Source organism: Ostrinia furnacalis, unplaced genomic scaffold (assembly GCF_004193835.3).
Source record: "Ostrinia furnacalis isolate ACB-3 unplaced genomic scaffold, ASM419383v2 OfSCF1217, whole genome shotgun sequence".
NCBI lineage: Eukaryota > Metazoa > Arthropoda > Insecta > Lepidoptera > Crambidae > Ostrinia > Ostrinia furnacalis.
In genome coordinates, this window is record NW_021131456.1 from 112286 (window position 1) to 222549 (window position 110264).

Below are 110264 nucleotides of genomic sequence, written 5' to 3' on the forward strand. Positions count from 1 at the left end.
TAAAAATCCTCATTTAAAAATATACAAGAAAAAAATCCACCTAAATAAATATACGAGAAATATACGAGAAAAATAAACGCCTAGACCAACAAAAATAACCAATAGTTAAAGGTCACTGATTAACTTGACTCACTCATCACGAAATCTCAGAAACTACAAGTGCTAGGAGTCTCAAATTTTGCATGGGGGTTCCTTTAAGAACGTAGGTGCTCACTAATAACGAATTTTACGAAACTCCACCCCTAAGGGTGTAAAACGGGATCCACTGGCGGCCGCCAGTAGTTAATATGTTCACGCACACAAAATGTTTTTGCTGCGCGGGAATCGAATCAGCAGCGGCCCAAGAGAGCATAAGGTCTGAAATCAATATTTACCGAGATGGGAATTAGACCCAAGAAATGAATTCCAACCGTCTAACTAACCACTAGAACAAATACCCATTTAAATCCTTAATGACCATGTATTTACTGTTCCAGGAATTTTCAGGACAAAAGAATGCTCGCATGTGCACCCTGGGCAAATCCAGTAAATTGGAATTGCTTTGTTTACCCCATTTACGTAATTCCTGTTTCCTAGAAGTCTGTTAACGTGTTTTCGTACCGTATTTAGGTTAAGTCCACAGAGTAAGTGGAAGCAGTAATTTACTGTTGTAAAAGACATCCATGATATGAGACATGTTTGTCATCTGTCATCCGCTTTGCAATGGAGTAACGTCGAACCTTAACTTCGAACTCCTATGTTCTTCTGATTAATTTCGTTACGGTTCCAATGACAGTTTAACTTTCCCCCGGGACAAACTTGACCTTCACTGGTTGGGTTTTTATTGGCGATCAAGCTTTAGATCCTGGCTACACAGGAGTTGCAGCGGTGGGAACACGAGTACTCCCGTTGTAGTAAAAGATTGAAGGTTTGCGGTCTAAATAGCTGCCAAGCTTTTAGTAGAGGACTTCAAATCAGTTGGAACATAACTCCCACACAGTGAGGTATATATAATATTGGCTTCCATTTAACAGTTATACTTTTTATGGTACTTTCTTTGGTGTGCGTGCACTATATAAATTAACCTTCGGCAGGTAACACTTTTTTTGTATACGTAAAAGGCAACAGGGGTGACCAGTCACCCCACAAATTCAATTTGAAATAAATAGCTTTGTGATGAAAAATCAAACTAATTAATGATAAGATCTATTACTTTGTTTCATTATAAAACTAAAAATGCTTTCATTTAACAGTTTATATATTTTTAATTAATATTTTTTTAACATTAAGCACAGTTAAAGCAAATATCTTTGCGATGTTGAGGGCATGAGGGTAGTTGACATTTTATACGAGATGTCTTAACTTTTTTGTCCAGTTTTCTTTGACACAGCACTCACCTTGCCTGCTTCTGTAACTTTGCTAAAGGTGCACTCTCAGGAGGTCCCTAGTTCATATTTAGAATGTATGTGTAATTGCTCTATAATTGTCGTATCTCAGTTAGTAACAGTTACTATATTTCGCCGTGATGTTTGACTCCAAGGTGATGGAACCAAGAAGACCAAACATGTCCGTTCTTACATAGTAGCACGTTATGTTCGAATTGTGCTAGTAGAACTTCATCGTCGTAACAATTTTTCGCTAATGGAAATAAAGTCTTCCTCCTCCGACTGAACTGAGATATTATCTTCAATTTTGGAAATCTTATTATCATCTGAGCAGCGTTTGTCATAGGAATTGACATCAGCAAGTCTATAAATGTATTTTTCGATTTGACCATCCGAAAATAAAGTCATTTTTAAACCAATCATTTACTTTAGCAACACGAAAAAATAAAGACGTAAAAGGCAACAGGGGTGATGAGTCACCCCAGCAGTGTCAAAATATCAAAAACAGGAACCTAACGCTATACAGGGTGACTGGAACTGAACCCGCCATAGCTAATACGCGTATAGAGGAGGTTATTTGCTAATTATTGAACCCTACTTTCTATGACTAAAGTTTTATAGTTTAGAAGATATGTCAATTTTTATACTATTTTCAGATTTTTCCGAAATTTGACCTAAAAACTGCTTAATTTTTTTTTCTCGCATGATTTTAACCGATTTTTTTATTTAATACTAATATCGAATAAACCTTTAGTCAAATAAAATAAATTTCAGATCTAGATAATAATTCAATAACTAGTTACGAGCCGTCAAAGTTAAACAAAAGTACAAACCACGATAAAAAATTCAAGTTCGAATTCGATTTAAAAAAAAACTAATGGTGATAATGGATTGCCAATGATCTTAAAAATATCTCTACCTTCTCTTCTTTCCAATGATATATCACACGTAGTAATTAGATATTGAAATTGATTTAAAATTCAAAGTTTATGGAAGAAAATGGAGTAATAATACGAAAATTATCCATACAAAGTTTCTTCAAACATCTCATATTTTCTGCTATACTCCTTTTCATAACTTTTTTTGTGTGTTTTTTTTAAAATGAATTTAAAAACAATAATTAAATTATGATGAAAAGAGTTTAAAAAAATTCAAAGTAAACTTTGTATGGATAATTTTTGTATTATTACTCCATTTTCTTCTATAAACTTTGAATTTTTGACAAATTTCAATATCAAATTACAACGTGTGATATATCATTGGAAAGAAGAGAAGCTAGAGATATTTTTACGATCATTGGCAATCCATTATCACCATTAATTTTTGTTTCAATCGAATTCGAAGTAGAATTTTTTATAGTGGTTTGTACTTTTGTTAGACTTTGGCGGCTCGTAACTAGCTATTCAATCATTATTTGGATCAGAAATTTATTTTATTTGAATAAAGACATATTCGATATTAATTACAAAAACTGTTGAAATCACGCGAGAAAAAAAATTGAAGCAGTTTTTAGGTCAAATTTCGGAAAAATCTGAAAAAAGTATAAAAATTGACATATCTCCTAAACTATAAAACTTTAGGTGTAGAAAGTAAGGTTCAATAATTAGCAAATGACCTCCTCTATACGCGTATTAGCTATGGCGGGTTCAGTTCCAGTCACCCTGTATTATGTTGACGAATGCGACTGATAGCTTTCCCTCCAATTAGAGAATAGACCAAACGACAGAAAGACACAACATCAGCAACTAATCGTATCAAGACTTTTTTGAACTGGTGGGGTGACCAGTCACCCCTGTTGCCTTCCGAAGGTTAAATAAATATTTTTACATCATTCGTAATTATTCATTGGTTGATAAGCCTATATGCCTCAGGGCGATTTGATAACATGAAAGAGAAACATCTCTTACTGTATGTTGGCCACGGAATAGACATTTGGTGTATTGCAACGGGACTTATCTTCTTATCGTGTCGACAACAAACTTACACAGTGTCAGCCCAAGACTCCGTTACAAGAGTGGCGTTGTCAGCACCATTCATTAAATCCCCCTGCGTGCAGTAGCTCGAGCACTCAGAGCACGGAATTCTTATTTCGCCTGATTTTTGTATTCGTAATAAGTATGTAGTGTCATTGAAAGTGGATCTACTGTGTCAAATTATACTGTGTGTATTTATGGCACACAGCAAAACGAAATAGTAGCGTTGGTTACAAAGCTTACCAGCCATTAACAAATGTTGAGCTAGTTCTTTGACAGAAAAGTAGTGAGTCGTAAAATAGCTAGTATCTAAGCCTGGGTTGCTTTCTTTAACTTTGACAAACGTCAAATTTCTGTCAAACTCCATACAAAAAACACCAGTTATCGTTAAAGCTATGGTCAAAGTTGGGTGGCAACTCAGCTTAAAACTTGTTGCATGCAAATATCCTGCACAGGGACCGGACTACCGATATTTTTCTATATTGGTATCGATACCAAAACCGATACTGCCGTTGCGGACCGCTATACACGTGACATGCTATCTGGCAAATTGGCGCCGCAGCCTAAAATTTATATCTGAGTATCGGTAAAATTTTATCGATACCTTACACTCGTACTTCATAAACGCTCCTTAAATATAATTACTCAAAACGTTCGCAGCATAAATTGCAATATGCCTAATTTTTCTACCCTTCTCCATAGGTCTGATCTAGCGTGGGACATAATGGTGTTGTCTGAATGCTGGCTTACCTTGGGTAATCCCATCCCTGAAATTGAAAACTATGAACACGCTTGCACTACTGGGCATAGGACGCAAAACGAAGGTGTAGTCATTTACTACAATAAACACCTAAACGTAACAATTGAAGAGCCCCATGTAGAAGATGCCAATTGTCTTATTTTAAAATTGAACCACGAGACCTGCGTCATTGGAATTTACCGGCCACCTAGAAGTGATACTAGTAACTTTATAGTCTCCATTGACTCAGTTCTGTCAAAGCTAAGTAACTTTAAAAATATAGTCCTGTGCGGCGATATTAATATTGACATACGTCCGGATGGTAATGATAGTCGCTCACAGGACTACCTAAATCTTCTGGCGAGTCATCGTATGCTACCCGCTCATTCTGAACCCACTCACGGCCGAACGTGTCTTGACCATATCATCGCTAAAACGAAGCTTGAAGCGTCTTGTTTTGTAATTGAATCGTCTATTACTGATCATTACACAGTTGCTCTTAATATTACTTTCAAATCAGATATCTTATTTAAGACAAATGTAGACAACCGTATTAATTTTGAAGTTCTAGACAAAACCGTCGAAGACTTAGACTTTACACGGATCCTTGAATCTTCAGATGCTAATCTTGCAGCGAATATACTAGTATCAAGTTTATCAGAGGCCTTTAACCCTCGCTGTACGAGGTGGGGTGTGACACACCCCAGTCCTTTAAAAATAGCCACAATTTTTAAAATTTGCAAGTGCTGAATTTGAAATTTTCAGTAGCTGGAATTATGACACTGCTGCTTCGATCAGCGTTGCAAAATCAGTCCAGTGGTGACTACCAACTGAGTTACATGCCTTTAAAGTGCGTGTGGGTGTCACACACCCCACCTGGTACGGGACGTGGTTAAAAAGTTTAAAAAAAATCTAACAGTTTTGGTGTAATTTATTTATTTTTAGCTTTGTCAATTGAATAAAATTCAATACAAATATTATTTTTCGTGATTTTTACGGTATCTGAAATTTTCAAGCACTTTTAGTCAAATGAGATGACTTTTAGTGCGAATCTGGAAGTTTAGTACTGAGATCCGAAGATGTATGTGAACATACACTTATGGGCTACAATTTATACTTGGTGATACAATTTATGGGCTACTGAAATGGAATAATATATATAATATTTAATAATTAGTATTAGAGCATATTACATTAAGCTGCTCAGTTATCTTTATAATAATACTGTCAAGTAACAACAAATTCGTCCTATGGCTTTTCGAATAGATGTGTAAAGTAACAGGCAAACATCAATTTGTTTTCGCAAACTATCGCACTTAAGGGTCTTACCGCTATACTACCATATAATATTCCACGGGTGGGGGCCTGGTGACCTGTAGAACAGGTTTTAAACAAAACCTATTTCAGGCACCAGTCCCACACAAACTTAGTATTAAGTACCTATAGCGTAATGTATTTTTTACCAAATGTAATTTAACCTAAGTTTGTGAGGGGAAATAAATGATTTATTTATTATTTATTTATTATATAGCGATATTTTTTTCGATAGGTTTATCGGTATTCGACAAATACCTATCGGTATCGGTCCCTGATCCTGAAATCCAATCATAATCTAAACAATTTAGTTAGAAACATGACGATTAAAATTTGACCTGAAACCGTTGGACTAAAGTTATTATGTGTTTGTTCCAGGTAAGTCCGGCGTAATTAAGTCACAAAGCTAGCGAGATAATTAATTGGCTTCAACCCGGTTTATGTGGTGAGTACCTATTTTGTTTGAATAAATAATTATCCTGGGGTTTATGATGTTACTAATAGCGATTGTTTTGTTTGTCATAACTATGTCATGTTAATATTATTATTACAGTTGTCTGACACTATGATATTGACAGGAAGGCGCTACTGTCATTTTGTCACGTTGAAGTGTCTCTTACAATTATTATGACATGTACAGAAGGGCGTGACTGTCAATACTGGGTTAAATTTTGCGACTTGACGTTTCAGAATCGTTTGACTATAATATTTTGTTTAAGTTCCCAGTTATACGAGTAGTTTCGGTAAATTTTGTTTAATATCTCCTTTAATATTATTAAGTATTCTTTTAGGAAACTAAATATCTAAAACCATAATATTTATAATTAATGCTTCAACCACACCAACGGCGGCATCAAAGGCCAATGACAGGTCGCGTGAACTGTCATTGGCCGGCCGATGGCGATTTTAAAGACGATTTTTGATGACCTATCCTTAAAACCGTGATATGATATTTCATTAAAAAACTTTACTAGAGTTTGTTGCGTCACAAACGGACAAAGGAATAAAGACAATATATCTGCTGCAGCACACATTAGAACGGCGGGTAGATTTACAAAGCCTCGCGCACATCTGGCGGGTCCCATGTGAAGCGGAACACTGGCTTAATGGCTGCGTTTAACTTAATCGATTATAGCTGGGATCCTTGGAATATCTTTAGCTGTGTATTTCTTTCAAGGAAGTCCCACCGTGGGGACTGTCACAGCTGGGGTTAGAACCCTGGTTAAGTTTTCTTAATAATAAATAAAAAAGGCCCATTAACCCAGTGGTAAGCTAAGTTTGACTTACGAGTGCGTTTACTACAATAGTGGAGCTGGTAGAGAATGCCTTATGTCATTAAGCTCGCCTTTTTATACGGGACATTCTTATGTGTGTGCAATAAAGTCTTTAAATGAATAGTCTAGTAGCGGTGCACCCTCGAATTATAATGATTCGTCCAGTCCGACAGAGTCGAATAAGACCGCACACTTTTCCGTGGATGTCATTAAGAGATGAATATTGTCGAAATATGCGAAAATCAGGCCTCATCCAACCATCTGGTCAGCGTGAGAAGTGAAAACTAAATCGTTCATTTTCCTCTGGCAAATTGTAGAGTCGTGTTCCTGCAGTGCACCTGAAGCCTTATTCACGTAACAAAACTTCAACGACAACAAAACACTGAATTGCGATCCTATCGAGTAATCGTTCTATCAAAATGATCCTTGTGAATACGGATTTAGAACTGTTTTTCAATGGGACGACTTCTGAACGTCAGTGAGATTTTGACTGTCAAAATATGTGAATTAGGGTGAGTTGCACCACCTAACTTTGACCGTAACTATGACGATAACCGGTGCTTTTTGTATGGAGTTTGACAGATTTTTGACGTTTGTCAATGTTAAAGTAAGATGGTGCAACTCAACCTTAGGTCAATAAACTACACCACTAGTACGAGTATGAACCACAAATGGTCATTTCCCATGAATCCCTTTCCAATTTACCACCGGCAAATGGAGGATTTGGCTTGCACTCCCTACGCTGTCACTTTTTACGACATCCATAGGAAGAGTGGTCCTACTCCACTTTGCCAGAACCATACGACTAACATAGAAGAGACAGAAGTCGTAACTAACTTCAATACGAAGTTTCATATCTGTTCGAAATTATCTAACTCCTAACTTTTGACCTATTACTAAAGTTTATCCCAAAGGTATAAGTTCGATAGAGATCAAACTTAACCTGGGCAACGCGTGATTTAGTTAATCTCCAGGTGTTTCTGTTAAGTTGTCCTTAGTTTGGTTATTAAGTGGACTTGTTATAGGGAACTTCTAGATAAAGACTAGCACGTGCCAGATTCGATTGCTGCTCTGCAACCCAATCTAAAATAATTTGGTTATTAAGTGGAGTTCTCTAACAACTTCTAGATAAAGACTAGCACGTGCCAAATTCGATTGCTGCCCTGCAATCCGATCTAAAAAAATTAATTATGTATAGTTGTTGCAATTCACGAAGTAGAGTGAGCTTTATATGTGTGGTGGCTCGCTACTGTTCGTTTTTAAGTTTTGATAGACATTTTAGACATTACACTATTGTTATGTGCATGTACATGTACACACACAAGTAAAGCTCACTCGCCTTCGTGAGTTGCAAGAACTATAATGTAAAGTACTCAATAATGTAGTTACACTTAAATAACTATCAATAGATTTGATGATAGACTAGACTGTAAATTTTTATTGAAAAAATGTTGTCGTGCATTAAACATACATTGTCGAGCTATTTATTATTAAATCCTTTAGTTTTAAACAATATTTTGTTATGAAAGTAACACAATCGAGTTGAAAACCTTTAAACCTATTAGTTTATTCATTTTAACACATTCTCTTTACATACGTTATTCTGAGCTCCATCCAAAAAAAAAACAAAATATTCTTGATGGAAAAATATTTGAATATTTCGTTCAGCCATTTTCAGCTTACTTGTTTATTGTTTACCAACACTTTCCTAACCATAAAAGTGGATACAACCGTGTTATTTTTTACGAAACTACACGAAGTTCGTCGACCAAACATACTGCAGTGTAAACTTCATCAGCAAACTAAAATGGCGGCCAACATCAAAATATGTCCCTCATAACTTGAATTTGCCAGACTTAACGACGGAAAGTTAACGAAAATTGCATACAAGCAACCAACCAGCGATGTTATGAAAACACTTTTATAATCTTGGCATACACACAGACTTTCTAATACGACTTTTGACCGCAAATAAAACATTAATATAACAAACTGTTTTCTGCGGTCAGTTAAGCCAAAAGCTGAAATAAAATTTATTATTTTATGTTAACGTAACCACTTTCGTTAAATGAACTCAATTTAGTGTTAAAATAGAAAAAACTACCTTCGTGGAAACGGGATCAAAAATAGTGCCCATCTTTAATCAAGTTTAGATTTCTCTAAATTGATTTACAGAATTATTTTTAGCTAAATCTTTAATCTTTGTTTTGGAATATTATGTTTATTACTACCTGTCATTTAAAAGAAAAAAACATCTTTTTACCTTGAGACTTTAGCCCTACGATGACGTATCGTAGTTTTCCATCAAGTTTTGGGAATTGCTGTTGCTACTTTCTACCAAAAAAGCCGATACAGCCGGTTTCGTTCACGCATCATCATCATGCGTAGCTTTAAAAGCATCTAAACTAATTTCGTTAGCCTTACTTCATCTCAAATACATGAGATTCATCACAATGCGTGGTCATCCATCAAGGGTGAAATATGCTCGGAGTCATCCGGGACTGTATCTCCCTTCATTGATATGGAGATTCGAGTACATTTGTTATGTTGTTTGGAGAAACCGAAAACTTTGCTTTGAATAGAGATTTTTCACAACTGTATTTTAACCGCTCGTAGTAAGCTAATATGCTTGTGTTACGAGTGAGTTCACCACAATAGTCTAGCAGCGGGGATCAAACCCGTGTTCCTCGGATCACGAGCATTTTTGTCGGGGAAAATGCTTTAAATTGCATACCTACCCTGCGGGGACCAAGTCAGAGGGACAAGGCATACCCACTAATAGCCCTGGTGCTCCGTCATTCGCCTTAGGTGGGAAGCAGCTGCAGTGGGACTCTAGGCAAAGCCTTCACTACCAACATCCCGTCCCAGCGATTGCCAGCACGTCCTAACAACTTTTTTAAAGTTTTTTAGAGACGTTTTAGATTTTTTTAAATCTTGGATGATGCTCCATAGGGGTTACCTTTTTTTATTATTTTTGACGTTCATAAGTGCCAGAATACTGGTTCAAATTGAATTAATTATTTTTGGTCTTATAGTAGGTAATAGATAACAGATTTTTTTTATTGCAGCGTAGGTTGACTCTAAAATGCTTGCTCAAACAGAACCTTTATTTGCAAACGATAATTACATTTATGGAAATTTAACAGGCAACAAAAATTAAATACCCACCGGGGATTTGATTATAGTTTTTATTGAATATCTATGCATTTTGGACTTTTTTATATCCATAACGGAGAAAAGCTCTTGGGTTACCTCACTTAATAGAAAATGATGATCAGGCCAAAGATGGAAGGGAGATACACCCGGAATCCTAAACTACAGAGGTCTCACCTCCAACTGACGGGACACAACAATGCTGTTAACATTGTTATCATGGCGACAGACTTAGGTAAGATGATAGCTTGTCAGGCAAACTTAGAATAAGCCACCACAAAGAACTTCAAAGAGAGGGAAGAATCACTATACATTATATTGACCTCTCTAGCAGTGTCCCCAGCACGATTCGAACCTATCCTATTTTGTACCACCAACCTATGCTTGATTACGTCGCGCCATTTTATCGATTTTATGCGATAAGACCATACATTTATCTTCTAAAATCAACGATATGATTTTATCACGGCGGGTATCCTAGCCCGGCTGGTAGTGGAATGATATTGAAATGATATACAGTACGGCTCTGTAGAAAAGCACAAAAATGCACCGAATCCTAACCTAATGCATAAAACAATAGGGACAGATAAAATTTGCCGAGTTTTCTGTGGCTGCCATGATAATAGAAGAATTTGTGAAAGGCTTGGGAAGTTTTAATTTCATTGTTATTTTATGGCATATTTTAATAAGTTCATAAACTTGGGAATTCGGCAGCTTAAGAGTTAAGTAAGTTTTGTCTTAACTCAGATAATGTTTCATAATTTATGTTTTAACATAGAGAAACAAATTTTAGCAAAATGTGGCTGTAAGACAACTGTTTAAATTATAATTTTGTAAACGATTCATTTTATTCTTTTTAGTCAAAATGTGCGGCTGGGCCGTTTCGTTAAGTACTACAAAAACTATTGTATAAGAGAAAAATAATGAATAGTGAATATTTTTTTTACCGTATGCCCAAGTGGTAATAACTAAATGGCCATGCTACTGTTTTGACTAAGATGTAGAGTTTGTTTAATGAGGGCTTGTAGAGTTAAAAGCTTGGCTCTACATGAGATCTTATAACTTTGCACAACGCGAGTCACTAAATTCAAAATCAAAAAAAATCAGTTTAAACCACAAGTGGCACTTATGAACGTCAAAATATAGTAAATAATAAAAAAAAAGGTAGCCCTTATAGGGCACTTTACATGTCTCCTTATCTTGTGGGCCCTACCAGCGCTTCGAGACAAACATATGGCTTGACTTACTTGACTTATGGTCCTATGTCCCCTAGATGGGGCAGAGGTCGTCCACAACAGTCCTCTATCTCGTTCGGTCTTGAGCTTCTCGCTTGATCTCGCTCCAGGTTTTGCCGATCTTCTTCGCCTCGTCCGCTACAGTGCGCCGCCAAGTTTGCCTGGGTCGACCACGTTTGCGTTTTCCTTGGGGATTCCAATCCAGAGCCTGCTTAGGGATGTGATCGGGGTCCCTTCGGAGAGTGTGGCCAATCCAGTTCCACTTGCGGCGCTTGATCTGCTGGTCGATCGGAATTTCGTGGCAGCGTTCCAATAGCTCGACGTTGGAGATTTTCTCGGGTCAGTATATGCCGAGAATTCGGCGAAGGCAGCGGTTGATGAAGACCTGCAGCTGGTGCGAGATAACCTTGGTGATCTTCCACGTTTCACACCCATAGAGCAGAACGGATTTAACGTTGGATCATCATAGGGAGGATACCCGAAAAAAACCGAGCTAATCCAGAAGCTCTGAGGTGGCAGCCCCACCACCGGACTAGGGTACAGCGGGTTAATCACCCACTTGCCCGAAAATACTCGATTAACGAAACGTACACAACAAACATATTATGGCAAGTGCCGAGAAAAAACGCCGGAACAAACTCAGTCACCACTAATTGCCAGGAATTATCTAACGGTAAGAATAACCAAATTCAAGTACATCAAATATGTACAGACTGAACTGACCACGCATCCTTGTCATCAATATTGTCTTGAACCCCTTGGACATAAGGGTATTTTTTATATGTATCTTAAATGGCAATGCCAGATTTTGTATGGAAGGTGGCGTCTTTTTTTTTTCGCGCGGCCATCGACCGAACTTTGTTTTTTGATTACAAAATAGTGTAATAAACCAAACTTACTATGGCATGTATACCTCTAAACTCAGTGTGAACTGAGTTACGAACATTAGAAGTTTGATGATTTTCATACTAGATTTGCTTTTTGCGCGCAAGTTTTGTAAGAAATTGCAACAAAATATTGCGCTATTTTTTATTGCGCTGATTCTGCTCCATACTGATGTCTGGAGCCTATAATGGATAGTATTGTTTGTTTACACATACAATGTCACTATTTTGTTGCAATTTCTTACAAAACTTGCGCGCAAAAANAAGTACATCAAATATATGCAGACTGAACTGACCACGCATCCTTGTCATCAATATAGTCTCGAACCTTTGGACATAAGGGTATTTTTTATATGTATCTTAAATGGCAATGCCAGATTTTGTATGGAAGGTGGCGTCTTTTTTTTTTCGCGCGGCCATCGACCAAACTTTGTTTTTTGATTACAAAATAGTGTAATAAACCAAACTTACTATGGCATGTATACCTCCAAACTCAGTCTGAACTGAGTTACGAGCATTAGAAGTTTGATGATTTTCATACTAGATTTGCTTTTTGCGCGCAAGTTTTGTAAGAAATTGCAACAAAATAGTGACATTGTATGTGTGAACAAACAATACCATCCATAAAAGGCTCCAGACATCAGTATGTAGCAGAATCAGCGCAATAAAAAAATAGCGCAATATTTTGTTGCAATTTCTTACAAAACTTGCGCGCAAAAAGCAAATCTAGTATGAAAAGTCTGGAGCCTATAATGGATAGTATTGTTTGTTTACACATACAATGTCACTATTTTGTTGCAATTTCTTACAAAACTTGCGCGCAAAAAGCAAATCTAGTATGAAAATCATCAAACTTCTAATGCTCGTAACTCAGTTCAGACTGAGTTTAGAGGTATACCTGTCATAGTAAGTTTGGTTTATTACACCATTTTGTAATCAAAAAACAAGGTTTCGTCTATGGCCGCGCGAAAAAAAAAAGACGCCAATTTCCGGCATTGTCTTTTGTTTATTGGCAATTCGACAAGATTGTGTGGTCTTGTATTATCAACATTTTGCATGAAAATGTGCAATGAAAATTAACTGATACCTATGGGAGTTTCCATTGTATATTAATTGTTAAAACTTCGCTCAAAAATATCCCAAAATTTATATCCACGCGTTATCCGTTGTATTAATCTACCTACACCCACGTTTTAACTACTGTAAGCACTGTTTTGTATCAAATAATGAAATCATCGTAGAGTACAGTCGTCAACACATCTGACTCCACACTTTCATAGAAAAATAGTACGTATTCCGAGTACATAAGATGACGCAAACGTTTGCTTTTCAAGCCGTAGTCTGTACATTTTCGCTACGATATATTTATTTGTGGGTCGAGTGTGGATGAGTTCATAAAAATTGAAAAGTTCGATTTGTTTATCGTTCATCCGTTGAGATGTTCAAGTATGAAATATGGGAATAGGCACCTTCCTTATTGTTAACTAGCTTTCCGCCCGCGGCTACACCCGCGTTAACTTTTGTCTGTCACAGAAAAAAATATCGCGCGCTCCTGTTTCAAAAACTGAGACAAAAACTATCTCATGTCCTTTCCTGGGACTCAAACTCTATGCCAAATCATCATCAAAATCGGTTCAGTTAGACGTGAAAGCGACACAGACAGACAGAGTTACTTTCACGTTTATAATATTAGTAGAGATGTAGTTTTTGCCAAAATTAGGGATTGGGATGATTCACCTTTGATTTATAAACATAAACCAGCGTTTAATTTTAGAACATGAATCTAAATAGGTTTGCGTACGTCTACTTTAATAGTAACATCTAAACTAACTATGTATTACCGTAACTTCGAACTCCTCCTATGTTCTTCTGATTAATTTCGTTGCGGGTCCAATGACAGTTTAACTTTCACTGGTTGGATCTTCACTGGTAGGGTTTTTATTGGCGGTCAAGCAGTAGATCCTGGCTACACGGAAATTGCAGCGGTGGGAATAAAAGGTGGGAATTAACTTGAATAATGAATTAAACCAATACCAGGCCTGTTCATCTCCGCGAGTTTACATCGAAAACAAATCACGCACGATGGCCCATCTACAGGATACTATTCGACAAGGCCTCACATACGAGCGAACATTGACTCACGCACGCGTATTCATGTGTATGATGGAAGAAAATAAAGAAAATGTTGTACTAAATATTGTGCATTATTTAACTACCTAAATAATAATAAAAACACAGAATGTACTTTTTTAAGTTGCCTCAAGACACTGAGAGATAAATAAGTAGTTAATATTATTTATGATAAATCATTCTAAATCATGTATTTCCTCCGCCATTTTCCGTAGTTTGGCACCTCACGTCACATCATTTTACCGAAGTCAGCCCTATAGCTTCGGCGCAGTGCCGATCACTAACGTTTGTCAACAAAATGGTGCTTGACTCTTGAGACAGGCTAAATTACACCATATTGTTAATGACATTGAGCATACATTTTTTTAAATACCTTCGCGAAGTAAAACTTCTGTACGTAGTACTTATTATTATTCTGTGCCAATACGCTAAAATCTCTCACCCATTTGGAGTTGGTATTGTCATCTTGAACTCCACCTTTTCCCACTGCTGGGCTTAGGGGCCCCTCAATCATTACACCGAGTTCGATCTTTAGCTTATAATTCTTGGGATAACTCCCGTTAAATTGCAAAAACATTCCCACCAGTTATTTTGTTATTATTAACAACATTAAGGAGTGCGTTGGGAAGGAGTTTTGATGTTCATTACATTGATATATTGTGCTGGAGAGTGACTGGCAGCCATTTTATGAGGCGGGCAAGGGCGCGCGTCACGTTAGGCAACGTACACATTGTTTTTCTATATATTTAATTTGTTTTTTTAAAAGAATAATTTGTCTTGTGTCACAAGTGGGCTCACTACAATAGTCGAACGGCTGCGCGTTCCTCACAGGACGAGTTGGCCAATCCGACTCCTTCACCGTTTACAAAAGTCACTTATCAAGCTATAAAAAGGTCAGTAAAGGATAATCAGTCAGTTTAGTCGTTCAGCAGACGACCAAAGTAATAGATCTAATAAAATAAATGTAGCAAATTAATCTAGAGGGTCAGCTGTACCGTCGCAGATGTGTTCTCGACTGCAGACTGCGTCTCGGCACACTCGATGGACTGACGATCTCATGGCAGTGACTGGATCAAAATAGTCGAATATCATGTATTCGTGCTCCTTGTTAGGTTGTAATAATATTTCTTCAAACATTTCCCAAATAATTACTTAACGTAGCGTAGGTATGTAGGTAACATCAAACGCCCGACGTTAAACATTTTCCATCAAAGAACATACCCCATATCTGTATTATTACCTCTAGTATTCCCGAGATTGAATTTGAATACAAAACTGGGAACAATGGGAAGAATTTCATTGACTGGGGTCAATACTCAATATGACAAATTCCCAGTTTCCAAACTTGGAATAATATGGAATGCTACCGAATGTTTTGTTTGAAAGGAACGTCATACCTCTAGCATAGTGACTGAGTTTCTTGCGCTGCTTCTTTTCAGCACTGGCCCATTTATTGTCCCGAAGCAGTGGTAGGGTTAATACTGGAACTGTAAAAGTGCTTTTTAAAAGCCTACTTGGAAAAATTAAATTAGTTTTATGAGTTTTCATCATCATCATCATCATTTTCAGTCATAGCACGTCCACTGCTGAACATAGGCCTCCCCTATTGATTTCCACAATGGCCGGTTGGTGGCGGCCTGCATCTAGCGCCTGCCCGCTACCTTTATGAGGTCGTCGTTCCACCTTGTGGGTGGACGTCCTACGCTGCGCTTTTCGGTACGAGGCCTCCACTCCAGAACCTTGCTGCCCCATCGGTCGTCAGTCAATTATGCGTTTTACAACAACCTGAACATACCCTTACGTAAATAGCTAAATACTTCAGCAGTGTGTCTTCGTGCCAATCGATTATTCATGCCTCGAGCTCATCGTTTCGGCCGATAATTCTTCGCTCGAGGGTTGAACAACGGACCGATAACGAATAAACGGATAATATTACTATTTTTGTTGTGATATTTCGGTATTGGAGATAAGCGAGCTGGAAGTAATACAGGGTGTGCTGGCTGGCGTGACTTGTGGTTGATATAATGGACTACAATACAGCTGCGAATATGTGGCGTAGATAAATGTTAGTGTAATGGGTACAAAAGATTTTTTACCTAATAATTTAATGTAATTTGTAAATAAATTAATTAAATGGAGTTCCTTCGCTCCGTGAAGCTATTTTGTAATTAAATTTGTCACGAATGTTACTTTCTCTACATTAACAAAGGTTTGGCTTCTGAATGTTATTCTAAAATCTCTGAATGTATTTTGACCTGAAGGGGTTCACATGGGTAACTGAATTATAAAAATATTTTTGCATGCTGTTCGTAGACGGCTGAAAAAGCTGAAATTATTGTATAATCACCCAAATGTACCTACCTTTTTCAAAAGCAAAATATAAATCTTCATTCCATTCCCCCATTTTGTAATTACAAGCATTCCAGCGTTTTCCCGTACACCCTGTATTACTAGATATTTCCCACAGCTCCAATTATTTAGGTTCCATTTCGTTTCAGCAAAAATTATCGTCTGTCCTCCGGGAACGGCCGATATTCCAGGAAAGCTGGTCATTTGGGAATGTGTAGCTTGCTATTAAATTAGTGAAGGAACCCGATTAGTAGTTTCAGAGAAAATACTCTATTATTCTTGCCTATTTACTGAGAAATATTTATATTTGCATTAGGAGTTAGTCGACTGAATGGATATTTGTAACAATTTCTAAGAATATAATTTGATAGCCATTGTGAATATTCACCGAAAGTAGGTACTTATATCATTTTTTGTACCTAGATACTTAATAATTTTTTGCGATTTATCCTTACGGTACACCTTCTTTGGATTTTATTTTTTTGAGTTTGAGTTAACATTCAAGTGTTTTAAACATGATTGTGTAAATAGAAAATGTGGATACTTCACCGTCGATATATGAATTTAAAGAGGGCAAGCGTCAAACACATTGGTTCCGCACACCTATGGTCATTAAAAATCTATTTACCGACTCCTGGAAACGAGTCAATTGTTTGTTACTAGTGGTTTGTGGAAAGAGCAGTAAACTCGGCCACGGGACTTATTTACGAACTGGTTTGTAGTAGTCAGTTGAGAATTACACATCGTTAACTCAAAACTCAAAACTCATTTATTTCTGTGAATAGGCTTAAAAAAGCACTTTTACATGTCCCAGTATTAACCCTACCACTGCTTCAGAACAATAAATGGGCCAGTGCTGAGAAGAAGCAGCGCAAGAAACTCAGTCACTATTGTCAGCCTCTTTTTCAAAGGTTACATGCTTTAAAATGTACAAAGTTCTAAATATTTATGCGAGTTAGGTATTACTACTATATTTTAGTTTAGAAACGAGGATTTTCACTACATTTATAAAACAAAGTCGCTTTCCTCTGTCTGTCCCTATGTATGCTTAGATCTTTAAAACAACGCAACGGATTTTGATGCGGTTTTTTTAATAGATAGAGTGATTCAAGAGGAAGGTTTTTAAGTATAATTTGTCCTGTGCGAAGCAGGGGCGGGTCGCTAGTTAATTATATGCCAGAAGTTTTTACAGCTATGATTGAATTTATTTATACACTAAGTAACCTGGTGAATTTCGTACCACCGGAATTAATTAGAAATAATATAAAATTCTAATAAAAAATACATTTTGTCCAAAGATTTTGTCAAAAGACAAAATCACACAGCGCTATCTAGCCCCAATGTAAGCAATTAATATCCTTGTGTTATGGGTGCTAGCTTAACGGATATTTCTAATAGTGAAAGAATTTATCAAATCGGTTCAGTAATTCAGAGCTTTATAATATTAGTGTAGATTAGTGTTGTCACATCACAATAAACTTAACTAACCCAAAATTTAACACAGCTAAAGTGATTATTATAAAAAAATACTAGTACCTACTGCACTAAAAATTTGCTCCCAGCTAGAGTCGAATCCACAACCATTACTGCTACCAGCAATCAATGCAATAACCACACAAGATGCAGTATCTCCTACTTTAATGTGCCTTTGTACGTACATTACATCTGAGTACAACTCTACTAAAATAGTAAGACCTCTATCAGCTTAAAACACTCATAGAGTTCAAAGAAAACAGCTTCTAATATAAGCTTTAAGACACGACACAAAACTTTTAAAAGCTAGTGGACTTAACAACAAGTAAGTGGTTTTAAACTATCAAACCAAGCTCTATCAGTTATTCACAAACGGCTGGAGACACACTCGGCTGCTTCCAAAGATTACGAGGTCTTAAACTAGGGTTCTCACATAAATATTTACATAAGCTAGCTTTTGTTCAAGGCTTCACTCACACGAACTTTGGGCGTGGTCTTCTCCCTCCAAAAACCGGGATGAAAACTATCCTATGTTTTTCCCTAGATCTCAAACTACACTGGTCATCACAAAAATCGGCCCACCTACGTTTTACAGGAAAACTCGTTTCTACTGACACAATCATGGTGCCCCAACAATATTGGTGTTATTTGAAAGCCCAATAAATATCCTTAAAGAAAAACACATTTAATTTCCTAATAAACGATTAACATATACAATAAATGTGACTTGAAAAACTTGAAAAAAGACCTCACTTTAGGCTCACTTCTGGGATCAATTAGACCAATTTTTATGGTTATAAAACCAAATTATGATCTCACGTGTCCTCTTTAACAGATGGATAGCGATTAATCCCAACTTAACAGTTTTATAGCCATAAAAGTTGGCTCAAGCGTAACTACCTATTTTTTGAAGAAGTGACTCTGGATTCTTCTACAGACACATTTTCTGGGTAAAAACCTTTCCTTTAATGAAATGAAGTTTAGAACTAGGCTTTTAAATGGTAATATAGTATAGTAATATTGGTGGGAAGTGGGGATGCATACGTTTGAAAGTGGGTCGATTTTTATGATGACCAGTGTAGCTCTGTACTAGACTTAATCTAAATCTGTTCAGTAATTTTGTTTTTACAAATTGGACTTTATTTGCTTTTTGGTGATGTGAATAAATTTTGGTAATAAAACGTTACAACCCCCTTCAAAACGTAAATTCCCCAAAAAAGAGTCAAATTAAAACAACATAACTTCTTCAACAAAAAATTGTTAAGTTACTATAGCCATTAAGGCTGAGTTGCGCCACCTAACTTTCACCGTAACTTTAACGATAACAGGTGTTTTTTGTATAGAGTTTGAGATATTTTTGACGTTTGTTAAAGTCAAAGTAAGATGGTGCAACCTAGCCTTAGACTCCACTTTTCAATAAAATTTATTTTATTAGAAAAACAACCTTACGACTTAAATAATAAATAAATAAATAAATAAAAGTTTATTTAACAACTTTAACATTTTTTACATTGCTTACATTGCATTGTTGTACATACATTTCCTTAAAGACCCGTTTAATGCTAAGGTTGTACCGACATACGCTTCAGTTCATAAAGTAACTGAGATTTCTACGCTAGGCTAAGCCTGTCATGTAGACAATCTTTTGTCACAAGTTAACAAAATTGTTTATATCATATGCGACCTCAACTGTCAGTCCACAACGAAAAAGAAAAATTATGAAAATAATAATATTTATGCATGCATAATTGGACCGTGTTTGTGTGTGTGTGTGTGTGTGTGTGTGTGTGTGTGTGTGTGTGTGTGTGGACATCATATTGGTCGATGTCGCCCCACCCCAAGTAGCAATGCAGTACGTTATTATGGACTGGCATAAGGCAACATAGACTGTCTTTAGGAGACTAATGTCAGCTGCTGTTCGCAAATTTTTAATGATGTAAATAATTTTGCGAACCCTTTTAGCAGTTACATCAATATGCGCTTTGAACGATAGCTTCTCGTCCAGGACCAAACCTAGATATTTTATTGTCGGAGATCTGGTGATGCCGCCACAAGAACAGGGTTGTTGAGGTTGCCTATTTCTACACTCGTGAATCGTAATGTCAGTGAGAGAGGGCGAGGAAGTCAGAGTCTTGTAGAAACAGAGAAATTTAGTTTTTTGTACGTTAAGAGTTAACAGATTGTTTTGCAGCCAGGTGGTGATTACTTTCATCCCCTCCTCTACGCGTTCCACGACTCTATTCCAGGTAGTATCATGGAAAATAATCGCTGTGTCGTCGGCGTAGCAGATAGTCTCGGCATTCACTAGGTCGGAGGATATGATATCATTGATATAGAGGGTAAAAAGCGTCGGGCCGAGAATGCTACCCTGCGGAACCCCATATTCCACTAGGCTGGCTGTACTTTGGTGTTCCCCGATTCTGACACACTGACTACGGCCGGTTAAGTAACTCTGAAACCAATTAAGCGGAGTGCCCCGAATACCCATTTTTTCTAGTTTTTCGATAAGTATATACGTTGACACAGTATCAAATGCCTTTGCGAGGTCGAGGAACACTCCTATGCAGGGCCTTTTATTGTCAAGGTTTTCTGTGATTATACTAGTTAACAGAGATACCGCCCCTTCAGTGGACCTACCTTGCCTGAAGCCAAATTGCCTTTCAGAGATCAGCCTGTTGCTTTCAATAAATTTTATAAGACGCTTGCTTACTAGTCTCTCCAAGATTTTAGAGAAAGCACCCAGTAAGGAAATCGGTCTGTAGCTGTTCGGTTCAGTTTTGTCGCCAGACTTATAGATGGGAGCAACAGCTGCTACTTTCCATTGATCGGGGAATATTCACTTGACAACCCTAATGTGAGCACGGACTCTTTCAAGCTAAAACGTCCTCCAAGGGTTTCAACCCTATCTGCTCTTAAAAGCAACCCCTTTACTGGCAAACGCAAGTGCAACGACGCGGAGCCAAGACAGTGGCCATGACTTCACATATTTAGTGGACTGGATTTCTTCTTCTTCTTTTCGTGTCGACAACAAACCTACACAGTGTCAGCCCAAAACTCCGCCACAAGAGTGGCGTTGTCAGTAGCACTCATCAAATCCTCCTGAGTGCAGTTGCTTGGGCACTCAGGGCACGACATCAGGTGCTTCATCGACTGATCGAGTGGACTGGATTTGAGACTAATATAGTAAATAAATAAATATACTTGGATATACACTGCGTCTCTAGTCCCAAACTAAGCAAATCTTGTACTTACTATGGGTACTAAACATACTTTTTAAAACACTTTTTTTTACTGTTATAGTTTGATCTATCAAGCATGTCGCCGAACTTAATGCGTCTGATACGTCATGATGGGACTGACATAAATGTCTGAAATAATTTCCTTAAACACCAAATATTCTTAAAAGACAAGGTATTTTTTCCGGTTAAATTGAGAAATCCTCTAAAGGCCTATTCTTATTTTATTCTGACTTTAAAAGCCCAAAAAAATACGTTGCGCATACCTACTCCGTATTTTTCATCCGTTGTTATGAAACATGGCCCAATTATTTTTCTCCTCTTAGAATTTGAATGTAGGAATTTGGAATTTTTAAAACAAAGTTCTGTATAAACAACATCTACCTATCTATCTATAGTAGTATTTGGGGTTCGTCTTCGAACATAGGCCTCCTCTTCAACCTTCCACCAATTTCTGTCCCTGGCCACTTGCATCCAGTTAATTCCAGACATCTGGAAATGCAATAACTTTGTTTGTCACCTGTCATCCGCTTTGCAATGCAGGGAAGTCGAACCTTAATTTCGAACTCCTCCTATGTTCTTCTGATTAATTTCGTTGCGGGTCCAATGACAGTTTAACTTTCCCTCGGGACAAACTTGACCTTCATTGGTTGGGTTTTTGTGGCGGTCAAGCTGTAGATCCTGGCTACACATGAGTTGCAGTGGTGGGAACGAGATGTGGGAATAGTCCCGTTTAAATACAATAACTTTTTTCAGAAAAATCGCTTTTTAAAACTTTCCACTCCACTCTGGTCTCATGGTCGCCCTACTAATACGCCATCACCAGAGTGCATCCAAGTTTATACCGTTGTCGACATGAGGTTTTATTGTCGTGCTCACACTCGCAACTGAAGTGAATCGTTTGCTGATCCGGGGCAATCTGAGTGATTGCTGTAATGATTCTTGATGTTTATGGTTTTCACTTAAACGGAGTGAAAGAGACGGTGATATTGTCTAAGTGGAGTTGAGAGATGTGGGAAATGTTTGATTTTATCTACTGATTGATACTGATATGTGGCGATTGTTTTACGTTTCAGTAGAGCAATACATACCTATGGACAAATGGATAGTTTTGTTAGATGTTCTTTCTCTATTATTCTTCTTCTTTCTGTCGTGTCGACAACAAACCTACACAGTGTTAGCCCAAAACTCTGCCACAAGAGTGGCATTGTCAGTAGCCTTCATTGAATCTTCTTTCGGGCAATTGTTTGGGCGCGCAGGGCACGACATTATGTTCTTCATCGACTGGGGAACACAACCTATTTCTTTATTGCATTTTTGTAGGTATTTTTTTCTCTATTGTATTGTTCTCATTCACGTTGAGAAATAAAACGATAGGTATTTGAATAAGTACTTCTTATTTGAACAACGCAAAACTGACAAAATTAGTCATTATTCCTGCCTAAACAGGCTGACAATAGTGACTGAGTTTCTTGCGCTGCTTCTTCTCAGCACTGGCCAGATTTGGCTATACTCCCCACAACTGGTGACACGCTTGGGAAGACTCAGTAGTAATACAACAACTTGAAATAAAAGTAGATTTATATAATGCAAACATAAATACAGTTGCTGACAAAAAATACGGCCTGCTAGTTTAGTAAGAGCTACACTGGGACGTATAAAAGCCAAATTACTAAGAACAAATGATTCATTGAATACTGAGTCCGTAGTAAACAGCATTTACTTCTGTTTTATTTCGTTACACACGATATGTTGTTTCGCCATAAAAGTTATGGCTCAATCGTCTCAATCCTTTGTTCTTGCTACAATATAGCGGATGACATTAAATATGGACGGCAGTTCAAGATTAACAAGGCCTTATGTATTTGTGATAGGTTTTATTTTGCAACAAATGTGTGTGATGGAAGTGCTGTGTACTGTACTTAATGTAAGCATTGTTGTGTCAACAACATTCTGGGTTTATAGTATACTAGCTTTTCGTCCGCGGCTTCGCCCGAGTGGAATTTTGTCTGTCACAGAAAAACTTTATCGCGCGCGTCCTTGTTTCAAAAAACCGGGATAAAAACTATCCTTTGTCCTTTGCCGGGACTCAAACTATATCTATGCCAAATTTCATCAAAATCGCTTTAGTGGTTTAGGCGTAAAAGCAAGACAGACGTACAAACAGAGTTACTTTCGCATTTTTAATATTATAGACTAAGGGCCGCCCGTGACTTCGTACGCGTGGACCCCGTTTTACCCGCTTAGGGGTCGAATTTTGCAAAGTCCCGTCTTAGTGAGCACCTACATTTTAAAAGGAACCCCCATGCAAAATTTGAGACTTCTAGCACTTGTAGTTTCTGAGATTTCGTGATGAGTGAGTGAGTCAGTGACTTTTCGCTTTTATAGATAGGTATAGAAAATTTATTTTGATTTTCACAGATATTTGAAGTATTTTAGATACTTTGGATTGGTACTTACGAGTGTTATACCCATTTAGCCTTATGTAGGTATGCAGAATTTTCCGCTTCGATTTATATGAAAAGTTTTCAAATGTTGAAATAACATGAATGTTGGTTTCCTTTTACGTTTTTAACAGACATACTATGAAAATAGTTTTGGAAAAATATCCGCTTGTAACACGAATCACCAAGTATGGTTTCGCGCAATTTTTTATTCCAAATATTATTGAAATACTTTTCTTGTAGGCAAGTCACGTAAAAATACCACACGTAAACGAACCGCTACAAAATTCTGTAATTAGTGTAATAAAATACGGCAACTAGTATAACAAAATACTGTAAAAACGTGCATTTTCAGTCGCATTTCTACAAAATACACCCTTTAATATCTATTCTATGCACCTGGTGCTCAGTACCGCTACATTGTCAGTTATCTTTATGATTCCAACTGTACAAAGCGGTTGTAAACCTGATCCAGCAGTTTGTTATGACTGTACGCGAATGATAGGGACTTTGTTGAACCAATTTTGGTAAAAAATATTATGTTGCAGTAAGGTAACAACGCTACGTCTTCCAGCTCGTGGTCGCCACTCAAGAACTTTCCTGCCCCAACGGCCATCAGCTCTTCGAGCTATGTGCCCCGCCCACTGCCACTTGATTTTAGCGATTCTGCGGGCTATGTCAGTCACTCTGGTTCTCCTACGGATCTCCTCATTTCTGATTCGATCACGCAGGGAAACTCCGAGCATAGCACGCTCCATTGCTCTTTGGGTGACCTTGAGCCTTCTTATGAGGCCCAAAGTAAGCGTGGGCAGGCCTCCCACTAGGTGGACCGACGATCTGGTGAAGGTCGCGGGAGGTACCTGGATGCAAGCGGCGCAGGACCGGTCTTTCTGGAAATCCTTGGGAGAGGCCTTTGTCCGGCAGTGGACGTCTTTCGGCTGAAACGAACGAACGAAGGTAACAACAAGGGAAGAGCCTGGATGCGGGCAGCGCAGGACCGTTCATTGTGGAAAACCTTGGAGGAGGCCTTTGTCCAGCAGTGGACGTCATTCGGCTGAAACGAACGAAGGTAACAATCATGAAAATCGTTTCAGCCAAATGACGTCCGAAGCTGGACATAGGCCTTCCCCAAGGATTTCCATAACGACCGGTCCTACCAGATCGTCGGTCCAGCTAGTGTAGAGATGGGTAAGTGCTAATAATCCGATTAATAGCAATTGGCCAATAACGGATTAAAAGCAGTTATTAGCCATTAATAGCCAATAATACTCGATTTCAGATGGTAACCCTGCTATTAATGTTATACTAATGATCAAACATATCCCTTCATAGTTTACAAATTTAACACTTGAAATTTGGAAGGGACGTAGCTTAGGTACCATAGAGGTGCATTAAGAAAGGAATACCCGAAATTCCCACGGGCACGGGAATTAGCCGGAAAATCCTTTTGTATGAAAAATCTAAACCATGTAAGATAGACGCTTGAAATTTGGCATGCAGGTACCTTAGTAAACTCAAAGCTTAGTTACAAGAGAATATTGCAAACTTCCCACGGGAACGGGAGTTAGCGGGAAAAAACATTTGTATGAAAAAATCTAAACCACGTAAGATAGACGCTTGGAATTTGGCATGCAGGTACCTTAGTAAACTCAAAGCTTAATTATAAGAGGATATTGAAAAATTCCCACGAGAACAGGAGTTAGCGGGAAAAAACAGTTGTATGAAAAAATCTAAACCACGTTAAAAGGAGAAACTGACTGACTTAGTGACATCAACGCACAGCCTAAACGGCTAAACGTATGCACTTGAAATTTGGAAGGGACGTAGCTTAGGTACCGTAAAGGTGCACTAAGAAAGGAATTCCCGAAATTCCCACGGGAACGGGAATTAGCGGGAAATCCTTTGGTATGAAAAATCTAAACCGCTTAAGTTAGACGCTTGAAATTTGGCATGTAGGTACCTTAGTAAACTGAAAGCTTAGGTACAACAAGGAATTTCCGAAATTCCCACGGCAACGGGAATTATCGGGTAAATCCTTTTGTATGAAAAATCTAAACCGCTTAAGTTAGATGCTTGAAATTTGGCATGCAGGTACCTTAGTAAACTTAAAGCTTAGTTACAACAGGATATCGCAAAATTTTCACGGGAACGGGAGTTAGCGGTAAAAAACATTTGTATGAAAAAATCTAAACCGCGTAAGATAGATGAAGGGGGTAAAACGGGATCCTCGCATACGAAGTCGCGGGCGGCCGCTAGTACATTGTGAGTCTTAAGAAAGTGCACATATGAAAATAGGCGGAACTACTAAACCTATTTTTATCGACAAAAAAAGTCAAAAAATATGTGAGTTTTTTTTATCCACAACGAGGAAGCTCTTAGCCTGAATCTCACCTGATGTATCGTTACCTGTTATTAAGCACTAACGGCCGCCCGCGACTTCGTGCGCGTGGATCCCGTTTTACCCCTTCATCTATCTTACGCGATTTAGATTTTTTCATACAAATGGTTTTTCCCGCTAACTCCCGTTCCCGTGGGAATTTTGGAAAATCCTGTTGTAACTAAGCTTTAAGTTTACTAAGGTACCTCCATGCCAAATTTCAAGCGTCTAACTTAAGCGGTTTAGATTTTTCATACAAAAGGAGTTTCCCGCTAATTCCCGTTCCCGTGGTAATTTCGGGAATTCCTTGTTGTAACTAAGCTTTAAGTTAACTAAGGTACCTACATGCCAAATTTCAAGCGTCTGACTTAAGCGGTTTAGATTTTTCATACAAAAGGATTTTCCCGCTAATTCCCGTTCCCTTGGGAATTTCGGTAATTCCTTTCTTAGTGCACCTCTACGGTATTTAAGCTACGTCCCTTCCTTTCAAGTGCCTACGTTTAGCCGTTTAGGCTGTGCGTTGATCTGTCACTAAGCCAGTCAGTTTCTCCTTTTATATATTTAGATTCTTTTTTAACTACAATTTCGTTTATATAAATTACATTGATGTTTTTTTTAGTTTTTTTTTGTTTCTTTGAGTAATATTTGATTTTAATATTGATTTGATTTTAAAGGTGGAAGAAAAAACGTAAGAAACTATTAATAGCAGGGTTACTAGCCAATTGATGGCTATTAATGGCTATTAATAGATAATAATCAGTTATTATCCAAACTAGCTGGCTACAAACCCATCTCTAAGCTAGTGCAGGGTCTGCCCTACGTCTTCCAGCCCGTGGTCGCCACTCGAGAACCTTTCATTCACATTGGGCTGAAACCAATCATTAAAAGTAATTTTAAACTTTAGCTTCCCTGTTGTACTTAATTGTGTTTCTTTTTGTCGCTAGCGTCTCTGTCTAGTGTAGTGTGCAAGTGTATTATTATATTTTAGTCAAGAAATTAACACAATATTCATTAACATTTCCACAAAGCGTAAACTAAACAAAGCTTCTGTCGCTCTCCATCCAATCACTTCGAAACAACCGGTAATCAGCAGTTTAACGACATTAAAATTAACCAACACTCATTAGCCGTGATTGTGGTAACGAAAACCGATACCGGTATTAACGGTTCCGGTAAATACCGATCAGCACACCGGTATTATACAGCGGTAAATTTTAACGTAGTCCAAATTGATAGTTACAGGTTATGAGGCATTTAAATTTTAAATGGCGAACGATAATTATTGTGACGAGGTGATCTGATTAAATATCCATTACAATGTTGCTTAATTGATACTACATACCTAATTAAAATAACGGCGACAATTTAACTGAAACTTCAGAATAGACATACGTTATTAATTTCGATAAAGTATAATTTTAAAGACTTCCAAGTATTTTTAAGTGGAAACTTATCACAAATTAATTAAAAATTAAGCTGATTTCCGAGAGTCAGAGACGTCGTCTGGCAAGCAAAAGGTTGTGGGCTCAACTCAAGAGTAGTATTTATTTTCAAACCATGTTTGAGTCATAAAATATTCCAATTCATTTATTTTCCTAATCACTTTACAATTGGACATTAATATATTTTATGGGGTTAGGTATTATCTGGCCCACCGAAAATCTGGTCCGCGGACCAGTTAATAACTTTTTAAAATACTAGTCTTCATCTCGTCCGAAGGTCCGGGCCAGATAATACCTGTAAAATCACTAGAGTACTCGCGTACTCGCCCAATCTATAGTGAGATTTAAAAATCTGTTCTCAGTTAAAGGATTCGTGATAAATTGTTAGTTAAATAGCCAAATTCTTTCAACCCCTTAAAATTTTAAACTAGGTAATGACTTAGTGCATCTAAAAAGTGGAAAAAAAAGGTACGTTCAGGGTCTATTGTTTATACCATTGAAAAATTTAAAACAAGCATCAAGCAAGTTTTGTCGGCGTGATTAATATACATACCTCCACAAAATAACAGCTCTCCATTCTCAATAGTTTCTAAGCAAAACCTCGGACAGACCGACAGACATATCGAAACTATACTCAACATCAAATAAACCGCACCTTCCGCGACACGAACTTTAAAGATTTTCTTCTGACACAATCACAGTGCCCCAACTATGTTGGTGTTATTTGAAAGCCCAATAAATATCCTTAAAGAAAATAACATTTAATCTATACTTATAATAAATCTGTAGAGAAGTCAATTCTGTACATGAAAAATATTTTCAAAATAACTTTCAGGCGGTGATTAGTAATCGATACTGATGCCAAAAATGCAATCTGTATAATTTTTGTCTGTCTGTATGTTCCTTATAGAAACAAAAACTACTCAACGGATTTTAACGAAACTTAGTACAATTATTCTTCATACTCCTGGGCAGGTTAAAGTATACTTAGAAATTCCCACGGGAACGGGAATTAGCAGGAAAATCCTTTTGTGTGAAAAATCTAAACCGCTTAAGTTAGACGCTTGAAATTTGGCATGCAGGTATCTTAGTAAACTTAAAGCTTAGTTACAACAGGATATTGCAAAATTCCCACGGGAACGGGAGTTAGCGGGAAAGAACATTTGTATGAAAAAATCTAAACCGCGTAAGATAGATGAAGGGGGTAAAACGAGATCCACGCGTACGAAGTCGGGCGGCCGCTAGTTTCTTAATAAATGATTAACATTTATACCATAAATGTGACTTGAAAAAAGACCTCACTTTGGGCTCACCTCTGGGATCAATCAGACCATTTTTTATGGTTATAAAACCAAATAATGACCTCACATGTCCTCTTTAACAGATGAATAGCGATAAATCCCAACTTAACAGTTTTATAGCCATAAAAGTTGGCTCAAGCGTAACTACCTATTTTTTTAAGTGACTCTGGATCCTTCTAAAGACACTAATCACCCCCTGAAAGTTATTTTGAAAATATTTTTCATGTACAGAATTGACTTCTCTAAAGATTTATTATAAGTATAGATTAAATGTTATTTTCTTTAAGGATATTTATTGGGCTTTCAAATAACACCAACATAGTTGGGGCACTGTGATTGTGTCAGAAGAAAATCTTTAAAGTTCGCGTCGCGGAAGGTGCGGTTTATTTGATGTTGAGTATAGTTTCAATATGTCTGTCGGTCTGTCCGAGGTTTTGCTTAGAAACTAGTTATTGAGAATAGAGAGCTGTTATTTTGTGGAGGTATGATATTAATCACGCCGACAAAACTTGCTTGATGCTTGTTTTAAATTTTTCAATGGTATAAACAATAGACCCTGAACGTACCTTTTTTTTCCACTTTTTAGATGCACTAAGTCATTACCTAGTTTAAAATTTTAAGGGGTTGAAATTTGAATTTGGCTATTTAACTAACAATTTATCACGAATCCTTTAACTGAGAACAGATTTTTAAATATCACTAGATATAGATTGGGCGAGTTATACCCTAGTGATTTTACAGGTATTATCTGGCCCGGACCTTCGGACGAGATGAAGACTAGTATTTTAAAAAGTTATTAACTGGTCCGCGGACCAGATTTTCGGTGGGCCAGATAATACCTAACCCATTTTATGATGTTTTTTATTTACTTACACCTTTTTAATTTTTATTTAGCATAAATTCAATAACACTATAAATGACTTGGAAAAATCGAACTGCCTGAAACTGAACCGAGTTATTTATAATTTAGTTTGAGAAGCGACTAATCGTTAAGAATAACTAGATATTAAATAAAATGTTTCATTTTCATTCTAATTATATTTTCAATCGCCTTTTCTATAAAATGAACTGCTAAAGCTCACAATTTCACGTAGCGGTCCCCGAAAAATGTCTAGCACTAGTAAATACTTGAGCATCTACATTGTATGGAAAACAAAGGAACGTATCTAGTTTTATAGTAGTGAGTATACGTGCTCCGTAGTCTGTCGGGCCATTCGTGACTCTACGTTTATAGCCCCTAAATAACTCCAGACCGCTACTAAGTGCTGGGGTGTCGTAATTTTTAGGACTCACCACTGTCAGGAAGGAATCTATGAGCAGTAAATTTTACGGATCTTGCTGGAAATCTATTTTGTAAGGACTGTAAAGACGGGGGACTGGGCTGGTGCTTTGCGTAGTAGGTGCTAGGTGCAATTGTGGGTTTAAATACCGTTGGATGCAGACATGAGTGATTAATATGAAGCTTGGTATATATATACCTTTAATTTTATCTATACTAACTTTAATTTAAAATAGGTAAAGTTTGTGTGTTTATATATTAATTGTTAAATTGTAAGGGGTAATCTCGGGAGCTACTGAACCGATTTTAAAAATTCTTTCATCAATAGAAAGCCACATTATTGCTGAGTGTCATAGGTTATTTAAAACCGAAAAATTCCACGCGGGCGAAGCCGCGGGCGGAAAGCTAGTTATTTATAATCCCGTTGGATGAAAATTATAGGTATACCAAGCTTCATATCAATCACCACATTTTTAGCAATGTTCCCTCCATACATTGTTTTGTTATCTAAATAATCTCAAACGCAGCGTTTTCGATGAAAGCTCCCAGTTTTCTTTTGGCTTTTTTCACAACATTCTTGGACCAGCCTCAAACTAGGTAATATGTCATAAGTGTCATCTATACACGCCAAGTCACGGCAGTGCCTTCACGCAACTCGAATCCACCGTCTCTGCCAGGCTCGTGTGTCTTATGATACGTAGACACGACCGTATTTATGGCGTAGGACGCGTGAACATCCGTGACACACGATGTATAATGTTAAGGTGAGTTCATACGGTCCAACTTCGAGAAAGAAGTCAATCGTCGAATCCAACTCGGCTTGGCAGCCTTCGGTATTCTAACGTTCGAAATACCGCAGTGATAACTTATGAATCTGAGACGTACGCCCGTATTCACAAAACATCACTATGAGGTCTCACAGTGCGCGTGGACACACAGGGTGACACACGAACCAATCACAGAGCTCTATTCAATGCTGTGCGTTCGATTTGCTGCGTCACTTATGCAAGCATCGTTTGTGAATACGGGTGGTAGTCGCTTACTATTGGTCTTAAGGTCACCAAAAGGCGATTGAGCGTGCTATGCTCGGTTAGCTAGTTTCCCTGCGTGATCAAATCAGAAATGAGGAGATCCGCAGGAGAACCAAAGTAACCGACATAGCCAACAGAATTGCTAAAATCAAGTGGTAGCGGCCGGGGCACATAGCTCGCAGAGCTGATGGCCGCTGGGGCAGAAAAGTTTTCGAGTGGTGACCACGGAAGACAAAGCGTGGACTACATAGGTACAATACACTAAGTGGATGACGAGGCCTCCTAGGTGGACCGATAATTTGGTGAAGGTCGCTGTAAGAACCTGGATGCGGGCAGTGCAGAACCGGTATAATGGAATAGGCTGAACTTTCTTTGAGGATAATGTTAGCATTAAGCATACTAATGTACCTATATTGTCATTCTGCCCTTTCTGTTCTCAACTGTCTGTTCAAATTTGACTGCTAAGCTCGCTAGCGCTTTCTAAGCTCTCTAATCCTATATGGATACACCTTTACATGAACATCTGTGTGTTCCATGTCAGGAGTTTACAAATCCTACGAACGCGCGGCGAATACCGCGACCTTCTAAACTAGACTTGCCTCTACCTGCGGATTTAACAGAGAAAACTTTTGTATTTTCAATCCGTGTACATACCTAATGCTGGTACAGTTTATCTTTATGTAAAACGCTTATTTTGGTTAGTGTCAGAGAAAGAAATGTCTCTCGAGGATAAGCATAATTTCTAACTCCTAATTAAGTAGAGCTTATTAAGAACAGTCAGCGTCAAATAGTACGTGACGACCAAAGTGACCAAAATGTTGATAACACAATTCGAATAAATTGTAACACAAAAAGTTGACCGCACAACCTTATTCCAAAGACGTGTTGCGAACTTTTTGGCTACTTTGGGTGTCACGAACTATTTGATGCTCCTGTACTATGGTAAGTACGTCTACCGTTTAATGTTTCGAATCAATACATTGAAATATAATAATAAATAGCCACGATAGCCCAACGCTGCAACGGTGAAGTGGTCGGACTGGCGGACTCGAGATCCGAGGAACACGGGTTCGAATCCCAACCGCTCGACTATTGTGGTGAGTCCACTCGTAACGCAAGCTTATTTAGCTTAACACGAGGGGCTAACGGGACTATTAGTAATTTGTGTAATACAAATTGCTAATAGTCTTTTTTTGTTAACCTATGACCTATACATATTTGCGTACTATAGGGTCATCCATGACTACCATAAACTACTGAGCATTAGAGCAATTTAGAATTTACGAGTAAAATATGAGTTCTTACTGAGCTTTACTCACAATTGACTTTTAAAATCTCTTTTGATCATTACCATTAACGTTTTGGCCAAAGACTATGCTGCCCGAATTCAGGGGTTTCCAACCTTCACCAGATCGTCGGTCCACCGAGTAAAAGACCTATAAAGTTGAAGTAAGTTGTAAAGTTGTAAAACTTTCACAATTTCAGATTACAACGACTGCAAGAATCTACCTCATTATTTAAATGAGGTCGTACCTTATTTGTTCTAACAAACAGGGACTAAACGGCAAAATAACTGCGTTCCAAACATTAACCGTTTGTGTATTCTAATGGCGTCCCAAAGTAACTAAACGACTGCTTTTGGTGAGGTCTCATTTCGCTGCTAGTGATGTACCAGTGCGTATCACTGCTGTATCACTGATACGAAATTTAACTTTTCTTTTGTCCAACGTTTACAGTCATTTTAAAGATGAACAACAAAGTATACGCCTTAATTAAGGTAACGTTTCTTATTTTGACTTTTAAAGCCCATTGTTATAACTTAAAAGTAATAAAATCACCTGATGGAAAGTGATGATCATCGGGCTGAAGACAGAAGCGAGCTCTCCTGGAAACCCCACCCACAGAGAAGTTGTTGTACTTCACTTAGAAGTTGGAATCCTCAACCACAGATAAATTATTATAATAGACTAGCTTTTACCCGCGGCTTCACCCGCGTGAAATTTAGTTTGTCACATAAATTATAGCCTATATGTTATTCTGAGTTATAAACAATAATACTGTAAAGTTTCATCAAAATCCGTTCAGTAGTTTTTGCGTGAAAGAGTAACAAACATCCAGACATCCATACAAACTTTCCCATTTTATAATATTAGTAGAAAAGTATAAGATTTTTTTAAGTGTCAGAAACATCTGAACCAATTTTAACGAGTATTTCACAGATAGCTACTTTCTTGCTTACAAAATCCACGCGGTCTAAGCCACAGGCAAAATGTAGTTCCTACTTAGATATATAAATAAATGAGTATACGTATCATTTGACAGCAACGCAAAGCACACGGCGGCAAACGTAAACATCTCAATTGTATACTTAGGGTAAGCGGCCACCTGTTATGCGACCACCTTTTGTGGCAATGAGATGTGTGACTTACGGTAGTGTATGAGAGGGTTTATGAACTGGGCAGCCATGAAAAATTTCATGGCAAAACATAAATATGTTTTGTGAATGTATGAGGAGACGTACAAATTGGGCACGTTGATGATTTGCATGAAAAGGCTACGCGGTCTCACGTACTTTTTGGTATGTGTAAAGTGCGCGACTTAATCAAGTTTTTCATTATTATCTTGACTCAAATTTATTTTTTTTGCCAGTTAGGCTTTTAAATTGCTCTTTTACACGTCCCAGTATTATTTTAAGAGCGCTTTCACATTAAGGCGTTAGTAGAGCGACAGCAACGCGGCAGCGGCGTTTTTATAACGTGAAGGGAAGGCATGCATTCGCTGTCACATAGTACGAAATTTTCGCCAGCACGTTTGTCGCGCTTCTAAATCGCCTAAATGTGAAAGCGCTCTAACTCACTGCTTCGGGACAATAATTGGGCCTCTGCTGAGAAAAAGCAGCGCAAAAAACTCAGTCACTATAGTCAACCGTCAGATATTATATTATATTGTTTTCTGCCTTTATAGCTGAAATTTTTATAACCCTTTGAACTCTTTCAAGTACGTACTCGTAGATTTCACATTTTTCTGATAAATAAAAAATAACGAGTAGAATCTGTATAATGTAGGTTTATTAATTTCAAATAAATGCAATAACGATAGCTAAGCTATTATCCGAAGCTAGAATACTAAAATATAGCTTTGCAAACAAAATACTCGTATTTTCCCCACTATTATAATGAACCAAACAAAAGCCCTCGTATCCAAAGTGAAACATTTGAAAATATAACGAAGCCAAACAAATGCATCAAAAACTGAATACTGAATACGTTGATATGCATCTAAAAGAGTGCGGTCAGCAAACAAACTGCTCGGATATGACATGCAAAATGCAAATCCATAGGAATAACTAGCGTTGTAGTTTGGTAGTTTCTACCACTGACATTTTGGTACCAGATTGATTTTAATTCTTCATGGCGTTAGAACTCCATTCGTTCATCATCATCATCATTTCAGCTATAGGACGTCCACTGCTGAACATAGGCCTCCCTCAATGATTTCCACAAAGGCCGGTTTGTAGCGGCAATTTAATTCCACAGGGGTTTTTTTTTTTAATCTTTATTTGATGAGCTTGTTCACTGATAGTCCAGTCATTATAGTAATTTCATCTCGGAATTCGAGATACCCAGCTGTAAGTCTGTAAATACGTGTATATTGACACCCTAAAAGTTGTCTCAAAACCTACATATGGTAGGGTGTAAGCAACTATTAAATTTCAAGGTCAACGGTCACAAAAATCGTTTTTTTGCGCTTTTTTTAGAAATATCTCATTTCCTATGGGTTGTTTGCTATTTGTATTTATTATCAATATTGTAGAATTGTTCGTGGAAATTGTCCAAACGACTGGGTCTAAGTTCTTTAAAACCCGTCGTTCAAAAAGAACCAAAAAGATCTCTGACCTCACCAATCAACTCATGGAAGAGAGACGGAACTTGGTTCTGCAGTCCTCTGAAGATGCTGCTCAGTATCGGCGTCTTAATAGACAGATCTCCAAGTCTTTGACTCGCGACTTACGCCAATTTAATACAGACCGTATTAAAGAGGCGATCGAGCGAAACAAGGGCTCTAAAGTGTTCGCAAGAGATCTGTCTGTTGGCCAAAGCCAACTGACCAAGCTGAAAACCGAGGATGGCAGAGCCATTTCGTCGGGGCCGGAGATATTGGAAGAGGTTGAGAAGTTCTACGGACAATTATACACGAGTGTACGCACACCTGTCACAAATCTAGCCGAAGACCCAAGAGCTAGATTGATCCGACACTATACCGAAGACATCCCGGACGTCAGTCTGTACGAGATTAGAATGGCTCTCAAACAGCTAAAGAACAACAAGGCACCGGGTGATGATGGAATCACGGCTGAGCTTTTGAAGGCAGGTGGAACGCCGATACTGAAGGCTCTTCAGAAGCTGTTCAATTCCGTCATCCTCGAAGGAAAAACGCCTACGACATGGCACAGAAGTGTGGTGATACTCTTCTTCAAAAAAGGTGACAAAACCTTGTTGAAGAACTATAGACCCATCTCACTTCTGAGCCATGTCTACAAGCTGTTTTCGAGAGTCATTACGAATCGTCTCGCTCGCAGGCTCGACGACTTCCAGCCTCCCGAACAAGCCGGTTTCCGAAAAGGCTTTGGTACCATAGACCACATACATACGCTGCGGCAGATTATACAGAAGACCGAGGAGTATAATCAGCCACTTTGCCTGGCGTTTGTGGATTATGAGAAAGCCTTCGATTCGGTCGAGACCTGGGCAGTGCTACAGTCTCTCCAAAGGTGCCAAATTGACTATCGTTATATCGAAGTGTTAAAAAGTTTATACAAAAACGCCACAATGTCAGTCCGCCTCCAGGATCGGGACTCGAAACCTATCCAGTTGCAGCGAGGGGTAAGACAGGGAGACGTCATATCTCCAAAACTGTTTACCACCGCCCTGGAAGATGTCTTCAAGCTCTTGGACTGGAGCGGATTTGGCATAAATATTAACGGTGAGTACATCACCCACCTTCGATTCGCGGACGATATCGTAGTCATGGCTGAAACCTTGGAAGATCTAGGCACAATGCTCGATGGCCTCAGTAGAGCCTCTCAACAAGTGGGTCTCAAAATGAACATGGACAAGACAAAAATCATGTCTAATAACCGTGTCGCACCCACTCCTTTGAAGGTTGGAGACTCTACACTCGAAGCTGTTGACAATTATGTATACCTGGGACAAACAGTCCAGTTAGGTAGGGCCAACTTCGAGAAAGAGGTCAATCGTCGAATCCAACTCGGCTGGGCAGCGTTCGGGAAGCTACGCAATATACTCACGTCCGAAATACCGCAGTGTCTCAAGACAAAAGTCTTCGAGCAGTGTGTGCTGCCAGTGTTGATTTATGGATCCGAAACGTGGACGCTTACTATGGGCCTCATAAGAAGGCTCAAGGTCACCCAAAGGGCGATGGAGCGGGCCATGCTTGGAGTTTCCCTGCGTGATCGAATCAGAAATGAGGAGATCCGCAGGAGAACCAAAGTGACCGACATAGCTCGCAGAATTGCTAAAACCAAGTGGCAGTGGGCGGGGCACATAGCTCGTAGAGACGATGGCCGTTGGGGCAGAAAAGTTCTCGAGTGGCGACCACGGGCTGGAAGACGTAGCGTGGGCAGGCCTCCTACTAGGTGGACCGACGATCTCGTAAAGGTCGCGGGAAGAGCCTGGATGCGGGCAGCGCAGGACCGTGCATTGTGGAAAGCCTTGGAGGAGGCCTTTGTCCAGCAGTGGACGTCATTTGGCTGAAACGAACGAACGAACGAACGAACGAATTGTAGAATACTAAATTCTCTACAAATTTTGTTTAAAAAAATTTTTTATACGGTGAACCGTTTTCGAGATAGAGGGCGGAGAGCGCGCGGTCACTGCATTACTTCAGGTCAACTTGAGCGGTTTAGATTTTTCATACAAAAGGATTTTCCCGCTAATTCCTGTTCCCGTGGGAATTCCTAAGTAAACTATAACCTTCCTAAGAGTATGAAGAATAATTGTACCAAGTTTCGTTAAAATCCATCGAGTAGTTTTTGTTTCTATAAGGAACATACAGACGGACAGACAGACAGACAAAAATTTTACTGATTGCATTTTTGGCATCAGTATCGATCACTTATCACCCCCTGATAGTTATTTTGAAAATATATTTCATGTACAAAATTGACCTCTACAGATTTATTATAAGTACTAGCGGCCGCCCTCTATCTTGAAAACGGTTCACCGCATAAAAAAAATTTTTGAACAAAATTTGTAGAGAATTTTGTATTCTACAATATTGATAATAAATACAAATAGCAAAAAACCCATAGGAAATGAGATATTTCCAAAAAAAGCGATTTTTGTGACCTTTGACCTTAAAATTTAATAGTTGCTTACACCCTACCATATGTAGGTTTTGAGACAACTTTTAGGGTGTCAATATACAAGTATTTACAGACTTACAGCTGGGTATCTCGAATTCCGAGATTCTTACCTAATTTAAGCTTAAATGACTGGACTATGAGTGAACATGTCGCTCAATAGCATTCACAAACAATCTTACACTAGATATTTCTTTTATCTGAACACTCTTTAACAATTTTAACAATTTCCACAGGGTTACACACTACACAGTGGAGCAATTCGTTCTTACATAAGTAAAATATTCTAAAGTGTTTGTACTCGTATGTTTGTTGGACACTTAAGATTCGGAGTTCCAGTGTTCAATTTTTGTTTCATGAGACCTTGTATAGACAAATTAAACTAGTTTTACCACTGCTGGACAAAGGTATATCCGTTATTCGGCTCTTAAATAAAACTAGTCACCTCCAATATACTCGTAATAACTGTCCCTAAAGACAGAAATACCTCTACCGTGTTCATATTAACTCGACTTTTTGTCTATTTACGAGCTCCCAAACACCAATAACAGAAGATAAATGATTATTTTAATAATGAATCCGTAGTTTGCGGAACAATAAATTACCATCGCCTCTATCCCGGACAGGACAATATACCGGCCGATCCCAGTAACAAGGAGAATCTATTATTAGACTCCCCCCTAAAAGTAGGGGGCCCAAACTTTAACCCCTAAAGTGGAATTTATTGTCTCTCGAACTGGAGTTTATTCTGTGGATATTTTTGTGTTGTGTACAAACGACAGCAAGTTAATCATACCTTATGAAAGGAAGAAAAACGTTTATCGGTTCTTACCGTAAAACTACTCTGCTGTTTGAAAAACGTAAAATACTGGACAGTCCTTCAACTTGCTTGTGATGCAGTCAGTTTTGATAAAGCGTCATACTGTATAATCTGGCTTGAAGGACCATAGCGTAGAAGTTGTTAAAGAAAATAAAAATTCAAATTAGCAAGTGACCGCCTCTCTATCGTGTTGTTTAAATTAGCACCTTAAAGCTAAATTATTATTCATGACATTGCAATAATATATTGTTGCAATTCGTAAAAATAGAAATAGGTAAGGATGAAGTCACACCATCAGAGTAACCAATGTAGCTGTAATTGGATTAACTTTGCAACAAAAATGTATCGCCCGTATTCACAAACGATGATTGCTTAAGTGAAGCAGCAAATCGAACGCACAGCGTTGAATAGAGCTCTGTGATTGGTTCGTGTGTTACCCTGTGCGTCCACGCGCACTGTGAAACCTCATAGTAATGTTTGTGAATACGGGTGTAAAACTTCTATCCTGCCATCTTTGACGTCATGGCTACCTTCACCACAAACGGCAATCGATACGCGTTTAAAATAATGCCCTGTTTATAGCAACTTGTCAGCGGCTCTTACCCTGTATCTGGCTCTTATACAGGGCGTCAAAGCCTTTCTGTATTCTTTTCAGAAAAAATATTATTCATCTTGAAACCGAAATTTTAATATAGACAACTAGCTTTCCGCTCGCGGCTTCGCCCGCGTGAAATTTTGTCTGTCACGGAAAAACTTTATCGCGCGCCTCCCTGTTTTCAAATACCGGAATAAAAACTGTGGCGACACCACATGACATACGTCCGCATCATACCGGCAGCACCGCCGCACTGGACGATGAGAGCTGCTTTGCCCTAGACTACGACTAGACTTTTTATTTTAAGATGTCGGTAATCTGTTTTTATTTATTTATTAAAGTACCCTTGTTTTTGTGTAATATTTATGTTGTGTGAAACAAACTTATACTAACTTCTTGCTGTCCTTATCTATCTTGCTTATTAATTAATATTCATGTACCGNTCTAATTATGGGTGATATAATTAATGGGAGTATAAAGCTTAGGTGGAAACGATAAGTGATCTCACTCGATTATTTCTAAACTATACAAGATATCGAAAAACTGGTTACTGATCCTGAAAGTGCTTCACAAGCTCATTCAAACGGCCTACCAATAATAGGTTACTGAATAAACTGAATCTATCCGAAAATTCAATTGAGTGAGATCACTTATCGTTTCCGCCCTGTAGATAGTAGCCCATTAAAGTTTTTGTAGGTAACTACATTTGCACCTCTGGTGTGTAAACAATGTGTTGGTAAGCGCAGAACTCAACAACGCCTTTACCAATTTTACCAATTTTTTTTAAAATGTTAGTTGAAGTCCAAGAATGATTTTTACGGCGAGAAAAGTTCAAATAATTTCCGGGAAAACCCTAAAAAAACTCGAAACCTAAGGGGTACAACGGGGTCCACGCGTATGAAGTCGCGGGCAGTCGCTACTTAAAAATAAAGATACACCCTAGTCATTTAGTATGGAAATGACATCTTAATCCAAGGTTCATCCTAGGTGTAACTTTTTATTAATAAGGGGGATAAAGTACACGGACAACATTATCTGCTTGCCCGATGTCCCATATATTTACGAACACAATCGGCCCCTCGTGACCGGTGACCCGCGCGCGGGTTCCGTCACATGACTCGTTTATTGCGCCTCGACAAATTCTCCAACGATAATAGGTACAAACTGCGACCAAATGTAAACAAAACAACAGATAACTTATTGGGTTTGCTTCTCGTGAATTCTGGATGACAAATATCCTTCAGATAACATTCATTAACATTTGGAACGATATCCAACGCAATATTTAGAAAGTACATACTATACCCTTAACGATCATAATTATAAAGCTCCCAGCTACGAAAAATTGACACTGGATGTATTATTAATTTTATCGTGTTTAATAATAAAGACTCCTTTTATAAGTCGCCGGAGAACAGTCACTGTTAAGCTCATATAGTAAAAATAAGCTGTAAATTAAACTGAAACGGCCTTTGTCTCAATAATTTAAAGTTACGTAATTTAATTTAACGTTAGCACTGGACGATGAGAGCTGCTTTGCCCTAGACTACCACTAGACTTTTTATTTTTATATGTCGGTAATCTGTTTTTATTTATTTATTGAAGTACCCTTGTTTTTGTATAATATTTATGTTGTGTGAAACAAACCTATACTAACTTCTTGCTGTCCTTATCTATCTTGCTTATTAATTAATATTCGTGTAGGGGAGACTGGGTACGGTTGAAACAAAGGACGGTTGAAACAGAGCAAATATCTCGTAAACGGTTCCGCGGGGAGTGAGGGGTCCTAGGGGAAAAAGAAGCGGAAGACAGGTCCGAACACGAATTTAGTGCCTAATAACTTCCTAACGCGTTGACGTTGTGTTTAAAACACCATTTTGTTTTTTACTACCCAAAGTAAGTATTTTTCTTCAGACATTTACGCTTATACTATCTGTTCTTTTTATGTGAATGTATCAGATTTGCGTTTGCGATTATAATGAAGCTTGTAGAATAAGGGACAGTAACTATTTTTAATGTGTGATTATTAATATCGATACTATAAAGTATATTTTACCAAAAGTGGGGTTGGGGACGGTTGAAACATTTTTTATGGGTACGGTTGAAACAGAAAATGTATTAATGTTTATTTTTTGTTGATGCCGAGAGTTTGGGTCAGGAAGATTTCCAGGTAGGAAATTGACTTGGTAAAGCATAAGAGGAGGTAAAAGCTGGAGATTCACTGCGGAAAGCGGCGGAAAAGTATGGTTTGAAAAAAAAAATTAAGATTTTCGTTAACTTTCTTTAGAATGTTAATAATTTTTTATTATTAATGTTTATTAGATGTGGAAATATTATTTATTTTATCGTATCTGTTATTTTTTTAAATGTTTACTACTTATCAAAGGCTAATTAATGTTTTAGAAATATTAAATACTTAGACTGATTAATGTCATCATGTGCTGCCAGAATTTTAATATTCGTAGTATTAATGATAAACAAAACACGTTTTATTGGTAATTATTGTATTATTTGTATGTATTTCAACAGACCCCAATCGCTGTTTCAACCGCCCCTGGCATGGGGACGGTTGAAACAAAATTTCTTTTTTTTTAAATTTCGTATATTTCTAAAATTAGTAACCCGGGAACTATAATGATACAGCCATATTATAGCTAAAACTTCAAATTTCAATTTCACGTATCGTAATCGTCACTTGGTTATTAAACAACAAAATTATAGACAATAAAAGCAAAATTGTTTCAACCGTACCCAGTCTCCCCTACCGTCTTTTAAGTGTTATTTCCATGTTGTATGAAACAGATGTATTTGTAAGTTCAGGCTATCTCATTCTAAATTCAGTATCAATAATTTGTGTACCCTCCATCTTATTAATATTTGTGTAGTGTGAAATAGATATACTTTTCTCCTTCTGTCTCGCTCTGACCGTTTATGATAATGTTTGTAGGTAATCGTTTTATTGTCTCACCCTAAAATGTTTGTAATTGTTTTCTGTGAAACAGGTATATGTTTTGTCCTTGTCTCATTTTGTAAATATTTTCCTATATAAGACCGTCCGTTTTCGAAATAAATGTTCATTGTAATTTGGAGTCAGCCTTTAATTGACCACACATAGCCCCTCTCAACAGTGGTGACCCCTACCGAACACATCAAACATCAAAATGAACACAAACCCTGAGGGACGGCTGCCACAAGATCCTGCACCTGCTGTACCACCTACTGTCATGTCAAGATACAACGCGTTAGAAGACAAGATCGACAAGCTGACAGAAGCTATTACGCAACTAGTGACGCACAATAACCAACGAGGACGTTCGCCCTATCGAAACTGGAGACAGAATCGGCAAGCATCTCGATCGAACAGCCGCAACCGAAGCCAAACGCCCAGCAACTCGCCGTACTGCTACTATCATCGCAAGTTTGGCCACAACTCAAGAAAATGTGCAGACAATTGTACATTCATGAAGAAAAATGTGCCGGAAAACTAGCATTAGCGTTGGCAGAGACGGGCACCAGCGCTAGAGTTCAATCACACCGTCTTTTCGTTACCGACAAGAAAACAAAACTGATGTTTTTGATCGACACCGGTGCGAACATCTCCGTCATTCCCAAAAGAAGTAGCCAGCAAATGAAGCCTACAACGTTCAATTTGTATGCAGCTAACAACACTATAATACCTACCTACGGTGAGAAGACGCTCGAGTTGGACCTTGGCCTACGTCGTCCATTCAGATGGAAATTCATCATAGCCGCCGTCAGCAAACCGATAATTGGAGCTGATTTCTTAGAATATCACAAGATACTCGTAGATATTGCGGGTAGAAGCCTCAGAGATGAAGTCACAAACTTATCAGTGAAGACAAAGATTTCAAACTACCCTACACCAACAATTCGAAGCATCGACAGCAGTCAGAAATATCACGATATATTAGCTGAATTTCCTGAAATAACTCGGATATCAACAATGAAAGAAACACCGAAACACTGCGTCGAGCATTATATAGAAACAACCGGACCACCATTATACTGCAAAGCAAGACCCATTCCGCCTCATCGCTACGCAGCTGTGAAGAAAGAATTTGAGGTCATGGTGGAACAGGGCCTATGCCGACCGAGCAAAAGCCCGTGGGCAAGTGCACTGCACGTAGTTCCCAAGAAGAACGGTGACATCAGGGTATGCGGCGATTATAGAAGACTTAACGCTGCCACTAAACCTGACCGCTACCCTGTGCCACGTCTTAAAGACTTCACCTATCAACTCAACGGAAAGAAGATATTCTCCACCATAGACCTCAACAGAGCCTACCAGCAACTGCCAGTATTCAGCGCTCACATCGAGAAGACAGCAATAATTACTCCCTTCGGCCTGTTTGAGTTCCCGAGAATGTGCCCAGGTTTGAAGAACGCCGGACAAACCTTTCAACGGTTCATAAATGAAGTGCTACAAGGGCTCGATTACGTTTTCCCATTCATTGATGACGTCTTGATCAGTTCTGAAACTGAAGAAGCCCACATACTCCACCTGCGCACCGTGTTGAGTAAGCTGAACGAATACGGAATCACTATCAATCCATCGAAATGTACACTGGGCCAGGAAGAAGTCAAGTTTCTGGGCTACATGGTGTCACAGCACGGCATTAAACCACCTGATGAGAAAGTGAGTGCAATCAGTGCATTCCCTCGCCCTAATACTATCGAAGAACTGAGAAGATTCCTCGGCACTGTCAACTTCTACAGAGACGCCATACCACAAGCCGCATCTATACAAGCTCCACTGAACGCGTACCTACATAATAGCAAGAAAAACGATAAAACAAAGATTGTATGGACTGATGAAGCTACACAAGCATTCGAAGCGTGTAAAGTTAGCCTTCAAAACGCAGCTTTACTCGCGCATCCCGCATACGACGCACCGATAGCACTTATGTGTGACGCATCTAACACCTGCGCCGGAGCTGTGCTACAACAATACCAGCATGACAAGTGGCAACCACTGGGCTACTTTTCAAAGAAATTCTCCGATACGCAACAACGATACTCGACGTACGACCGAGAACTACTGTCAATTTACATGGCAGTAAAACATTTTCGCAAAATGTTTGAAGGCAGGCAGCTCACTATATTCACCGACCACAAGCCAATCACTTACGCCCTGCTGAAGAAAACATCTGACACTGAAACTCCACGTCGTACCCGCCAGCTACTATTTATCAGTGAGTTCACAAGTGATATTCGTCACATAAGTGGGAAAGAGAACATTGTTGCCGACTCGCTCTCTCGCATAGAAGACATAACATGCCCGAGTACTATTGACTACGATCAACTTGCATTGGCACAAGAAAAAGACAGCAACTTAACAACACTTATGAAGCAAGACAATCTACACTTCAAGAAAATTGCAATGTCTAATAGTGCAAGTATCTACTGTGAGACATCTACCGCAAACGTAAGGCCGTATTTACCTCAAGACTTTCGACGTATAGCATACAACGCAATACACAACCTAAGTCATCCTGGCATTCGCACAACCCGAAAAATGCTCACTGAAAGATACTTTTGGCCATCGATGAACGCCGACATCAGCAACTGGACCAAAGCGTGCATACCATGTCAAAAGGCCAAGATAAATCGACATACCAGCAGCAACTATACCTCATTTCCACCAACTGAGAGATTTCAACACCTACACGTCGATATCGTCGGGCCACTACCGCCTTCACAGCATGGCCACAGATATCTACTCACAATGATAGACCGCACAACCCGTTGGCCGGAAGCCGTACCTCTGCACGAGATAACCGCCGAGACAGTAGCCAGACACGTCTACGAAGGATGGATCTCACGATTTGGGTGTCCCTCTACACTGACGAGTGACCAAGGACGCCAGTTCGAGAGCCAACTTTTCACATCACTCACTAAACTACTTGGCATAGAGAAGACAAGAACTACCGCATATCATCCGCAGTCCAATGGAATTGTAGAACGGTGGCACCGAACTCTCAAGACCGCCCTTACTGCGAGCCTAAACAGCCGTAACANTTACCCGCCAGCTACTATTTATCAGTGAGTTCACAAGTGATATTCGAAAGTGGCGCACGCGCCGCACACGATACCTCGGTGATTAACAACTTACGCAGAATGCAACACGACACCACACCAATGTAATGTTAATGTGTGCAAAACAATAAAACATAATCATCAATTCTGCTGATGATTAATACTCAAACAAACAGATGTCTGACCTTCAAATCTATGTAATTTTCCAAATATCAAAGTATCTTTTAAGTCTCTTGAGCGACTATAAGAAGGTAAAGCTACAACTTGCACTAGTATTATGTTATCTGTGGTCCAACTATTGGAGAGATACCTAAAAGCATACTTAATGACCAAACTTCATTTTACCATTTCTAAACACCTTCCCTATGGAGCAGTCCACCCTTACCGCCGACTCGGCCTGCCGAGACCAATCCTCGAATGAATAAAAATTGACCGAACGCAGTAGAAAACATATTCAAAACGGAAGGTTAACTCTACCTACCAAAGAGTGATATTTTCATAACACAGACTAAGGATAATTAATTGGGGAGGGGCGATGATCGCTAATAGTGAGGTAAACAATGATTCATCGACACGCCAAAGAGCTGTTCGGGAGTTTCAACGATATTAACCTAAAATAAAACTATGTATGACAGAGACAGAGTTTGTATTGTAAAAACAAAACTATTCACACTTATAATAACTGCGCATCTGTTATTTACACTTGCGTTACTTACGTCTAAGCAGAGAAATACGGCTTCACGTTTCCGTCATACAAAATATACGACATTTCCACATTTTGTACATTGTAATTAACAAAACTTAAGTACAGAAAGTACTTAAAACCAACATCATTCTAGTTTGAACCAACAAAAGAATAAATATAAGACTTCATCAATCAACCTCAAGCAATCCTAGAAAAAAATCCAAATTACTTATGTGTAACTCTTATGAATACCCCTTATCTTAACATATAAAACAAGTAAATAATTTGTAACACTGTTTTAACTAAAAACGATTTCATTCAAAACGTTACTTTCCCAGTTCTGCTTAAAATTATTCTAACAGTGTTATGACTGTTTTAGTTTTTATGAAAAAGGGGATACAGATACAGTTTATCACTGATAAACTTTAGCCTATTCCATGCGCTACCCGTGTCCAACAGCTTTAAGATTAAAATTGGGCACAAAACACACTTCAATGTGCGCATATTTAAATAATTTGCTATCACATCTTACATCTACGCATCACTGTAGTTTATGTACAAAATCTACAAGTGGTTCTTATCTAAACGTTCAAGTTAATACTTTATCAATTTGCTAAACACACGTGTTCGTTGGCTCAACGAGTCCAGAAGCCCTCACGCTGCTAGGTCAATTCTTCAGCTCCAGGTAATCGACACACTCTAGTTTAGAACCTTTAACCGTTTGGCACTATAACATTACCTAAATAACTATAATACAGTTTTAATCTCACTCGTACCACTAATCCATAAATACAATCGATCAGCCCGTGAAGACTAGTAATATCATACCAAATAAAAAATGGTTTTTGACGAAATTGATAATGATAATTTTAGTGTATTTTGTAGACGAAAGTGTCTACAAAATACACTAAAGTACAAATCTAAAAAGACAGACATGGTCTATTTTGTCTGTCTTTAGTATTGGAATTGAAAAATAAGCTCATCTTTGCTTTGGGTAGAAAATAAAAAATGTTACCTTTGCGCCACAAATATTTGACGTGAGATTATGGTTAGTGGGACTAGGTATGCATAAATCAACTAACGATTTATGAATAAGAAATCTAATTACATACATATTTAGACCAGGTGGTCAACTCAAACGCTCCATCCAATCCACATCACGATACAAGACGCTGTACCTAAGGATAATGGTTGGAAAGTGAAAGATAATAATCCCACCAATATTATACATCTCTCTCCAGTCTCCACCTTCGATCAACGGCAGTAAATTAAATAATATTAACTGATCAATACATGTCCACAGTCCACTGAACCTCACTAGACCTCACTAAACTGACTAGCGGGGCGTCCTGCTCTAACGCCGTTTTCTCGTGTTCGCATCTATCCATCTCTACTTTTCACGCCGGCATCGGGTGGATAGATCCGAAATAACTGTTAACGGCGGAGCAGGAGGCCGTGCATATAATGTGTGGCGCGATGTCCGGCGGGCGGCGGGAGGCGGCGGCGGCGGCGGCGGCGGCGACTACTTCTTCTTGGGCTTCTTGGGGTTGCGCGAGCGGCTCTTGGCCTTGCACAGCGGGCAGATGGGCGCGTTGCGGTGGATCTGCTGGTGGCACGACAGGCACGACTTCATGGGCGGCGGCTGCTGCCTGCGGGCACGTGCGCGGTCAGCGAGCGGGTGTACGGACGGAATCGATGACTTTAAATCGGAAGTGTGTTAGAAACATATCAGCCGTTGTGACATCATCATTTGAACGTGAACCGCTTAAAGGCCTATCGGCGGTTGAATCGATTATGGTTAAAATAAATGCAATAAAAAGTTTACGTGGCGAATATTAAACGATGCAAAAGAATGTTAACAACCAAACGATTAAATGAACAACATAGGAATGCTGTGCATGACTAAAAAAAAATAAAGTGCACACAAAAAGAGGTGTGGGTGGGATCGAGGCGAGGGTCAGGTTGAGGGTTACGGGGGGAAATTATAAGAAAACATAACGAAAGCGAACCTCAGCGAGACGGTAAGGAAATCTTGGTCGAGAGCAGACCTGAACGCGGGCGGCGGCGGCGGCGGCTTGCGCGGCGCCGGCGGCAGGAAGGCGGCGGGCCGCGCCGGCGCCGCCGACAGAGGCGGGAAGCGGCTGCGAAACACCATTCATTAAATAAATTAATACTCTATAATAAAGTTTTTCAAAAAAAGGCAGCACTCAGCGCATATCTGAACTCTAAAATTCTACCGTAGCCTACATTTGCTCGTTCAAAAGACTTTTGAGCTAGATTTGCTATTTTAATTCAATCAAGTTTGGTTTGATTTTAAAATTTCAGGTCATCAGTACTCATTGGACCCAGACAGACTGCGTCGTCGGGGGCGTTAGGCCGAAAATAGCGCTAGTAAGAAAAACTGCGTCCATTTATTTTAGCCAGAAGTGCTAAGGCGGTTATCACACTGCGCCGCGCTCCGCCGCGGTACGCGGGACGACAGATTTAATCATTGTATGCAAGTACCTCAGTTTGTATGGCAAACACGCGCAGCACAACACACTGACAACGCGTCTGCGCGCGGGTTTTTTTATATGAAATCACGCGCTCCGCGGCGGAGCGCGGCACAGTGTGATGATAACCACCTAACACTGCTAAAAAATGTAATATGGGAAAACGTCACTTTTGAAGTTAGCAAACGTGTCCTCGAAAACTTTAGCATGTTTTCGGCGGTTGCCATGAAATGCCATGGCGATTGCCATTTCGCTAACAATTTCTAACAAGCGCTACTTTCGGTCAAATGTAGTCCACCGATCAGCATAGTGATGCAACAAATACTACTTTTACGAATACAAATATTAAATCTACTATTCGGCGAATACGACGGTTACGGTTTTTTTTATGTTATCGTATCACTTTAATTTGTAACTAATCACAAAACAAAATACTTGTACAATCGACCTGCTATTGACTGTCAAATTCCGGAAGAGAACTTACTTACTACTTTGTTACATACTGACTGACCGGGGATTTCCCATCGTGTCGGTGTGGCTATAGTGTTCGGAAACACACTCGTGTGTGACAAAATCTTAAAAAAGTAGGCATTCGTATTCGTAATTATTATTTCACCGAATATGAATGTTCGGTTAATGTCTACTATTCGGCGAATACGAATATTCGTATTGGTTGCATCAGTAATCAGCATGGCGGACGCGGGTGCTCACTCGGGCGTGATGGGCGAGCCCTCCTCCTCGTGCAGGTCGGGCAGGCGCTCGAGGCCGAGGCACTGGCGCCGCAGCAGGTCCACCTCGGCCTTCAGCGGCCGGTAGTCCTCGTGCAGCCGCGACGCCGTCGACAGCTTGCGCGTCATGCTCTCCTCCGTTTGCTTTATCACTGTCTCCATCTGCAAACATGATCATTCATATTCTTTAACGTTCGTACGCTGCGCCGTCTGCTCCTAAACTGACCAAAGCTTGTTCTGTGGGTATTAAGAGTCTTAAATCTTTATTGGTTAAAGATTTTTTAATATTAGTTATATTTTTTCATAGAGAACATCCAGACCGATACAAACAATAATAAAATATGTTCGGGAAATTAACCTGTCAACCGATGCATAGCCACCCAGTATGCAAAATGCCACATTAATATAATTTAAGCTATCTTAATTAATAAATATTATTTTGCATTATTATATTAAAAAAATTAAAGAAAAGGTCAGCATCTTAAGTCGAGGCATAACTAAAACGTTTTATTTTTGTATGTTGGCTTTCTAATGCACAGTGAGGCCACTCTGCCAACACAAATAAACACAGCAAGTGCTCCAGCTGGAACAATGAAGCTTGGAGCTATAAAAACAAACAGGCTATTTATAGGGCCTGCTCTGTGAGATGTACACTTCCTATCATTTCCCAGGAAGACACATTTCATATTAAGTATTCACATACAATATGAAATAAAAAAATTTGATTTACTAAAACTGTTGTAAACAATAAAGATTGGTAAGAAAATTCACAGATTCCAGTCTTAAACTTACTGCATTAATGTCTGCGTGTATCTGGCGCAGCTCCTCCACGTGGCTCATCTTCTCCTGCTGCAGGAGCTCCATCTCGCGCTTGTACTGCGCGAGGCAGCGGCCCTCCTGGTCCCCGCTACGGACTTCATTCAGGATGCTCCGTTTTAGCCGCTCCAGTGTTATAGTTTTGTTTCTGCAATTGTTTTATATTATTTAATATGAAATGCTTCAATCCAAATGAAGTTACCAAGTTATGATGAGTGCTAGTACATTATCAGTTGTTGAGACAAAATAAGCCAATTATGAATAACCTACAACCATTTTTATTTTATTCATTATTTATTTAGTACTGAAAATTTAAATTTACAATTATTTAAACTTACGACATTAAGCTAAAAAGTTTATGTCATGTAGGTACTTAAAATTACTCTAATTTTATTGAATTTATCTGAGAAATCTGAGTCCTTGACCTTACATCTCTTCAAAACTTTTTGAAAGAAAGCTCTGAGCTATCATGTCGAGAATAATTGTTAAGTTTGAAATCTATACGATAATAAACTATCCTAAAATACAGCTTTAGAAACGAGTTAAAAACACAAAGCGAAATAAAAACGGTGTCAAGTGTTTATTGATCGAGTCCACAGGTGCGAAGTAGAGAAGCTTTTTGACTGATTTTATTGAAAAACTGAAGTACCTGATCTCTTTCATTGCTTCTAACTTGTGATATATTTCACGTTCGTTTTCTGCAGTCATTTCTTATGCAATTTTGCTAAGAATTAAGCGGTTTTTGGCGAAATAAAGGAAAACACAGCAAAATACAAGTTTTCAACCCATGCACACTTTGTTTCTAGTGATGTGCCATACATAATGGCAAATGGATTGGATGTTTGGATGGAATGGGAGATGTCAATAAGATGGGAATTTCAATTGAATAATCGATTCACTGATCGTAATCCGAATAATTATGATCAAAATTAGAGAAAACACGTTGTGGGCGGGTGCGCTGTGAACATAAATTTTAATTCTCATCATTCTCATATGAGTGCGACTGCGATGCGAACGAGGTTGTTGAACGAGAACTGTTGCGCGAGCGCGAGCAGTAAAATTCGGCGCCGCGGCGTCAAAAATTTCGCACCTCCTCCCGCGACAAACACCAGCATCCCCCTTCCCACCAATATTGAATAGAATAGAATAGAATAGATTTTATTTGAAAGAAAGACATACAAGCAGGAAAGACATAGGTACATAATGAAAGAGATACACAAATGGACAGATAGCTGCTTGTGCCCCTCTGACAAAAAGACACCCGCTCAGCATACATCAAGACCGTGCCAGGGCTTGTCTCGAAACTGATTTTCAGCAGGGGGGCGCAATGAACAGGAAGAGAAGAAGAAAAATCAAGGTAATTATAAAACAGTAAACAAACGAATAACACCATAACAATTAAATTTGGTAGATATCCTTTGATAGCCGAGTTTTACTTCATTTCACTAAAGGAGAGGTTTAGAAGGATCCTTATACAAATCTTTGCGTAATACATTGATGGCCTTATTGCAAATTGAAACTTGTAAGAAAAAAATTTGTAAAACTATTTAGTTGTTGTAACTATTAGATAACCTCTCTGTTAGATACACAATAATATTATATTAGCTCACGCACGCAAGGAAATTCGAGGCGAACACACGATTACACATTTATAAGTATTTGAAATTAACAAACAAATCAGTTTGAAGAATAACTAAAGACGTCGTCAACTCATCAATGATCAAGCGTAGTACAGCCCCCGTTAAAGTAGACACAATGCCAAATGTGACAGTTTTTATGTCGAAAGATGGTCGAAAAGCCACAGTGGATCTAGACAAAGTGCACATTAGAATTGCAAAGTTGAATAATGGTCGAAAAGCCTTTTTTATAACGGCTTCGATTTTCGATTTGATCAAAAAGTATTGCTGCGTTTACACTGCGCGGAAATTAGCCAAGTCAAGTCAATAAAACAGAGGAGTGGGGATGAAATTCATTCATTTTTCATCCCCACTCCTCTGTTTTTTCAATAACTTGTCTAGAGGGGCTAATCCAAATCTTTGCTTATGTATTAATTGCCTCAACTCGTGCTGCGCGACCTATTCACAACTAAGATTATCTTTCGTTTATGGTTTTATGGTATATTATTAAAATTTTAGTTTATTCTACTAATATTTCAAAGTTGAAAGAAAGACTGTTATTTTATTTTGTGGTTTAAAATTAATTTATTGAAAAAAAAAGATGTCTCAAGGATGTCTCATACATACTCTTTTGCGTCAATTACCAAAGAGATAAATTTAAAAAAGTTCAAACAAAAATGGCTGCCTGACCATCGATAGCGGCTTGCTGTCAAAATACCAATTTCAACCTAACGCGTATGCTTTATTTTAATGTAGATAATTTTCCATGTTAAGTTTTAATTAATAACTAGGTGAAATAGATATTTCATTTCAAATGACTCCAATACTCCATATCAAAGGTCATTTACACCTTTGCCTCTAGTGCTTCGTGTCCTGGTGAGGCACCACTTACCTTCGTTATTCGGTGTTTACAACTCGAATTAGAATGAGTGACGACGGCAGCGAGGATTCGGCACCGCGCCCCAAGCGCAAGATCAAGCGGGTGGTGGTAATGTCGTCCAACTCTAGCTCCGACAGCGACGAGTGCATCGCTCCCACGGGGACACGTAGAAAGCGAATGAGGGTGAATATCACAAAAGATCGCAGATTAGAGTGGATTATTAAATTATCAGAGTGTCTCAGTCATGTTATTATTTGGTTTTAGGTGGTTAGCGATGCCGAGACTGACACTAGCGGGAGTTCTGTTGTGTGTGCGGGAGCGCGACGCAAACGAACGCTGCCGAAGCTTCGGGATTCTGACGGGGACAGTGACACCTCTGGATGGGCCACAGACCAATCCGACACCCCTAAGCCTGCTCCCGGTCCCTCAAGGCCCGCCTCTGGCTTTGCATCTGACAGTTCTGAAGGAAACTCAGATAAATGCTCTATCTGCCTGATGCGTTTCACTTCTCAGGAGGTGGGCACACCACAAAACTGTGAACACATTTTCTGCTTGGACTGCATCACAGAATGGTCAAAAAATGTAAACACATGTCCTGTGGACAGACTTACATTTGATTCTATTGTTGTACGGGCTTGTGCTGGTGGCAGAGTACTGCGCACTGAGCCTGTGACGGTCGTAGAACGCAGACCATCAGTAGAAATGCTCGTTATAGAGGATCCTACTACATGTGAGGTAAGTTATTGTGCGTTTATAATTATGAAACAAAATTCTAATATGTTAATGTTGGAGTATAAAGATATAATAGTAAAATAGACTTAATTATATTGTCATTACTGAAATTGGTGTGCAGATCTGTGGAAATGCAGAAAATGAAGAAAGTATGCTGCTTTGTGATGGATGTGACCTTGGTTTTCACATGCAGTGCCTTACTCCTCCTTTAACAGAGGTAAATTATTCATTAAATTAAAAATGTATTAATAATAATTGTGTTATTTATTACTTTGGATGATGATGAGGATGATTTTGTAATTGCTATGTTCCCATTACCCACTGGATTGTGTTGTAAAATAGGTACAAACAAATAATGAAAAACAAAACCAATTATTGTAAGAATTAATAATATTGTTTACAGATTCCAGCAGAACAGTGGCTCTGTCCTAATTGTGACAGTATTTTAGATGTCATTCAGTTGTCTGAGATTGAGGGTTTATTCTCTGGATTGGAGGATATTGATATGCCCATGCCTCTCCTACCCCGATTCAGAGAACCCAGACATATAAGAGGCTCATCCCGAAACATCGTATCGGATGAACCGTCTACCTCATCGGGTCGCAGAGGCAGTTCCTCCAATGTAGATTCAGGTCCATCAACGTCACGGGGCACCCGAATCAGCAGAAGAGGCAACACCAGCGCGGGCACAACAAGAAGGCGTACCAACGGACCTCAAAGAAGAAAGTACAAGAGACGAAGAACCAAAGCGGTCATAATCGAATATGAGGTGGAGGAAAATGGCAAAATTCCAATCACAAAAAGAGTTAAAAGAAGAATAAAAAAACCAAGAGTAAGCATTATGTTTCTATACAGTATTATAACACAAGTCTCATTTTCACACCGCCCATGAACGGTCACCGCGTATCGTGTGGTTAAGCTAGGTTCCGCCAAATTTGTTCGTCTCAAACCCCTCAAGCACCGTCAACGACGGGCGCTCACCTGGCGCAATTGCAATTTTCAGTCTAAAAAGCGGCAGCCCCGCACCGTGGCGCGGCGCTCGCACGTGCGCGCCAGCGTGCGCGCGCGCTTGGCCGACCTGCGCGGCGCGGCCGGCGAGGAGCGCGCGCTGCCGGCCGGCCTGCAGGCGCTGGCCGCGCGCCGCCGCGCCGCCGCCATCCCCGCGCTCAGCCTGTTCGGCGCGCGCCACCAGCTCGACTGCTTCGACGACGACGACGACGCCGGCGCCTCCGAGGCCGCCTCCACGGCCGTGGCCGTCCGCCCGACCGCCGGCGTCTTCAGCGCCTACAGACAGGTAAACGTCGCGACCCGGACCCGTCGCCGCGGCGATCGCGATCTCCCCTCTGACGTCTTCCGTGATTGTGTTCGCAGGCGAGGAGAAAGATGGTCTCGGTGCCGTCGCCCCCGCACGCGTCGTCGGCGCCCGATTTGCTCTCGAGCATATTGGACAGTCAGGCGAAGCTGCACTCCAGGAACTCGGTGGTGTCGATTTCGGTGGACGGGAGCGTCAGCATCGAGGTGCGGACCGTCAAAAAGGACGGACCCCCCGTCGGAAAGGGCGACGGGAGACTCGATCTGACGAAAGGGGACGAGGGGGCGGCTCGGAAGGCGCCCTCGTACCCGGGGCAGTCGCGCGGCGGCTGGGGCGGCGGCTACCGCGGCGACTACCACCGCGAGCAGGCCGGCGGCTTCGGCCGCGCCGGCGCCCCCCGGCCCGACAACGGCTACGGCGCCGGCGCCCAGGGCGGCCACGGCTACCGGCGCGGCCCGCAGGACGGCGAGGGCCACGGGGGCTTCGCGCGCCGCCCCCACTCCTACCCGCAGGCGGACGACAACGGCTTCGACCGGAACAGGCGTCCGCCGCCGGGGGACGCGAACCGACAGCAGAACTTCCCGCAGAACCAGAGGCACGACGAGCGGCGCCCCGGCCGCCACAGCCTGGGCCCGTCGTGGCAGCCCTACGGCGGGGCCGGCCCGCGCCGCGACGCCGCGCCCGCGCGCCTCTCCTGCGACGACCCGCTCGACATGCGCGTGCAGCCCCCCTGCCCCCGCGCCCCGCCCTACCGGCCGCTGCCCGAGCCGCCCGTCTTCGAGTTCGACAAAACTCCCGACGTGGAGAAATCGGAGGACGAGAGGAGCGATTCGGGTCTCGTGATAGACACCGAGAAGTACGACCCCACCGAGCCGACCAACGACGACGACAGCGGCGACGACCCCGCGCCCGCCGCCCAGGCCCCCGCGGCCCCCGGCCCGGCGCCCGCGCTGGACGCCAGCGTGCTGGACGTGTGCGTGCGGCAGGTGCTGCGCGAGCACAGCTCGCTGCTGGCGCCGGCGGCCGCGCGCAGCGACGACGACTCGGACGGCGACTGCCCCAACTTCTCCATCTACTCCGCCGCCAGCGTGCACATCGCCAACGACGCCGGCGCGCGCCCGCCCGCCGCGCCCGCGCCCGCGCCGCCCGACGACATGGCCGACCTGGTGCAGGAGGACGACGAGCCCGCTCCACCCGCCGCGCCCGCCGCGCCCGCGCGCCCGCCCGCCCCGCCCGCCGACATGAGGAAGACGCGCGAGGAGCTCAAGGAGAAGGTGTCCAAGAGGTGCCCGATAACCACGAATCCGAGGAACCCGATCAAGATCAAGCTGAACACGCCGTCGCTCATCCGGAGACACATGAGCCTGTACGACGACGCCGACGAGGAGGAGGAGGAGCCGGAGGACGAGGCCGAGCCCGCCGACCGCGCCGCGCCCGCGCAGGAGCCGCGCGCCCCCGCGGGCCGCGCCGCCGACGACGCGCCCGGCGAGCGCGGGCTCGAGGCGCGCGACCGCGTCGAGCCCGACGAGGACGAGGAGACGACGAAAGAAGACGAGATTAAAAATGCGCAATCGCCCGAGGAGAACGTTTCGACCGACGAGCCGGCGCCCGTCGCCGCCTCCGAGAGCAAGTCCGCCGCCGAGAGCGAGTCCGCCTCCGAGGGAGAGGACGACGACGACGACGATAAAGACGGCGCGAGGACGTCCCCGGTCCCGAACGCCCGGGAGGCGAGCGACGAGGAGAAGGACGAGCGGGACGCCGGGAAGGAGCCCGAGCCGGACGACGCCGGCGGCTCCGACGCGGCCGAGAAGCCGGACGACGACGCGCTCAGCGACGACGCCCGCGACGCGTCCGACGCCGGCTCCCCGCCCCGCGCGCGCGCGCCCGGCGCCGCCGTCGAGAAGATGACCGAGTCCATCAGCGAGACCGAGGACGAGCGCAGCTACACGCCCTGCCTCGACGAGAACAAGTCCAAGGACGCCTCGCTCGAGCCCGAGCGCGACCGCGGGCTCGACGGGCTCGACACCGAGATGATCTCCGAGGACGAGGGCAACGAGCTGTTCGGCGACGACGCGCCCGCCGCGCCCGAGGACGGCGAGATCCCGCCCGCCGCCGAGCCCGCCAGGAAGAAGAAGCGCAAGGACTCCAAGCGCGACTCCAGGAAGGAGGGCAAGGAGAAGGGCAAGAAGTCCAAGAAGAGCGACGTCGCGTTCAAGAAGCTCAGCAAGAGCGGCAAGGAGCGCCACTACCGCGACAAGGACAAGGACGAGCGCCGCCGCGACTCCAGCGCCGAGCGCAAGCGCAAGCGCAAGGAGAAGCGCAAGGACCTCGAGCGCTACGACGTGCGCACCGTCGTCACCGACAAGCGCCGCCGCGCCAAGGACGCCTTCGGCCGCGACGTGTCGCCGCGCCGCTCGCGCTCGCCCACGCCGCGCTCGCGCACGCCCGAGCCGCGCCGCACGCCCGAGCCGCGCCGCCGCAGTCCCGAGCCGCGACGCCGCAGTCTNCCGTAACACTAAATGGCTTGACGCTTTACCTACCGTTCTGCTGGGACTACGAGCTGCAACAAGACAAGACACCGGAGTAAGCGCCGCACAACTGACCTACGGAACTAACATAAGATTACCGGGAGATTTCTTCAATAACACCCCGATGACGTCACTACAAAATATGGACTACACCTACGTGGAACGATTACGTCACACTATCAACGAATTCAAAGCCGCTGAACCAGTAAGACACAACACTAAAACTTTCGTGCACAAAGATCTCCAATCCTGCGAAAGTGTATTTCTGCGCATCGACTCCGGCCGAAGATCANGCCTAAATTTGAGATATTTACTTATGAACAAGAGCTGTATTTCAAGTAGCTCGTTAGCTTTACATCAAACCCTAGTGGTTTTTAAAGCTATCTAAATGTAATTGTCTCAATGTTAATGTTTAAGTTGTTAAATAAAAAAAATAAAAAAATAAAGTATTTTTGGGTATTTCGAGTTGAGTTTTTTATACCAGAAGGGTATAAGGTAGAGGAAACGTTTAAGCTAATAAAAAAAAAAGTGCAGGTCGAGATGTCAAGTTATTCCCGCGCGGTACGGATATATTAAAAACTTATCTTGAAACGCGCACCTGCTCATGTGGGATTTGTTTTTGGCAAAAACGGTAGCATGCTATAAGATTTTTTTAATGTGGGTTTACGTGGCATACATTCAAGGAATCATAGCAATAGCTTTCGTTCTAGAGTGATCCGTTATTTGGACGTGAACTGGACGGTGGACGCGAAAGGACGTGTCGACCTTACGAAAAAATGTATCCACCTAATTTTAATTATTTTAAGCTTAATGGTAAGCTTAAAATAATCAAAATTAATTGTGCTTGTTATGAAGCATGGCTTTTGTTCTTTTATTTGTCTTTTTTTAAATTTTAAGTAAACGTACAATTACCTGATCAAAAGCGATCATAATCTGCGATTATATTTGATTTTTCTAATAAAAGACAATGCCGGAAATTGGCGTCTTTTTTTTTTCNCTGCAAAAACTGAGTTAAATATTCGTTTGACCACCTACGCCAAAAGACCTTAAGCATTTGTTGGGTTAGCTGCCAGCGTTTCAAAGATGATATTGTTGACGTTTCATAATTGTTATCGGGCACAAGTACTAAAGGTTCACCGATGATAAAATGACCTGGTGTGAGAGGTGTTGGATCTTGTGAATTGGTACTGATCTGTGTTAACGGCCTTGAGTTAAGACACGCTTCAATTTGGTATAACAACGTAGATATTTCTTCATGGGTAAGGGTTGCTGTGCCGATCACTCGCTTCAGATGATGTTTTGTCAATTTTCCTTGGTCACATGGTAAGCTTTCTTTTCTTTCTCTTCTAAGTTCGTGTCCTTTATGTCCGTTCTGTCGTGTTCTATGGTTATGTTTTTTAACCATGCAGGTCCACTNAAATAAATAAATAAATAAATAATTAATTAAAAGTCGTCGGACGTGTTTACCAATTTTTCACTTTGACAGTTCATGTGACGTTTACGAGTAAGCCATTCTGGCTTACTAAAATCTGCCTCACCTTTCGTGCACTGACTATCTATCTAGGTTTTATTAATCTAAGGTTGTAAGCAATTACGACTCTAAGAACTGTTAATAAAATACTATTTTCTTTACGACCGTGTAAGTGCGCTCCGACGCGCTCCGCCGCGCGCCGGTCAATGGGCATCGTACCATAGTCTAAAACAGAGTTCCGGATGAATGTCCAAGTTGGACGATAGCTCGCGGCTCTATTTCATTGGGCTCCGACAGACACCGTTGGTAAGCCCCCGCCCTTCTGGCGGGGAAAGTCACACAAACCCATAAGCTGTCCTTATTCCCAGTGGGTATGCTCAAAGCTTTTCCCTTGTCTTTATTATACACCAAAATGTTTTCTTAAGTAAATAAATAAAAGAAAATTACTAAACATAAAATAAAGCTGTATGAGGGTGACCTGGATCACTGGGGCACACGAGCCAACTACTGTTTTAACAAGTATGATTTTTTTTTTAAAAGACTGAGCGTTCAATTATTTCCACTTGCGTATCACGTGTTATCTTAAAATGTAATGTACCTACTGTGCTAATAAATAGCCTTTTATAGACGCCCTGTAATTTCCCAGGGCTGGCGCTCGCGCTGCAAGGGCAGGAGATAGACGCGTCGAGCGCGCTGCACGCAGCCCTGGCGAGAGACCCCGACAACGTGGTAGCATTGGCTTTGTTGGATGCTATAGTCGACACGCTCTCTACAGAAAACTTAGGTAAGTGGAGTACTGGTTGTGAGAACCATAGGGGAGTGAGATAACATATACAGTGTTCCAAAAACAACGAATAATCCTGCAACTATCGATTGGCATTCTCATGGAACACCCTGTATTTGACCGTCATGTTTGGAGGCGTTCCTGTAGGAACGCTTTATGTATACATATAGGGTGGTGATGTGATTGTAAACTCTAAGGTCATATATCTGCAAGTTTGAAACGTGCATACACCCTACTAAATAATTATGCCATGATACACCCTGTATCATAGGCGTACTAAGCGTTTGCTTCAAGCTTCTAGGAGTGACTTTTGACCGCGTGAAATTAAGTTTGCCACAGATCGTTATAAATATTAAACATCCATATTCACAAACGCATTTATAATATTAGCAGGATTTTAAAAAGGAAACATAACGTAGAGGATTACGTTTTCCACATATACTGGTCATCACAAAAATCGGCCCACCTACGCTTTACAGGAAAACTCGTTTCTACTGACACAATCATGGTGCCAATATTGGTGTTATTTGAAAGCCCAATAAATATCCTTAAAGAAAAACACATTTAATTTCTTAATAAACGATTAACATAGCAATAATTATGACTTGAAAAAAGACCTCACTTTGGGCTCACCTCTGGGATCAATTAGACCAATTTTTATGGTTATAAAAGCAAATAATGATCTCACGTGTCCTCTTTAACAGATGGATAGCGATTACTCCCAGCTTAACAGTTTTATAGCCATAAAAGTTGGCTCAAGCGTAACTACCTATTTTTTTGAAGAAGTGACTGTGAATAAAGTCCAACAATGTATTTGATGATAAAATATCCTTTATTTTGATTTAGTTTCACAAAAAACAATTCTCCCGTGACACTGTTGATGACATGACAATTTCTTCTTTTTTATTACTTTATGGTATTAAACATTCCGCCCACCATGACCGGAATGGTCATAATTCCGCCCACCATGATTAACCACCAACGAAAGAGTGGACTGTATAGTTAGATAAAAACAAAACATTATAAGAAATTTAAATTGGTTAAATCATGGTGACTAGATAACAAAACAATAGTTAGAGTTTAAAACCTTATAAATGCATAGGTATACAAAAATATTGTTATAAGATAACTTAACAACTTAACTTACTTGTTCACAAAAGTGGTTAAACAAAACGAAAACAACAAAACTCATCACTTAAACATGATATAAAAAATAAAATAGCTCTATTCAGCCACTGGCAAAACACACAATTTTACAACAGGCCTTTTAATAATGGTATCTCTACATTTTATACTAACAACTCTCGTAAGGTTGTCCAAACCTTTGTGCTTTTCGGTAATTATGCCCATTAACCACTTCGCAGGAGGAAGATCGTCTTCTTTAACTAAAACTACATCCCCGATTCTAGGCTCTGGTGTTTTATTTGCCCATTTGTACCGCTGCAAAAACTGAGTTAAATATTCGTTNGAGCTATTCAACACAAAAATTATTATTTCAATCAAACTAGTAATTCTTGAGATTAGCGCGTTCAAACAAACAAACAAAAAACTCTTCAGCGTTTTAATATGAACTTGTTGTTGTTGATTTTTGGCGTCAAACCTTGGACCAGGCATACGGCTAGGCAACGTAGTGTAAATGCCCTTCAACCATCAGGAAGACCACTTTTCGATAGGGTAAGTCCTTTACGCGGTATAACTGGAAAACCGAAAAAGCGCCCCTTTCGGGGGCCCCCACCATTTAAGCACAACTCCGTCGAAGTCGAAAACTTAGGAGAGTCTTAATGGGCAACCAATGAAGCCATTAAAGCAATAAAATCTTTTGTAGGAATTATTTCCGATTTAAAAGCTAATTCTACTGGACTATGTACCTACCATGAGTTTACGTTAGGTGTGTTCGCTAGCGAGTACGTCAAAAATCTCTATGAAGATTTTGTTTCTTCAAAGTAGCCGCTAGGGGCGCTGCACAATATGTCAAACAATTAAATGTCATTTTTTACGCAGTCGCTAGCGAACACACCTAACGTAAACTCATGGTAAGCACACAAGCTCGGGTTAAGTGACACAGCTATTTGTCTTTTATTTAGTAAATTATTAATTCATTCATTATTAATTCTTTCATTACGAATTACATTGAATAAAGCACACCACTCAACTATTCTAGATTTCGCATTATTGATAAGTCCATAATCATCGGAGTGATCAGTCTGATTCTACCTTTACTGTCCATTGAACGGACTCGCCCCAACTGATGTGGTTTGGTCCACGCGAGCCCAGACACTCTACTAAGTCCTTTACGATGTCTTCATTTAAATTCAAAGTCTTCTAGACATTACAGTATATAGTATGAAGCAATCGAGGCTCCTCTTTGTGCGATTAACACTATACATCTTACATATAAATGTACCTAGTTAAAGAGTCAAAAAATATTTTATCTTGTGCACACATCGACCCCGCAACCTCAGGGGTCGCCGAATTCTCTCAACTACCGAATCAAATTGTTGTGTTGAAGTAAACTCTTTGTATTTTTAAAGTCTCAAAACACCATCACTAATCTAGTCAAGCAAGAAATTAATGATAAGCGATGACGAAAATAACAAATGAGCGCCCAAGTTAATTGCTTTTCTACAGAGGAGAGCGACTATTAAAATGTTCACATCTCGTTCACTCCCAATCTATCAGCAAAACCCAGTGCCTATTAAATTAGATTTCCTACGAGTAAACAAGGAGAAAACATTCTGCTTTAATGTAATCAAATTGAGATAAATACTAAAAAAGATAAGGAGTGTTTGGCAAATTAAATTGAAAACTTTCATTCGATCGTTTGACTCGGCAGCTCAAGTGTCGAACAGACGTTCGAAAATAAACACTATCTGCGAGAAACAAGATTGAGAATTGAATTGGGAAGTATCGCTGAAGACTCGCAGCTTTAGACTCGAGAGAGGAAAATTTGTGTCGTATTGGATTTTAATTTCTTTTTCTAAGAATTAATGACTGCTTCGGTACGAATCGTCTTTCCCGGTTCATACGTTAAAAAGTCGATTGGTTGTTCAATCGGCTCCGTATAAAAGTGAGATTTTCCCGTCTAAAGTGCCACTTTATAAAATGTATCTGGGGCTTATCTTTTCTCTTGATTTTCTTCGATGAAAAAGGCGGCTGATATTTTTTTCTCACTTCTTAGAATATAATCCCTCGAGCTGCTGAGTTTGTTTTCACGTGACGACTCAGTCCAAAGAAGCCTTTTTATAAAGGAATCTTTTTGATACCATTATTTGCAGCGAGTACTTTATAATTTCTAGAATAATCTCCGTTAAAATGAACGGCTTTTAAAATAAGTTAAGATTAGAGACAATATTACTTTTGACTACATAATGGTATATAAAATGGAAAAGTTATATTCTTGTCCTCTATAAACACAAAAACAATCTTTATCATTATTCCAAGTTTCAGTATGGCATTGCAGGAACAAATTATAACCCACACTATGGAAGAATCAAATCAAATCAAAATTATCTTTATTTGTTTAGACTAATTAAATTAGTTCTTGCAAATCGTCAAATGCTCTTAAGGAGCCTATACATGTCTCATTCTTTTTTTGCCCTACCAGCGCTTCGAGACAAACATTTGGCAAGTGCTGAGAAGAAGCGCCGCAACAAACTCAGTCACCACTGTCTGCCGGTTTAAAAATATAAAAAAATATAAAAAAGTAGGAAGTTACATACATTCAGAAGCAAGTTACTTACCACGCGCTCTCGTTGATAGGTGGCCTTTAAGACGCCCATCTAGCACGAAACCGCGTGGCAGTTTTGAATATATTTCTTTAGTGCCGTGCTAATTTCTAGGTTAATTGTTGCGTTTTGATACATATATTTTATGTCAGGTATATCTTTCCTTGACCAGTCCCCGAAGGCAGCGCCTGTTCACAGACATGACGTGTGAACCAGCCATCGCTTCACTCGACCATATTATAGGGAATGTAACGACCCGCCTCACACGCCACTACCCCAGAGACATTTTAGTGAGCATGACAAGTCTAAGATATCCTTCTGGCTAAGTGCCAGATATAAAACTGAATTAAGTCCAACAATGTATTTGATGATAAAATATCCTTTATTTTGCTTTAGTTTCACAAAAAACAATTCTCCCGTGACACTGTTGATGACATGACAATTTCTTCTTTTTTATTACTTTATGGTATTAAACATTCCGCCCACCATGACCGGAATGGTCATAATTCCGCCCACCATGATTAACCACCAACGAAAGAGTGGACTGTATAGTTAGGTAAAAACAAAACATTATAAGAAATTTAAATTGGTTAAATCATGGTGATAACAAAACAATAGTTAGAGTTTAACCTTATAAATGCATAGGTATACAAAAATATTGTTATAAGATAACTTAACAACTTAACTTACTTGTTCACAAAAGTGGTTAAACAAAATGAAAACAACAAAACTCATTACTTAAACATGATATAAAAAATAAAATAGCTCTATTCAGCCACTGGCAAAACACACAATTTTACAACAGGCCTTTTAATAATGGTATCTCTACATTTTATACTAACAACTCTCGTAAGGTTGTCCAAACCTTTGTGCTTTTCGGTAATTATGCCCATTAACCACTTCGCAGGAGGAAGATCGTCTTCTTTAACTAAAACTACATCCCCGATTCTAGGCTCTGGTGTTTTATTTGCCCATTTGTACCGTTGCAAAAACTGAGTTAAATATTCGTTAGACCACCTACGCCAAAAGACCTGGAGCATTTGTTGAGTTATCTGCCAGCGTTTCAAAGATGATATTGTTGACGTTTCATAATTGTTATCGGGCACAAGTACTAAAGGTTCACCGATGATAAAATGACCTGGTGTGAGAGGTGTTGGATCTTGTGAATTGGTACTGATCTGTGATAACGGCCTTGAGTTAAGACACGCTTCAATTTGGTATAACAACGTAGATATTTCTTCATAGGTAAGGGTTGCTGTGCCGATCACTCGCTTCAGATGATGTTTTGTCGATTTTATCCCACTCTCCCATATTCCACCGAAATGAGGAGCTCTTGGTGGGATAAAATGCCACGTGGTACCAGCTGTGGCCAAACTCTCTGCGATTTCTCTAGCCATGGTTGAGTGCTCTTGGGCCACCAAGGTCTTCAACTCTCGAGCGGCGCCCACAAAGTTCGTTCCATTATCGCTGTAGAGATCAGCGCAATGTCCACGTCTCGAAACAAATCGTTTAAAAGCTGCTAGAAATCCCTGTGAAGTGAGATCGGTTACAGCCTCTAGATGCACAGCCCTTGTGGCCATGCATACAAATAGGCAAATGTAGCCTTTGTATGCTCGGTAACCTCTACCTTTAGAAGCTCTGATCTGGATGGGTCCAGCATAATCAACTCCACTCTGATAAAATGGGCGTATCGGCGTGATGCGTGCTGGAGGTAGCTGTCCCATGAGTTGATGTCTAAATTGTGCTGCATGTCGTACACATGTGACACATTTGCGCACAAACAATTTTGTGCGGTTTTTTATATCAAGAATCCAATATTTCGATCGTAGATAATTTACCATCAATTGAGGTCCTCCGTGAAGGGTTCGTTGGTGAGCATCGGCAATGACAAGATCTGTGAAGTGAGATTTTGATGGTAAAACAATCGGGTGTTTTTTGTTATCACTGATGTTAGCTCTCTCAAGACGACCACCAACTCTCAAAATGCCTTCACGATCCAGAAAAGGAGTCAAAGTGGTAAGTTTGCTCTTCTTGTTAACTGTACCTGTAGTCTCGATATCTTTGATTTCTTGTGCAAAATGAGCAGCTTGACACGCTCTTATGCTAACTAGAATTGCTTCTGAAAGTTCTTTGCTAGTTAACCATATCGGAAACGTCGTTGCTTCAATAGATTTCTTTGCCTTTGATGCAAATCTCCTACAATAAGCTATAACTCTTATTAGTTTTTGTAAAGACGAATACTTGGTCCACAATTCAAATTCATCTTCTTTGGTTACATGGTAAGCTTTCTTTTCTTTCTCTTCTAGGTTCGTGTCCTTTATGTCCGTTCTGTCGTGTTCTATGGTTATGTTTTTTAACCATGCAGGTCCACTTTTCCAGAGAGGAAGTGTATCATATTCAGATGGGTTGACTCCACGGGAAGCGCAATCTGCAGGGTTATCAGAGGATACCACATGTGACCACTGTTCTCGGTCTAAAATAGCTAAAATCTCTGACACTCGATTTGCTATGAACGTCTTCCAGCGACTTGGATGACTGCTCAGCCAAGCTAAAACGATCGTTGAGTCCGTCCATGCATGTAAGTTTGACTTTGGTACCTTCAAAATTTCTGAGACTTCCTTTAACAACTTCGCTAGTAGAACAGCGCCGCACAACTCAAGCTTCGGGATGGAAATTTGCTTTATTGGAGCTACTTTTGTTTTGCAGGTGATAAGAGTGACCATAACATTTCCAGCTTCATCTACCACGCGCGCATAGACTACAGCAGCATATGCATCAGACGAAGCGTCGCTGAAGCCGTGTAACTCAACTGTGATACACTTTGAATTCGTACCAATCCAGCGCGGCAGACGAAATTGAGTAAGTGCAGTAAGTTCACCTCGGTAAGTACTCCAATCTTTAAAAAGCTTTGCTGGTAACTCCTCATCCCAACCGATTCCTGCTAACCATAGCTTTTGTATGAACATTTTTGCTTTTACGATGACTGGAGCAAGCCATCCCAAAGGGTCATACAACTTTGAAATATCTGAAATAACTTTTCTCTTTGTTACAGGTTCACTGATAGGTGGTAGCTGCACGGAGTATTCGAAGACGTCAGTTCGTCGGTTCCAGGTAAGTCCAAGAATTTTGATAATTTCATCTACTTTGAGTTCCAAATTGCTTGTTGTTTTTTCTGAATCCTTGCTTATTTCGTTCAACAGTGTTTCATTATTGCTTGACCATTTTTGAAGTTCAAATCCCCCTTTGCTTAGTAACTCATTCATTTGTTGAAATATTTGTTTTCCTTCCAGAACTGTGTCACATCCAGTAAGTAGATCATCCACATAAAAATCATTTAGGACTCTTTCAGCTGCCAATGGAAACTGTTTACCTTCATCATACGCGACTTGATGCAGTGCTCTGACTGCAAGATATGGGGCTGAGGCAGTGCCAAAGGTGACTCGCAACAATCGCAGATGTTCGATATCTTCTTGCGGCTTGGATCGCCAGACTAATCGTTGATAATCTACATCTTCGTTAGCTACTTTTATTTGGCGATACATTTTGACTATATCAGCCACCAAGCAAATAGGATGCAGTCTCCACCTCATCGCCAAATGACGAAGATCCGATTGAAGCCTTGGGCCTACCAACAATTCGCTGTTGAGAGATACACCGTTCTTGTCTCGACATGAAGCGTCAAAAACCACTCTCAGTTTGGTTGTTGTTCTGTTGAGCTTCACTACTGCGTGATGAGGTAAGTACACACTTTCTGATTTGTCGATCTCGTCGTTTGGTACTTTTTCCATGTGACCCAGCTCCAGATACTCTGCAATAACATCGGAATAGAGATCCTTGAGATTTGGTGATTTTGCTAATCGTCTTTCTTGCATTAAAAATCTGCTTACAGCTATTTCTCGCGAGTTGCCTGATTTACAGTTCGGATTTTCTTCTTTAAATGGCAGTTTTACGATATAACGTCCAGAAGGGTCTCTTGTGGTTGTTTGTTTGAAAAATTCTTCGCATTTTTGTTCTTCAGGTGTGTGGTGAGGTTTATTGAGAAGACACTGATCAGATTCTATTTCCCAAAAGCGTTTAAGATCAAACTCTTCTTCAACAACTTGAGTGTGTAATGTTGTTATGACGTTTCTACAGCTTAGTTCAGTTTTACTACTTTCAGATACTTGACCAGATAATATCCAGCCGAGTCTGGTGTTTTGAGCTATAGGACACCCTATTGGACCCTTAACTAGTCCCTCAGATAATATCTGACAATACACCTCTGCACCTAACAGCAAGTCTATTTTGTTTGGAACATTAAACTTTGGATCAGCCAACTTCATTTCAGGCATGTGTGACCAAAGTTTCAAATCAACCCGTCGTTCAGGAAGAAATGTGGTAAGTTTGGTAAGAACGTGAGCTTTCACCGTAATTGTGAAGTTCGGATCGTAGATAGATTGCAGTTTGATATTAACTACATGTTTAGAGTTGACTGATGAGTTACAATCACTCCCTACCCCAGTTATAACACTTCTGCTTGCTACTTTCTTCAGCCCAAGTAATTGGACTGCAGACTCCGTCACGAACGAGGCCTGTGATCCCTGGTCCAATAAAGACCTAAGTGTTATGAACAATCCATTGTTTGTTTCAGCTTTTACCAACGCGGTTGCTAAAAGAACTTGACTCTTGTTGTTAGAGAAACAAGTGGTAATGTTGGTTTGCTGGTCAATGTCATCAGATGTTGTTGCTGTTGTCGCAACGACATGATTGGTTCTTGATGGGTTAATTGATTGTGTTGTTTGAACATTGTTGGATGGTACGTTGTTATTGGTTGAATGCAATAAAGAATGATGCTTCTTATTGCAGATTCTACATCTAGTAGGCAAACGACAAGTCATAACCGAATGATTCGCGCCTAAGCAGTTAAAACAAAAATTGTTGGTTTGGACAAAGTTACGGCGAGCTGATAGTGTTTCATTTGCGAATTTCTTACAATTGCCAAGTTTATGATTGTTGTCAGAACAATATGAACAAGAAACCGATATTTTGCTAGGGCTGTTCTCTACTACATGATGGGACTGGGTACTTTTCATAACTTTGGGATCCAAAAATTCGAGAGACCTAAAGCGATGTTCTATGAAATCTAAAAATTGCTTTAATGTTGGTAAATCATTGGTAAGGTCACAAATTTTTGCTTCCCACAGTTTGCGAGATTCATTATCTAATTTTGAAGACAAAATATAAATAAGAATGATGTCCCAATTTTCAGTTTTTACACCTGTGTTAGCTAATGCATTTAGACATTCATTAGTTGTATCAAACAACTCTTTAAGCGCAGTTGAATTTTCTTGAGAAATATTCTTTTGACTGAAAAACCTTTTTAAAATGCAATTAGTTACATACTTCTTATTGTTAAATCTACTTTCCAAAAGGCTCCAACACACAGAATAATTGTCGCTTGTAATTGGTAGATGACGCACCAACTGTTCTGCTTCACCAGTTAGATAGCTTTTCAGGTAATGCAGTTTCTGTACCTTTTGTAAGGAGCTGTTGTTGTGGACCAGTGACAAAAAAAGATCTCGAAATGTGATCCATTCGGCATATTTCCCAGAAAAGCAGGGTATGGAGATCTTGGGCAGCTGCACTCTGACTTGCTCCCCCTCACTTTGTGATGGTTCTTGAGATCTGACTTCTACCTGAATGCACCTTTTCAACTTTTCTTTTAGTTCGGTCTTATATTCGGTGTATAATTCCTCGGTCTTGCTGAAAAAGTCTTCGGTGAAATATTCCGATTCTTGGTACTCTGCATCGCTTACTTCACAAATAATTGTATCGTGAGTTTTGTTGAAGTTTTGCCACAATTCCGATAAATTTTCTAATTTTGTTTCGATGTAACTAGTTGTTATTCTGACACTTGGAGACTTGGCAAAATTTATTTTGGCTTTGATAATTCGGTTGAGAATTTCGTTTTGACTTCTTACTAGCTTCTTCATCATTATTATCGGCTCGAATGACCATGAATAAAGTCCAACAATGTATTTGATGATAAAATATCCTTTATTTTGATTTAGTTTCACAAAAATCAATTCTCCCGTGACACTGTTGATGACATGACAATTTCTTCTTTTTTATTACTTTATGGTATTAAACAGACTGGATTCTTTTACAGACACATTTTTGTGGTAAAAACCTTTCCTTTAATGAAATGAAGTTTAGAACTAGTCTTTTAAATGGTGCCAATATTGGTGGGAAGTGGGGATGCATACGTTTGAAAGTGCTTGTCGCGGGAGGGTCGATTTTTGTGATGACCAGTGTAGTATGTATGAAAATAGTATGAGCAGCGCAGTGTGACGCGGACGCGTGCGATGGGTTCACACCCGCGCAAGTTTTAGTTTAGGCCCTACGTGGACAGTATGAAAGTTACTTGTAAAGTGCCGTCCATTTTTAACCGACTTAAAAAGGTTCAATGTTCGACTCTATGTGTTACATTTACACGATAGATTAAATATCGCGTTACATTCATCTGTACCCGGCCTTTACGCCTTGTATACGTTTCCAGAGGACGAGATCCAGCAGTTCCCGTTCCCAGCCGTGAACATCTCGCTGCCCGCGCCCGCCACGCCCGCGCCCGCGCCCGCAGACGCCACCAACACATCCGATATGAGCATGAGCTTCGACTAACGCAGGTTATACAGCTCTTACTATCAACGCGAGGCAGTTTCAAGAAGTTTTACATCTCTATATCACACAAGATCACAATCGTGCGTCGATAGAGGCAGAGTAAATACAAATGAGTAGGTCATCTTCATAGAAACGCACGGGCGCGGTTTATATGTGAGCGCGCCAATACGTATTGGCGCGCGCTCACATACAAACCACGCTCGGTGCGTTTCTATGAAGATGACCTACTCATTTGTATTTACTCTGTCAATATCGAAGCACGATTGTGAACACACCACAAGAAAGGCAGTTTTCAGATGACGCGTTTTTACACGCGCGTTTTGAATCGCGCGATTGTAATTCTTAGGTGAATCGCGCGACTGCATGTGGACAGAATATATGAACGTCTAGTACCTCACTATCGCGCGATTCGAAACTCGCGAGTAAAAACGCGTCAGACAGGCTCAAAACGACACGCATTCTATAAAAGGGCGAGCATTGACCAAGTAACTTTGCCAATACCTCCGATATAAGCATGAGCTTCGACTAACGCAGGTTATACACCTCTTTGTGTCAACGCGAGGCAGTCTCAAGAAGTTTAAGGCTGGTTTTAGTGTCACGCGGACCGTCAGCCGATCTGTATGAACTGCTAGGGAGCGGAGCGGTTCCTCCGGACCGCATTACTCTAAAACGCTCCCTAGAAGTACAGATCGGCTGTGCGGAGCGATCCGCACTGACAGTCCGCGTGACACTAAAACCAGCCTTAGGCCAGGAACGCACTACGCGGTTGGCCGGAGTGCTGTCAGCCGTCCGGTTAACCGCAGTCAAAAACGTGTATTGAAAATTAGTTTTAGAGCGCCTTCACTACGTCACAAGTAGTGCGGCAGCAGCGTGACTATAGCAGCGCGACAGACGCGCTGCCGATAATTTCATACTATGTGACAGCGGATGCCTGCCTTCACATTATGAAAACGCCGCTGCCGCGCTGCTTGCTCGTAATGTGAAGGCGCACTTATGTCATGCGGCTGTTTCAATACATATTTTTAACCGGACGGCTGACCGCATTCCGGCTGGCCGCATAGTGCGTTCCAGGCTGGCCGCATAGTGCGTTCCAGGACTTCCTTTTTCTATCAACTCCCGATCTCCAAGAAGGCGATACAAAGTTTTCCATCGTGAAAACTGCTAACTATGCAACGGAACAGCTAACTGAATAACTATGCAAGCTTAGCTAAAATTATTGCTCTTGGTCTGCAACTGTCAAGTCAACAAAATTTAATCAGACACTAATATTACATACTTTGTCTAGATATACCTACTGCCCGATTATTTAGATTATAGCCTAAGAAATTGATTACACCTACTTATGTTTAAGTGTAAATTGTGTAAATATCTAGTTTGATTGCACTGGATTGCAATTTTTTTGTGTATAAGCAAGTAAATATAGTGTAAATAAACTTAATTTTGTTTGAATCTAAAATCTCAACACCTACCGAGTTAAAGGGAAATGGGAATTATCGATTAATATTACAATTACTTTTTATATAATTTATTTTTCCAATAACAGTTTACAATATATTTTAAAATCAAACAAGCTTTGGAGATTAAAATCAACATTTCATGTATTATGAAACCCTAAAATTCTATAAAAATCACCATGATTATACATTTTAAAAGCCCTTTAAAACGTTTAAAAGTATCGCGATGGACAGCCTACGATGGGCTACTAACAGGCACCGTAAAAATTGATTAAAATCACCTAACTAGTACAGGCACATGTAAAATTTATCTATTGAACAACTACGCGGAAGGCGTATGATAATATTCGTATAAAATCGATAAATTGTAATATGCATATCATTGATATAGTTATTGATCTACAATATATTAGCAAAAAATAAAGTTACTCCAGTGATTATCGTATACAAAACAAGATTGTGGCGCTACTTCATTAGACTATACATTGGGGTAATGTTCAAAATGGAATGTATAATTAAGACAGCAGCCACGAGTTTAATCAAAATATTCTAAATAATTTAAATATTGCTCAATATTCTGTCATTGCGCAAAATCACGTCTTTTACAGTCTTTTAGCGTCCCAAATTATTCACTATAAATATTTGCTTACAGACGTGAAAACATACAAAATAATACTTAAAATTTAGCTAACGAAATACAACACTTCACAACGACAGAACATGGCACAACCGTTACTAGCATCGACTGCGAACCTTCAAAGGATTCTGAACTTAAAAACTTATACAGAAGAATTTAAATTATAACTTGGCAGAAAATTACTAAAACCTGGTCCGTAAGCACGAAGAATTTTGTCTAATGACCCCTAGCTACCCATCCTTATCACTCGCGCGTAATTATATTGCTGTCGCGACTGTGCGACTGGCACNAATTACGTCACACTATCAACGAATTCAAAGTCGCTGAACCAGTAAGACACAACACTAAAACTTTCGTGCACAAAGATCTCCAATCCTGCGAAAGTGTATTTCTGCGCATCGACTCCGGCCGAAGATCACTGCAAGCGCCGTATGAAGGCCCGTATCCTGTGCTACGTCGAGATGACAAAGTATTTCGTATAAAACTACCCGACCGCGAAGTCAACGTCTCGATCGATCGACTAAAGCCTGCTTACACACTCAACGAAGACATTAACGATCACAACATCACTACCGANAATGCCGCAGGCTGCAGTGGAGGTACTCTTGGACAAGGCGTGGGCGCATATTCGCTCGCAAGAGCGACGGTGCGCAAGTGTTTCAACTCCGGTCGCTAGGAGATCTTGAGCGGGTGTTTGGTTCATCGTCAATATGACTAATTGAGACCTGCAATTATAACAAATTATTTGACATATGTGCGAGAATGATAAATTCAACTGATTTAATTTTCAAAAATATACTATTACCTGTATTTGTTTCTCTTGTAATTGATGTTATAGTTATTAATATAATTTATGTTTTGTATCAATTCCAAATGCATTGGTGTGCCATAGAAACAGTTGTGATGGATGGAATTAATTGTAATNGCTTGTAATTGGTAGATGACGCACCAACTGTTCTGCTTCACCAGTTAGATAGCTTTTCAGGTAATGCAGTTTCTGTACCTTTTGTAAGGAGCTGTTGTTGTGGACCAGTGACAAAAAAAGATCTCGAAATGTGATCCATTCGGCATATTTTCCAGAAAAGCAGGGTATGGAGATCTTGGGCAGCTGCACTCTGACTTGCTCCCCCTCACTTTGTGATGGTTCTTGAGATCTGACTTCTACCTGAATGCACCTTTTCAACTTTTCTTTTAGTTCGGTCTTATATTCGGTGTATAATTCCTCGGTCTTGCTGAAAAAGTCTTCGGTGAAATATTCCGATTCTTGGTACTCTGCATCGCTTACTTCACAAATAATTGTATCGTGAGTTTTGTTGAAGTTTTGCCACAATTCCGATAAATTTTCTAATTTTGTTTCGATGTAACTAGTTGTTATTTTGACACTTGGAGACTTGGCAAAATTTATTCTGGCTTTGATAATTCGGTTGAGAATTTCGTTTTGACTTCTTATTTGTTTCTTCATCATTATTATCGGCTCGAATGACCATGAATAAAGTCCAACAATGTATTTGATGATAAAATATCCTTTATTTTGATTTAGTTTCACAAAAAACAATTCTCCCGTGACACTGTTGATGACATGACAAATTTCTTCTTTTTTATTACTTTACGGTATTAAACAGTCGGCGAGACGATCGTGAAGCATTTTGTATCCATAGCCATAATTAAATGAGTTTTGGGAGCGGATTATTTGACATCGAGCTTCAGGATGTGTCCCATCTTTTGAGGTGTCTCGTGTCTCTGTTTATCAACAGGACTTTAGGCCAGTGCGTTGTTACGTTTGTCGACTCTGCTTGTACTTTTTGCTGGAGGCGTTCACTTCCTCCTTCACAGTCGGCATCTCAACGTTTCTCACAAACCAGAGCGCGAAGCGATATTAATGAATCCGTCGAATCCGCAGCAACGGCCGGCGGGCGGCGCGTCGGAGGCGGGGACGGCGGGGTCGGAGGCGCGCGGGCCCAGCACGCCGCCCGAGGCGCCCAGCTCGCCCGACGCCTACGACCCCTTCGAGCCCACGCGCTCCGCCTCGGGCTCGCCGGCGCGCGAGCCGCCGCCCGAGCCGCCGCGCGCCACCATGACGCTGGAGGCGGCGCAGAAGACCAACCTGTCCGCCGACGACGTCCTCGACCGCCGCCCGCTGTCGCCCATGGAGAAGGTCATGGCGCTGCTGCAGTCCACGCGCGACGTGTCGCCCGAGCCGCCGCCCGAGGCGCGCGCCGAGCCGCCGCCCGCGCCCGCGCCCGCGCCGCCGCGCATCGTGCTGCCCGACGCGCCGCCCAAGCTGTTCCTGGCCAAGCCCTCGCCCATCAAGAGCGACCCGATCAAGCCGATGCAGGTGAGAGACGTTGTATGTGCCGCTCCTCGTTCCTTGTTGTTCGTGTGCCCGACCCTCGCTGACGCGTGCGTGCGCAGGCGCGGCCGGTGCGGCGCGCGGAGTCGGAGGCGGGCGGCTCGTCGCCGTACTCGCCGGGCTCGTCGGACTTCGGCGAGCTGTTCGAGCCGCCGCGGCGCCGCGACGCCTTCGACGCGCTGGCCGAGCGGCCCCGCGCGCGCGCGCACCCCGCCAAGGTGCCCGTCAAGCTCAACAAGAAGAAAGGTGACGAGCCGTATTATTGTCTTGTGCTAATTTTCACAAAAACGTATTCGTAAACATTGCTTTTAATGTAACTTTTAACCAAGTTTCGCTTATGATACTGATAGATTCTTCCGCTTGCGTGCCGGTCGATCGCAAACGAGCGTTGTCAAATATTTATCTGCGCAGGAAAAACGCAAGTGGGCGTGAAGATCGACGAGGACAACCTCAAGATCCTGGACGACCTGCCCAGCTCCGCCGTCGAGATGCAAGTCAAGAGCAAGGTCCGCTACCCCAGCGTCTGTACTCCTTCATTACTTCCGAGGCGTGTGCGTGGCGATGGCTGAATGAGGCGTGCTCACTTTTTTTTGCCGACCCACCCGATCGTTCGTTCCGTTCGTGTAGCTACGGAATTCAGTTTTTTAATTCAAATGAAAAAAAAGTCCAGTTAACCAATTTCAAGGTCGACGTCGACAACGACGTCACCATTATTTTTTCTATTCAGAAAGAGCTCCGAACGGCAGTGGTCACTAACAAGTTCTTAATGAAGTAGCCCATTAAAAGGGAGTCTTATGCCCGTTTTCACCATCGATCCCTAATTTTTAAGTGACCCCTATGGTAACACATAACAGTAATTTTGTATTCATAGGGGTCATTTAAAAATTAGGGATTGATGGTGAAAACGGGCATTAGAGTCCGTCGGGTGTAGCCCTCTGTGTGGTTGCAGTTCCTGAAGAAGCTGAACCGGCAGGAGCGCGTGGTGGAGGAGGTGAAGCTGGTGCTGAAGCCGCACTACAACAAGAAGCGCGTCACCAAGGACCAGTACAAGGACATCCTGCGCCGCGCCGTGCCCAAGGTACGTGACGGCGCCCGCTCGCTACTGACCAAACGACCGTTCGCACTTTGCTCGAGTACAGTTTATGTAATTAGTGGTATTCATATGAAGCCAAACAAATAGTAACCCACTCACCCACTCTACTAAAATGTTTGTGTTCAGACACGTTTAGCTCCTAAATGACATCACTCGACTGAAGCGAACGAACGAGGCTAACGATGTGTTGGTGTGCGCAGATCTGTCACAACAAGTCGGGCGAGATCAACCCGACCAAGATCCAGGCGCTGGTGGAGGCGTACGTGAAGAAGTTCCGGAAAAAGAACAAGCTCGGCCTGGCGTAGCCCGCCCCGTGCGCTTCAGAGGATTATTGTAATTATAATTTATGTACTGACGATGTATTTTACTTAAATCGTTTTATTTAAATGAATTATATAGAATAAATCATGAATTAGTTCATTGGCAGTTCAAATTTTGGAGGACCTTTTCCCCGTTCTAAATTATTAAAGTGACGTTGTGTCACGAAGATGATAAGTGTCGTCGAATAAGAAGTGTAAAGTCTATGCTGTTCCATAGTTCATTTAGCAATAATAAATAAGTTAACATTATTTTTAATATTGCAATTTCTGTTCCCACGAGAGTTGGTGATTGACCCTATTTTCCTGTTTGTGTAATAAATTATTATCTACTTACATAAGTTTTATAGAGGTGACTAAATAGAATAAAAATAGATATCGGTTATCATATACTACTGTGTGTAAATAAAATATTTATATATTTTTTATACCTTTATTCTGCACAAAGTAAAAATAACGAAACATAGACCATCACTAGGTAAAATAATATTGTCATGGATGTCCGATTAAACATAAATTCTAGCAACATCTTATTGCAGAGTAAAAAGTAAAAATTTAAATCACATTATAGGAATAAACTGATGCATAGCATATAAATTTATGTTGAAAATGTCTTACATTTCTTTGGTTATCAAAATATACAAACTAGTGTATCTGCATCTAAAACTAGCATGATTATATAAAATACATATCTGTGACATACTTGTATGTGAGGAGCTACGATGAATCTACCATTATAGTATACTAACTACACATACATCTAATCTACTATGAGGGAATTCTACTTCCACTACTTACATAGAAATGATACAAAGCACATAATAATAATTATCATAGGTTGGTGTCCGGAGTGAACCGATGGAATTGACAAAAATATCCCTTCTACAAAACAAATTCGATGGCGGTCAGGCTCGAGTACCTAACGCGACGGCCGCGGCCGGGCGGTCAGACGGCGGGCGCGAAGCCCACGCGCTTGTTGGCCACGTCGAACTCGGTGTAGTACTTGCCGATGAACACGTCGCCCAGGATCCACAGCGGCCCGTTGGGCGGCGGGATGTCCAGCCCCATGAAGCCCGACAGGCACACCGTCTTGCCGAACTGCGACACCTGCCGGGGCAACGGAACACGTGGATATTGTTACCCTGGCTCAAATCTTTCAGCGAATTCTGAGTAGATTACAAATCGATTGAATTACGATTATACGGAACTAGCTTTTGGTCGCGGCTTCACCCGCGTGAAATTTAGTGCCACAGATTCGCATAAATTATAGCCTATAATATGTTAATCTGGGTTACACAAATAATAATACTGTAAAGTTTCAACCAAATCCGTTCAGTATTTTTTGCGTAAAAGAGTAACAAACATCCATACAAACTTTCACCTTTATAATAATATTATTAGGATGTGTTCATACAGGGTGGAAACGATGAGTGATCTCACTCGATTATTTCTGAACTATACAAGATATCAAAAAAAATGTTATGGATCCTGAAAGTGCTTCATGAGCTCTAAATGGTATCAATAATATATAGGTTACAGAATAAACTGGATCTATCAAAAAATTCAATGTTTCCATCTTCCACCCTGTAAATCTGTATACATCACTACATGAACATAGAAAAATCCTATTTTTTAAATGTAAAATAAAGAAAAGGCTTTGAAAACTATAAATTAAAAAAATCGTCTACGTGTGAACGGTAACGTCTATGATGTATGCGCTACTGTTTTTTTTTTTGCCAGGTAAGACTTAGCCTAGGCGCAGACCACCGACTTTTCGTTGGCCGATACCAAATCGGTGTAATGTGCGTACTTTCATACATCTCCATACCGATCAACAGCCCGACCCAATTATTGGCCAACAAAAAATCGGTGGTTTGCGCCTAGGCTTACTGCAAAAAAGACTTGCAGTGCAATGATTTTTATAAACATCAGTGCGCATACAGTGCGGAGCGCGGCACTCACCCGCAGCACGTAGTCGGCGCCGTCGAGCGTGAAGGTGGCGCCGGCGAGGCTGAAGGACACGGGCGGCAGGCGCGGCACGAGCGCGCAGTCGAACACGTACTGGCCGAACGCCATCGGCGACGCGCCCAGCGCCTGGTTCAGCGCCGCCACCTCGGCCGCCGGCCCGCCGATCAGCGACGTGCCCGTGTCCGCGATCGCCTGGCAGCCCTGCGGAGTGCGGACCGCGCGAGTCAGACGCCGCGATGATGAGCTCGGACGCGGGCCACAGACATGGATAGATGCCGCATGTCAATTTTATTAGATAATATGAAAACGAGCGTGCCAATGAGGGTTTTCGCGATTGAAAAATCCGCCAGATGGCGGGACGTGGATGTAGGGTCTGACTGCTGCGTGATTGGTGGATTTTGACATATCTGTCAGTGTCATGTCAAAAACAACCATCTGGTGGATTTTTCAAACGCGAAAACCCTCATTTCTTAACGTCATTTGTGTCATTTTGGCGACTTTTAGTGATTGCCGCAATGTAAAAATAATCATACTGCACTCGTAGTCACAAAAATTATCCTAGTACCTGCCCCTCTAGATAAGTTGCACTTTTTGATAGAATCGAAAATCGAATCCGTTGTAATTCCATACAAAAAAGGCCTTTCGACTGGTTTGCGATTATAATGTGTACTATGTCTAGAACTCTAGATCCACTGATGACCTACTTTCATAAAATAAAAACTAAGTCAAAATGTAAAACAGCGTAATCTTGCCAATACGCTTTGTTTCATAAAGCTAGGTCAGGTACTTTTGAATTTAAATAAGATTTTCCAAACGACCCGTTTTCTTTACGATCTAATGTAACGATTGACCAAATCGATGTTAAAATAACGTCTACGTCACTATACCATGTATGTCCATTTGGACATATCGGAACGTCACGCTTTGACGAGCTGCTTGCAGTATCTATGGTATCCATGTCTGTGGGCGCAGTTAGTGCGGGCAGCGAGCACTCACGTTGGCGCAGAAGGCGTGGTCGCCGGCGCGCACGCCGTCCATCCGGAACTGCCAGTAGGCGGCGCGCGTGACGGGCACGTACGTGAAGTTGCCGCGGTAGTGCGCCGGGTCCGAGCCGCCCAGGATGATCTCGCCGCCCTGCGCCGCCGCCGGGTCCCTGAAGCGATATCAACGAATGTTATTATTTAAACGGTGTGGTGCGCGAGACGCGCCCCTGACAGAATGCTCGTGAGAGCTGAATAAAGAAAATGTATTACAAATAATAAAGGAAAATGGAAATACACTAACCTATTCAGGTAAAAGGAGAACACGGGCTTGAGCAGGTCCTGGCGCACCATGTTGTCGAACACGGGCGTCACGCCGTCCACCGAGATGCTGCAACATGCGAGCGTTAGTACAATCGAAGCGTGCGCACTACGTACTATAATTATTTGTGATTATCAGAATACATCGTCAGTAGTTGCGGTCACACAAAGCGTGCAACGGTCAATGACAGTTATCGAACTCGCTTCAGCGCATAATTCGATCGATGATGAGTGGATGTTATTGAAATCTAAATTCTATTTAGTCGGTCAGACAGGTAATAAAAAAATATTGGACACGTGTTTTTTCATAATCGAATAATTATTGAAATTTTGTCACCTAGGCTATTATGACTCATAATTAGGAAGAGAACTGTAGACGTAGAGTACAAAGAGGCGAGGCGCGCTCACCTGCTGAAGGCCATGCCGAGGATGCCGTCGAACTTGGCGGCCACGAAGGCCAGCCCGGGCTCCGACAGCGCCTCCGCGAACGTCTGCTTCTGCACGCGGATGCCGCCCACCTGCCGACACGCGCCGAGCACATGACCCTCGAATATTGACACTAATGAACGATTCATTTGCTTTGGATCGTTAACTCACGGTGACGTCGTCGGTGGACAGGAAGCCGGAGAGGCTGCCGGAGCCGTAGTGGATGGCGAACTCCGTGCCGTTCTTGATGTAGGTCTTCGATTTGTTGCTGTCATACTTGTTGTGCAACACTGCATAGAACGGAAATATAAGATAGATGAAAAACCACAAATTAAGCCTTGGACCACGAAAAATGAGGAACCCTATTGACGATTTACCACTATATCTGTCAATCCGTAGTACTAAAATGTAGGTTAAGCCAATCTGACTCTAGTCTAACGGCCAATGAAGGCTAGCGCAGCACGGGGCCCGCTGTACTCACGGCAGGCGATGTTGGTGTAGTGGCACTTCTTGGACGGCACCCACAGGTTGGAGGAGCCGGTGTCGAACACCACCTTGAAGCTCTGCGGCGGCGAGCCGATGGTGATGGGCCCGTAGTACTGCGCCTGAAGGTAGAGGCGACTCGTGAGCGGCATGAAACGACCGTGCTACCTAACAGTTTACATTTCAGTTTCAATAATGACTCCTGACGATTCAGGAAACGTTCTGAATGAAAACAAAATTATAGAGAACGAGATTTATTTTTATAAAGCATAATCAAAGCAAACAATTTTTTTTCCTTTGTTTCAAAAATTATAATCATCAGAAAAACACTGCTGGATAATGCAGTAATTGAGCAATACTTTGCTCATTGTGTTGGATATTTCTAGGTAAACCAACTAATTGGATTGTAGATGTAGGCATGGAGGCGAAGCGAGCGGCAGCGCAGCCGTAAGTCATGTCTGATGTTGATGGTTCATCATTATTATTATCTTCAGGGTGGATGGATGGACATAAAATATGTAATTTGCACAAAAACTACTAGACAGATTTATATTTTAAAAAAAGTTACTTTACATCTGAATAGGGCTGGCTTACTGGCTTAATTGGGTAATTTAGTTAAGCCTATTTTTATTTAAATCTATGCTGACAAAGGCGAAGCATAAGCTAGTATATTAATTTTATATTAAAAACAAAAAATCTCGATTTTCATCAAGAGTTATTCCCAAAGAACTTATATCAGATAAAATAATTTAAAGGGTGTAATGGTATTGTTATTTAATTAGTACTTATTATTATCAACATTATTGTCCCTGTAATGACAATAAATGTAGACAATACAACACTCAGGAAACAGGTAATTAATTAAGAGTTAATAATAGCAGTACTTGCTTTGAAATAACTTGAAAATGTTTTAGATATAAACCAACATAATAGTCATAAAGTATAAGAAACTTAATATCTTTAAACAAGTTAAATACATATTTACAAGATATATGGTAAATAAACTAGTCAAGAGTACACTTAAATAATATATATATTTGTGATTATTTACCTACAGCGCAGTGATAACGTACCAGGTTATCAACACTCACTTGTTAGAGTGACCGAACTCAATGACCTCAAACTGGAACTCTTGATAACACAACAAGAGTCACTAAATAATAATAATATGTATTTTAGGCAAACAATAAAATGTTTATTTACAAATTGAGGCTTATGAAACTTCTTTGAGAATAAACACTTGTCAATGGATGAAACCTAAGGGACCTTATTAATAAATTTAATTGCATAAAACATGCTTGTTAGTAGAGTATTTGTTGGATTCACCTCTCCTAAGCATTGTAGCAGACTATTTGAGTCGCAATTCAAATACTTGGCATGCTACTATTATTTTAATGATAGGCATTGTTTCCAATAGATGATTGCTGCTATATTTAATAAAAGGTCTTTTAATTATAATTAGACATATAAATTATTATGAGCAATAAATAATGGACACATTTAATAAACAGGCAGGAATAAATAAACTATGTATGCAAGGAGTGAAATCCTTGCTGGTTAATGAATGTGCAAGAACCAGTTTGTATGGATTCAGGCAGCGCAGAACCAGTTGTTGAAATCCTTGTGGGAAGCCTTTGCCCTGCGTGGACGGCTCTAGGTGTGGGTGATACGGTGTGTGGACTCACATCGAGGTAGTTGGAGAGCGGCTCGGGCGCCGGCCCGCGCGCCGCGAACTTCATGCGCAGCGCCGCCAGCTCCGTGCCCACCTCGTGCAGGTGCTGCCGTACGCTCCGAAACCGGTACAGAGGTATTCTGAACGGAAAAAATACACAACGCTCACTACAAATCTTTTATGATTTTATTACAGGCTGTATAAAACCCGAGGTAAATTTTCATTAACCGTGATGCTGCAGTGACAATGCTCACCTCATAAAATCTGCCGCACAAGCGGTAATGCACACGAAGAGGAGGAATAATAATTTCCCCATGATCGCTCTGCCAAACGCGGCTCTGGAATGCAAGAAAACAATGTAAAAGTGCGTTCCAAGCTCAAAACAAATAATGAATCGCATAGTATCTTACTTTCAACAGAATGTTACAAATCACCGCATAGAAATAATTATGGACGCAATAGTCTTCGTCCGCAGCGAAAAACGATTGCCAAATGACTAATCAAATTTAGTTCCACAACCAATGAGCAAAAGCAAAGTTCAGAAAAATTTCAATTCAACCATCAACAAGTAACAGCAAGTGACAGTTCAGCTTTTTAATAGGAAAAAAAACAACACTGGCATCTTATCTTTTAAGCCATGTTATGCGGAATTTTTTGATTCATAAGTTTCTCGACCGACTCCAATAATTTATAAAATAGCACTTTTTTAAGTAACGCGCAATGCGGAACGCATTAGAACATCAAAAACTTTGTTCTCAACAAAGGTAGTGGTCGCAGGTTAGATCTAATAATATTGAGGCAATCAACACCACAATCAACACAAGCAATGATTTGTATCTTGTCGAGTTTGCGTCTATAGTATTCCGATTGATTTGTGTTATTTAAATATTGTGAACCACAACTTATTTATTTGCGCTAATATACCTAACGTTTAACGTACCTTTTCTTTTTTTATATTTGACGTTCATAAGTGCCACTTGTGGTCTAAAATTGAATAAATATTTTTGATTTTGATTTTAGAAAAAACCTGGGGCCCTTTGGGCACTTTGGGGTAGGGGGCCAGTGGCGTTTTGCCTTGCCAGCCGAAGGTGTATGTGTGTACGATGAATACATCGAAAATTGCAGCTTTAACGCTATAAAATATCATCCTGTAGCTAATTTTTTTTCTTATACTACATAACATAAAGTTACAGGGATTCCTATCGGTCGCTGTTAGCCTAGGCACAGACCACCGATTTTCAGTTGGCTGATTGATGAGTTGGGTCGGGCGGGCTATCCTATTGATCAGTATAGAGATGTATGATTCTTCATACAAATTAGCTCGCGGCCAACTAAGTCGGTGGTCTGCGCCTAGGCATGATTCATTTTATGCACTACTGTATCTAGGCATGTTTTTGCCCGCGGCTTCACCCGCGTGAAATTAGTTTGTCTTGTCACATAAATTATAGCCTATAATGTTATTCTCGGTTATAAACAATAATACTGTAAAGTTTCATCAAAATCCGTTCAGTAGTTTTTGCGTGAAAGAGTAACAAACATCCATCCAGACATCCAAACTTTCGCATATTAGTAGGATTTATCTAATGTGCAATAAATGAATAAACAAAAAAAAATATTATATCCGTGGGTCTAGACAAAGTGCCATTATAATCGCAAACCAGTCGAAAAGTGGTCGAAAAGCCCCTTTTTTGTATGGAATTTGACGGATTCGATTTTCGATTCGATCAAAAAGTGCGTTTTGTCTAGGGGGGCAGGTCAAGTAACTTCACTCACACGATATCTTTATGCAATTTAGAGATTAGTTTTTTTTTAATTTCAATTACTCTAAAATAATTTAGATAACATCTGACAGTAAGCCTGTTCCCTGCAATATGAAATCCCCGTTGACGTTGTCACTTAGTACGCAATAAAGATTTGAATTTGAATTGTCAACGGGGAATAGTAGAATAAGCCAATTACTATTCTGTGGTTGAGCCTAATTCGGGTTAGTTAGCCTAGTTAGGCCTAGTTGATGGTTGATCAAGGAAACATGAATAAGTCATACTTAATTACATAGTATATGGTTGGTTAGGTGTGATGATGACCCGTAAAAAAATAGACTTATATGTAATGAAAAGCCTATATTTCTTCACTCGTTGAAGAGTCTTGATCCGTTTCTTGTGATTCGTCCTCCGTGTTGCCTGTCTCTTCTTCGGAGCCGCCGTTGACGGCGGGGGCAAATCCGATGCGCTTGTTGCCAAAATCGAACTCGGTGTAGTACTTGCCGATGAACACGTCGCCCAGGATCCACAGCGGCCCGTTGGGCGGCGGGACGTCCAGCCCCATGAAGCCCGACAGGCACGTGGGCTCATCGGACCGGCCGTCCATCTGAAAGTCGCACCGATCAAAACTAAATTTCGCCGGCGATATTCATTCATAGATTTTCTCGCCAATATTTCAATGAGGGTTTTCGCGAATGAAAAATCCGCCAGATGGCAATACGTAGACGCGAGGTCCGAATGCTGCATGATTGGTTATTTTTGACATGATATCGACAGATATGTCAAAATCCACCAATCACGCAGCAGTCAGACCCCACATCCACGTCCCGCCATCTAGCGGATCTTCTCATTTCGGAAGCCTGTGAATGAACACGTTCGGGGCGCACCACGATGACGTAGTCCTTGGGCTCCAGCGTGAAGCGGCGGCCGGCGAGCGTGAGGGTGACGGGCGGCAGCGCGCGCAGGGCGCCGCAGTCCAGCTCGTAGTGGCTGCGGCCGGCGCGCCGCGCGCCCAGCGCCGCCTGCAGCCGCGCCACCTCCTCCGCCGGCCCGCTCACCAGCGACGTGCCCGTGTCCACGATCGCCTGGCAGCCCTGCGGTCCGGTGTGTTTCGTTAATTCATTTTGTATTCGCCAAATTATTATCATTGTGCCTAATACCACAACATAAATGTTCTGCTAAAATTATACAGCGTGAGTCAAAATTTTTTGCATCGAACCGTTTACGAGAAATTGAGCGTTACTGTTTGGAAAACATTACAAAAACTCGACGTTCTAGTATCTAAATATTTACGCTGGGTAAAATCTGTTAAGCTACATACAAAAAGCACCGGATACTTATAATTTACTATCGATAAAGTTACTGTTTTTAGATGGTGCAACTCAGAAAAAAGACAGATAATGCATCGATTGCCAGTGTTAAATTGTTATGTTAGTGAGTAAGTATTTTTTTTATTTGTTTGTGCAAGTGTTAAAATTTTTCGTGATGCCATTTAAACGTGCGTCAACGCTCCGATTCACGTTTTCTGCCTGCCAAACTGTATTGGATTTGTGTCGTATTTACCGTAAGAACAGATGTTTCACGTGAAGCGATTCAAATGAAATAATTTCAAGGCAACGAGACACGTGTTTTACATCAGTCCTCTCCGTTACTCTTCGCTGAAGGAAACGGATACTAGAATAATTGCCGGGTGTACTCACGTCGACGCAGAAGGCGTGGTGCCCGACGCGGATGGCGTCCACGGCCAGCTGCCAGTAGTAGGCGCGCGACAGCGGCACGTAGTGCATGGGGCCGCGGAAGCGCGCCGGGTCCGAGCCGCCCAGGATGAGCTCTCCGCCCTCTTTCGCGGTTTGGTCCCTGGGTTAACGTTCATGATGACACTCATTTTATGCAATACTCTTTTTTTTAAATGTAGGCATCCATTCAGCGATTGGCTTGCAGTGACACACGAGTGCGTCGTGCGGTATCTGTTCCGCAGTTGTTGTCCACTCAAAGCGGCCTAACGATTTATCGGTGGTCTCATATTCTTAACATGCTTCACGGTAGTTACAGTATAATAAACAGAGAAGAATAAATTTCAAAGGTTTACCTGTTGAGATAGAAAGAGAACACAGGTTTGACCAGGTCCTGGTTCACCATATTTTCGAACACGGGCGTCAAGCCGTTCGCGGACAAGCTGCAAAACAACAAAACACGTTAAAGTATTCGAAATTTAGACTAAACACGCTTCCTTGTCGCGGCGCTCACCTAGCGAAGGCCATGCCGAGGATGCCGTCGAACTTGGCGGAGACGAAGGCCACGGACGGCTGGCGCAGCGCCTCCGCGAACGTCTGCCGCGCCACGCGCAGACCCTGCACCTGCGCACACACACACACACGTCTGAGGTCGAAAATCCTTGGACATTTTACATTGCGCGATCTAGTCACAAAGTTAGCAAAGCCACTAAAGGTATGGGACAGATTAAAAAGGTTTAGATCATTTATGCACAGAGATGCTGTGGTACAATAGTGGTACAATAAAGAGAAGCGCAGCTCATCTCAACAGCGCAGCTGGCATATAAATAAATAATGAAGCACTCACGGTGACGTCGTCGGTGGACAGGAAGCCGGAGAGGCTGCCGGAGCCGTAGTGGATGGCGAACTCCGAGCCGTTGGAGCGGTGCGTGTGCGACTTCTTGCTGTCGTACTTCCTGTGCAGAACTGGACAAAATTTACGTTTAATCAAATATTACGTATCGTTCTCCGTTGACTCATCTTTTGGTACCAAAACCGAAAACCCAATGGTGTACTAATGCTGTTGGCATGTGCGCGCCGATCGGTAGGGAAGAATTGGTATACTAACGGCAGGCAAGGTTGGAGTAGTGGCATTTCTTGGACGGCACCCACAGGTCGGACGAGCCGGTGTCGAACAGCACTCGGAACGTCTGCGGCGGCGAGCCGATCGTGATGGGCCCGTAGTATTGCGCCTGCGCAAGACGCCATGATTAGTCTAAGGAAATGCGTTCAACCTTATCTAATTTATTGACAGATTTTAACAGATTTGTTATTGTATGAAAGAAATGAATTTTAGTTATTAATATTTTTTCTATTATCTTCTTATTTATAAACTAGCTTTCCGCCCGCGGCTTCGCCCGCGTGGAATTTTGTCTGTCACAGAAAAACTTTATCGCGCGCATCCCTGTTTCAAAAACCGGGATAAAAACTATCCTATGTTCTTTCCCGGGACTCAAACTATCTCTATGCCAAATTTCATCAAAATCGGTTGCGAGGTTTAAGCGGGAAAGCGTAACAGACAGACAGACAGACAGAGTTACTTTCGCATTTATAATATTAGTTGGGATTAGTTGGGATTGGGATTTACATCACTAACAAGATGACACCAGCAAAATATTACTAAAAACAATAAAATTTGATTACATTCTAAATGTAAATTTAACCATAGGTCTCGATATAAAACAACAAGTGAAGAGTATGGATAATGATTTTAAACAGCGCACTCACATCGAGGTAGTTGGAGAGGCGGACGGGCGTGAGGTCGTCGGCGCGCGCGTTTAGCAGGCCCAGGTCCAGCCCCGCCTCGTGCATGAGCCGCCGTATGCTGGGGAACCGGAACAGCGGCAGTCTGCGCACGGACCACACATCAGTATAGGCTCCGCCCCGTACCGTGTATCACAACTAGCTTGTCGAAGTGTGGAATACCTCTGCCACTATTGTTTTGCTAAGTTAGCATATTTTTGCAGTAAAAATATTGTGGAACACTGTCCCATTATTAACAACTCTTACCTCATAAAGTTAGCCGAGCAACCGGCGATAAATATGAAGAGGATAAAATTTATTATTATTTTTCCCATTATTAAAAACAGATCCGAAATTATCTTCGAGTTATCGATGTAAAAATATTTTTAAAGCTCCTCGTCTATAAACAGCGACAGCTAAAAACCAAATGGGAACCAAAAGGTGCGCGCGCGCCAAAATTGAACTGTCAGACGTTTCAGCTTTTTAATATAATCTTCGAAATAAATAACAGCACTGGCTTCTTATCTTTTCAGCCATAGTAGCTTTTTCTTTAGCCGTTCCGTGGCATTTATGTATTCAAAATAATCATACCGTGTTATATAATCCTTGAAATAATTATTAAGGATTTTAAATCGATGAAACGATCACGAAACGAGTAGCGTGCCATCATACACGTGTTAAGACAAAGTCACGCTTAAATAAGTTGAAATTAAATGCTTGTCGTTTATAGGTTCCAGTCCGATTTATTTGACGGGATAATTAGGTAGGTACTTAGTTATTCGTTTTTACAAGCTTTTACATAACTTGCGTTGTATTGATTGTTTAAGTCAAATTGTGCAACAGTAATTCAGAATGGAAAAAATGTCAATTTTATTCTTGTTTTAAATATACGACGATTGAATAATTGAAATATGCATAATCTATTGTCCTGCGATAAGCACATGCATTTACTGAAAGTTATAAAAGTGTTGAGTTAAGAGAAAAATAAATATGTAGTATGAATTTTTAGTTTATTTTAAAAAGATCACAATCATAAAACCATTTCATATAATTTGTCGGTAGTCTTTAGTTTTTAAATGAATAACAATTAATTTAATTTGATTTACACACATAATAATTAAATCAATATGTACTACCAAGACAACCAATCTCGCAATATTACTTTTATGTGGTTGATTATGGCCAAATGTACACGTACGATCTTAAAACAACACAATACTCGTACAGGCTAGGCGGCAGTACAGCCGACTTTAGTTAGTAATATACTACGTGTTCAGCGCACTCCTCGCTGCACTAAGGCACAAGATCTCGCAAAATGACCCCTTGTACAGAAATCTAAGATATTCACTATAAGAGCTATTTCGCATTACATCCGATCCGTATCCATGAAAATAAGGTCCAGCCAGAGTAGTCACAGAACAATTTCTGTACGGTAGCGTACACTGAACACACTAGATTACATTTCCGTCTTTTCTAGAGTTAGCTAGTTATTTCTCTAGATCCGTATTTTGACGGATTCGGATTAGAAGTAATGCGAGACCAGCTCTAAGTACGATTTAAGTTAATTAGTAACGTACTAATCGAATGGGAGTTCTACTGAGAAACGATATCATTTATATTTATAAGTAAGTATACAAGTGTTTCCATCATACAAAGAGACATGTAAACCTCGCTTAAACATGTACTGCCTGTTTTTAAGGATAATGTTTCCTAAGGCATGGTGTTCGGCGGAAGGTTAGACAAACTTCGTGGGTGTATAGGTAGGGTCATTTTAAGAATACAAGTTCGCCCATTTGACCCTAAGTGAGCTACTTTTTTTAGTCGATACATAGATAATAATAATAATAGATACAGGCCAAGAGCTTCCTCGTTGTGGAAAAAAAAATATGGATAATTTTTGTATTATTATTTCATTTTCTTCCATAAACTTGGGATTTTTGATGAATTTCACTATCTAATTACTACATGTGATATGTCATTGGAAAGAAGAGAAGCTAGAGATGTTTTTAAGACGATTACCAATCCATTATCACATTTAATTTTTTTATGGAATTTTAAGTTTAATTTTTTATCGTGGTTTGTACTTTTGTTAAACTTTGGCGGCTCATAACTAGCCATCCAATCCTTATCAGGATCTGAAATTTATTTTATTTGATTAAAGACATATTAGATAAAAAAAGCGGTTGAAAATACGCTAGAAAAAAAAATTGAAGTAGTTTTTAGGCCAGAAAAAATAAAAATACCAATTTAAAAAAAGTAGCTCACTTAGGGTCAAATGGGCGAACTTGTATTCCTAAAATGGCCTTACCTATACACCCCCGAAGTTTGCCTAACTTTCCGCCAAACATCCTGTATAAATTGGAATTTTATAAAGTGAGATGCCTTGGGTCAAGTTAGTATTATTTAGTAAATACCTACTGAGGTACACAACCATTGTTACACTTATCGGTTAAAAATGAACTAACACACTTAAACTCATAATTACAAACAGTTTTTTCAAATAGCCTCCGTAAGATAAGTGTACTTAATAGCTTTTTACATTATGTACAATGGCTAAATACCGACTAAGTTGATGAGGACGGCATTAAATATACAGGAGGTCAAAATTAGCACGTCACACTAGACACTGGAGGTAGCTGGACCTAAGACGCCTGGAACAAGGCTAATATGTCCATAGGAAAGTTTCATAAGTTTTGAGATATGACCAATATAGTTATTAATATCCATAGAAGTTTGTTGAGTTTTGAAATATGACTTGATATGTATGCCCAAATCAATGTTGTTGAAACATTGTTTAATAATAAATGGGTGGTTCTACTTTTAGAGTCCATCACAAAAATAAGGTTGTCCCCACATTAACGAAGGTTAATACTATAATACAAAATGAAGAAACTATCATTTATTTTATTTAAATAAAGTTAATAACACCTGTTTAGATTATCTAGTTACACTAAGTTTCAGTTACAATTTAACTGTGTTAAAAAAATGACTTCAAACTTTTATAACAAAGCTAAAACGGCATGTCCCCATTAGGTGTTGCTTAGAACTATTACGCTTTTTAGAAATAATTTGTTGANTTTGTTTTTAAGTAATCTTTAAGATAAAGTATAGTTTTCGATCCAAATTATCGTTATTTACGATTATTATTGACCTTTTGGAAAATTGTATACTTCGTCACACGTATCCTTCGTAACAGGTGATCCTACATCTAAACGATGTGTCCTTTGTGCAGTTAAATAATATGTTAAGAACACTAAAAACACCTCAGAAAAAGGTATACGAATTTTGTATTCGTTTAGTAAACCAGTTGAAGTAGTTCTTGAAATGTTTTTTTTTTCTTTAATACTCTTAGTTTCAGTTCCTATTTGTGTAGGTTTTTACTGATTTTCCTCATATTTTTCAGTATCTATTTTAGTAATAAGCAAATATATGCCTGTGCTTAATGGCTTAATGAAAAATGGCTGAGACACTCATTAGTTTTCAAGTTAGATTGATTATTAAGTGTTAGATGTCTACTTCATCACATTTACGTCTCCTTCGTAAGGAAGAGTTTGATCTCGTCCCCTTATAAATATTATCTCTTAAACAACAAAAATGCGAGTGTTAACTCTTTTTGTAACTCATTTTATGTCGTGTAATACTTGGTTTTTAGTGTGTAATACTACTTTTTCAATATAACTTTATAAAAGAGAAAAATAATTGATTTTTGTTAAGTTTTAAAGGTGTAAATGTGACGAAAGGGACAAACTGTTGATTTTTATGGAATTGTTACCTGATTAAATAACGATTAACTACCAATTGTCCAAGACTGATTTAAGCTGAGATTTTGTAAGAATAAATGCATATATCTATTGAAATTTCTTTTAATTTATCGAGTTTTAAACAACTGAATTTCGTGACGAAGGATACATTTTTTTCCATCTTAGTCTAGTAAAACGCAAAAAATATAAGTTTTGATAAAAAACTGAGCTGCTGGTGTACAGATACCGAATCTATGGTAACTTTCCTACATTTCAGTCGTATGAAATGTACTAAATAGCTTCCTTTATTTATTTTCATGGTTAAGACCTTAAAAGTAGAACGACCCAAATAATATTAAATGAAAAAATAGTTACTTAAAAAATGGGCTAAATAGACTTGTTTGATGTGTTTAGGCTCATCTACCCATGGTGTCAGTCTGACGTGCTAATTTTGAGACACTGCATGCTGTATAGTATAGTTATTTTTCTTTGTATGCATAAATAGAAAATAATTAATAGATTTTAACAATGTAAACAGTGACTACTTAACTAATTAGCTACCATATTTTTTCTCATCACCAAAATACATTTTGTGACTAAAAATGTCATACGATCAATATCAATCATCCAAAACTATTTATGACAGATATATTTCTTGTCTATGCTATTGGTTCTTAACAAGGGTTGCTTTTAGAAGAATGGAATTCCTGAAACAAAGTAAATAATGTAGAAAGAAAAGCAGCAATTAGAGTGCACTGAACTGACCATAGGCCAAACAGTATTCAGAGCTTCACTAAACACTAATCTGTGGCCTCTGAAATAGGACCCAAAGGGCACAATGTAAGGAGAGCTAAATAAAACTTCCTAAAATAATTCCACTAATACTGGACTGTATTTTCTGATTTCGGAATATTCCGCACAATGCTACTACGCCTGTATAGCCAGTTATATAATGATACCCTTTTCCATAATTTGTCCACTTATTTTATATGTACAAATCATCAACAATTATATTAATCTAATAATCTTATAAGAAAATATACTCTTAAAATGATTCTATATTTACAAATATACTTTTATCATTATATACAAATCGTTTTGTAAGTTATTATATTATTAAGGTTTAAGATCTGAACTAGAAGCGATCTGCAACCATCTTTATTTAATTTAAATAATTTTAAATCAATTTTAGCATGTTAAAAATATGTCGCGAGTGGGTGGTTGCTTAAAAATATCCTGGCCATAATCCTATTATTAATTAAATTTGGTTAGGCTATCTTTTTTCTGACCCTACTACCTACTGCCTACTGGGTAGGCAGATAAAAACGCCAAATAGCTTCATTAGATAAAATTTTACAGTAGGCATAAACAACTGCATCATGAAAAATGATGTACCTGAGTATTTCTCAAAAAAAATGTACGTAACGAAACGGTAGTAACGAAATAGTAAGGCCATAAGGCTTGTTATACATTGGCGAAATATTGTAAATGCTCTAAATTTATTCAATTCGAAATATTTGTAAGTATGCACCCAAATACGGGGTAATATTAAGGGGTTAGAAATAAGATAAGGGAGTAATCATTCATACTATTTTAATAAAATTATTTTTGTTCCATCATGTTTATCCATTTTGAGTCGATCTCTGTAAGCTTTTTGCCTTTTGGCATTGGTTTTTGGCGGCATTCCTAAAAAAACAAAAGAAGTAATCACATAAAAACGTAATCTAAATGATTTGATTATTTTTTGCTGGTGGCACTTCTGTAAAGCAGATAGTATCCAATCCTTTTGTTATTGACGCTCTATATTTTTTGAAATAAATTAAGTAGTGAATATTACTATGCTTAGTCAGGTAATAACAGTATACACTCAGCATTATGTTGTACTTTTTCGTAACGTAACGAAATTCGTAAAAAACGTAACGAAATATTAGACAAAATGAGATCAGAAACAAGTATTTTTTTGATAAAATTTGTTACAGCAAATATAAAAGCTTACTAAATGTTCGTACCACACGTATTACAAAAAATGGTTAAATGAAGACTTACCGTTCTATATAAAATCGCTGATTTTACTGCCTGTTACGAAAAAGTAATCCCACAAAACACACACGTTTTCACTAATTTTCGCGATAGATGTTATGGCGGAGACGTCAGGCCAACAGCCATTCAGAGTGCAGCTATTGTTGTCCGTGTAAAATAAATACGGAATTGTTCAGAAACCATGGGAAAGTAGAAATAAATCGTAACTAAAGAGTAAATAACGAAATAGTAAATGAGAGCGACTCATTTTGTTTTTTTGCTTTAAATTGCCAATTCATTATGACACCCCATAGAAAATCAATTTGATACAGAAACTGCGATTACTGTAGAACGATAATACAAAGAAATTTACAATAATTTACTTACGTATCGCATTTTATGAAACAAAAACACATGAAAAAGCTAGGGTGGCAAACAGGTTTTTGTATGAAAGGTAAAAAAGGACTATTTTTAAAATATCTAAATATTTGGTAATAAGTAGGATTATAGCTATAATTCTTCGTTATCTTAAAGATTAATATTCATCCTTCAAAATTGTGTGTGTGTTTTTTTTGTGTGATGATTTATAAATATAAAACTTTTGAACTGTTTCAAAGCACACTTTTTTTTTTCAAAATGTACATTTTTTTTGAGAAATACTCACCTATAAATGTTTTGATTTTATATCGGTACGAAATGTAATTTTCAATCTCTATGTACTAATAGTCTCGCCACGATTTTTTTAGTCAACCAACTTCGGATATATTTTTTAACATACTTCTTCTTGTCGTGTCGACAACAAACCTACACAGCGTCGACCCATACTCACACCCGTATTCACAAAAGAAGCTACTTAAGTGAAAAAGCAAATCGAACGCACAGCGTTGAATACAGCTCTGTGGTTGGTTCGTGTGTGAACTTGTGCCTATAGTAATGTTTGTGAATACGGACGTAAGATTAATTTAAAATACTTTTCATGGTATAAGCAGACTAGCGGCCGTCCGCGACTTCGTACGCGTGAATCCCGTTTTACCCCCTTAGGGATGGAGTTTCGTAAAATCCTTTCTTAGCGGATGCCTACGTCATAACATCATGCATGCTAAATTTCAGCCCGATCCGTCCAGTGGTTTGGGCTGTGCGTTAATAGATCACTATGTCAGTCACCTTTGCGTTATTGTATATTTAGATGGGCGCAGGCAGCTTCTAATTCGGATCTTCTACTAACAGAGATTATTTTGGGTTCAAAGAAATAGTTTTTTACTATCAGTTATAATGGTAGTGCAAATGCAGTAACTGCATTTTTAAAGTAAGATTTTGTATGACTATTTCACAGAGCACAAGATCATCAAAGTGCTTAAAAATGCAGTGTCTTTAGGCACCATTAGAGTCGATATGTTGGGTCATTATTCACCAGGTCACTGCTTACACTTTTGTGTGTCTCTGTCGACCAAATATTTGCTAGCGTTACGTGTCGTATGTATTAACTTCACAGCCGTGAGCCTCCTTTCGAGTGTAACATTTAAATATGTCGTTCTCCCTCCCAACCCCTTTCGCCAGCCTGGGGAGCGGAGGGCGGTGCTCCTGCAGCGGAAAACGAACGAGCGATTTTTCTACTCGACGGTCGACGTTGCAAATATTATTCTCGGTAACGAAACGACATCCGTTCCATCGATTGATCGGCGATTCCGACACATTCAGCTCGCTCATATTTCACGACACGACGTCACATCGACCGTCGACGCGGCTCCGTCCCGCGCGTCGCTCCCGGCGCCGCCGCGGCTCACCGCAGGAAGTGCGGGTCGTCGCGCGCCGCCGCCGCGTACAGCCCCGCGTCCGCCGACAGCAGCCGCACCGAGAACGCGTTCAGCGCCAGCGGCGCGCCCTGCTGCACCTCCACGTTGCCCGCGTTCGCCTGCAACACGACGGAGCGTCAGCGGCGGCGGCGGCCGGCACCGCGCGCGGGGCCCGCGAGCACTCACCAGGAACAGCGTGGCCAGGAACAGCCCCGGCACGTCGGCGCGCCGCCCGGCCGCCGCGCGCAGCAGCGCGTCGCACGGCAGCGCCGGCGCCNCGCGCTCGGCCAGCTCGCGCACGTCCAGCCCGCGCGCCTCGCCCGCCGCCGCGCGCGCCAGCACGCCCGCCTGCCACGCCGACCACGCGCCCTGCACGGACGGACACGGGTGAGCTTTGAGACGCTGCTGATGTTTCGGTGAATAAAAATGTGTTCATCTTTATCTCGCGCCGGAGAAGGCCCCGGGCGTCGCCTCACCGAATCGTCGGGCGCGGCGAGCGGCGGGGGCGCGAGCGAGGAGTCGTCGACGCGCGACGCGTCGGAGTCGCCGAGCGAGCTGCGCTCGAAGAAGCCGTCGTCGTCGCTGTCGCCCTCGGCCGCCGCCGCCTCCGCCGTGGCCGCCGCCGTCGCCAGGCCCGAGCGGCACTCGAGCGCCGTGGCCGCCTCCCCGGAGCTCCAGCCGGCGAAACCTGCGGGAGGCGTCGAAGGAGGAGATGAGCGATGGACGTATTAAAAAAAACGCTCGATAAAAAAAACAGAACGGTGAACGCACCTCCTATGTCGAGATCGCTCTCGTCGAAACCGCGGAAATCTGCAAATAATTAATTGAATGAGTGCAAAGCGTCCCCCGCGTCGATTAAATAAGTACGTACCGCATGTGACTGTCGGTGTCGGTGTATCTGATAGATAAATAAACGAACGGTGCAAGTTGTTACGTCGACCGACAAGGTCCGCGCGGGCGGGGGGGTACGTACGTGTGTCGGGCAGGCGCAGGCGCGCGCGCAGGGCCCGCACGAGCGCGCGGCGCGCCGCCACCACGCCGCGCACCCACGCCTCCTCCACGCCGAACTCCGAGCGCTTGCGCAGCTTGCGCCGCAGCTCTGTGGACACACACGACACTCCTGCTCATCTGTTCTGTAACTTTTGATGTGTTCACGAGTACTTTATTTTTTTCTACACGTTTTTCAAGTTTTCGAATAACATTCGTTCGAAAGCAGCCTGAGAATTATTTGCTGTTGGCGTTACGCAGGCTTTTAATATGCGATTGCAGTTAAATTTTTCCAACTTTTTAACCGACATAAAAAAAAGGAGAAGGTTCTCAATTCGAGTGTTTTATTTTTTATATTACTAGTATCTATGCTTCTGAGGTAAATATTTCGGAGGGAATTAGAGGAAAAGAGAAATGGTCTAAATCTACAATGAACTGGTTCACAAGGCATTTTAAGCGAAAACGGGGAAGGCCACCAAGAAGATGGGTAGATGAAATAAAGGCCACAGCTGGAGGTGGATGGGCAACAGTTGCAGGAGATAGAGGAGAGTGGAAACAGTTGGAGGAGGCCTTTGCCAAAAAAGGCACACAGACAAGTGTCAATTAGAATAATATTAAACTCAATCAATTTTAAACTCTGTATGTCTGAATAAAGGCTTATATTATTACTATTAGTATGTATGCATACACGTTTTAAATTTACTTATTTCCAACTCGTCAGAGCGGTTTTACAGCGAGGTCTGAAATTCACTACGAATGATTTAACAAGTAAAAAAATAACTAAAATTAATATATCATTAAAAATATTGTTTTTACCGGATTACCTTTATTTAACATAATTTTGAAGCACCCTCCGACCAAATCGTCCGTGCTGCCGTCCATCTTCCTTTTCCTCTCCTTCTTGACTCGCTCGGGCGGCGGCAGCGGCGTGCTGGCGTGCAGCGGCACCGGCGACAGCGGCGCCGGCGACGGCTCGCGCGACGGCGGCGCCGGCGGGTCCGGCGGCGAGGGCGGCAGCGCGGGCGGCGCCGCCGCCTCGACGGCCGCCTGCAGCTCCATCAGCGGGATCGGCCGCAGGCTCCGGCCCGCGGCCCCGCCCCAGCCCTCGAGCTCGTCGACCAGCGTGCCGTTCTGCGGAGCGGATTCGATTCGGTCAGCTCGTCGACGACGGCGACGGACGGCGCGGGCGCGGGGGGGGCGCACGTACCTGCAGGCGCCACGAGACGTGGAAGTCGGCCAGCAGCCCCACGGGCTCGGCGTCGTAGTCGGTGAGCGGGCGGTCGGCGGCGCCCGGCTGGCGCGGCTCGAGCTCGATGTAGGCGCGCGGCAGCGTGGGCGGCGGGCGCGCGGCGGCCGGCTCGCGCAGCGCGCCCGGGCACGGCGCCAGCTCCAGCGCCGCGAAGCCCGCCTGCGCGGCCGAGGCGCGCCGCCGCTTGCGCGCGCCGCCCGCGCCCTCCGCCTCCGCGTCCGCCTCCAGCGCGCTCCGCTCCAGCTCCCTGCGGACGGACCGGTGACCACGTGTCAACGTCTGTGGCGCGGGTGCGGTCGGCGCCGGCGGGCGGTACTCACAGCGCGCTCTGCTGCAGCGCGTCGCTGACGGACAGCACGTGCTGGTAGAGGCAGTCCACCTTGCGGCCGTAGAGGCTGGCCGAGTGCTGCAGCAGCAGCGCCAGCTCGGCGAAGTTGGGCGCGGCGCCCGCGGCCGCGACCTCGTCGTCGCCCTCGCCCGCCTCCAGCGCGTGCAGGCCCGCCTCCGTCAGGTATTCCTCCAACAACTGACACGGAACGTGTACAGAATTAATTCTCGGAACTCGACAAAAACCATTACGATGTTCACGTCTGTCCCTCGCCATGAGTTGACTTGAGTGATAAAATCATTAAGAATTTATATTGCGAGAGATAATTGTATAAGCGAAAAAGATGACGAATTTCAGAACGCAACAGGTCCACCTACTCGCAATTCGCGCAAACTCAATAAACGCTAATCAGGGATGCAACGAATAATATTATTGATATTAATACGGTCTCATTATCGAAAGACGAGGAGTTAAAACCCTAAACGAGCAAAAATAATGGCAATGTTTACTATGGCAATAAAAAAACCTGGAATAAATAAATAAATAAGGACATTTATCCCCCAATGTATGTATTGAGATCTCTCGCTCATTAGCCTGTAAGGCACACCTGTGCGCAAACAAGTGCAAAGCATTGTTTGAACAAATTTTATGAGTTACGGTACACCACAGGTTATTGAACTCTTGACATAAATTTACTAAATCATATTTAAGCACAATACCTATGAAAATATATCTGTTGACTGTACTAATTTAGATTTAAAAATAATTTTAACAATTTTGATAGAGATAGATTGGACCTGTGAAGAAGACCGTGCACTTTGGCCCTGAAAGAATTGAAAAAATGAAAGTTTGGAAGGAACCCAGCTCTCTCATGTTATATGTAGATATGAAAATGTATATTTTTCTAATACATATAACAAGACAGCAACTGGCTAACAAATAATTTATGATTGTGGGTTATAATAGAGACAATTGAGAAAGACCAAGACCAATGTCTGCTGCAATTGGTTGGCACATAGTGGTCAAGCAAAGGGACATTTTGAAAAAATATCTGTTCCTAATAAATATGAAAATTACAAGTATAAATCATTCATTACTTTGGACATTCCCTAGTAAAACCCTAAAGTGATAATGAACACACTAAAAATAATGAAGGTTTTCTATGCATCTACACCTTTCATGCATTAAGTTAACTAGTGGTACTTTCACCCTAGTCTGATGTGCTGTGCTGTCTGTACATAATTTGGTATAGAAATGTTGAGTCACAAGACTGAATTTTACAAGAAAAATGTTTTATCATTTCAGACAATATTTGCAGATTTTTAAACGCAGTTATGTTTACTTTGGATTCAGAAGTGATAGCTCAACTCTGAGGTTGGCCTTGGTCACACAATATTGTGACCTAAAATTATCCTTTTCTGGTCTAGCATTTTAATATAATGTAATAAATAGATGGGCATACTATACTAATATAACGGTATAACCATGATTTTACTTTTAACTAAAAATTCTAGTGAAATTGCAACAGATGGTATTAAAATGAGATAAAATTTTATTTAAGAATGTGTAAGTTTTTATTTTCAAACAAAATGTGTCAATGACTGATTAAACTCTACTGACTGGTAATGTTTTAAGTTAAGTATTATTTAGCAAGCAGTCCAATTTGAATTACAAATGTATCTAAAGGATTTTCTCATTAATAAAATTAAGTTGACAAGATAAGTGCTCATAGATAACATTTTGTTTTTAAAAAAATCTATAGTACAAAACTAGACAATTTTACACATTAGAATGATGATACAAACAAAAAATAGCCCAAGAACCAGAAGGCTTTGTGTCATTGGAATGAAATGGAATATTGTTCACAAATTGTTGTTACTCACAATAATGAAAATGTTCTCTATATCACATACTATTTCTTAACAGAGGTGGAATTCTGTAAAGCAATCGTAACCATTTGACAGTTCATAACGTACGATAAAGTCAGTTAAACAAAGCATTTGACAGAATAATTGTATGTTTTGAACTGTCAAATGATAACGATTACTTTACACAATTCCACCTCTGATCGTATGCAGTGATTCTAGACCACGATGTGAGTCATTGTGTCTGGCATAGATCTGTGCTCACCGCTTATGAGCAGTTAACCGTTATCATATGAGGTTTAGTACTTAACATAGCTGATAGAGTTTCAGCACGTTACCAAGGCAATATAGTGATCCAGCCCATTGCATATTTGCTTTGAAGTTTATCAAAAGACTTCAAAAACTTATTCTACATAAAGCATAGGTTATAGCTATAATAACATGTCTATATTGCAATTTAAAGTTTTTTCATACTCTTTGGCCTGAAATCTAAAATATAAATCATCTAAATTGTTACTCCATATTATTTCAACCACAATAACTACTACCTACCAAACAGTAAGTGCATGCACTGGAGAGAAAAACTGCACAGATTTGACTAACACTTGACCACAACCATTTGTCAGTCTCAGTAAATAAATAATATTTAAACCTTCGAGCAATTAATGGAGTTTAAGGCAGCACACCAAGAAATACTACATTATAAGTAGAAGCAAAGATAATAAATAAATAAAAGATACACTTGAGACTCCCTGATTAATATTTAGATAGTATGCAATGCAGTCTTAAACTTATATAGTTACATTGAGGTTAGGTAGGTAATGCAATGGGAATCACAAAATAATATTTATTAACTGGTATATGACATCAGTCCCATACATGGTTTTGGTCAAATCTGTAGTTTCGGTAATGAAAGAATAGTACATAAATTGTCATACTAATTTATTGTGATGAATTTATGAAAAATGTATGTTTTGGATAGGTGGTTAAAGAGCATCGTGAGCCAAGAGCGGCAAGCTGGAGTCGGGCACTCACCGCGCCGAGGTCCGTGTCGAAGCTGCGGCGGACGTCGCTGATGGGCTTCATCAGCTCCGCCACGATCTCTTCTAGTCTTTGTGAATTCATGCTCCAGCGTTTCTCGCGTCGGGACAAAATACGATCCCTGAAAATAGCGTCCTCTTATTGATAACATTACTGACGAGAGACGCGGGCTCAACTGAAGCGTCTGAAGCTGAAACACTGCTGCAATAAACAGTGGCGCGAAACTTTCTGTCAACGACCCATTTTTGATTTGTATCACAATTTTCTAAAATCACTTCATTACAATGATTTATTAGTATCAACGCATTTACCTTCGTCTGTCTATGCAATCGGCGTCCATTTTATAAACACAATATCGAGTGAAGAGGAAAAACGTAATAACAACGGTGGCCATTTATTTACGATTTTGAGGGAGACATTCCGTGTTCGTCGTTGTTCGCTGTCAAAAATGTTCGCGCTCGCACAATGTTCGCGGTTGTGCAAGAGGTGGCTTTGTTTGTCTATGAATCAAACTAAAAAAAAATATTTTATGTTTATGACGATTTAAGCATTTATTACGCTATGATATTACGTGAAACAACTTTTGAAAAGTAAATTAACACACTAAAATAGATATGAAATAGGTACATGCCACCATAAACTAATACCATGTAAACCGAACGAAGACCTAATTGGCGAAGTGGTATAATGCCAAGCCAATTCATTTTTTTGACATTAGAAAAAAAACTAATGTTTACATGGCGGCGAGGGATGGTTTGCTGTTCTGAATATATATTAGTTTTTAGAATTCATTTTGAAGACCAACTGAGTAGTCCAAAAAAAAGTAAATAATTAAATTCAATTAGTACTATCTTATAGGTATTGGATCCAGCATCCAGCTAACATGGGAATGTCACGGTGTTATTCTTTGATGAAATGCTTGCTGATACTTTTCAACATAATATTTTTGGTAAGAATCTAATAGGTTTCTATTTAATTTCTTTAATAAATAATAGTACATGCGAAATTTCGATAAGTGCTAAGTATGTATGAACCAATTTCAGTGTAATAAATAACTTGTTTTTCATGCATGCTCAAGTAAACAATTTACGAGTGTCTCGTTGTTCATGTTTCTGGTGTGATGGATGGGCAAGACAGGAGACTACCTAGGTACCTAGCTTCTGTACAACATCAAGCAATGATTTAAAATGACGCAAGCTTATCCCTTTTTAATATCTATGTTAAGTTTTTATATAAATAGACCTACATTATTTACATTAACTGGTTATTGTGAACTATGTATTCCGTCAAGACGAGATTTTAAGATCTCAAATGAATCCAATTCGACCCTTCTAAACATGTTTTATGGCCAAAAATTTGTGGTAATTTATTCAGAATTTGTGTTTTTTGTACAAAAATAGCTCCTTGAATGATATTCAACTTAATTTTAATAGTAGAAAGCTTGGTAACAATACATAACCCATAAAATAGGTACTCATGAATGTTATCACTCCATTCTTTTAAATTTTAATTAAAAAAGTGGTTGATCAAGCAGGCGTTCTATAAAATTGACGAACTGTTTGAAATTTATATTGACACTGTTGTTTACCCATACACTAATTCTATTTGTATTATTAATTTATTTGGACATGATTTGTATTTCTTTCTTATTAACACTGCAATTTTATTGATTATTATTATTAAGAAAATGTATTGAAAATTTGACATGTAATGAACATTATAAAAAAAATTCTTATTCTTAATTTTGTAAGTTAGCTGTGGCTCTAAAATGATTATGATTCACTTTATAAATCAAATCAAATCAAATCAAAATCATTTATTGCATAATGTAGGTACATATTATAGGTCACATAAAAAAAATATATTGTTCAGCTACATCATACCATATCGGCATGCAACAGAATCAATTTTTCGTGATTCAAGAAATTATACAAAAGAATTAAATTAAATGTCACAATAATAATTAACAATGTCAAATTTAGTAGATAGAATTTAATATTACATTAGGGGGAATTATAAAACGAGCGACAAAAAAAAACTTTGCGACTGATGATGGCATACTGTTTTAATACCTTGAGCGGTATGAATTTGAGTAAGCGAAAAATTAACCAAACTAACGACGAATATTGATCAATAATAAAATCCAGAACGAGCTTACAAAATGTAGGTTTTGATTATTACATTTCAGACATAAAAATACTATCCGAGCGACTAAATTACTAAGTGAGCGACTAGAAATACAGAGAGGGCAACTTTAATATGAAGGTACATTAGATTTTTCTAATTGAGGTTTTACTGAACGAACTACAAAAAAGTTAATTCTAAGCAAAGTTTTGTGAGTTGCTTTATTAATGATTATTGGTTACTGATATTATATTTGAGGTCTCATGTTTTTTATTTTGATACGCTTTATTAATGAAAACTACAGATTGTTACAGCGCGCGAATTCGAATGGGGGCGAATTTAATAAAATATGTATGTAGGCCGTTGGGGCAGGAAAGTTCTTGAGTGGCGACCACGGGCTGGAAGACGTAGCGTGGGCAGGCCTCCTACTAGGTGGACCGACGATCTGGTAAAGGTCGCGGGAAGAGCCTGGATGCGGGCAGCGCAGGACCGTTCATTGTGGAAAACCTTGGGGGAGGCCTTTGTCCAGCAGTGGACGTCATTTGGCTGAAAAGAAGAATGCAAACACTTTTTGGGTCTAGCAATTCGGCTCAAACTAACAACACCGCCACTGGAAGCAAAACTGATACCTATTGGACAAAAAAGAAAANATCTATGTTAAGTTTTTATATAAATAGACCTACATTATTTACATTAACTGGTTATTGTGAACTATGTATTCCGTCAAGACGAGATTTTAAGATCTCAAATGAATCCAATTCGACCCTTCTAAACATGTTTTATGGCCAAAAATTTGTGGTAATTTATTCAGAATTTGTGTTTTTTGTACAAAAATAGCTCCTTGAATGATATTCAACTTAATTTTAATAGTAGAAAGCTTGGTAACAATACATAACCCATAAAATAGGTACTCATGAATGTTATCACTCCATTCTTTTAAATTTTAATTAAAAAAGTGGTTGATCAAGCAGGCGTTCTATAAAATTGACGAACTGTTTGAAATTTATATTGACACTGTTGTTTACCCATACACTAATTCTATTTGTATTATTAATTTATTTGGACATGATTTGTATTTCTTTCTTATTAACACTGCAATTTTATTGATTATTATTATTAAGAAAATGTATTGAAAATTTGACATGTAATGAACATTATAAAAAAAATTCTTATTCTTAATTTTGTAAGTTAGCTGTGGCTCTAAAATGATTATGATTCACTTTATAAATCAAATCAAATCAAATCAAAATCATTTATTGCATAATGTAGGTACATATTATAGGTCACATAAAAAAAATATATTGTTCAGCTACATCATACCATATCGGCATGCAACAGAATCAATTTTTCGTGATTCAAGAAATTATACAAAAGAATTAAATTAAATGTCACAATAATAATTAACAATGTCAAATTTAGTAGATAGAATTTAATATTACATTAGGGGGAATTATAAAACGAGCGACAAAAAAAAACTTTGCGACTGATGATGGCATACTGTTTTAATACCTTGAGCGGTATGAATTTGAGTAAGCGAAAAATTAACCAAACTAACGACGAATATTGATCAATAATAAAATCCAGAACGAGCTTACAAAATGTAGGTTTTGATTATTACATTTCAGACATAAAAATACTATCCGAGCGACTAAATTACTAAGTGAGCGACTAGAAATACAGAGAGGGCAACTTTAATATGAAGGTACATTAGATTTTTCTAATTGAGGTTTTACTGAACGAACTACAAAAAAGTTAATTCTAAGCAAAGTTTTGTGAGTTGCTTTATTAATGATTATTGGTTACTGATATTATATTTGAGGTCTCATGTTTTTTATTTTGATACGCTTTATTAATGAAAACTACAGATTGTTACAGCGCGCGAATTCGAATGGGGGCGAATTTAATAAAATATGTATGTAGGCCGTTGGGGCAGGAAAGTTCTTGAGTGGCGACCACGGGCTGGAAGACGTAGCGTGGGCAGGCCTCCTACTAGGTGGACCGACGATCTGGTAAAGGTCGCGGGAAGAGCCTGGATGCGGGCAGCGCAGGACCGTTCATTGTGGAAAACCTTGGGGGAGGCCTTTGTCCAGCAGTGGACGTCATTTGGCTGAAAAGAAGAATGCAAACACTTTTTGGGTCTAGCAATTAGGCTCAAACTAACAACACCGCCACTGGAAGCAAAACTGATACCTATTGGACAAAAAAGAAAACGAGGCCGGCCCGCTAAGTCCAAGCCAGCACTTATCATACAGTGACTGATATAAGTAAAACAAAAGTTAGAAAGTAATTACTAGTTTATATTGTAAATGGAAAAAGTACAAATCAACTGAATTTACGTTATCGAGAATGACATAAGATATTAGTTCATAAAAAGGGCGCTAGAGGCGAGCGAGTCGTCCAATAACATAACGCTTCGATGAGTAGGTAGAGCTCCTCAATCCTCATAGGTACCAATCAATGAACCTTATTAATAAGATTACTTTTTTTGGGTTGACAGAAGCGACTTATTTTATTTTGTTTTTTTTTATTGATTCGATTTAATTTCATTTGATACCTACCCTTAAATTTTAATGATTTATTTTTTTCGCTGTACTAGAATAGTGTTCCGTCAAATATTTATTTCATAAGATCATTTTTTATTAAATGTGGGCTCATAATACGCTGCTCATAATAGTATTTATCAAAGCAGTTTTTGCATTCGAAGCACTTCATTAAAGTTAAAAATACCGCTCTGTATAAAAAAAAGCATTTGCCAAATATTGAAAAAAATGCAGGACCTAACGTTGACACTCAATCAAATATTAGGTGCTCAAATATTATGAAGCTTCTCATTTTGTATTTTAAGGAACTCAATTTTTTTTTTGTAAGTTGCTGTTCTTTTGATTTTTCGTCACTCGCACTCAGTCGCAATTCTTTAGCCCACATTAATTATTTTTGACACTTACAACATAAATTTACAGTCACTCGTTTAAATACTACCCTTACATTAGTATGTCAATTTGTCACATAGATGTTATGTTACATAAATGTTGAACTTTACTTGAATTAAAGCTTAAAATAAAAATAAAACTCCCTCATCTAATATGCTGCCGAAATAAGCTTTTTGTCCTATGCACTGTTGGTATTTTTTTTTGTGGATATGGATAACAGTGATGATTGTACACTTGTACAGTTATTTAAGAATTTTCTGTGAGCAATTTTGTAAAATCTGTTTGCACAATTATTGATTTTTATCCTCATTAAATAAAATAAAATACATCCATTAATTAGAATTCTAATCGAAATTAATAATATTGTTTGTTACAATATTATTAATTTCGATTAGAATTCTGCGGGTGTAATAGACCGGCGGATAATAGATGTACGTGATGGGTTTCCGCAGTGCGTGGGCGCGGGCGCGTGCGGGTTCGCGGCGTGGGCGCTGTGGGACGGCGGCGCGCACGAGGCGGCGGCGGCGCGCGCCGGGCTGTGCGCGCTGCTGGGCTGGGGGCTGGCGCTGGCGCTGGGCGCGCTGGCGGCGCTGGCGGGCGCGGCGCGCGGCTCGGGCGCGCTGCTGGCGGCCGCCGTGGCGCTGCTGGCGCTGACGGCCGTGGCCGAGGCGGCGGCGGCGTGGTGGGGCGCCGCGCACCTGCCGCAGCTGCGCCTGGCGCTGCTGCAGCGCCTGGACCACACCGTGCGCGCCGACTACGGCGTCATTCACGCTCGCACGCAGCTCGTGGACGCCATTCAGCATGGGGTGAGTGAGATTCGGCATCTCTGATTTATATGTTGCGATTGTGGTCAAATATCTGCCTTGTTATGCATAAAAAAAATTGAATACAATAGCTTACGGTTGAAGGAGTCATTGCGGGAAGCTCGGTGTGTTAGACGATTATCACACTGCACCGCGCTCTGCCACGGTCCGCGTGATTACATATAAAAAACATCGTCGTCCCGCGATAATCGCCTTAGGATGAAGCTTTATGCCTGTACCAGGAGTGGCCGACTTGAATGACTCTGGAGATGACTTTAATGACGAAACCTATGTACCTCTAAAAATTTGGATCATCCGTTCTATACACATTCATAATATTTGCCTCACCACAATCGACCGGACCGACCGGCGGCTATCGACCGGTGGGCCATAACTGGCTTGCAGTGATCGGGAGAAGAAATAATGTGTTAAAATCAGACAATGAAATGACACGTGGAACCCCGTTATACATTATTTATATTCGCCCCGAGCGTGAGACTCAGTGCGGCGTTTGATCTGTGCAGCTGGAGTGCTGCGGCGCGGGCGACGCGCGCGACTGGCAGGGCTCGGCGTGGGCGCGCGCCGGCGCCGCGCCGCTGGACCTGTCCGTGTCCGCGCCCGCCGCCTACTACTACGTGCCGGCCTCCTGCTGCGCCGTGAGTATGCCTTCCGCGAGGTACCGCTTTTTAAGGTCGGGAAACCTTAGCGGGTGGACCCCGCTGGAACCCGACAGCGTCCACCGGGGCCCGGTGAAACGGAGCCGCGAGTTAACGTAACTTCTTCGTCCGCAGCTCCGTCTCAGGTTGTCCTCCTTCGGTTGCTTTCTTTATCGATGTTTTCTCCTCGCGACCTCGGTGAATCGGGCCCCCGGCCCGCAATAGCGGGGTGTGATGCTGATGCTGCCGCTCAGTCAACTAGTATAGTACCGAGCGTGGCTCCCCAAACGAATGGGCCCGGGCGAACGCCCAGACGACCACCGGCCCCCTCGAGCGAGGGTGGCCGCCGGTCGCCCCGGGGCCGCCGGACTAGCGAGGCTTGCGTGCGCGTGGTTGCAGACGGAGGACGCGGCGGAGTGCGCGCGCGCGCGGCGCGTGCCGTGGGCGTCGGGCGGCGCGCGCGGGCTGCACGCGGCGGCGTGCGGGCCGCGCGTGCTGGCGGCGCTGGAGCGCGCGGCGCGGGCGCCGCTGCTGGCGGGCGCGGCGCTGCTGGCGGCGCACGCGGCGGCGCTGCTGCTGGCGGGCGCGCTGGCCGTGCGCGCGCAGCCCGACCACCGCTACAAGGCCTAAGGAGCCGCGTCGCCGGCGTTCACCACTGATCGACCTTTCGATTCGAATTACGCGTCGACGTCCCTCTGCTGATTTTCCTATACGGTCTCCGATTCTCCGCTTCGCCCGAGAGGACGAAAACGGATAAAGGTTACCGTATCCGTAAAATATAATTTACTATCATAAATATTAAATTCTATTAGAAACTGAAGCTGTCCAATGAAAAATTAAATAAAAATACCATCATACCATCGCCGAGAGGATGATGTGATAAGGAAATTCTGAAAGCGATGTAGGCTGATTTGAATTGAACAATGAACAGTGGTTAACTTGACGCGAGCACACGCCCACCGCAGTGTTCCGGCGCAGCAGCCCCTGTGGGTTGGAGATCAATAATATTGCTGCGCTAATGTTTTTCTATAGTTCATTTTTTGATCAACATCAAGTGTGGTGACACTTACCTGGTGGATTATCAATACAAAAACACAAATACAATATTACTTAAAAATTAATCTCTAAGGAATAAGAATGAAATTAAAGCTAGATTAGATATTAAAATAGATAAAAATAAAATTACTCAGCTCAAGATTTCCGCTTTGTGACGCCGCGCAGGCATCAGTACTACTACTACTACTTATGACGGCGTCATAAAGCGGAAATCTTAAGCTACGTAATTTTATCTATTTTAATATTTAATTATGGATTTCCGCAAAGTAACGCCTGATATTATAACTAATTATATGAAATGAAAGTACCTTATTGAAATAATAATTTTACTGTCTGATATTATTGTATCAATTTAAATATATGTTTTTAAGATTAAACTATATTGAACCATGACGTAGTTGTGCCATAACATTTTATTTAATATAAGAAAATAGTTTAAAATTCGCTAACTCAAATTAGTTTAACATTCCGCACTGGACTACAAAACGCATTTATTTTGTGATTTGAATGAAGTACATTCTTTTCAAGACTGACGTGATTAGAAAAAAACATTAGTTTGATTGGCACATTTTTAAAAGCACTTGATAAATGAAGATAATTAACGAAAAGTTCTATAACTAATAAAATAAACTTTCTTCTTTAAATTTTTCGGACGGTAAATAATAGTACATACATTAAATTTAAGTTATGTAACATAAACACCAAGTGCGCCGCTAGATAATAATAAACACATACAGCATATTTCGGTTTATTTTGGAGTAATTCGATTGCAAATGAGAGAGTAACAGGCCCCTTAATATTTCATATTTACTTATGTCGCGTTTTATTTTTATGTTATTGAAAAGTTTATATTTGCCAGAATCAATACTAATTAAAATTTATTAAAGTTTGTAACTTTGTACCTATGCATAAATGTTTACAAATACACAAATTATACATATGATTGTATTAAAAATAGGCTAAGATAGAAACGTAACCAAATGTGTGTTAGAAGTTGTAAGCTTATAACTCTATTCATTTATCAAAAAATATTATATATTTTTTTATAACAAGCAAGTTGGTGTCGAGCTTCCACAGTGCCACTATTTACTGGGTCTAAATACGTTCATCAACAGTGATCCTTATAATGATATCAAAGAGTTACCTTCTTGTTCATTCACTTTCTACATAATCATTTCATATCTACGTGTTGAATGTTATTATTGATTGAAAATGTTATTGCCACTGTTAGCTTTATGATGATGTAATAATTTAGTAGTCTGATATCTTGTTGAATAGACTTACTGTAGGTAGGTAGTTACCAGTACATAAATTAATATTAAATTATTTATTACAAACATGTATTAATTTGGTTTCAAACTGGACTAAATTCTAACATACTAACATTATAGTGTAAACTCTATAACGACACTTAAGGAACTGAGCATTTTTCGACGTTATAGAGTATAGAGTGATAGTTAAATCTTGTAACCTTATAAAGATTTATTGTCAACTTTAAAGAAAGGAAAACGCATTTATTGAGTACCTATTCTTCCTCCGAGTCGCCAGTTGAGTATAAGTACTAGTACTAGGTACGTACATAATTACGTGTTCTACTAATTTAAAAAATATATGTATAGCTGTACCTACCTGTAATTCCTGTAAATAAATATCTCACACTTAAGAATTTATACAAAATGTTCAATCATAAATTTCGTTCTCCTTTTATCTGTAAAGTTTGCTTTGAGTATATGTAATACTCTTCTACTATAATCTTTGTAACTTTTCGTTTCCTCCCAAACAAATAATGAATCTGGGGGCACGGCAGTGCCCCCGCCAAGTCGAGCGCGAAGCAAACACTGCCGTACCATCCTTTACTGGAACCACTTCGCCGCATTTTCAGGCCCCTATTTGAGAACCTCTGGATAAGACCAGAACGCAGAAATTTTCGTCATCTAGTAAGCTATAATCACATACTTAAAATCCAAAATTTCAAGTCTGTAGGTCATTTAGTTCTGAAGTTAAGTGAAAGCAAAGTTTCGCATTTATGACACTCACTCACTCACTGATGATCATCAAAATAGAACTAGTACTTCCCATAAACTCAGAGAGCTGAAATTTGGTACAGAGTTAGGGTTTAATGGCCACATAAAGGGAAAACTATAAAAACTAGGAAAATCGAAGATCTGGAGTAACACCACATTCATAATCAATACTACTAGCGCCACACCGGCACCGTGGTGTTCACCTGTACCGCTCACCGCTAGATGGCGCTAGCACTTTGAGCGTCGATTTTCTGCACCGCAGTGTCATTAAAACGATTCTTATTCCTTGTCCATCTTAAAGGTCGTTGAATTTATTAGTGTCTAATATCGTAAAAAAAATTCGAAAATATTAAAGGACGGCGACGTTAAATAATAATTATGTTATGCCACTTTCTACAAAAAGAAGTGAAATCCCACCAAAAACATTCTGTAAAAAACTAGCCAAGTCTCGGTGGAGCTGCTTGTTTATCTCTAAAAAGTAATGAAATCTAGACAAAGTCGTGCCAAGTCTATGGTTACTTACTGCGATTTCTTTATTATTATAGTTAATGTTGTGTGACTTGGCCGTTGAACAATCTTTATTATTAAGATAATCATAGGTAGGTAGGTACATAAGTATTATTGAAATACGCAGCTTTATTAAGCCTACAATTGACTGGATATTGAATTAACATTTTCCAAGTCGCAATTTTCCATCGTCAATGGGTAGCGGTTCTGGCGACAGATTGGTGCAATGGTGTCATGGAGCCCTGGTTTTGTACCGTTCAACGGCCAAGACCCACAACATTAACTATAATAATAAAGAAATCGCAGTAAGTAACCATAGACTTGGCACGACTTTGTCTAGATTTCATTACTTTTTAGAGATAAACAAGCAGCTCCACCGAGACTTGGCTAGTTTTTTACAGAATGTTTTTGGTGGGATTTCTATTTACTGTCATGAATTAAAATATTTTATGCGTTCATATCAAAGGTAACGAAATTATTAGATGCTGGTGTGTCATCTAAAAAACAATTATTAAACACTCAAACTTGCTTGTTACTAGTGTAATTAGTCGTAAGTTTTATATTTTGGTACTCTTGTATTGTTTTGTTTCTAAAGTTTTCTTTTATGAAATGCTGTGTGTTGGTGTTTTCTGTAACCAAAGAGCTGTTCTCTGATTTGACTAAAAGACTGTATTCGTACTTATGTACTTTACTAGTATCTACTACGTAATAATACTTACTAATACTCTGAGCTATTGTGAGGCTACACAGCTGGGTCGCGTTGCGCAGTGGTTATGTGATACCAAAACTATTTTTTTAGGTCTACAAGACACACCCAAACAAACAAGAAACTCCCATAATTTATTTATCTTTGCTTTCATAATTCACGATTTTGGCACGGTACCG

The 110264-nt window shown here is 40.4% G+C and overlaps 7 protein-coding genes and 1 long non-coding RNA gene across 9 annotated transcripts; 3 read left to right on the plus strand and 5 right to left on the minus strand.

Moving 5' to 3' along the window:
* Nucleotides 1-45481: 45481 nt before the first annotated feature.
* On the minus strand, nt 45482-50384 carry LOC114351863 (zinc finger C4H2 domain-containing protein). 2 transcript variants are annotated; one of them, XM_028303208.1, is made up of 5 exons: nt 50223-50384; nt 49550-49721; nt 48741-48919; nt 47586-47678; nt 45482-47186 (listed from the first exon to the last, which is right to left on the minus strand). In XM_028303208.1, the coding sequence occupies exons 1-5, from the start codon at nt 50279-50281 to the stop codon at nt 47060-47062; spliced, it is 630 nt and encodes a 209-aa protein (XP_028159009.1). In that variant the 5' UTR covers nt 50282-50384; the 3' UTR covers nt 45482-47059. The 2 variants fall into 2 exon arrangements, with proteins under 2 accessions (XP_028159009.1, XP_028159008.1); XM_028303207.1 differs by having other exon boundaries at nt 47547-47678.
* Nucleotides 50385-51851: 1467 nt separating this feature from the next.
* LOC114351893 (PHD and RING finger domain-containing protein 1) lies at nt 51852-75391 on the plus strand. The gene is made up of 13 exons (XM_028303241.1): nt 51852-52252; nt 52334-52804; nt 52923-53018; nt 53205-53633; nt 53805-54095; nt 54173-56615; nt 58759-58896; nt 69160-69264; nt 73235-73707; nt 73785-73968; nt 74134-74228; nt 74672-74800; nt 75016-75391. The coding sequence occupies exons 1-13, from the start codon at nt 52115-52117 to the stop codon at nt 75118-75120; spliced, it is 5097 nt and encodes a 1698-aa protein (XP_028159042.1). The 5' UTR covers nt 51852-52114; the 3' UTR covers nt 75121-75391.
* LOC114351864 (uncharacterized) lies at nt 57654-65927 on the plus strand. The gene is made up of 2 exons (XR_003655814.1): nt 57654-58050; nt 64987-65927. It is a non-coding gene; the product is annotated as an uncharacterized LOC114351864 (long non-coding RNA).
* LOC114351861 (uncharacterized) lies at nt 62990-67226 on the minus strand. The gene is made up of 2 exons (XM_028303204.1): nt 64897-67226; nt 62990-63915 (listed from the first exon to the last, which is right to left on the minus strand). Exons 1-2 carry the CDS (start codon nt 66950-66952, stop codon nt 63389-63391), a joined length of 2583 nt encoding a protein of 860 aa, XP_028159005.1. The 5' UTR covers nt 66953-67226; the 3' UTR covers nt 62990-63388.
* A 245-nt stretch (nt 75392-75636) lies between the features above and the next one.
* On the minus strand, nt 75637-81549 carry CatD (cathepsin D). The gene is made up of 10 exons (XM_028303206.1): nt 81393-81549; nt 81237-81320; nt 80996-81122; nt 79309-79432; nt 78999-79117; nt 78810-78919; nt 78385-78471; nt 78097-78253; nt 77095-77301; nt 75637-76239 (listed from the first exon to the last, which is right to left on the minus strand). The coding sequence occupies exons 2-10, from the start codon at nt 81296-81298 to the stop codon at nt 76078-76080; spliced, it is 1155 nt and encodes a 384-aa protein (XP_028159007.1). The 5' UTR covers nt 81299-81320; nt 81393-81549; the 3' UTR covers nt 75637-76077.
* A 1365-nt stretch (nt 81550-82914) lies between these two features.
* LOC114351889 (lysosomal aspartic protease-like) lies at nt 82915-88081 on the minus strand. Its single transcript, XM_028303234.1, has 9 exons — nt 86525-88081; nt 86243-86363; nt 85584-85707; nt 85323-85441; nt 84990-85099; nt 84832-84918; nt 84443-84599; nt 83630-83836; nt 82915-83349 (listed from the first exon to the last, which is right to left on the minus strand). Exons 1-9 carry the CDS (start codon nt 86590-86592, stop codon nt 83101-83103), a joined length of 1242 nt encoding a protein of 413 aa, XP_028159035.1. The 5' UTR covers nt 86593-88081; the 3' UTR covers nt 82915-83100.
* A 5418-nt stretch (nt 88082-93499) lies between these two features.
* LOC114351860 (uncharacterized) lies at nt 93500-99759 on the minus strand. Its single transcript, XM_028303203.1, has 10 exons — nt 99591-99759; nt 99274-99400; nt 96366-96571; nt 96004-96292; nt 95621-95927; nt 94783-94908; nt 94581-94619; nt 94286-94497; nt 93996-94178; nt 93500-93928 (listed from the first exon to the last, which is right to left on the minus strand). Exons 1-10 carry the CDS (start codon nt 99671-99673, stop codon nt 93797-93799), a joined length of 1704 nt encoding a protein of 567 aa, XP_028159004.1. The 5' UTR covers nt 99674-99759; the 3' UTR covers nt 93500-93796.
* Nucleotides 99760-99992: 233 nt separating this feature from the next.
* On the plus strand, nt 99993-108636 carry LOC114351859 (tetraspanin-1). Its single transcript, XM_028303202.1, has 4 exons — nt 99993-100228; nt 104786-105139; nt 105661-105792; nt 106192-108636. The coding sequence occupies exons 1-4, from the start codon at nt 100163-100165 to the stop codon at nt 106420-106422; spliced, it is 783 nt and encodes a 260-aa protein (XP_028159003.1). The 5' UTR covers nt 99993-100162; the 3' UTR covers nt 106423-108636.
* The last annotated feature ends 1628 nt before the right edge of the window (nt 108637-110264 follow it).

Coding starts and splice junctions, on each gene's coding strand:
- LOC114351863 (XM_028303207.1), bottom strand. CDS start 50,281: ATGACTGCAGAAAACGAACGTGAAATATATCACAAGTTAGAAGCAATG. Junction 48,920..49,549: donor TACACGCAGACATTAATGCA/GTAAGTTTAAGA, acceptor TCATGTTTGCAG/ATGGAGACAGTGATAAAGCA. Junction 47,679..48,740: donor GGCTCGCCCATCACGCCCGA/GTGAGCACCCGC, acceptor GGTGTTTCGCAG/CCGCTTCCCGCCTCTGTCGG.
- LOC114351859 (XM_028303202.1), top strand. CDS start 100,163: ATGGGAATGTCACGGTGTTATTCTTTGATGAAATGCTTGCTGATACTT. Junction 100,229..104,785: donor TTTTCAACATAATATTTTTG/GTAAGAATCTAA, acceptor GGGTTTCCGCAG/TGCGTGGGCGCGGGCGCGTG. Junction 105,793..106,191: donor TGCCGGCCTCCTGCTGCGCC/GTGAGTATGCCT, acceptor GCGTGGTTGCAG/ACGGAGGACGCGGCGGAGTG.
- CatD (XM_028303206.1), bottom strand. CDS start 81,298: ATGGGGAAATTATTATTCCTCCTCTTCGTGTGCATTACCGCTTGTGCG. Junction 79,118..79,308: donor CTACACCAACATCGCCTGCC/GTGAGTACAGCG, acceptor CGTTCTATGCAG/TGTTGCACAACAAGTATGAC. Junction 78,472..78,809: donor CTCGGCATGGCCTTCAGCAG/GTGAGCGCGCCT, acceptor CGCATGTTGCAG/CATCTCGGTGGACGGCGTGA.
- LOC114351893 (XM_028303241.1), top strand. CDS start 52,115: ATGAGTGACGACGGCAGCGAGGATTCGGCACCGCGCCCCAAGCGCAAG. Junction 73,708..73,784: donor ACCCGATCAAGCCGATGCAG/GTGAGAGACGTT, acceptor GTGCGTGCGCAG/GCGCGGCCGGTGCGGCGCGC. Junction 74,229..74,671: donor AGATGCAAGTCAAGAGCAAG/GTCCGCTACCCC, acceptor GTGTGGTTGCAG/TTCCTGAAGAAGCTGAACCG.
- LOC114351889 (XM_028303234.1), bottom strand. CDS start 86,592: ATGGGAAAAATAATAATAAATTTTATCCTCTTCATATTTATCGCCGGT. Junction 85,708..86,242: donor GCCTCTCCAACTACCTCGAT/GTGAGTGCGCTG, acceptor CGTCTTGCGCAG/GCGCAATACTACGGGCCCAT. Junction 85,442..85,583: donor CTACTCCAACCTTGCCTGCC/GTTAGTATACCA, acceptor AATTTTGTCCAG/TTCTGCACAGGAAGTACGAC.
- LOC114351861 (XM_028303204.1), bottom strand. CDS start 66,952: ATGCCTGAAATGAAGTTGGCTGATCCAAAGTTTAATGTTCCAAACAAA. Junction 63,916..64,896: donor AGAAAAGAAAGCTTACCATG/TAACCAAAGAAG, acceptor AGAGTGGGATAA/AATCGACAAAACATCATCTG.